This window comes from Motacilla alba, chromosome 5 (genome assembly GCF_015832195.1).
Source record: "Motacilla alba alba isolate MOTALB_02 chromosome 5, Motacilla_alba_V1.0_pri, whole genome shotgun sequence".
In the NCBI taxonomy this organism is placed as follows: Eukaryota; Metazoa; Chordata; class Aves; order Passeriformes; family Motacillidae; genus Motacilla; species Motacilla alba.
In genome coordinates, this window is record NC_052020.1 from 51,791,498 (window position 1) to 51,935,676 (window position 144,179).

The 144,179-nt window shown below is 43.3% G+C and overlaps 2 protein-coding genes across 16 annotated transcripts in view; one reads left to right on the forward strand and one right to left on the reverse strand.

Annotated features, from left to right (window-relative positions):
- The window catches only part of AMN (amnion associated transmembrane protein), a 21,401-nt gene extending 1,115 nt beyond the window's left edge, over positions 1 to 20,286 (forward strand). The window contains exons 2-12 of one of the 2 annotated variants that reach the window (XM_038139454.1): positions 1,044 to 1,162; positions 1,277 to 1,321; positions 10,568 to 10,658; positions 12,310 to 12,545; positions 14,066 to 14,203; positions 14,283 to 14,391; positions 15,445 to 15,527; positions 16,446 to 16,632; positions 17,384 to 17,558; positions 19,630 to 19,732; positions 19,995 to 20,286. In XM_038139454.1, coding sequence (XP_037995382.1) covers positions 1,044 to 1,162; positions 1,277 to 1,321; positions 10,568 to 10,658; positions 12,310 to 12,545; positions 14,066 to 14,203; positions 14,283 to 14,391; positions 15,445 to 15,527; positions 16,446 to 16,632; positions 17,384 to 17,558; positions 19,630 to 19,732; positions 19,995 to 20,090 — 1,382 coding nt within the window. In that variant the 3' untranslated portion in view covers positions 20,091 to 20,286. The remainder of the gene's footprint in view (positions 1 to 1,043; positions 1,163 to 1,276; positions 1,322 to 10,567; positions 10,659 to 12,309; positions 12,546 to 14,065; positions 14,204 to 14,282; positions 14,392 to 15,444; positions 15,528 to 16,445; positions 16,633 to 17,383; positions 17,559 to 19,629; positions 19,733 to 19,994) is intronic. The other variant, XM_038139455.1, reaches the window with a different exon arrangement.
- A 5,774-nt stretch (positions 20,287 to 26,060) lies between these two features.
- Positions 26,061 to 117,422, reverse strand: CDC42BPB (CDC42 binding protein kinase beta). 14 transcript variants are annotated; one of them, XM_038137092.1, is made up of 39 exons: positions 116,928 to 117,422; positions 88,592 to 88,683; positions 76,194 to 76,277; positions 72,524 to 72,619; positions 68,056 to 68,204; positions 66,003 to 66,096; positions 64,511 to 64,711; positions 63,378 to 63,626; positions 62,338 to 62,417; positions 61,188 to 61,354; positions 60,978 to 61,097; positions 59,016 to 59,149; positions 57,081 to 57,323; positions 55,425 to 55,535; positions 54,753 to 54,997; positions 54,468 to 54,573; positions 53,832 to 53,956; positions 52,958 to 53,063; positions 51,230 to 51,378; positions 50,456 to 50,550; positions 50,289 to 50,368; positions 48,810 to 48,860; positions 47,640 to 47,729; positions 47,128 to 47,217; positions 46,621 to 46,726; positions 44,103 to 44,239; positions 43,393 to 43,532; positions 41,740 to 41,821; positions 38,379 to 38,595; positions 37,929 to 37,991; positions 35,090 to 35,686; positions 31,824 to 31,921; positions 31,628 to 31,712; positions 31,360 to 31,480; positions 31,141 to 31,258; positions 30,181 to 30,219; positions 29,943 to 30,051; positions 29,781 to 29,851; positions 26,061 to 27,790 (listed from the first exon to the last, which is right to left on the reverse strand). In XM_038137092.1, exons 1-39 carry the CDS (start codon positions 117,103 to 117,105, stop codon positions 27,659 to 27,661), a joined length of 5,250 nt encoding a protein of 1,749 aa, XP_037993020.1. In that variant the 5' UTR covers positions 117,106 to 117,422; the 3' UTR covers positions 26,061 to 27,658. The 14 variants fall into 14 exon arrangements, with proteins under 14 accessions (XP_037993020.1, XP_037993022.1, XP_037993021.1 ...); XM_038137094.1 differs by having other exon boundaries at positions 47,128 to 47,202; positions 116,928 to 117,105; XM_038137093.1 differs by having other exon boundaries at positions 31,360 to 31,477; positions 116,928 to 117,105.
- Between the last annotated feature and the right edge of the window lie 26,757 nt (positions 117,423 to 144,179).

The following is a 144,179-nucleotide window of genomic DNA, read 5'->3' on the forward strand; positions in this document are numbered from 1 at the left end:
TGGCTGGGAGCAGCCGGGCCCAGGCTCTGTGCAGCGCGCCTTCCTCGGCACTGGAGTCACTGAGAACCCCTCCCGCCCCGGCTGGGCCCGCCTCCCTCTCCAGGGCCCCAGTCCCTTCCACCACGGGCTTTCTACGTACTGTGTAATTTTTTGTGTCTTTCTTCTACAGAAAAGGTAGATCCATTAAAAGGGCGAAAGTAGGAGGGTTTGGTTTTTTTTTTGTCATTTTCTCTTCTGTGTCTCATACTCACTTGCCTGAAGCCATTTAATTCAGGCTGCTGGAGATTCATTCATCTTCAGCTGAACATGCATCCCCCAGCCAAGCCTGGGCAGTGTCAGGTTGGGAGGTTGCTCTGCTGTGCTTAATGCAGAGAGGTCAGAGTGAAAACCCCCTCTGCCATGTCCTGTCCCTGGCCAGCAGGCTCATCCCTCTAGGGCCCCAAGGGCTAGACTGCCACTGTCCCAGGAAACCTCAAGGGAAAGAACCCTGTTTCCCAACATGTTTATGCCTCAGGCTGAAGTACACCACTGAATCCTCCCTCTCCAGCTCCAAACACATGAAACCAGCCTGTACTTGTGCTACATGTCCCATAGCAAATGCCCTTTTCTCTTGCCCTGTCTTAGTGTATCACAGCTCTGCATGCCCACTCTGTACCTTCTAGAAATTGAAGGCTGAGGAATCTTTACTTGTTTAATTAGTCTGAGTGACAGCTAAACCCCCTGCAAGGATTGCTTAGCTACCAGGTGTATGTTATTCTTACCCTTTGCGTGCAGGACACTTTCCTGCCTTCTGTCTGCTTGCTGAGCATTTGTCCCTTGCTTCTCTTCCTGTCTGGGTGGCTAAAACCATCACCCAGCCAAAAAAAATCCCCCATGTAGAGAAGGGCTGTGACTGCTCAGCTGGGACAATGCAGGAGCTGCTCTTGGGTAGAAAATCCCCAAATCTGACCCGTAAATGCCAAGCCATCCTAAAGCACATCCCAGATCAGGCTCCCAGTGCCTCTCATGTACTGGGTTAAACTGGTTTTTCTCTTCCCTCCCAGCTGCCACGGCTGCCGTGTACAAGCAGTGGATCCCCAACACCAATTTCGAAACCGCCTCCAACTGGGATAAAGGCAGAGTCCCCTGTGCCAGGGATGTGGTTCGCTTTGAGAAGGACAAGGTATAGACATTTTAATTTTGTTTGTTTGTTTGTTTTCACAAAACACCGTCAGGCATTGGAAAAGCCCCTTTACCTGACAGGGCAAAGCACACTTTACTCTTGCTTTTCTTACAGGTTGTCTCAGTCTTCGTCAGGTCTCCCCACGCGCTGACAGACATGGTAAGGCACGGTGGGCAGAGGTGCACGAGGGTGGGTGAGGGCAGGGCCAGTCCTGGAGCTCTGCCTGGTGGCACATTCCCCTGTCCCCTTCTCCACAGAAGCATAAAATGGTTTGGCTTGGAAGGGACCTTAAAGATCAGCAGTCCTGACCCCCTGCCACGGACAGGGGCACCTTCCACCAGACCAGGTTGCTCAAAGCCCTGTCCATCCCAGCCCTGAACACTTCTAGGGATGGGGCATCCACAGCTTCTCTGGGCAACCTCTGCCAGTGTCTCATCACCCTAACCCTTCCTTTAGGAAGTAAAGAATTTCTTCCTAATATCTAATGTCCTACTGTCCTTTCTGTCAGTTTAAAGTCATTCCATAGATTTTGACACTTTCCTCCATGGTCCATCCAGACCAAGGATGCCTCAGCTGAGGAAAGGAACAGGAGTCCTGCAGCAGTCTGGGTTTCTCTGTACCACGGAACCAAAAAGCCCATTTCTGCTTGTTTTGGTTGGCTGGTTTTGTTTTGTTGTTTGTTTGTTTTTGTTGTTTTGTTTTGTTTTTTATTTGGGGGAGATGAGAGAGAGTACTGCAAAATCCAATTTCATTTGAAAGAAATTGATTTTTTCTCCTCAAAGGAGGGGTAAGACCCCCTCCATGTGATGGAGAGCTTAGCAGTAGTTGGCTGAGGAGCACCAACCCACAGCATTGCTGACAGAGCAGGCACAAGCCCTGGGCAGAAGCTAAGTGAAGCTGACATCAAAATATCTTGAAATGAAAACAAACTGTTCTGGGAAATCCCAAAATGTTGCTTGAGAAATTTTCTTTCAAGTGCCATTGGGTTTTATATTTTTCTGTGCTATTATCAGTCTAGCTGTGGCAGGATGGGCACAACACCATGCTGAAATGGGTGTGTTGAGTGATATAAGATTGGAGGGGCTTAACTTGGAGGGGGTTTCTGAGCAACCTGGTTTTGCCCCACATGAGGAACTCTGCCCCAGAGCAGGCTGACAGGCAGCCATGGAAACATGGGCTCTCAATCTCTGTGGCTTGGAGGGTAAAATTTAACAGGGAGGAATTAAAGGGAAAAGCAAACTCACTGCCCCAGCCTGCCAGTGGGGGAGGGGTCACCAGTGAGCCCTCTCTCAGTGCTGGGACAGGAAGAGATGGGCTGGATCCTGTTTGGAAAACCTTCTCCTCTGGACCTGATGAGCTTGTGGACGAGGTTCCTCTCTTGGTTTTAGGGCAGCTGTGCTCTTTTATTGGCCATTACATTTGAAGAAGCCCTTGAAATTTATGTGGTGTAATTTGTTCAGGCTGTCGACGCCACTAATAGTTTTGATGCTTTGATAACGCCATGTGCCACGTTTAATCCCTCTACAAATATTTGGAAAAGATACTTTATTTATATGGCATTTTAAATATGAATTTTTGAAGGAAAGAATGTACTGGGAAAATACGTACAAATATAATGTAATAAATGATGTGGAATTTACCCAGAGAAGAAAAGAGCAAAATACCACTCCAGTAGATTTTATTTTACTTACAGATGAATGTATAATATTTCTAAAGTACTTTCATCAGAGGCCTGCAAAGTGCATAATTGCAGAGCAGCGTCAGTCATTACTGCTGAGCCTCCAGCAGCCAAGCTGGAGAGCAGAGCTGAGCAGCCTGGGGAGAGGGAGATCCACACAACCTTTCACAACACAAACCACATCTGTGGCCCTGCCCCCTGCTCGGGAGGATGGCTCCTATTGCAACTGAAGGATGGGTCAGGGTGCCCCAGTGACCCCTGGTTCATCCCTGTCAAAGGATCCAGAGTGCTGGTGGGAGCCCCTGGCCACCCTCTGCTGCCTTGGGGTTTCTCTGGGCCGCTGCTGCTGGCAGGCAGCTGCACAGGCTCCAGGGTTACAGTGAGTTTTGTAGTCCCACTGCTGTGTGGGTGGGGAGGGCTGCTAGGGGGATCCATGAGGGAATGAAGCATCACATGGGCTGTGAGGGCACCATTCCCCTCCTGCACTGAATTGCACTGCAGGTGAGCAGCCAGCCCTGCCTATTACCTGTACTGCAGCTCACACCTTCCTTCTGAGCATCCTTGCCCCAGCCATTCCCTGTGAACTGTCCCAGCATGTCTCTTAGTGAGGTGGTTAATATTCCTTTGTAATTTCAGCTCAGGCACTTCCCTCCTGTTCACTGCCCTGCTCTGCTGTCACCAGGTGATACAGGGACTACCAAGGTTAGGGATGAAAAAGGAATGAAACCCACCACCTGAGCTAGGTTGCCACTCATGCAAATGGCATGAAATTTGGCAACCAGCTGGTTAGAAAATGAATTGGTCATGAGGATTTTTGCAGGGAGGCTGGGCTGCACCTGTTCGGCTGCCAGCTACGCGCGCTGGAGCATTAATCACTTAAATCAGCAAGAATACATTAAGCTTTAGAGTCACCATGGAGATGCTATACAGCCTTTGGCCAAAAAAAAAAAAAAAAAGCCAAATGTTGTTTGCTATAGTACCATAGAAGGAAATTCATGGCTGAGGCGGGATTAGGCTCTCAGTGACTTTCATGAAGATAAGTGCCTGCTGTGCAAGTGTAGAGGGGGATGCTTGGTGCTGGTGGTGGAGGGACAGCATGAGATCTCCCATCCCAACTCCCCAGCTGGGTGTAGTGCCAGGCAGTCCTCTTGTGTCACCATTGCTCCTCTCCTAGACATTTATGTGAAAGCTCACTTCTGTATGGTGAGCTCTCCAGCTCCCCTCCCCACCCATCCCATGTGGGCACCAGCCAAGTGCTGGGAGGTGTTTTCTTGGAAGGAGGCTGTTGGGGGACAGAGCCTGCCTCCCCGCTCAGAGCTCACCCACTGAGCACCCAGCTCAGCAGTTATTTGAAGTTTCAAATAGATCCCTAATTCAGTCACACATTAAATCCAAATCCAGCTTAAAGTGTAAGTGGCTTTGATGCACAACCGTTGTGATTAGGCTGGATTTTCTATGGTGTTTAGCTGCCTAAAGATGCAGATCAGTATTTAGCCAGCTTTTGGAGGTGCCTGAGACTAAATGTGCAGAAAAGATGGAAGTGGAGGTGATGATGCCTGGCATGGGTGCTCCAGGGCAAGGCAGAATTTGGCTTGCTTTGTGTCCCAATGGGGGAGAAAGACTCCTGAGAGGGAGTGGACCCTCTGGCTATGTCTGTGCTTCCAAAGGGAGCCAGGCCAGGGCATGGCTGCAGCAGTGAGCCTGGTGTTTGCCCCAGTAACACCAGCCCTGGTGCAGTTTGTGCCTGAGCTGGTCAGCACTGACATGTGGGCCAGGAATGGATGCTGCTGCTGCTATTTTTGGGGTTTATTCACATGGACAGAGCAGCCTTGCTCGACCCCAGGGTCAGGACACTGGCTGGGGTTACTCAGCAGCCCTGACATCACCTTTCCAGCTCTGCCCCATCCCTGAGCTCTGCTGTGGGGCAGCAGCTGTCCATACCCCCTCCCTGCCTGCCCCACGAGGGGCTGCAGGGCTGGGCAAGGGTTTGGAGTGGCACTGGGGTCTGACCAGGGACACCTCCCCCAGCCTTATATTTTTAGCTGCCTAATTGCGAGAGCAGAATGTACTCGGCTTTGCTGCAGGATGCTCCCGCTCGGTTCCTGGCAGAGATTGATCTTGAAATGCCAATTGCTCTCCAGGGGCACCGGCTCTAATGAATTGCCACAGTTCACGCTAGTCCCAGGCACTGGTGCTCCCTCCCCCACCTCTTCCCAGACAGCAGGGTAATAAGACAACCAGAAAAGGGATTATTTTTCCTTCCCCTAAGATGAAGATAAAAAAATTCAGGGGAGTGTGTGCCAGCACATAATTCCAAGATGGAATCCTGCAGTCCTTTCTGTGTCAGCGTTTACAATGAAGGTGCATGCAGGAAAGGAGCTTGGTAAAATAGCCATTTAAACTCATCTCCTCGAGTCTATTTGCTCATTTCAGGCTGGTTTCCAGCAGAAGGAGTTACTAAAGTCTGTGATGAGCAGAGCAGCTTGCCAGCATCCTGGGCTGTAGCGGATGCTGGAGCCTGGCTGGCTGGGAAGCTGATCCATGGACCGTCTGCCATCCCTTCACTGCCGGGCATGGCCCCTCTGCCCATACCTCAAGCCTCTTCCTGGCTTTCTCTGACCTTGTGTGTAGAGCAAAGTTCAGGAAAAGGAGCTTAACTAATCTGAAATAGATTTGGCAAATGGCTTTAAGCCTCTCTTGTGTCTCTGCATCCAGAGCTCAATGTCTTCAGCTACCCAAGGGGTTTCCCATGTCCCTGTGACACCTGATTTTTGTACACTGTCAAGACCTGTTCAGCTAGAAGTCTCTACTGGCCATCTTTTATCCTCCCATGGCTTTCACTGGGCCCTGTGGGGTGGTTTGGCAGGGGCTGTACCAAGCAGCACCTGTGTGGCATGGCCAGGAGCTGTGGCTTCTCTGTAGGGATGGGAAGGACCATAATGTGTTGGGAACCTGATGTGTCAGGCCACCCCTATGCCAGGGGATGTGGTGGCAAGGCCAGGTTGGGCAGGTGCTGTGGGGAGCCCGTGTGCTGGAACACAACCTAAAACGTGATGAGCAGACCCAGCAGGGGAGGCGGCTCTGGCGTTAATGACAGCGCGGCTGTGCTGCTGCTGCTGGGCAGGAGGGGAGGGAGAGCAGCCAAGCATCTCGTTAGCTTGCAGGGAACGGCACTGAAATGATGATATCCCCTGGCATGCCGCTCCTGTGCCTGTGCTTCTGCCTGCTCTGGGTCAGAAGCGGAGGGGTGAGCTATTGTTGGGGTAGGAGCAGGGCTGTGGGCATCCCCCACCACCGCTGGTGGGGCCCATGGACAGCAGCACCAGCCTCTGTGCCCCAGGCGTGCTGCACCAGCCTGCACGAGCGTGGCTTCATGGGGATACAGGGTGCAGTTCTGGCCTGGTTTCCTTGGGAAGGTAAAGCCCCATTCCTCATGGGACCATGTGCCTGGGCAGGGAGGTCTTTGGGCAGCAAGGTGCTACTCCAGCAGCAAGCGACCCTCACACAGAGGTCTTGGGGTGGCAGGAGGTCCTTCTGCCTTGCTGGGGACCTGGACTAGCTGCTGTGGGACCGAGGGCCTGTGGCAGAGCAGGCTGGCTCTGGCAGCAAACTGGGAGTGTGGGGTAGCATGTGTGGCTGAGGGGAAGGACACTGTCCTGAGGGTGCAGGTGAAAGCTTCACCTGGACCACAAGGTGAATAATTGAAGCCTCAGTAATGAACCCAAGAAATGCTGGGCTGCAAGCGAGCCCCTGGCAAAGCTCCAGAGTTGTTGGAGGGATTCACCTGTGGGTGATCCTGGCCCTGTGCCTTTCTGGGGTGTCGGCCAACAGCTGGATGTCACCCAGGCACCACCAGCTGTAGTGAGACCCCCAGCCCCAGCAGACACTGGGAAAATCCCTGCTGTTCCCACCTGTGGGCAGAATGGGCAGGGCCCACCCAGCTGCCTGCTGCTGCCACTGCCCCAGCAGGGCTGTACTGGGAAAGAGGAAATGGAAATCATTTCCCTTGTGCATTATTGATTATGGTGGGTTACTACAGTCTGTGTTGGAGCCATAGCCCACCTGCATCCTACCCAAGAGATGTTTTTCAATGGAGGGCCAGCAGCACCAGGGCCAAAGTTGCTCCTGGGCTGGGTGCCAGGCAAGGGGATGTAGCTGGGGGCCAATGGCTGCTGACCTGCCTGCTGGTGCAGCCGTGGGTGCAGCACTGTGGAGCTCAGTGTGCCCAGGCAGTCTCAGTGTTGAGTGATGGGGATGGTGGCACCATGTCATCCAAGCAAGGAATTTAAATGCATTGATGCTGCAAGTAAAAGCAAGGCTGGGGGAAGACCTGGCTGCAGTCACAAGTGTTGTACACCCAGGTTAAACCCCAAGTGCTGCATTTTTCCTGGTCTGATGATGGTGACATGCCAGTCACAGTGCTCCTGTCAGTCATCTCAGCCCGATGCTTGTGACTCAAGGATGTGCCAGAGGCTGGTTCCAGTCAGAGGCCGCCTGATTGGAAAGCCATCTCTCAGGACTTTGCTATTTTTTATTTCACATTTTGGAGGTTAGTTTCTTTTTCACTTATGTATTGGAGGAGCAGATTCCTTCTGGTAGTGCAGTGCTGGGGCTGGTCCAAGAGCCACATGGTGTCTTTTCTCTTTTTTTTTTTTCCCCCGGACTTTGATAAGAAAAATGATGACTGTGTTTCAGTTGTCATTACACTTGATAATGATAACTGAGGAGATAAGTGATTTACCTGTATCAGGGATGGAAAATGACTAATGGGACTCTAAACACTCACTGTATTAATGGCCCTGGAGTACAGGTTGGCAGGAGGAAAGGAAAGCAGATGAAACTGCCAGCTTTTTGGCTTTGGTCCACTGGTACCTGTCATTGCTCAGTTCAAAATGTACTTGGAAAGTGGCCCAACCTGTATGCAATTTCCATACTAAACTCCCAAAGGTAGAAAACCGCTGCCCAACTAGAGTCTCTATTTGTCCTCTGCAGTGAGCCGAGATGCTTAACTTATGTTAGGAAAAAAGAAAGGGCAAATTATTTACAAAGATCCACTGGATGATGGAGACACTCCTGAAATGCTGCCCAGTGAGGAGAATCTCAGGCAGGGCTGGTGTGGATGTGGAGCACGGCTGCCTCAGTGGGCCGGGAGCCATAGCTGCAGGGCCCAGCCCCAGAAATTCCTGTGATGAAGCAGAAGTACAGAGCTCTTCCTGAACTTCATCTTTGTGGAGATGAGGTGACTCTGTCCCCTGTCTTGCATCATGTCGTGTTGCATTTTGATTCCAGGGCTGGTGCTTGCAGTGCTTGGGTAATCCCACGGTGTGAAGGGACATGGTGTGTGTTCACTCTCATTTCCCTGCCACACTGACACTCACATGAGCAGCTTCCTCTGGAAGGCCAGCGAGCCTGGGATTTTGGCCTCAGCAGTGGAGGGGAATCTCCTGTGGTGGCTGGAAAAGCTGCATCTTGTCTAGAGAGCTTAGAGGCCAATGTCTCCAGAGCACAGGCACTGCAGGCATGAGGCAGATTTGGTATGAGGCATTTCTCCCAGCTCTCCTCTTGAGTAAAACTGGTGCTGTGTCCCGCTGGCCCATCCAGACCTGCTTGCCCTCCCAAGCACGTGCAGGATGGTCAGAGCTGACAGCAGTGAAGAGCTGGTACGCTGTGCTGGTGAAAGGATCTGCTGCATCCCATCCAAAGCTCCACGCTGAGCAGCTCAGATGGCCCCGGCAGCCAGCTGGCCTCCCTTCCTGCCTGGCCCCGCTGTGCACAGCTGGCTGCAGGGGCCAGCCTGCAACCCGGGCAAGCGGCAGTGCCCAGGGGCTGCAATGGCCAAGCCAGCCTGGAGGAAGGGACTGGGCTGGCAGTGCTGCTGGCACTGGCCTGAGTGTGGGGGCAGCTGACTGCTCCAAAATGTCCCATTGTCTGCCTGAGCTCACAGGAAAACAAACCAGCACTGGGCATTTGAACTGAAGTACAGCATTTTGTGGTTGAAGCTGGTAGCGTTGCCCTCACCCAGCTGAATGCAGGCCAAGTCCTGAGCCTCAGAACAGACGTGTTTTGATGGCTTTTTCATCTGCCGCTAAAGGACATGATGCCTTTTGGATCCTGGCAGACCTTTCAGCCTTTTTGAATGCTTTGGTATTGGACAAATTTCCTCTACTCAAAAGTAATAGAAATTCAGAGAACCTGATGGCAGGACACAAGCTGTGCTCTGATGGAGCAGTGTCCATAGGCAAAGGCTTCTTCCTGGTGGGGAGAGTCCACACCCTTGGGGCACGTGTTGTCCCAACCTCAGTTATTCCCAGTGTCATCCCCTCTTGTCCAGCCCAGTGTATGGCATTGCTGGGTCAACAGCAGATGGTGTAGAGGAGCACTATGGGACTTGTCTTGGTGACAGCCACCCTCTGCTCTCCATCCTGGCTTCTCATGGTTCCTGAGTCAAGAGGGGCACCAGGGCTTAGACCTTCAAAGCACTGCACCAACAAGGCACTAAACTTCTTAACAAGTGCCCACCTACAGTTTGGGGGTGATGAGCTTTTTGCCTTGTCCATCTCCCCATCCCTTCCCCATGGTGGCCTCTGAGTGGGACTGAGCATCCTCAGGCAAGACTGGCCAGGGACAGAGCTGTCATGGCCACCATGCAGCAGTCAGTCATAAGTCTTGCTTTCTCTAACCTACATACATATTAAAGACCAGTTAAGTAGTTGAAACCTTAAAATCCCATTTAACTTTTTCTGCCTGAGCGCAGGACCCTGTACGTTGGCATAACTCAGTCCTGGAGGGCTTTCAGCTGCTGTTGGGAGTGATGCTGAAACACTGGATAGGCCAAATTAGAGAAGGATTCCTTGAACATCACTGACTCTAAAATATTGGAAGAAACCATGACTTTCCCTCTGCAATTTCTAAATGTAAAATAAGACGGGCTGGGCTGAATAATCTGTTTGCTGTGGATGAGGTGCCTGAGTGGAGCATTTGTCAGGGCCTGTCCCAGAGTTAGCAGTGCTGGCTGGTGACCCAGGTGGTCATAGTTTCTTGTTAGAAGGTTCCCATGGCAGGGCTGTGCCTGGTGAGGTTCGTCAATGGATGGGCCCCGCAGGCTGAAGCCAGGTCAATACTGGGACCCTGACTACCAGCTGGTGATGTCCTACCCAACAAGAAAAAAGTCTGGCTATGGCAAGCTGCTCCAAATGCCACTGTGCATTTCCCTTAGCTTGTGCTCAGTGCAAATTCACTACCTGACACTGTACCAAGCATAGCCTGGACTCCTGATTTACGTTTTGTGGGGCAAGCACAGCCTCTGGAGGTGGGAACCCATTAAGTGAGAGAGTGTCTGGCACTTGCAGAGTAAGGTTGGGTTTTTCTTGGTGTACCAACCATGTATAAATTCATTCCTGTGCTGCTGCGACTGTGTACGAGAGGGGGAAAAAACTGTGAAAGAGCTTATTTTGCTTTTTCCTTTTCTTTCTTCTCTGAATGCTTTTCTGTGTTATGGAGGATAATGTCACACTGCCTCTTCCCATTGCAGGATCCCCATCCATAAAACCAGGAGCTGATGCTTTCCCACATACCTGGGGCATGGTAAGGGTAGCTCCTGATAATTGCAAAGTGCCTCAGAGACTGTGGGTGTAATAGGCAGCCTAACAATTAGCAGTTATTAGTTATTTGGTAACAAGCCTGGGTGGTTGGCAGCAGGACAGTAACACTCTGCATCCTTCATCTAGTACCTGCCCCTGAACGGAGAATTCGTGCTGGCAGCTGGTGCAGCCTTCACATCTTTCGATGGCAGCTGGGATCCAGGCTGTGACTCAGGTATTTAGTGCCCAAACCAGGCCCCCATCAGCCTGTGATGAATCATGTAAATTCAGCCCAAATACCTCTACAAAGGTCCTACCTCAGAGCAAAGTGAATCACTCCTCTTCAATACTTACCTTTTCTTTGATGACCTCCCTCACATCAGATCTTTTTTTCCTCCTAGATCACCTGTCTTCTTAAAAGGTAATTATAGTAGGGAAGCCTTTGAAGTTGTAGCAGAGAAGCAAATATTGTTTGTATTTTCCCCTGCCTATTAAGCATGTAGCCACATCAAAGCCCTTATTTTCTCTGCCATGGTGTTTCTAAAGAAAACCAGTTAGGAGTTACACACTGGTGAACCAAACCATGGCCATCACAACAAGCTGGCCTTTGGCCCCACACACGCATCCTCCTCTCCTCTCCTCTCCTCTCCTCTCCTCTCCTCTCCTCTCCTCTCCTCTCCTCTCCTCTCCTCTCCTCTCCTCTCCTCTCCTCTCCTCTCCTCTCCTCTCCTCTCCTCTCCTCTCCTCTCCTCTCCTCTCCTCTCCTCTCCTCTCCTCTCCTCTCCTCTCCTCTCCCTCAGCCCATGGCTGAGCCAGCAGCTCTGTGTCATTGCTGCCTGCTTTTATCTGGAAGCTGTTTTCTGGGGAGGTATATTTTGGATGCTTAAGAACTACCCCATGCATTCAGTGGCAAGTAACTTTTTAGTTCCTCTACAGGGAAGGAAGTATTCAAGCAGAGCACCCGTGCCTGCACTCTGAATGGAAAAAAACAAAAAAAAAAAAAAAAAAAAAAAAAAGAGAGAGAAAAAGTCTAAATCAGTCTCCCCATAGGAAGGATTGTATCTTAAGACTGTCTGGAGCCACTCTAAAATCCTTCATCCCTATAATTTTTTTTTGTTTTGGGGCTGTTTGCCCCCCAGGGATGCTCTAGCATCTGTGCTTGGCACTGGGCTTTTCCTGCTGACCATGAACTGCTCCCCTGAAATCAGCTGGCGTTTCTGGGACAGCTTTCACAAATGGACTTCCCTAAAGCGTGGTTTCAAAATGAATGCAAATAATTCAGACACTAAGTATCTGCATGCTGGCTGAATTGGTAAAGGTTCAGCTGCCAGAAAGGGAGAGAAGGAATCAGGGAACTGCATGATAAGACTAACCAGCAGGGTTAAATGGTTAATGGTTAAATAATTGGTAACTAAATTGAGCACTGGCTTTAGGGTTACCTGCTGCAGGGAGTAGGGCTGGTCACATTTCTGCAGACTGCCAGGCTGCTGGGAAACTGGGACATGAATTATCATACCCATTTTTATCAGATTTAGCTGTTACTCAGCATTCAGGCACATGTTTTCCTCCTTAACATCCTCCTTAAGGATGAGCTTTAAAAAATGGGGAAAACATATCCTGTGGGATCTGGGCCTGGAAGCCTGCAGGCAGATGTGGGATTTGGGCTGAGACCCTATCCCTGAGTTCTGGGAAGCTTTGCCAAGCTCTGGGGAATGTCTGCAGTGGGTGCCCTCGAGGGTGATGCCAGGGCCAGCCCTCGGCTCCCTGCCCACAGGGTGTGATCATTCACTTCAGGCCAGACAGTGCCTGGTTTTACCAACCCAGATGCATCTGCTGGGGCTTTGGATTTGGGTTGGGGTCATGCTCAGCCTTTTCTGTCCCTTTTCCAGGTGGAACAGCGAGGTTCGCTGACGCTGAGCACCACGCGTGGTTCGACCCCACGCTGTGGCAGGATGTTCTTCCCAGCGGGGAGCTCAGGCCGAGCGGGCCCATCTTCTCTGTGGACGAGGAGCGCGTCCCGTGCCGCTACGATGATGTTATCTTCCAGCCCGAAACCTCCTTCCGGGTAAACACCGACTCATCACAGCCCGTGATTCACCTACGCAGCATCTCTGTCATGGGCCAGGTGAGGTGGGGAGGAAGGGAAACTGGCTCGACACCTTCTCGGCACAGCCCCGAGTCGGGGAGCAGCGCTGCACAGGGAGATGGGGCACACCCGCGGGGCTGCAGCTTCATGAGCTGCTGCTGCTGCTGCTGCTGTGGATGGCCTCGATGGCTTTTTGCATCAACCAGTTTGTTATCGGCTCCCTCCCCGCAGTGTGGGAGTGCAGGCTGTCTCACTATGAATGTTTAAAAAAGGGGCAATGTGCACGGGTCAACCCATCAGCAAATGGCTGCTTCTGTGGCTCCCAGGGGTTGCTCCCTTCCCAGGCACGTGTCTGCAGCCGTGCTGCTCAGGGACCCTCTGGGGACACCTCCCTCCTGCCCCCGACCTTATATTGGCCTGTGGCCCAGTGATCATCTCCCAGCTTTGCTTCAGCACCGCTCTTTAATTGATTGGAGGGATAATTATAGAAGCACTGGCAGCCTGCTGTGCCTCAGCCTGGGAGTGAGGCTCCCCACGAGCCCTGTCCCTCCTGGTCTGAGGAGCAGAAGATCACAGGCGCTGCAGCGGTAAACACAGGCTCCTTCCAGGAGTGGGAGATGCGGCAGGCGTTTCATAAGTTATTTATTATTTCTGCTGCTGCGCTGGCTGGGATCTGCCATTTCGGGGCCAGGCATTAGGTAGCTGCTTTTTGAGTAATAGACTCAGTTGGTGCCCAGGCGTGTGCAGGCGAGTCTGAACAAGGCAGCACCCCAGTGGAACTCACCGCAGGCCCACATAGCCCCAGGGATGCAGAGGCGGGTGCTCTTGGGTGCTCAGAGTGATGCTGGTGCTGCTGATGCTTCAGACTACCCCACAGCACCTCATCCCACCCAGGGACCACTGCTGGTTGTCCCTCAGGGCAGGGGCTGCTGCTGAGTGTTGAGATGGAAGGAGAAGGTGCTCTTTATGATCATAGCATATTTCCTAAAAACTGACCATATGAGCTTCTCTATCCCTTTGTAGCCAGCCAGCTCTGTGCTCTGTGATGACTATTTTCACCCCAGGGCCTGAGAAATCTGCCTGTTGTGCCAGAGCATGGAGACACTTCCTGTGGAAGAGAGTGGGTGAGGGAATCACCGGTGACTTGGCAGGATGAGGCTGATCAGTCCAGCTCAGCCTTTGCTAATGCCAAGCATATAGAAATTCTTCCCAGATAGAAGGAAAACAGCTCAGAGCCAGCCCCCTTCCTCCCAGTAGTGAAAAGCTGGTAACTTGAATTCTTTGAGGCAGCAGAAAAATGAAAAGCAAAAGAAGAAAAGGCCCAGCCATCTCATTGTCATTGTTTTTGGTTTTAGGGAGTTTTTCTGTTGGTCCATGGGAAAAGATGGAATGGGTGCATTGGCAGGATTTTCCTGCTGCATCACTGCCTGCAGTGGGGCTTCCCAGTGATGGCCATCAGATGTGACACCAGGTGTCCCAGCAGCTTGGCTGGGTGCCTGGGGCCAGCACTGGGACCTGTCCTGGGATACTCACCTGCTTTGCTGCTCTTTCCTGCACAGGAGCTGAACACCCCATCATCCTGGGCTGGGTACCTGGGGGGCCCCTCTGCCCCGCTACAGTTTCATGGCAATGGCACTCTCCAGGTGACAGGCACTGGCTGTCCTGATAAGTCTGGCTGTGCCTGCGGGAATGCCCTGGTGAGTCTTCCCTTTCCCATTTTGGGGGCTCCAGTGCAGTTTGTGGGGCAAGGACTGACTCTGCCCTGCTCTCCTTTAGGATGGCCCCCGCATCTGCGCAGCCCTGCTCAGGGCATCAGGGAGGCAGTGCCCAGAGCCAGCGTGCCAGAGCCCTTTGCAGCCCCTTGGCCACTGCTGTGGGGTCTGTGGTGAGTGGGGGACACGGCCCTATTCCTCCTCCCTGCCCCGCCAGCTGCCCCAGCCTGCTTTCCCTGGCTCCATGGGGGAAAGTTGGGTGCAGGGGGTGCTTGCTGCAGGTTGTAAGCTGGAGTTTTGCTGTATCACTGCTGCCAGGGATCCCATCTGTGAGTCCCATGTGCAGATCCCATTGTGTCACCTTCCCAGCACATCTCTCTGAATAGATCCTGGGTTTTGGGAGCCTGTTCTGAGTCGCAGCCCTTTATCCCTGCTTCTGGTTTATCCTGTCAGGATGTCACAGCTCGTCAAGCTAATAGGGCTCTGCTGAGTTTATGTAGCTGAAAACATGCAGAGGAAATGCAACCTTTTCCACTGTAATGTCAGCTTCCCAACAGCCAGCTTGTTTAATTTCATTTAAAATAAAAGCATGCAGATTGACGTTGTTCTCTCTACAATGGATGCTCCTCCATTAATCTGCATGAAATGTTGCTAGGGGCAATTTTTCATGCACAACTGTACCTGGATACTTGGCATCCAGTATTTGGTATGTCATACCAAATTCATTAAAATGGCACCATATGTTTCTCCAACATGCTCCTAAAAGCATAGTCCCTTACAGTCTTTAGGACAATTAAAAATTTCAGCAAATGCTCAATTGTGTTTTTTCCCAGGAAAATATTTGTCTCCATGACTGCAGTGCAGTGGTGCAGGGAGCACAGGTGTTCCCTCCTCTCAGCCTTCCCCCCAAAGCCAGGGTAGTGCTGCTGCTCCACAGCCTCATGGCCCCAAAACCAGGGACATGAAGAGCTTCCTAGAGGGATAAGTGGGAGAAAACTTTCCAGGGAAAGAGTCTCTCCAGAATATGTTGGAAAGGCAAAAGCCTTTCATCAAACCCAGCTGACAAAAAGACCAGCACGGGAGGTTTCTCTCTGAGCCCAGCCAGACCAGTTGCACAGGGTACCAGAGGGTCCCCAGTGCCTCTCATGGCAGTCAGAGCTGTGCTGCTGTGGCTGCTCTCTGCCCACACGTGGTAAGTTTGATATCTGTCTGTTTTCTGGCTGCAGGGGCCACCATTAACCTGGATTTCACTCCTGATTTTGACCTGCAGAAGTACCAGGACAAATTGGTCCAGGAGTTGCTGAGCCAGGTACTGAGCCTGTCAGACTGGGAGAGGCTAATGAAACCACAAGCCGCTGGCCACATCTGCTGGTGACTTGATGGCTGTGGGACTGCCTGGGGCATGTGGTCCCAGCAGTGCCAGGGGTGCAGCTCACTCCCCCACCACCCTGCAGGGCCCACGCAGGATGTGCCTGCTTGCTGTGGGAGCTGGGTCCTTGCTCCCCACCACAGCCCCACCATCTGCTGAGCTCAGGGCTGGAAGAGCTGCTGGCTCGCAATGGGGAAGGATGCAGGGGGGCTTGCTGCTCTAGAAAACAGAGGAGAGCAGGTCTAGGTCCCAAGGGAGCTCAGCACACTCAGCTGGGATGGTGCAGACCTGCAGCAGGGCATTCCCTGGCCTCTGGCCAATGGTGAGCTGCTTTTCCATTCCCCAGCAGGCAAGCACTGGGTGGGTGACTGGCACTGGCCAGCTCTCAGATGCTCTACAAAGCATCACTTCGTGCTGCTGCTTGTCAGACACGACTTGACATCTCTCCTCTTTGCCAGGGGCTGCTGGGGGAGGAGGTGTCCTCTGCGTTGCACTGGGAGGTTCGATACCAGGGTATTGCTCTATTGATCCTGAGCTGAAAGCTGTCTGCCTGCCCTCCTTGCAGCCACACATCTTAATACAGCTTTTAATGGGTGTGATACCTGAAATTGCTTTCTCAGCATGCTCTCCTCCATGGGGGCTCATTGTGTGCTGGGTGCTGGTCACAGCTTGGGAGAGAGGGCCTCTCCTTTGGGAAATGCAACGGCACTGCCGTGACAGGGATGGCAGCTCTGTGGTGGAGCTCACATGAAGGTTCAGGTGGGCCTTGCAGCTGCATCCATCGTGGCTGTCTGGAGATGTGACTAATTTGTGCCTACCCTCTCACTGGCTTTATGTGTCTCCTTGTGTTTTGGGAAGCCCAAATACGCCGGCGTGCAGATGGCCATATCCAAGGTGCACAAAGCACAGACCTTCCTGGGCATCATGTCCCGAAGCGCCGCTCCTCTCATCCAAATCGTGCTGATTGATGACAGAGCAGGAGTGCAGGCGGGCACTGCTGCGGAGCAGCTGGCAGCAGACATCATGCAGAACATAGCACAGCATGGTAACCCCCTGTCCTCCGAGCAGATCCCCTGCAGGGGCACCCAGACCCACTGCTGGCCAGAGCTTTGTATTCCCTGCCAGCAGCCTGCATGGCCAGTGGGGTTTGAATGTGTCTAAGGATGGAGATTCTGCAGAGCATCTCTCCGCAGTCTGTCTCCACAACTGACCATCTTTGCAGTAAACCAGTTTTTATATATAAATACTTAGATAAATATAGGTATTTAAGTGGACTTTACCATATTCAGTATCTGTCCGTTGCCTCTTGCCCTGTCACTGGGTGCTGCTGAGAAGAGCCTGGCTCAGTGCTCCAGCTGTGGCTCACCAGGGAAGGGCAGAGCAGAGTGGAAGGGTCACCTCCCTTGCCCTGTTGGCAATTCTCCTCCTGCAGCCTGGGATACAGGTGTGCTTCCATGCCACGTCTGACCACGACCAGCTGGCTGCTGCCAGGGCCCCCAGATCCCTGTCTGCAGAGCTGCTCTGCATTCAGAATGCTGCTTGTGGAGGCAGACAGTGGAAGCTGGCAGATGCTGATGGCCACACAGGTCACAGCCAGGGGACCTAGTGGTCATTGTGTGGGTGGCAGACCCACAGGGGCTTGTCCCCATTGAGTCCATCCACCTGTGAATCCCATCCCTGTTCCCAGGGAAGGGCGATCAACCAGGCAGTCAGGACCAGATCCAGCTGAAGGCTCCCTCTGCCGTGGGTGTAGGGATGTGTTGCCCTATACAATCCTCATTCCTGTTTCTTCCTAGGTGAAACTCTCGGCATATCAAGTGGCAAAATGGAAGTGGCCACTGGCAGCACTGCCAGCGGGCAGGTGGGGAGCCACCCAGTGAGCAGGATCACAGCGGGGACAGTCATGGGGCTGCTCTTCAGTCTCCTGTTCCTTGGAGGGATCCTCTTTCTCTACAGAAAGGGAAAGCTGAGGTAGGGATGGGGCTTCTGCCAGCAGCAGATATTCATGCTGTCTCTGCTTGGGAGCAGCTGCCAGCCCAGGCTGTCCTTCTAGCCTGGCACACAGGGGCACATGGTGCTGCCTGGAGCTCCCATGGAGAGGGGCATGCCCTGGCACCCTGGTACCCCTAACATTACTGTTCACAGAATCACAGCATGGTTTGGGTTGGAAGGACCTCAGGGATCATCTAGTTCCAACCCCCTGCCATAGCCAGTGACATCTTCCACTAGACCAGGTTTCTCAGAGCCCCCACCAGCCTGGCCTTGAACATTTCCAGGGATGGAGCATCCACAGCTTCTCTGGGCAACCTGTGCCAGTGGCTCACTGTCCTCACAGAAGAGTTTGTTCCCAATATCTAATCTAAACCTGCCCTGTGTCAGTTTAAAACCTGTCCTTGCTCCTCACAGATTTCTGGAGGTGAGGTGGCTGAAAGGCTCTTCTGTACTCTTGGACTGTTGCTTCATTCTCCTCCCTGACCAGGAGGAGCTGCCTCTTGGCAGGGTGCAGTGTGTTTGGGTGGGAGCAGGGCTGCTGCAGCTCGGCTGGAGCTCTGCACAGCCTAGTCATGGTGCCTGGTGACATCTCCTGTTCCTTGGCACCATTAGTTTGCAGCCCTGCTGGGGAGGGGAGGACTGAACCTGCCAGCAGCTCAATAGAAATGCATCAAAATAATGCAAAATACTTGCCCACAGCATCATTACCATTAAAGGGAGAGACAGCATCCAAGAGCAAGTGCAGCTTCTGGTGCATTGCTGGTTCACACAGCATGGAGTACAGAGTGGAGGTCCCAGGGGAGGGCTGGAGGGTGCACCTGACTGCACCACAGCTGGGAGCTAGTCAGAAATACCCTTTCTCCATCACCATTTTCCCTCACAGCTTGGATATGGGGCCTGGCAGTGATTAGGGCATCCCAGCAGTGCCCATGGTGGGTGCTTGGGGCACCCACCTCTGCTGCTCCCACATGCACCCACCTTCTCATGGAGGGTTTTGCAGGATACCCAGGTGTGGGCAAGTGGGGTTGACTTTACACACTTGAGAACCAGGGGCCAGGAATTGTTTATAATTGCATCTGCAAAGTGCATCTGTGTCTGCCAGGGCGTGCTGAGCTCCCTGGTGCTGGGGCTGCTGTGTCACAGGCTCACAAGTCAGGTTGTTTGTTCCCTGCTGCCTCCTCCACTGGGATTTTGTCACCGTGCAGCAGTGGCCCTGGCCAGGAGCACTTGCCCTGCTGCTTGACATGTGCTGACATGATATTTCCTAGCAGTAAACCCATGCCTTCATTTAATTTCTAAATAAAACTCCCAGACCCGTAATTGCTACTTGATGATTTATCTTGCACTGATGATGCTTTGGATTCTGGACGGGCCTTTGAAACCAGCTCTGTCAGCAGCAGGAGGGAATTTTGTGTAGCTACAGGAGACAGAACTGAACGTGAGCCCAGGGCCTGTCCCACTGGTGCTGCAGGTCCCCCCTTATTTCCACCAAAAGGGGCTTGGCAGAGCTTCCCAAAGAGCTCCTGAGGTGATGTGCATGGACCTGCTGCTGAGCCCTCCTGCAGCAGGTGCCCAGTGCAGGGGAGTGCTCAGTGACTGGGACCCTTAGGATAAAAGTAATGAAGAAAATAATATGAGTAGTGATGGGTGATTAAGATGAGAAAATGATAATGTGATAAAAGTAATGATAAAAGTAATGATAAAAGTAATTAATACTCATTGAGATTACAGTGGGAACAGGTGTCGGCTCTGTGGCAATTCATTTAGGCCACAGGGAAGGAATGATTGCTCCAAAGTGAAGCCTGTGCTAGAGTTGTCTGCCTCTGCAAACTCCTCCCTCCAGAATGCAGGTCCCAGATCTCCAGGCTGAATGATTTCTGCTGGATACTGCTGCCCTTCCCTGGGAAGGGGTACAAATATCCCATTTCAATAACAGCCTGACATTTTGCCCCTGTATAACTTCCCATCCACCTCTTAAGGCCGCTGGGTTTCTGCTGGGGGAGCTGCAGGGCTGGGAGGGGTGTGGATGGTGATGCTCATCTCTTCCCAGGTTGCCTGCCCTGCGCCGGCGCCACCCCTGGCAGAGAATGGAGGACCCGGCGTCGCCTGCGCCAGCCAGTGACAAGGGCTTCGACAACCCGGTGTTCAGCGTGGTGAGTCACCACTGCCAGCGACACCGGCGTGCTCGGGGCGTCGGCAGGAGCTGCTGGGTGCTGTGACACTCTTGAAAGCCTCTTGGGGTTACACTGAGAGGGACCCTGCTATCCCCAGGCCAGGAGGGGTTTGTGGGACATTCCTGTTCTCCCTCAGGTCACCAGCCTCTCGGCTGCTGCAGGGACTCAGCCCCGGGTGGGTTTTGCCCAAGGGTTTTGCTTCTCTTTCCCGTCAGTTGTTTTTCCTCCCTTGCTGTTGCAGGAGCCTCTAGATGCTGACCTTGGAGAAGTGACACCTAAAGATCTCCAGGTCTTCTACCTCAACCCTCTGTACGATGCAAGCGAGACAGAGACCTGATGATGTGGACTCATGCTGGGGGCAGACCCCACTCTCTTGGGGATATCACCACCTCTCCAGCCCTCACAGCCCCTCACAGCCCCTCACATCACTCCTGGTGGGATTCAAGCCAGAAGCAGATCCCCCCTGAATAAAAGTGTCTGTGCAGTGACGGAAACCATAGCAAGCCTTCACTGCTGGGACTCACTCACATGGACATGGCCTCCCTGGTGTTACTTCTGGGTTTTAAACTGTGTTTTGCAGGTGTCAGTTCTCTTTAGACAGTTCAACATTGAGATTTGGGTCTCAGATGGTACCCAGAGAAGTTGGGGTCTAGCTCAGCACCCCATGCTTTAGCCAGCACTGTGCTGGGTTTGCCCCAGGGCACACAGCAGGTTGAAGGAAGCATCCCTGGATGCATGGCAGAAATTCAGTGCTCAAACACATTTTAGAATATGACCCAGAGCCTTCAGGGCCTGGACCTGGAAGCTGGAAGGTTGTTTTGCTTTCCAGCAGCGTGCTCAGTGCTGGGGATCTCTGCTCAGGGTCCCCATTCCTCCTCTCACTCCTGACCACTGGGTGCTGGTGAGGTGCAGTCCTGATTAAACAGTTCTCTCCCCAGGAAGGCTTCTGGAGCTTGCTCCTTCCCTCTGTGCCTGGACTGATAGGTAAGAAACTCTCTTGGACCTTTGGGGATTTATTCTGTTATTCCTTGAGGTGAGAAAGTCTTCTTATGGTAGAAGGAGAGGGAATGATGCCAGGGTTCCTGGGGAGGGATGCAGGCAGGAGCTGAGGGCTGGGGACAGTCACACCAGCCCATCTCTGATGAGGGTTGGGGCAGTGGCACTGAGGGGCCTCGTTAGTGCTGGCCTGTGTCAAACACCATCATCTGCCCACAATGTCAGGCAGTGCATCTTTATGGAGCAGGGCTGATGGGTGAGGTGGAAATTATGGATATGTATGCAAATTGATGCAAATTTACACTCTGCTGAGTATTCAGTAGGGCTTGTTGGCATATTCCATAAGGAAGCAGCTATTTTAAGTTTATAATATTTTGTTCTAGTCTCTGGAAGACATAATCCCTTCTCAAAGGGCTGGGAATTCATCATTAGGTGCTTCAGAGCCCTGACGAAGGGTAACAGGCAGCATGTGGTGGTGGGACCAGCCCTGCCCTCTGGAAACAGGCAGGACAAAAGCACAAGGCAAGCAGGGAACGAGGCCTCTCTGAGCTCCTGGGTGCTGTGGTGAATTTGCAAGAGCAAGGAGCAGTCCTGTGCTCAGGGCACACACCCCCTTGGGATTTCACCTCTCCTGCGGGGTCTCCTCCACCAGTACTGGGATGAAAAGCAGCTTGCCAGGGCAGGAGTTTCTGCTGTCTCTGTCAGGCACTTGTTACAGGGTGAAATGGTCACTGGCCAGGTAAAAAGCAGAGGAGGCCATCAGCCTGCAGCAGCTGACATGGGGAATACCCAATCCCCACCATCCCATGGTCCTACAACCAGTGCATCACTGAGGGGAGCAGTGACCCAGGGACAGTACCCAAAAACTCACCTCACCACACACAGTCACTCGTGTGACGTGAGCCCAAGGTGGATCCCCAGCCCAAGCCCTCCTGCTGACCCCGCAGGGCCGGAGTGCCCCGCATGGCCAGGGCTCGGTGCAGCTCAGCAGCCGTGGTGTTGCCATGGCGCCTGTGAGAGCAGCCACATCCTCCAGCAGCTATATCCCTCCTTTCTTCTGTGAGGGCCTTTTTGTGATCTTTTCCTCTTTCATATCAGTTCATTGCAGGTGACTCCAGCCCCCAAGCATTCAAGTGCCAACACACAGACAGGAGTTTTCTTTCTGGGGCCAATGCAGTGCTGCATGCTGGAGGCCACTGCACCAGGCAGCCCATCACACCAGCACTGCCCACTCAAGGAAGGGGCTCAAGGGTGACCCCCAGGGAGTCCCCACCTCAGAGTGAATTTCTTCCCTCCCTGGCTGTTTTTGCGCCTCGCTCATTGTGAGTGTGAATTGTGATGTGAGGATTGGGAGGGGTCTCCATGGCTGCATGCCCACAACCTGTGCAGAAGGGGAAAGGCAAGAGCATCTTATGGCCACGGGCTGAGGGAGAGAAGAGACAACCCATTGGCAATGGGACCGTTGCACAGGAGGATTGTCTCTTCTCTCCCTCATCCTGAGGGTGTCAGGATGATGTTTTTCCACTACAAGCAGCTGAGGACATCAGCTCTGTGTCCTGCCTGGTGACACAGGGATTTGAGGGTGAGCCACAGGCTGGGGTGTGCTTGTGGAGTCAGACACCCTCCTGGGACACATCACTGACACGGAGGGAGGCAGACCAGCCTGTGGCAGGAGCCTCTACCTGGACACCACTACGTGCATGATTTTGCTGTTGGCGAAGCTTCATTTTTAAAATGCATTAGCAGCTCGAGGTCACTTACAATAGAGGCTTTAATTAATGCAGAGATCAATTTTTGTCAGTGCATGAGCAGAGCACAGTCTGTACTTTTCCTTCAGGAGCCGCGTCCGCTCACTCGTACAGAATGCGCCGCAGGGAGGGGGGAGCTCTGCAGAAACAAAATGAAGCACCAGAGTCAGTCTGTGATGCCGGGGATCAAGAGCTGCTGGAAGAACAGCTGTATCCGTGATTGTATCCGTGATTGTATCCATGACTGCTGCACACCGACACACACAGACAGCCCGTGGTGCAGGCAAGGCAGAGCAAGGGGGTTTGGTACACAAGTGTCTCCTGGGATCCTGCTTAAACAAGGAATTTAATTCACAGACATCCTTGGTAAGCAGCACATTAGATGGGTGGTTTATGTCACCGAGGCTGTGCACGGCAGGTCTGGGCACCCGATGGCTTTGTTTTGCTTCTGGTCCTGAGTGTCAGGGGTCCCCCACTGTGACAGACTAATTCAAAATGCATTAGTGTTAATGGCAAGAGCTCAGGAGTCATTGCTTCCTAGGCTGTCAAAAGAAAAAGCAACCTGCACACAATTAGTGAACACCAACTTGTAGCACAGTGCCTTCACTTTGCACGTTTCAGCCGCCCACTGAAGTTGTGCAAACCCAGATTGTGGCAGTCCTCAAAATATCCCTGAGCCTAAAGACAGATTTGGCTCAATGAATGTGTTTTTTTATATCTCTTTCAGCAGGAGGTAGCAGTGGCAGGAGGGCATTTGGCAGGGACTGGTCTCATTGGAGTGCAGGAGCTGGCCAAGGCACTGCAGGGTGGCAGCTCTGGCCGTGTCCATCAGCATGCAGGGCTCTGCGCTGCTCGTCCTCACGGGACTGCAGAGCAGGGACTGCGTAAGAAACAGCAAAGGAGGCGAGGCTGAAAAAAATCTGAGGGCTTTATCTATGAGAAAGCACCAATAAACCTGCATGAACCTGTGCAGTCAGATGACAAAAAAGTGCTGCAGCTTATTGGGGAGCAGGATAAATATTTGCTGCAAGGACAGGGTAGGGGCTGATTCCTTAGTCCATGTTCCTCCTCTGGCTGGAGCACAGCACTGCAGCTCCCGCTGGCTGAGCACGTCCTGCTGTCTTCTGCTCCTGTCCTCAGCTAACCCTGCCGGCAGCGCTGGCCTGAGCATCGGGCACCGCTGGGACCTGCTCTTGCAAGCGTTTGGCTTTCCTGGGCATCCCACACCAGGCCTGCAGTTATACCTGCTCTCATCATCACCTCCTGATCTCAAAAACATGTTTAGGACATCTTGCAAGCACTGAGATCGTGCTGGCACTGTGCCTGTCTTCCTGACGTGGTCCTGTGCCCATGGAACTCTCTCCCCTCAAGCAGAGCCCCTCCAGCCCCATGTGCTGCCCTGCCAGCGCCGAGCCCAGGACACCAGAGCAGCTCTCACCCTGCAGGAAGGGGCTGGAGCTGCCAGGAGCCCCAGGGCTGCCAGGGAGGAATGTTAAGGGGAAGCTGAGAGAGGAGTCACATTTACAGGAGTGCAAGCCGGCAGAAGGCCGGCCAGAGCTGCTGCTGCCACAGCAGTGGAAGGCAAGGGTTGGGCAGCTGAACGCTGATTTTTGGATTGTCCTCCTCCCTTCTGCCTGCCAGAGCCGCTTCATCCAGAGCAGATGGTGCAAACTGGAACACAAGATGCTCCAGTAGCCTGGCATGCAAGAATGCCATGTGTCCTTTTTGTTTCAAAATAAGCTAAACTCAGCAAGACAAGAGCTCTGGTCATGATACAACACCTTCCGTTCACTAACACTTCTCTTAATTGCACCTCAAGGTGCAGTTCAGGTCTCACAGTCATCTCCTCCCTCAAACACTTTCCTGCTTCTCAGTGCTTTAGGCTACCAGCGCCAGCTCTCAAGGTTTTTACACATCTGCTTTCTCCCAGGGATGCCAATCTGGTGCTGTGCAGATCAAGGGCGCCTGCAGCACCTCCAGCATTTCCACACTGAGGTCCCCTCCCTGGGACTTAGCTGTGTTAAGCACTTACCCTGCAAAGACAAAGCCAGCTTTCATGCACCCCCTCTCCAGCAGATTGCACCTACTTAGGAAGCTGTTCATTCTCAGCACACCTGTTCTGCAGACAGAGATGGTGGCAGATGAGTTTAGTTCTTGGGTGGCGAGTGATAGCAGGATGTATTCCAAAATACTCAGCTTTTCGGGGAAAAGATCTGTGCTAGAAGTGACCAGTTGTTCCAGTGAGTGGTACAGCCACCACTCCAGCCTCAGGACCTGATGTCATACCTCTGTGAAAATGGAATGAGCAGAGAAACAGGCAGACACCAAATTACCCTCATTCCTTGCATAGCTCAATTCCTCACTTTCAGTCCTAGCCTGGTAGCCTCCAGGAATAAGAAAGTGCATTGTCAGAGAATCATTTCACCTGAATTCCTGCATTTATGAAAATTTTCCTGAGGGCTCAAGAGGACTCTTTAGGTAACTAGAATCAAAATCCGTAAGGGAAAAGATGATCTGCAAAGGGCTGTGGTGGAGGACTTGGGAAGGAATTCTGCTTGGCCAGACTTAAGCAGGAAAAAAAAAAGAATAATGTATTCATGTGAGCAATTAATTAATTTTTCTAGAAACGTTCTCCTGCTTAAATTATAACCAAGCCCTGGCACTGCTGAGTGCTATGATTTAATACCCCCATAATTAAAGACTTTGTTGTCATCCCAAGCCTTCACTGTGCAGAGAAAAATCAGCTCAAGAGCAGGAGAAATGTTTTTTAAAAGTCAAAGGCTGATTAGCACGAATACTTGTGAGGAGGCTTCCAGCACACAGCCCTCAGATCTCCTGTCAGCTATCACCCCATCCGCAGGGCAGAGTGTGGGTGCACCTTCCCAAGCCAGCCCAGCCCAGCCTGCCCAGGTCCAAAACACCCAGCGCAGCCTTTCCCGTGAAGGGCAAGACAAACCAAGAAGCAATTCAGGAACACTTGGCACTCCGTAAGGGATGAGGGATGCTTACCTAGGACATCCTAGAGGAGATGTTGGCACTGTCTAGCTGCAGTGGGCTCTACGGTGCTCAAATACCAGAGCGTGAGGAGAGCTGTAAAAAAATCCCTGTATGAGGGGCTGCAGCATTCACACACCAATCCCCGAAATGTTCCTAAGCCTTTCCTTGGGAGTACTGCTTTGACAAGTGAAATATATTTATTGTTTTATGATACTTAAGATGCATGAATAGAGCCTGCAGCCTCCTTACCATGCTTCAGCTGTAAGTAACGAGTCATATAAATAATTTAAAAGGGAATTAATAGGGCCAGCAAATCAACGACATGACAACACTAAAACAAAACCAAAGGCACAAAATTTCAGTGTTGTATTCAACCAAAAGGACTTCCATGGCTCCTGAACACTCATTCACCTTCAGCAATATGCATCTTTCTTGTAGTGCTTGGGTATGGAGCTCCAAAATACCTTCAGTTTATGTCAAATGTCCATGTAAACAAGGTGAATTTACCATGGGACTGAAGCAAGTGTCAGTGGTAGATTGTATTCAGATGTCAAGACAGACAACTATAAACTTTAAAACCTCCCTCTTCTGCTTTATTGACATGTAAATTGTTCAAAAATGTTCTCACAATTCAATAATTACAAAGACTTAGACTTACATTAAAAAAGTAAAAACCAGAAAACCCCCAAAGCAGTAGTGTCCAGCTCTAACTGAGCCCCTTTATCAAGAATCTGAGAAAAAGAGCAAGTACTGTCGAACACTTAACGTAACAGGATTAAATGTTGACTAGAACACTCAGTTTAAACTAAAGATAAGTGCACGTCCTATACAGTGTTTCAGAAAAGAACATTAGCCATTGGTATATCATTAGCCCATTTAAACTGAATTTTAAATAAGTGACATCCAACTGTCATAAAATTGGCACAGAAGGCACACTAGTGTGACAATGACAAACTGGATATGCCAGCCACTGAATTAATTACAAGCTTTTAATGAAACATGGTCACAAATCTTTGAGTACTAAATGTATAATACATGGAAGCATGAGATTAAATATACACGCAAAACATCACCGCACATGGGCCATCGCAAAATATACAGGAGTGTGTTGTGCATTTTTCTACATGATCAATACTTGATTAATAATCATGGGGTCTTCATGCAGGTGAGGATACAATTAATGAGAAAAGCAGCACCCCCAGTTACACATCCTTCATGTTCCACTTTGGTAACCAATGAACAGACTGATGGTTTAGTGCGATACAGTCCCTGGGTCAGGCAGACTCAGAGGGCAATGCGTCCACAAGAAGGCTTGCTAGCTAAACAGCGTAGTGTGTCCTTACACCAAAAACCCAGGAGAAACAACTTCTCAGGAGGAGAAAGGCAGGAACTAGGAGTAAAATTTTTTTCACAGCAGTATTTCAAAAGCCCTGACTAATGACTGATGAGGACTAAAAGCAGGGAATGGGTAAAGAGATAACTGTCAGTAGTCCTATGTACAAGACTAAAAAGTTGGTAGAAAGACAGAAAGACAGTTATTCAGCTGTATATGTAATGGCTAAATGAATTAAAAGGCCACAAAACTATAACCAGCTTTTCTTTGACTTCCTGGTGACTCTACTGATGTTGGAAACGACCTACAGCTTCCTACCATTCTCCTTAAGATTTAGGAAAAAAACAGTTACAGGAAAAAGGGAAAAGTGTATTCATCTGAGGATGTAACTAGCCCTGCTCACATTTCCTATTTAGAAGTCCAAATTCTGTCTAAAAGGATTTCCTGCTAATCAGACATTACATCATTCTATAGAAAAATAATATTCCTGATATTGTAACAACATTATCAGTAACTCTATTTCTCTTTCACCATAAGAATAAGACTATTTACCGGTGGCCTTGAATGCTCCTATGCAATAAAACTGTCACAGCTGTGCAGAAAGGAATCAACCGTAACCAAGCAGTGAACAATTCTGCATAAAAAGCCCAATCGCTATTAGTAAAGAATTTTCTTCATTTCCATAGTTTGTATCTACAATCTGGATATATAATTATTCTTGTACAACACTAGAGAGTCTGTGTCAGTCTTGGCACTAGCATCTGAGACGGCGCTGCCCTGCTGTTGAACGCCGTGGAGCAGTGGATGACAGGAGCCGCAGTGGCGGTGGCGTTACGCGTCACAGGTCGACTGGTCCAGTCCATCTAGCGTCAGCTGGTTCCTATGAGGAGAGTTGGGACTTGGGGGACCACTTGGATTTGAGCTATTCGATGGAGTAGAGTGTTTGGTGGAGTCTGAATCAGGCTGTTAATGAGAAACATTAAAGAATTAGGTTTACTTGAAGTGAATTCTTTATACTCAAAAGCTTTCAAAGGCACTCAAAAATGAGGGTGAGCAACACCTATGAAGCAGTGTGCATCAGATTAATTCCACAGTTAAACATTCAAGCAATTACTTCCACTACCATCAACAGGCTCTAGCGCAGTCCCAAAGGTGACCTCTGATGCGACAGGAATTATGGTAAGTATGTGGAAATTGCTGCATCTCTGGCTTCTCTCCTTTAGCCATTGCAAAGCTTTCCTGATGGAATACAGCTATCTGTATACTGTTGTTCAGAATTCACCAGCCTGAAATTTTTGGGCAATTTTTATAGCCCAGGAGTAGCTTTTTCTGCCCATGTAAACATATCCAAACTATGGTCAAATAATATTCAGTTCGGTGAGGAGGAAGGAAACAAGCATAATGAACTGTTTACAAAACAGCAACAAGCCTGCGAAGTGCCTGACAAACGAGTGAAGGCTGCCAAGAATCTGGCTGGAGATCTGGAAACAGAATACACTTAGTGGGTATGTCCTACATCAATATCTAATAAAGACTATCCACAGTTATTTCCCCAGTATGAGATTAGTCGTTGGATATTTGCCTTCACAGGCTGGTCTCACTTCAACAGGATGGCTGGCAAGTTTCCCGCTATTTTGGTGTGTTACAATTCTGAGCACTGCAGAGATTCACAGCTAATGAAATACTGCACAAAAAAACCCTGTTAACACTGCAGCAAGTTATTTTCAAGAAAGAGAAATATATACTTGACAAATAGACTGAAAGGTAACATCCTTCAAGAATGCTGCTCAGAAGATTTTGCATGGCTTGAACAAAAATAAGATAATCTATAACAAGATTATCCTAACATGATCCGGTTCATAAAGTCAAAAGCCATGGGGGAAATAGTATAATGCCAAAAGGTGTTATTAGAGCCTCTTTCCAGTTTCAAACTACTATTTGTTTCAATTTAATAAGTCATAAGAAATTGTAAGAGCTACCAAAAAGAGAAAACATTGTAAAAATTCCCTTTTGAATCTATCATTACTTGTGCCTACAATTACCATAAGAGCATGGAATATACTGGAGTTTGGGAAGGGTGAGCAGAATAACTAACATAGTCCATCATAACAGCCTTTGAAAACCAAGACTGTTCCAAAAATACCCATGTTTAGAGATCCCCACTTTCATGTGCTTTTAATGGCTAACTGAAGGTTACAAAAGAAGTCAGACCACAGGTGTGATCAGAACTGAGGCATCCACCAAAAGTCTGGCTTCACAAAAACATGCTTCAAAATTCAGAGCATTATATGGGCAGGCAGTTAGGTACCAAAAAGCACTAAAAATATCTTAATCAGGGACTTTGCTTCCCAGGAATAATTCCTATCACTTTCCTTGCACAGACTTTTGCTTTAGCAAAGCTTAGAAAAAAACACATGATAAATCACAGATACAAAAAATCATGTATCTTCTCTATTTAAATTCAGGAACATCAGTTTTGTAAAGCCAGGACATTTTAAGTTTGGTGACTACTGGCACATACTCTTATTCTTGCTAAAAGCAGTTTTATGTATTATAAATTTGATTCTTTCTCAAGTTACATGACAAAAAGTCTTCCTTAAGGCAGCACAGAAAATTACTTAACTAGTCATATTACTTTGCTATTTTATGCTAATATCCCGGAGTACATTTTTAGGAGCTTTGAGGACATTTCATCAATTAGTCAAATTTCTGTTGCCTAAAAAGCTTAATTGAAGACATTACACTTCTTAAAATATCACCACAAGAAGACCTTCTCACAGCTTTGCTTTTGTGTTAGCGTCTGTAACTTTTGCTGGGAAAAACACTTGTGGAAAGAAAACATCTCCATAAACATCTCTGTGAAGTATTTCCTTGGGAATGTAATTTATTGGAAAAAGAGAACAATCTACATCAACAGGGTATTGTTGGTCTCCATGCAGAGAAGCTGTTTTACCTCTTTGTCAAACTCCTGGTCAGGGTCGGACATACTTCGGGAAGGCATGGCTGCTCCCACATCACTGCCACCTGCAGAGAGGAAAGGACAAAAGGCAGTTTACAGCTCCTGTTGACATCACAGATGATAGCTCACAAGTGAGCAGCTTGCTCCCAGCCTTACTTGACGAGGGCCATGAGATGTAGGTTTTGTTTCTCTGCTGCTGCTGCTGCCGTGACAGGTTGGCTGAAGACTGACAGGATTTTTCATCCTGGGCAGGAGGTAGGACACTCTACAGTGTAAATGAAACACCTTGTTAGCCAGCAACAAAAGCTATCCAAGAAGAAGCTGTTACTCATGAAAACTTTACTGTGTTTTTGAAGCTATTACAACCCAGTGTTGGTAGAAAAACTGAACTTACTTGACCACATCCACATATTTTCAGTAACAGACACAAACCCTGAGAAAGACAGAGAAAGAACTAAGCCCCATAGCAGCCACTGGAACCTGTCAGCCAGCAAACCCTCTATGAAGGGGCAGGGGCTGTACTAACAGCTCTGCTTTCCTTCCTCCTCCTGCTGAAATGACAAATGCCTGACCCACATCTGGGCTATCTGAGAAAGACAAGAGAAAGCCTCACTAAAAGCTCTTGGGTACATACAGAACATAAACGTGTACCTTCACATTTCCTCTTGTAGATTTAACACTAAAATAGCTCATAGAATGCTGTATTAGTTAATTACAAAATGAAATTAATGCTATAAAGCACTGCAAGTCGCATGCATTTTAGTTACCTCCACAGCATTAGTTTTCCCCCCCTTGTTATTGCTCTAGAATTGGTGAAGTGCCACAAGCATACCATATTCCAGTTCCTAACAGTTTGTAGCTACTCCTACCCTTGCTAGGGAAGCAGAGGAGGGACAGGAAGAGGAAGAAAGCAGAAGGGAGCCTTGCAGTGAGGAATGGTCACTCTGGAGAGAGATTTCAGCAGAGATAGGGCTCATGTGATAGATGTGCTCAAAGCCTGTTGGGGGTGATACCAAGAGCAGAATGTTGAGAGGATGAGGGGAAAGGAAATTCATTCTGTTGTTTTAAGACAAAAAAGAAAAAGGAAGGAGGAGAGACTGATTATACACAAAGCTACTAACAAGCTCTTGGCAGTGGTATCTGTCTTTCAGTGTCTCATTCATAAGTCAGCTAACAGTATTTCCTTGTACAGGATTTAGAAGCATTGCACAGCAGGAAGGTTCACCCTTCTTAAAAAGATTTAAAGAAGAATTCGGTACAGGGATAATACCTGAGCCCATCCAGCTCATCTTCACAGCTTTTGTGAGCAAGAACAAATGCACATATGTATCCCTCCCTTATAAATGTATTTTACCAGTGGGAGGTCCATGAGGACCTGCATTCCATCTCCTGGTCCCATGTGAGCCACGTGGTTGAAATTCGTTGGGTTAGAAATCATCTTTGACCGTAGCTCAGGGTCTCTAAGCATTTCCCTAAAAAAACAAGAGTGATTTTTTGCTATTAGCATTCCCAGTCTCTGCATGTCATCATGTATATTCAGTTATTTTTTACAGATTTACAAATAAATTCTTACCGCCTTTGCTGTAACCGCTCTTCCTCGGGAACCTTAAATACAAATCTTCTTTTGCTCCTGGTTCGGAGCATTTGCTTCTTGCTGTTGTCAGAGGTTTCTGGTACACTGAGGCCAGCTCCTGCTGTAATAGCACAAAGCAATTTCACTTACAGAGGTACAGGCTGACCTAGACACATTCAACACAAATTTCATCTAGTGCGAAGCTAACATTTGGTGAAAATTACCAGTTAGAATGAGTTACCCATTTCTCCCCCTGTTCAGGACTCACCTGAAAACTTGTTCTTGAAATAGATTAACCTTGGTGGCTCACAGTTAAGGAGGTTCAGTGTGCCATCCATGTTTAATGGTCTGATCTGTTTTGAGGAAGGAGACAGAGAATTACCTCAAGTCTAGCATACACTCTGAAGAAACACCTCATTTGAAAGTAACCCAATTAAGTTCAATATTCAAAGAAAATTACTTACCCTTCGCAGGCCAATAGTCTGGACCCATTCCATAGTGTTAACATCAAACACATCAACACCGTACTCGCTATACACTGTTACATATGAAGAATTGCAACCTGCATTGATTGAAAACAAACAGAAAACCCTAATGTCATTTCCATAGTGCAGAACTGACAAACATTTGAGCAGATTTCAACAGTTACAAGTTTTCCACTATGTGCAAGATACATTTTAAAACACATTTTCAAAGCCCCAGTTTCAAACAGATTTTTTGGTGAAAATAGATTTGCTAATGACAACTATCAGCATTACGGAAATATTTAAATTTGACCCTTTCGGTATTTTTTAAAACTTCACGTTGACATTTCATGAAATTGCAAAATGGCATCTGAAGTTTTCAGATGCATACAAATTTGCTATGTGGTAGGAACTGAACAGCTAGCTTTGCTATGGATTACTTCACTTCAGAAGAAGCAAACTAACTATACATCTGCTGAGTGCAGAGGAGATGAGAAAGCCACCATCTGTGAGCTGGGTCATGAACTCATGATGCAGATCTGCTCTCAATTTCCTTCCTCTTTTGCTTACAATTTTCTAGCTTTAGATATTCATGTATGGGTTACTTTCATCAAGTCGACAGAAAAATGTCACAATGCTTAAAGCCTGTAACTCATTTTCTCTTTTTAACTTTTTTTTTTTTTTTAAGCATAAAAGGCATCAGCAGACAAGTTTATTTTAGGTCAAACAAAAAGCAGAGATCTCTAGAGTTTTGTATCAACATGCTTCTGCTCATGTAAAGACTGTCTCCTGATGTAAAAAGCAGTTACTAGAAACTTAAGGGATTTAATAGAGAGAAGATGCTTCCATAAACAAAATGAAAATAACCCAGTAGGACACTAAACACATCAGAATCTTCTTGGAAGAACTGAAGTACAGTTGTGGTGCTATTTTTTAAATTCATTAAAAGAACGCCTTGGACAGCTATCATAAAAACGTAACACAGAAGTGATTTATGGTCAAGCATCTATTACAAGTGGTCTTAGCTGGCGTGGATGTTCAAATCAAGAGGGAGAAGTGGGCATCAGGCAGAAACACCACCTGCAGCCAAGGCTGGCACTTGCCAGTCAGAGCTGATGAGCTTAACCAGGTCTTGAGTGGTTCCCAGAGAGCGCTGTCAGTGCCTGCACCGGGCTGGCCTGTGCTCCAGCCTCCAGAGCAGCTGGCTCCAAGGCTTTGCACCAGGCTGGCCCGTGTTCCAGCCTCCGGAGCAGCTGGCTCCAAGGCTTTGCACCAGGCTGGCCCGTGCTCCAGCCTCCGGAGCAGGCTCCAGCCTCCTGGCTCCAAGGCTTTGCACCAGGCTGGCCCGTGCTCCAGCCTCCGGAGCAGCTGGCTCCAAGGCTTTGCACCAGGCTGGCCCGTGCTCCAGCCTCCGGGGCAGCTGGCTCCAAGGCTTTGCAGCAGGCTGCACGGGAGCCAAGCGGCCCGAGGACAGCCACGCTGGCTCAGCACAGGACACCGGCAGCAGGCTGGTGCAGGGGCAGCCCTGACAGGCCAGCTGGCCTAAGAGCTGGGCCAGGGCTCACCCTGCCCTCTCCTGGGTGAGGGCACTGAATGCCCCAGACACAAATTCTCTGTTCTAGCCTAAAACCTCTCTACACCATGGTGTTTTACCACAGCAGAATCACTTCCACTTTGTTGGTCTCTCCTACGAAGACTGGCTGAGAGAACTGGGGCTGTTCTCAGCCTGGAGAAGAGAAGACTCTGGGGAGACCTCACAGCGCCTCCCAGTTCCTAAAGAGGCTACAGGGGAGCTGGAGAGGGACTTATTACAAGGGCATGGAGTGATACGACAGGAGAAATGGCTTTAAACTGAGAGTGGGTTTAGACTAGATATTAGGAAGAAATCCTTTATTTTGAGGGTGGTGAGGTACTGAACAAGTTGCTCACGGAAGGTGTGGAAGAAGCTGCTCCATCCATGCTAGTACCATGTTCAAGGTCAGGTTGGATGGAGCTTTGAGAAAATTGATTTAATAGAAGGTGTCCCTGCCCATGGCAGGGGAGTTGGAACTAGGTGATCTTTAAGATCCCTTCCAACTCAAACCATTCGTAATTTTACAACCTCCTGATGGGACAGTTAATAAAACCCACCATCACTAGTGACAGACACTAGGACTGAGGAATGAGGACAAGACTAATGAAAAGGGAAGCAATTCAGTTTCCTTTGGCAGCAGAAAATGTTGCTCTTTCTACAAAAACAGCCCTAGGCCAGCACCACTCAGGATTGCACGTACAAGAATGTTATAAAATAGTTTACAGTAAGAACACTTCTAATAATAACAGACAAAACCATTAACTAGCAAGTCTAGTTTGCTGAAATGCAAAAAACTGTAAAGCTGATTAAGGGAAAGGAAACATTAGTTTTAGCTAACAGTGTCTTAAAGTAAATTTGCCACTACATAGTTTTCTTGGGACTTTGCTTCAGACTTCTGTAAAGAATTAGGTCAGGGTAAAGTAAGCAAACAATTTCAGTTCAAATCAAATACAATTAAGCACGTTCCTATCAGGGCTGGGCCTGATCAAACCAACATGCACCTAACTCCTTGCTGTACTACTTAAACAAAAAGCTATTTATTGCCTTCAATCATTCAAAAAATTTTAATTGCTATTTGAGCTTCAAATAGAAATACCAGATTTATCATCAACTGCCTCTGACTACTGAATATTGAAAACTGCTCTGCATGTGCCTCTCTTCTACCAAGCTGATAACCAATGCTCCTGAAACAAGCAGAGTGGTTCAAATATTACCCTCCACCTATCCTATTTTTGGATACTGTCCCTCTAAAATTAAAACCAAAAGGAGAAAATTTTTATCTCTTATTATCTTGATGAAACTTCAGACTTGCAGTTACATTTCTTCTCTAACTTTCTACTGTAATTTGAGTACAGTACACAGAAGACACCCTACAGGCAACTGGACATTTATGCTCTCTCAAAATCTTTATAGAATTTCACAGACAGGTAGCACACTGTCCTGCATCCAGGACTACTCTCTGAAAAAATTATTTTGCATTCCACTATTTATTCTTCTGTGTCCTGTAATAAGGCAGAGCATTTCTTGCAGCATCCAGGATCTCCAAGTCCAAAACTACCACGTGTCTGTTAACTCACCAAAACTTAAACTCGATATTCAAAGACAAACCGAAGCAAAATTGAATACAATGCTGAGTATTTTTTGACAAGTAAAGCAGCAACAGGGATATGGCAACAGAAAAACATATACATACTACAGGCAACAGGAGTTGCAGGCCACATTAGTTCCTGCATGCGTGACCTTCGACCTTGCGAATCGACGTAAACTCCCATATGGCTGAAGCAAAGCAGGTATTCCTCATTACTGAGCTCCACAGCACAAAGGGCATCAAAAGACTGCTGTGAGAGGAAGATAAGCGAGGGGTCATTAGGATTTACCAGGTTTATAGATTGTCCATCTCCCTGGATGGTCAACAGAGAGAACCCAGACTGGTAGCCAACACAGAGCTTGTCCTTGAACACTGTCATCCACTGTACAATTCCTGGAGCCTGAATTTCACTGAATTTTTTGTGGAAAGGTTTAGTTCTGTGAATTTCATAGCAAAAAACCTGTCGTTTGACAGCCACAAACAAACAAGTAGAAGAACTCTTCTTTAGTGTTCCAGTTGTAATCAATTGGCAGCCTTTAGTTTCTGCAAGCTTAATGTCAAAGTTCCCTTCTGACCCATCCAGAGAGGCCCAGGGGTAAAGGTGGACGTGATGGTTCCGACCACAGATGAGGATGATGATTTTTTCTTTGGGAGCAAGCTCTATCTGGTACACCTTCTTGCAGTCAGCAGCTCGGACTATCACTGCAAAGGAAACAAGAGCTGCCGTAAGTTAAACAGGAAAATCACCTGGCCCAGAACCACTGCAGTGCTACACAGTGATGCCTGAAAATTAAACACAGACATGTATCAGGTGAGGAAGAGCACTTATTACACGTGTTTGATTCTCTGTTATTAATTCTCAGAGCAAAAAATGAAACAAAGCATTCCTGTAACCCTAACGATTCATAAAAAAAATCTCAACAACACTTTGTGGGAAAATGCTGCTTAACATGTAGGATAAATGGAGACATTTCTTTCTTGAATTGTATCTGTACCATCTGTACAGTGAAAGATGCTGCATCTTCAGAAGTGGGTCTCACCTCCAGAAAAACATCGGCATCTTCAGTAAATTTTGGAGGAAGACCAAATTAGCAGAAAACAAAGACAAGAAATATAAAGTATTTAATCCTGATAAGTGAGGAGACAAAATGCTGCACTGTTGGCAGATCTTTCAGCCAGGTACAAAAGCAGTACAGTAAGGGGGTATAAAACACACATATGGAAAGGCAAAAAAATGCCCTTTGTGATGGGGAAAGGATAAGAAGGAATGGGCTTAGGCTGCAGGAAGAGAGGCTCAGGACAGGCACCAGGAAAACCCTTTCAGAACAAGGACTAGTCAGGCTACCCATTGGGACTTTTGCTGTTTGATGCATTTTTTTTTAAAGAAGGGTTAGAGGCAGCTGAGGGGGTTAGGTGCAATGTGTGCTCTTTGGGAATATTTGCTATAGAAGGACTTTCAAGAATGCAGTAAGTATTTAATGAGGTACAAAAGAAGAGCAATTCTAAGCTAGGAAACTTAATAAGCATAAACCAATAAAATTAAATGGTAACTTTCATCTTTTTTCTAGCTGAATGCATTAAAAATATTTGTGAACTGTAGTTAAAAAAAAAAAGAGAGACCTCTTCATTGGAAATTCTTTGCCTTTTTCAGTAACAGCTCAGTAATGTAGCCAAAGTTACCAAATTCTTTAAACTTGGCAATAAGACTTTAGCTGTTTAAATCACAGAGTGCTGTTGTGGTGTACCCTCACCTGAATAAATAGATGAAATGTCTGAAGAAATGCTCTAGGAAATAACTGGCTTTGCCACAGAGAAATAGTTTCTTTCCTAGCTCCAACTCAAGCTTATTTGTCAAGAATTAAGCAATATTCTAACCTAAGACCTTTGCTATAAACAGCTGGCAGTTAATTAACACTAAAAATTACAACCGCCATAAAATGAAAAACAGATTACGATTTACAAAAATGTTATTAACACACAGAACTGGCCATAGAAAACTCCTGCTAAACATCTCTTAAAACCAAACCTGATAATTAATTTTCACATTTCCATATAACATGGTGATGCAGATAATTGTTCCTTTAGGAAATGACCTTTCAAATTAAATTTACAACTTTCTTTTATGCAAGAAGCTGTACTGGAATTCCTGGAATCATCTGCATCTCAAGTTATGTTTATATCTAACTACTAAAAGAATGGTGACCACTGGAAGTTTACTCAAAGGAATGGCATTCATTACTGTTAAAAAGAATTCCAAGTATCCACTGTCTCTGTGTAAGCAGTTTCTCCTGGAATTGGGCAATGTCTTATTCTAAACAAGAATAATTTTCTTTTGACCCAAACCCACATCCCTGATATAATTTAATTTTGCAAGTCTAGTAAGTCTTTAAAAACCTGTATTCACTGCTTTATTTTATATTGAAATGCAAGCTTTAGCATGAGTAAAATCCAACTTTCAAATAGCCAGAAACTAAATTACACAGAAAAAGGAATTGAGAAAATCACTGACAAGACTAGCACCCCAAGACACATTTGCTTTGGACACCATTGGTCTTCAAGAGAATGTGAGTGGTTGTCAAATTTCTGGAAGAAACAGATAAGACATGGAGGTTTTAAAGAGAAATCTACAAACTGTGTGTGTGCTGTGCCTGCTCTGTGTGCTGAAGCATTTTGATCCTTGCTGTGGGAACACAGCTAAGGTGAGAATGTGTCAGGATATGGCCAGTAACTCATCCCTTTAATTTCAGCAGTCACCTGAATGTAATGATAACGACCAAATTAGTGCTCATATCTCACATTCACTCTTCCTTCTCATCAATTAACTGAGTGCTTAATACTTACTATACATGAAAGGCTGTTGTGCAACCTATATTACTGCAGCACTAAAGCTTATGGAGCTCATTATTTTGTATGTAATTACTGCATGCATTATGGCCTAACTTACCATCCCGGGTCACCTCTATCACATACAGTCCTTCTTCTGAACCAATGGCTATTCTATCTCGATCTAAGGGGGAAAAAAAGGCCATTAATTCAGCCAAGCTTGGTCTTATCTTTAAAACAGGCTGTTTGTTTAGAACAGCTGAAAACATTTCAGCACAAACAGATTCTCACCAGCAAATCAATTTTGCTTGAATTCACACAGTCTGTCAAAAGCATGCTAAGTACCATATTGCTAAAACAACCTGCTGAACAACTCAACAGTATTATTTACTCCAAGTGGATGAAGAAACCTGAATATCAATGCAAGATTAGCATTTTTCACCCATTATTAAATTCTCACGAAGGAATTCAGCTGAGGAATTTATTTCAAGATGTCAGTGCTCTCATTATAAAAGCCCATCTAAAAGTTCCAACCACCTTCATACACTGATAAAAGTTAAAACAAACATACCTACAATAGCAGCAGCTAAACTTGCTTTAATAAGAGGCAGGGTACTGTCATAGGCTTCTTGTGGAATATGCACAACCTGGTTCCTCAGCCTGTTTTTGTGCAGGATAGACTGCAACCCTTCTAGGATTCCAACCCACTTTCTCTTTTCATTCTCATTTTCCGTCAGGATCAGTAGAGAACAAGACTTTGAAGGCAAACCTAAGAGAGAAGCTGTCACCTTTAAACAGAGAGAGACAGTGGAATTAGTTAGAGTAATAAAAGCCTTTTTTATCATACAGAACGGTGAAAATAAGCTACACTTTCTCATGACAATGGAATGATGTACCCAAGGGGCATACACAACACAGCTAATACAGCCACAGCACTTCAAAACAACTACCAAAACACAACCACTGCACAAGCCACAGTGGCTTTGTTTAAAAGTATTCAGCCTTGCTTAAATATTCTGAATCCTAACATATGGGCAGGGAATGCTACACTAATCAATACATGGCAGCAAAAGGCTCCTTCCTGCTCTGAACCATTGTTTGTCCTGATCCCACCCACCCATAATTTACTGAGAGTGACACACATGCTTTGTCAACCAGATGCATTGAAACCCAAAGGCATTGCTATCATCAGTTCTAGATTTTGAATTTGTTATCTAATTTTCCAAATATTTGTCCAGGGGAAGAGCACATCATTATCTGCATTCAAAGCTCTGGAGGAAAGCAGTAGTTGAGGCTGAAGAACTGCATCCTCCCACGTCCCTGTGTTAAAGGAAAATCACTATGGCTTCACTTAATTTTCAGTTAAGTCATCCCATGGATCTCAAAGCAGAATGTGTTCTAAATAGAAAAACTATCCAGGAACTTCTGTTGCCTGAAGAATGCATGCAGTAATTCTTAATATTTTGGGGTTTTGTAGTGCATGAAGAGACTGAAGGGTTTATGGTATCATGAGAACTATACTTTCAGCCACAGACAAACAGACCAACAGCCAGGATCAGCCCTCACCACAGACTCTGAATAACAACAGTTAAACAGAAAAAAAACCCAACAAAGGGTGTAAAAGGGCAAACCAGAAGGCTGTAACATGGAATATCAGACCTTCAGCCTACATGCTGTTATAAGACAATCATTGTAAGGACGGATGTTGTGGTAATGCAACACACACACACTTCCGGAAGAGTGAATGAAACAGTAACACTCATCTCGAAGATAAAATATATCTGAAAGTAAACTTGGGATAAGAGGATGTCAAAGACAGAAGTTCAGAAGTAAGATGAAGGTGGAGGTGAAGGGAGGTAGGGAAAGAACTGAGTACTTGCAGCTGCTCATAGCTCTTACTACTCTGCATAAAGGTTTGTTCCTGTCTAAACTCTAACTAAGCATTAATATTTTAAAGGCAGATGGAGGCATAATGGATAATGTTTAGAAAACAAAACAAAACCAGATTCCAGCAATGGTTTTCCATTTGAAGTACCACCATGTATTACTCATCAATCTTTTGAAGCTGGCAACTTATATGTAGTCAAATGCAAGGAAAAAAAGTGAGCAGTTGGTCACAATATATATTGCATTATTCGTCATACAAAAATCCATTATTTGCTAGGAAACTCAAGACTTCTTAACTTGGACTGCTAAGCTGTGGGAGCACTCCACTACAGCCAACTCTTACACTATTATTAGAATTGTGAATCGATGGCAGAACTTAAGACTGCAATGCCTGAATGTCAGCATGGCCTAACACCCAGCTTTAAAAACTGGTTACCAAGGAGAAATGTTTGAATCTGAGACAACTTTTTACTCTTCTTGAATTCATGGAGAGTCAGAGGTGGGAACATGTGTTTGACAGCATTCTATTTGTAGAACAGAATTTGCTGGGTATTGTTTTCTGCTGGTAGAATATCCAGAAGAAATGAAAATCTACCTTTCATAGGCCACCAATCTCACCGTGTGTTATGTGCAATGACACATACAAAAGAAGGATGACATTTTTACAGAGATGATATAAATTAACAGCTTAAACTGTCCTGTACAAGCTACTCTATGTGACTGTGTCAGCAAGATGCAGATCTAGAACTAAATGAAATTGAGATGAGACTCTTCCAGTCAGGTTTAGTGGTTTCCAGTTTTAGAAATTCCTGCTTTTAAAGGAGGACATAGAACTGATCAGCAGCCTCTCCGGTCCCCTACCTAAAAGGATATATTCACACATCAAGCTGCCAGTTAATTCATGACATCTCTTTAACAGGGGATAATCTGATCAAACCATGGAGATATTTGGTCATGTATATCCTCACAAGTATTTTTACACAGGGATATTTGACTAAAATGATTTTTATTATTTAGATACCCTTTCAGTTAAAAACCACAGGCAGAAATTAGAGAGCAGCAAGTCAGGCAGGCTGAACTGTATGGATGCCTTGTTCTTAAATGAATGAACCATCATTCTGCACAGCATATTTTCTCTTCTCAGAAGTCCTTCCCTACAGTATTCCATGTTTGCTAATTTAAGAAGAGAGTAGGCAGATGGGAACTAAAAACCCAAAAACCAAAATACGAACAAGAGGAAACTTAAGGTAAAGGTAGTAGTAAACCAAAGTATGAAAATTCACTGCAGAAAATATTTTTACAAAAAAAAGCAGAAAAGCAGAGACAGACAAGTAGCAAAGACTTGTAAAGTAAAATCCTGAAGGATCAAATGATAGGGACTGCAATTGACTGACAGCTCTTTGCTTTCCATGTTTTCCTGACTTGATTCTAAATGCGTGAAGATCAGAGATGCTGAAAACAATGAGTTTCTGTATTCAAATGTAAGGGATTATAGATACTGGCTACTAATGTATCCTTTTCTAAATTTTAGAACTCCAGATTTAATATGATTCACACAAAACATAGGAATTAAATTCCTGCTGTTAAAAACTAAATACAGCATTCAGATAGAACATACAGTGAAGGGGATATTAAAGTTCGTTATTTTCTCTTGTTTTATTTTTTTTCTCCTATACTTAAATATGAAATTAAGGACACTAGATCAGTTTCAGAATATTCTGTTACAGCACTGGTTCCTGAAGCAAGATAAAACAGGGTCTGGTAATACCAATGGAAAAAGAGAGAAAATATTTGAATTATAATCAGGAAAATAAAAAAGTGCCAAACTTTATATACAAGGAAGCAGCTAAAGAAGGAGAACTTTGTTCTTTATGGTGCTATAAGAGGAGCACCATATTGTTCTTCTACATATGTCAGGAGCCATTGTAAATTCTTACACTTCTACATAGCTCAATCAACATTAGATATGGACAGCATTTGCCATTATCAAAGAAACCAGTGGCGTTGAACAGGTATTTTCTGTAAGAGGCAGTGCACAGCCATACCCTGAATATACACGGGATGTCTTTCCGAGTTGCGTGTATTACATCCGACGCTAGGACAGAGCTCACACAAAAATCTTCATCTCTAGTGAGAAAAGAGAGCGAGAGCATCACATACAAGCACACACACAGATCATTCAGCAAAATCTAATTGGTATCACCACTGTTTCAATAGGCTGCAATCTCCTAACACCGCACAGGTCACAACTGCTTTGTTATGCTCTAACCATCCTTGACCCAAACAGCTCCCAAGCCTCAGTTATGTCTCTACAGCATCTGGTACATGTATCTCAGTCTACCTGAAGTTAAGCAGGGTGGCTTTGTGTAGTTTTGGTGTCCCAACCACACCTATTCTACAATTAGAAGCAAGAATATTGCTCTTCCAGCCCAGCAGACACATTAGAAATTAATAATTCATACCTCAATGTGTAGCAAGAGAGGGGCCTTTGGAAAAAAAGAAAAATCACATAAAAAGCTCTTGGCAACATAATTATAGTTTGTGGGTTTCAAATAAGGGTTTTCAAAACAGCTAGATTTTATTCTCTATTACAGTAAAATAAACAGACATCAGAACAAGTTTTGCATTTTAGAGTGCTCCACCCCAGAGGGCTTGTCTGCACTAGCCTTTTTAAACTGAATTTGACCAAGCTGATCACCATAACTGCCAATTTTAGAGCAAAGATGACACTAATGTCTGAAACTTGCCCGTGCTAGAATTCATAGCTGTGGTGGTTAACATCTATTAAAAACATCTGAGAACCCTGAGATGGCAGCCTCAAAGGGGCAGCTACAACAAGCAGATAAAGCATGGGACAGTTGGTATATGGTATCTGGCTGAGTTGCTTCAAGCCATGCACTGATGGGAATGCTGCTCTTTGCAACACTTCCACGTTCCTGCTCCCACTGCCAGCACGTCAGAGAGCTGACACTGACAGCTCCCAGTGAGTGTGAGAACAGCACAGCAGTACTGGTGTAACCCCACGGTACTGCTGTCTGGAAAAAGTATCAGTCAAGGTGCTTGTGAATGCAAACTTTATATTCAACATAGGTACAGAGGTGCTGTAACGTTAAAAGGTATTATGCTTTCTTGGTATTTCCATAAATCGAAATAAAAGAACTTCCTTGGTTACTCTGATCAACATAAGTCTCAGATGTTTGGTAGGATATCTGGTAGACAGTGTTCACTGGTTCAGATGGTTCCCCTTGAAGTAGTAACTCCTGTTAAAAGGCAGGATCAGAGCCATTTGCAGTGGAAATTAGTTGATGCTTTTCTGCAGATTACTTCAATTTTTCTAGCATTCCTGAACTTAGTGGCTATGGGATGATCTGTGACTCAATGGTGAGGTCAGAGTGCATGGGAAAAGAAATGTACCAATATACACTTGCTTTTTACAGGTGCAAATGGAATTCTAGGAAGAAGCATGCCAGTGCTGTGAATACTGGTGATTGCAGTGTGAGTGACTGTAAAGTCACTTAAGTAATTTCTTGTTGAGCCAACTTGATCAGCCTAAACTCAGCTGCAGTTAAGGTACACAATACACGAATCTTCTTAGGCCAGAGCTCTCAAAATCTTCTAATTTCTTGTGTACTAGGAATAAACACTCCTGTTAAGAAAAAAAGTAGAGAGGATTTCTACTCTGCTGTAACAATACAAACCTGAGATCCAAGACTTGACTTGCCACAACTCCAGGCTGGGTGGATTTTCCTTCAGGCACATCATATAAGAACAGTTTACAGTCACAGACAACTGCATAAGCCCTCTGCCACCCTTTCTTAACTCCTGTAGGCTTTGGGACCTGCAGGTAAATAATTGATTGCTTATTACGTGCAGAAGACACAGAAAGCAGGACATTTAGAAAAGCTTATACTTTGATCAATGGAATTAGAGCACATTCTACTTGTCCTTCAAAACAGGATGAAATATACCAAGTAATCAAGCCATCATTTTTCCTCTTTTAAGTTCAACCATTCCTTGTTACAGCTTAAAAAATATATGAAGACTTGTATCAAGATATTAGGTTTGGATATTCCACCTATGCCAAAATGGTAGGACAGTTTAACTTTTGTATTATGCTTACATCAAAAATGACAGAAATTATTTCTTAAACCATTCTTTTTTTTTTTCCCCTACTGCTTATGAACATTGTAGCTACTAATCTACTGAACTTCAGCTCCTGTAGTAAAACCAAGTGTTTCTCCCACATCTAAAGCAACGAAGGTTAAATAAGCTGCATAGATGGCACACAGAGCCTTAAGGCTTTAGCACTATATAGGAGATGTGTTTAAACATACTTAGAGGTTCCAAGCTGTAGAGCTGTAAGTGAAGTTAAGCATTCTTCTCTTGTCCAAGAAGAAAAGACTGTTACCTTGACATAACCTTTGTAGGCTGTTCCTATTCCTCTTTGCACATCTACTCCAAGAGGCCTTTTGGCTTGTTCAGGGGGTATAGGGCAGACCTGAGGTGCACTATCCTTGCAGGAAACATGGCATGCAAATGAACACACTAAGTACAAAAGAGAAAATTCCCAGTGAAATATGTGTATGAGTCAATCATAACAGGTGATTAACATAGTCTACACTCAGCAAATTAATTAATCACACTGAATCTGGCAGTCAAATATTGCAATAGCTCACTATGCTGAAGGTGTGAACACACCTAGATATTGTATGAGACTCCCCAAAGTGCTTTTATTTCCTCTTTTTAGCCTATTACATTCATAAAGGGCAGGAACTGAGTACACATTTTAAGGAAAATGAGCTGGGCAGCCTTGCTGGTGTTAAGCACCAACTCGAGTCACAGAAGAGAAACAGTACTAATAAAGAAGGAATAAAAATTACAGGGTAGTGTTAATAGGTTTTTAATTTGATCCATGTATGCAAGAACACTGCAAAGACAATGTAAAACTAAACTGATAAAAAAATATAAAGGGTTAAACTATTAACACAAGATATAGACATAAATAAAGCATAAATAAAGCAGAAACCAGGGACAAGGACTGAAATACTGCACGATGAAAGAGCTGTATATACCTATTGCCCAGAGCTCCAGTAAGTTCAAATAAGGAGCAAACTAGCATTGCATGCTTTCTTACCATTTGCAGCACTTTGTGCTGCACCAGCAAGGGACAGAGGTCTCTAGGTCTCGTCTACAAAGCACTTCACACAGATGCAGTACACAGAAAAACCTCATAATACATGCCATTTCACAGGAGACAGACTACAAGAACTGTGGAATGAGTTAATGTGTTATATCATCTGACCCACGGCTTAGGGGTGAGATCCTTCCACTGAGATTTTGCTTTGTTTGTCCCAGCTACCCTGTTTCTACCACTAGGCTTGGGAAGGCAGGAAGAGAGGGGCACGACACTGAGCTGTCCTGTGTTTGCTCCTAACCATATTCTCAGAAGTGGGAATCTGGCAGATATCCTAGGTACATCTTGTTCTGTAATTATGAAGTTTCAAAGGATTCCAAAAAAACTGGAAACAGCCTGCTTCTGCTACAGCCACAGACAGGGCAACAAACCTCCTCATGATTCCTGAGGGAAGAGACAGCAGAGGGGGCAGCCCAGATCAGGTTGCCTGGCTTGTTCTTTGAGCCACTGTCTGCTCCCAGGAGGGCAGAGGTTACCAAACAGTCATACCCACAAAGTACTGTAGATGCTCCTCAAGATCAGGTAATAAATTCAGCTCTTTGAGGAGGCATCATGATTATTTGGGACTGGATATCAAGGTACACCAGTTACAGAATAGGGAAAATCCACAGGATAGAGTCAGTTCCAGTCTTCTCTAAGTGTAGCTGTAACCACAGTCTCCAGGATTAGAAAGAGGAGGAATTGGGAAATGCAAGTGATTGAGAGGGGACGTTTGGCCAAGTTTTGTTCTATTGGAGTCATCTCTTTATATCAATATGATTTTAGTTTTTTATGTAGCAATCAAGAACTGCTGCAGATTAGGCAAAATGGAAAACTAATGACGTGGAGCTTAATCAAAATACACAAGACAAAAGGAGAGTGAAGCCAATAGCTGCGCTAAAGGAAAAAGACAGTTTCAAGCTTGCAAGAAGAGATGCAAAACAAGAACTCAGAACTGTCAGCAACAGGAGACAAAAGGCAGCCCCAGGGCAAGTGCTGGCAGAGTGATGGGTTCTCCTGGGAGAGAACTGCCACCAGAAGATCTGCCAGGAAAAAAGCCCTGAAGGGCAGATGAGGCAATCTACACGTGATACTGAGGGTGTCAGTGGAGAGGCTGCCACTAGCAAGGACTAAGCTGGGCACAGAAATAAAGTTATTTGTACTGTAGTATGTATACTACATGAATTTGTGGCCTACTGAACTGAGCTCATCTGTCTAATCAATATACAGTAAATATTTTCAAATTAAAATACCTCCATATACTTGAACATGGAATTAAGTAGTGATACATGCATCAGATAAAGCATTTTAAATAAAACTAATGGACAGCAAGACAGGATAAAGGCCAAATAATAGAGCAATCAGTCCTCCCAACATATGGGGTTTATGACCAGAATAGCATAAAATAGAAATAATCAGATTAATGTCACCAGACCATGCCTGCACTTTTCTCTAGTACAACAAAAGAAACCAGTCCTGTCCTCTCTACCCCCTTCCTTGCACTATAACAGCAGTAATGGCAACAGAATTAATTAATATTGTACAATATGCGAGGAAACCATTGTTCATCATACATCATCATTCTTCTGAAGAGACTTCAGGAATATGCTGTGATGCAATGAAAAGGAAAGTCATCTAGTGGCAGCCACCCGTCTCTTTCACTCCCTCCCCAAAGAAATGGTTGTCCTAAAATACATTGGGATGCTTTTTTGAGGGGCTTGCCGAAAATTGACAAAAAGTTTCACCAACTCACCGTCACAGGCATAACCTTGTCGAACTAATCCCACCATAAGAGAGGTGCAATGACTACACTGAGTGGGGCTTGTGAACGACTTGATATTGAGCTGGTGAGCTTTAGGCTGAAAGATATATTCAGGATAAAAAATAACTTCATTTTCTGGACTTGAGTAATGCAAACAACTCCCTCCACCACCCTCCAGTATATCAGTGTGTACATTATGAAGCCTGGGCTTCTTTTATGTAAGTGCATCATGTAGCAGGTGCTGCAAGACAACAGTACCAGTTTTATTTCCAACTCCAAAAGACACTCAGACCCAAAACTACAACCATGTTTTGTCATCCCCTCCAACAAAACAAAACCCATTGATATGCATGTGGAAGCATTTGATTAAAAACACAGACCTAACAAAAAAAACACACATGACAAACCCAAACAGGACAAGAAAACACAGAGGGCTAATTTATAAATGGTATTTTTTTCCCTTTGTTCTTTAGAATAAGGTTAGCACAGTCCCCCTACCTTTGGTACAGCTAGAGAAATGGACTGAATGGTGGGGGAAGGAGCAGCAGGCATCCTCTGAAGCCGAATTGGTTCCTGAATCACAAGAAACTGTAATTGAGCAAAATAAGGCTGCAAGAATTTGTTTCAAGATTGGGGTGGCAAAGCTTATTGTTCTGATTTTTTTTTCCTTTTTTGAAAATTATAAAAAATTTAATCATTGTAAACATTGCCATTCTGATTTAATAGAAACAGATTGTGTTTTAAAGCACTCACAGGAAAGCCTGCAGACCAACAAACAAGCAGCAATACAGAAAACATGAAAATGAGGTACATCAACATACACAAAGCCAGCGAAAAGGTTTCATTTGCAACTGTCCTCAAAGCAGGTGCAATTAACACTGAGACATTGCAAATATGCAGCATTCAATCTTGCTTCTTCATAATGAATGCTGCAGTATGTATTTATCATGAACAAGACAGAGAGACTTTCTGGTGAATTACTCTTCAGGGTAAAATAACGGGTCTCTTACTTCTTGCTGTTGCTCTGCAGTTACAACTGAAGTAGATGGTGAAACCTCTGACTTGGGACCCTGCATCTCCTGCTCACTAATAGAGCTGGTCTGCAAAAGGGACAGCAAACATGTTAGATTAGATACCACACATCTGATGAGGTGTCCTCGTGTCAACAAAATGGAAACAAGACCCGGTGCTGAGTTCTATATGAAGTACACATACATTTAACATCCACTCTGAAAAAAGATCTTTCCTCAAAACAAACCCTGACACCTGATGGAAAAGCTGGAAGTACTGAAATGCAAAATCTCATAGTAGATAGAATAAATGCTCCAACAGTTGTATTCTCCCAGCAAGGCTGTGTCTAATCTCTTGCTTGCAGGTATGGAATGATGTTTGAGTAGCTTGGCAATCATCCCTAAAATAGCTGATTTCTCATGGTAGCTTACTACGCTAGGATTTTTCTAGCATACAGAAGCCAGCAAGTCTGCCACAAGAAAATATCTTAAAGTAGTAATACTCATTCTTTTAAAAAGTTGTTTAAGAATGATTGGCCTCTGTCATTAAAAGAATCATGTCTAATTAATTACAGTGTCTTATATTTCACTAACATTTAAAGCTAGCATCCATTACAAGCCATCTATTAATTTCACACTTAAATTAGCAACTACTAATTGCCAGCACAAGGGGGAAGTATGCTACAATTGCAGAGCTAAAGCAGCTGGGTGTGGAAGTAGGATTCTGTATTACTGTACTCTCAGGACATCATGAAAACTGTGATTAACAAAACATGAGATTAGACTTCACATCAATGATGTAATTAGCACTAAAGGCAACAAGTAATGAATCACTCACTTCCCAGCCAGTTTAGACAGGAAGACATCTCCAGTTAGCTCACTCAATTTGTTCAGATACTTGTTATTTTTGTTTTGTTCCAAATTGATTGGAAGGGCTGGGCCATTTCAGATCAAATTGCAGGATTATGTAATATGAAAAAATTTCAAAATACTGCGTGATTCAGCTTTAGCTATATAGATAGTCAAACTATAAAACAGTAAGCCTCAGAGACGTTTAGTGGATTAAGTTACAGAGAAATTAAGGAAGCAAAATATCTAGCTTTAGAGGGCCATTCTTACTAAGACAGGTCACAACAAAATAAGGACACAAAACTACTAGCAAAAACTTACTTCTTCCCAAAAGGCTAGCAGAGAAGATGTAGACGAAGAAGAAACAGAATCCTTTGTTGTAACAGATATGAGGGATAAAAACGATCGCTTATCACCCACAGGAAAACTTCAGATAGAATATTAGTTGACTAGCTAAATAAAATTTTATATGGCCAAATGAAACTCATTCAGGCTAAATTAACCCCAAAGCAGATGACACAAAATATCTTTATAAGTACATATTAAAAAAAAAAAGTTAATGTAAGTTATTGAGCACGGTATCAGCAATTTTAATGTAATTCATCAGAAAATGCCACCTGCATTTCCATAGAGAATATGGATTTATTTTAGGATCCATCAATTGGAACCTTATTTAGTTATGGGCTTGATATTTTACATGTCACTGTTTTACATCTATCTGGTACTTTTCAAAACAATGTTTTAAAATACCAAGGTCAGTAGGTAAAAGCTAGTATTGAGAAAGTAGCATGTATCATGCTTCTCCCTCTTCCCTCCTTGCCACCCATAGAGCACATCTTCCTGCTTCAACAGAAAGGCAGCATAGACATTTTGTGACTGGGAACAGCAAATACACAAACTGTATGAAAATATCACAGCATGTCCATAGGCTTTTTTGTTTTTAGCAACAGTGACAATAAAAAAAAAGAAAAATAAAAAAGAGAGAGTTGACATCTCAGATAGAAAATCTAACCAGACTGATGAGGTTTTAACCTGAACCCCTTTAGCTCCACTTCATCAACAGATTGTTTCAGTTCAAGCCTTTGGTTTTATCCTAAACTGTCTATGCTTTGCAAAACAAAATTGAAAAAAAAACTCAGAAAAATCTTCAAGGATCAAGAGTTCATGAAGTAAGGAAATGTGATTCAATGTTGCATTTAACAGCTGCTTCCTCGGGGAATGCACAAATCATTTAAAGTGAAACGCCTACGTGGAGCGTGATTTGAATGATTAGTTTTCTAAGGATCACAGGGTGTGTCATGATAAAATTATTATACCAACATCTGTGGGTCCTCTGATTCTCTTCCCAGCTCCTTCTCTTCTAACCACTCCATTAAGATCTGGAGCCAACAATTTTACAAATCTGTTTAAGCACTCCTTGAACTGTGTGAACACTTTTCCTTGTAATAATCAGCATCTTCCAACTGCAAAGCATTTAATTCCTTATTTGTAACAGGGTGTGCCAGCATTTTCAAAAAACTCTGAATATATTTCATTTAGCAAATGTTTGAGATTAACCTAAACAAAGAAGCTAGAATGGGAAATAATTAAAGTGAACTTCTGAGAATATTTCCCAGAGGTGCCAGCTTCTCTACAAAATGCCAAGCAAACTGACAACTACTGGGCATCCAATTCCGTGCCACACTGATTTGGCTAATATGCAAGATAACAATCTGCCATACAGCGCCTAAGAGATATTTTTACATATTAAAAATAGAATTCTGTTATCTCCTTTTGTAGTTATTTTATGTAATAACTCACTCTGAAAGTCAAATCACGTGCAAGAGGAGAGGTGTTGAAATAGTCAAAAATGGAATCTTGAAAGTCTGGAAGTTTGAGACCTAAAACCAAAAGCAGAATGGGCTTAGCTAAAAGGCAACATCACGGGTTGTGTCAGAACTCTGCTAGAATACAGTAAATTTAATTACCTGAATCTGTTCTGTATTTTTCTTCCATTTTTTTCTTCAAACCTTCCATCTCTTCCAACAGTTCTCTATTTTTTGCTTCTGATTCCTTTAATTTACTAAAGTACAAAAATATGATTGAAATGTAATCTGAAATGTCTCAAAGGCAGGAACGCCAGTACACAAGTTGTTAATTTCTGGTCCTACATCTCAGACTTTTGGAAAAGCCCTTTCTTTTTTTTTTTTTTTTTTTTTTTTTTTTTTTTGTTGGTTGTGATTTTTGGGGAGTTATGTTGGGTTTTTGAGGGGCATTGGGGTTTTTTTTAAGTGATTTTTTTTTTTTGAGGATGATAATTTTACTTTTCCCCTGAACAGATACCTCATTACTAGACTAGATATTTAAAACTGTACTTAAGACTTCTGCTATCACTGCAGGTATCTGCCAAACAAAATGATTCTAATAGTACTTTGACTTTCAATTCCCAAGAACATGTCTAACTCTCCAATTAGTTGAAGAAATGGTATTGAATTTGCTTTGAATTTGCTCTAACACTGTTTTGTTTTTTTTTTTTCTCAGATGCCCAAGATTTGCAACTCACTATAGCAGTGAAGTGTTTGCTTGAAGGAATTTTTACAGTTCTCATGTGGCTATGCAAGAAATGCAGTCTGTAGAATGGGATCCTTCTGACAGACTCCAATACCCAGGCACAAGGGGACATTTTAAGGAAGCTGCTGCTATTCTAATCAGCAATTTAGATCAGCACATTAATCCCCAAACAGAACCAAAACCCTCATTACCTTTCAAAAGAGATGTTTGCATCTTTAACTTTCCGTAGCTCTTCTTGAACCAGTTGTTTGGCACGAATTTCTGCATCAAGGGCTGACTGTAATTCCAGCCTTGCTGACATATCCAACTTTTGACTGCGGCGCACTTTCCAAAGCGGATCCTGTTGCAGTAAGTTACTGAGTATTACTATCAACTGTCTAAGGGTATTTCTGCTCTTGCCCAAAGACATAAATTAGCTTTCACACTGGTTCAGAGAATGCTCTTTTATTTAGCTATGGACAGCATACCTGCTGCATGAAAATCAGTTAATAGTCAGTCTTCATGACACAAAAATAAAGAGCAATTTTAATATTGGTAAACCATTAACACAATATGGTGGAAATCAAAATGCTGGATCACTGAGCATGGAAGTCAGGCAGAACCCACTGGAAATCACGAGTTTTCACTGTTCAATCTAGAACTGAGTGTAAAACTTGCACAGTGATATAATGGACTTTCAAAGATGAGATAAATGTCAACATTTAATGTAAAACATACTAACATAAAACATAACAAGAGTAGCAAAACCATGAGAAGAAAAAAAGGAAGAAAGAATCTGCATCTTGGGATGCCCAAGATACCCAGAACGTTTGCCTAATCAAGTCTTATGCTTGCTATGTAGCATATACTATATAAGCTACTATACACCTAACATGTGCTACATACACACAACATATGCTATACTCCAGCATACACCATGCAATTCCTCCCTACTACCCCAAAAGCTAATATTCTGAGCTTTTCCAGACATTTTTCAGCATGGCCTATGTTCCTGAAATTCCCTAATGAATACCTCTCTAGTCATAGATGAATTTGTAAATAATAGTCATGAAAATTGAGAAGCACTTTTTATGTTGAGAAGCAACTGCCTTAGTTTTAATATAAAGAACAGATAGTGTTCTTTATTCAGGCAGAAGCTAAGATAAAAATGCAAACTGCATTTGAGCCAATCTTTCTTCCCGTTAAACCTCTCTATATTATAATATAGTCTCCTGATGATGCAAACAAATGTCAGCTCACAGAAATAAAACTTTCTCTTATTCTCTCATATTCATAGGTTTGGAAGGGGTGGGTAATTTCTCAAGTGCATAAACCAGCAGCAGATGGACTCTGGATGGCAGACTGGTGATTGGCATTAGTGGGGACGTGGGCTCCCATGCCAAGCTGCAAATGGCTCTTCCTTTCCTTATGCAAGTGTTTTTCTCTTTGAAACCATACTCCTTTATGAAAGTTCTTCTATTAAATTTTGGGGAATTCATGTTACTACTGTATGGGAAAATTATGGCCCAAAGGTCTCATTGTTCTGCATGTAAATAAAGCCACATGCTCTGTGTGTCCCTGGTTTCTATTGGTATACACCAGATAGTATTTTCTCACAGAACAAAACTTACTTTGTTGTCTCACTGTAACAGCAATGATTCAATTGTGCATAACATGGTAAGGTATATTTCTGTACTCCCCTTTGATGGTTTAAGTTATTATTTCTCTTCTCCTCTATAGTGTTTAATACCTGTGATGGCAGATATTAGTGTGAAACAACTGCCCCCTGTAATGATCAAATTCTAATCAGATTACCTAGCTGGATTTGCAAGCAGTACCTAAAAACTATACAGCAGAGCAGGGGATTAATTATCTTTAGGTACAAAAATGTAGCTTCTCAGACATGCCCAGAACATCCTGAATGTTTCCTATTTCCTTACCAGTGTTCGTGACCCCAGACTGGAACTTCTCAGCGATTCTAGTTCTTCTGTCATCTTGGAAGCTAATGCTTGGAGATAGCCACGAGCATCCTTCTCATCGCTTACCCTGTTGTGCAATTACAAAAACCCATAACTTAGCAGTTTCGTGGCTCACAGCACCAAATACTGTACCACCAAATTATCAGAGTGTCTGCGCCGGGTTTAGGGACATAACAGGAATGAACAGAGCAGGGAACATTCTCCCAGCAACAGAAAACTGAATACATCCCAGATTGCCTGCTTTAAATTTTTCTTTTATCTGATTTTCTTGATTGTGGCAGTTGCTAGGGAAACTGAAACCTCCCTTTTTTCCATTAGCAAGAGTTCTGCAGAGATTTGCTGTTATACGAAAATTATCTGCATGTTACTTGCTCAATTTTTGTAAGGGCTACCTTCCAGTCCTTTTTGTTTTGCACGCTGAAATTCTTGCACACAGCTTGCTAGATCAGTGAATAAAGGGGAGAAGAGTGGAAGTACTAAGTGCTTGTCTAGTACAGCTAGTGAGGTTCTATATGTTAATGCTGACATTTTAAATCATGACCAACTTCCTGCATGAATTTATCAAAATGTTCCAAACTGGATGATTTAACAATCACTTTAGAGACTTAAGAAAGTTGACACCCAGACTCTGCTTTGTACTTGTTTCAGTGGCATCTGGCAATATTAACTAAATCAGCACTCAGAAGTACCATGCTCTTGCTGGTCTCAGACACAGACAAGCCTAGCTATATGTTAAAAAAAACCAAAAAAAACCCCCCAAAAAACCCCAACAAAAAACCCAAGCAGTATTGAGAAGTTGAAAGTGGCTATATCTGGAACTCTAACCAGCACATACCATTGAATGATTTCTGCAATCTGAGCTTCCCAGTGAGCAACAGATTCCTTCTTTGCTGCTAGATCTTGGAGCTCATCTTCCAGCTGTCTGTTCTGTGCTGTTAGCTTGTCCACGAAGGAGCAGAGCTGAAACAAGAGATTAGTTTCACTTGTGACTTAGGTCAGTTTCAGACTTTTTATATATGTGCATGCCTACACACCTTTAGAATCTGAACAAACAAAACCACCCTGGGCTATCTGGATGGGCTTCCTTTTTGTGAAACTATCAGCTCACATAAAATAATTTAAAACAAAGGAAAACAAAAAAGCAAGAGTAGAGGTCAGAGAGAAATAAGGTTTAACTGTAAACCACCAGGAAGGCAGGCAGTGTTTGTCAAGATTCCCTCCCTTTGCAGCTTTCATGAAGAATCAACAAGGGTGGTGTCCTCTTAATTGTGGGAATCAATCCCCCAAAGAGCAGAGTAGCAAGATGCTAAAGTTACTCTGCAGCCAAATCTCTAATATTTATATGGCAAAAATGAAGTTTTTCAAACTCAGATAGTGCCTGAATACTCACAGATCCTGTTCTGATCAGTGACTAGACTACTTCAACCTCAGAGACTAATGAAGTAAGAATTATGTTTCCTGAAATAATTACCCTCTCGTTTTCTGTTGTTAGTTTTTTGTTATCTTCCAAGAGCATAGATCTTTCACGCTCATATTTCTCCTTCATGGTTCCGACTGCTTCCTCCATTTCACTGTGCCTAAAGAGAAGGGCAAGAAATAGAAGCACACTGTCACATTGCTGAACCTGTAGACAGGGATTTTCAAAAAGGAATAAACAGAGTTAGGGTGAAATACCAGCCTGCACAGGCACCCATGCAATGCAATACATACACATAACAAAGAAATCCACAGTGAAGGAAGCATGCCCAAAACTTACCTCTCTCGCTTTATTTTCTCTAATTTATCCTTTAGTATCATGATCTCTTTCTGGAGTGCAAGCTGATGGCTCTCTGAATCATGTACTTCCTTTTTCACATTTTTTACTTCCAAAACATGTGACGCTTCTCGTCGGACCAACTCCTCTTCATAAAATAAGATTTTCTTTTCCAGCTCAGACTTAACTTTGGAAAGCTCCTGCTGATGTTCCAGTGTAGCACCAGCTGCCCGGCCTCCCTGCTTCAACTGCAAAACAAGAGGAGAAGCCATCATATATTTTGAGTATATTCTTAAAAGTCAGAATTGTCCGGTTGGTGGCACTTTGGAAAAAATTTTATTTGGGCATTCAAAAGGTGCCTGTCCCCAAGCATTGTAAGTAACTGCTCTGCTTATATGACCCAAATAAGGGGTTGAAATGGCTTGCAGAGGTAACAAATTTGGATCACATTGGTTTACTAGCTACTTAGAAATTATATAAACTGAGCATTTTCAAGACATTAGTGTCTAGCAATTAAAGGCTTTCAAGCAAAAAAGGCAAATAAATCTGCATGGGTTAGGTCAGATTTCTAGTAATACTGCAGTTTTTAAGTTCCCCACTGGTATCAACAGTTGAGTAAGCCAAACTATTGCAGCTTCTAGGCCATGAGTAAATATTTGTCAAAAACCATGTAACCTTTAGAGCTTCCAGTTCATTTTCCAGTTGTTTGGAGAAAACCTCGCTATGCTCACGGAGCTTGCGTTCTTTTGATGCTTCTGCTACGACTTCTTCAAGTTGGGCTTCCAGCTGTAAAGAGTCATTTTAGGTCATTTCAGCACAAGATAACACTATCTGGATCATTCAATTCCTTTCCTCCATACAGCCTAGCAGCAAGTTTTACTTATTTCTATTTTAAGTTACACCACTATAACAACCATCTCAGAATGTCATGATAATTGTTTTGCCTTCCGTGATTCAGGCATCCATCTGTCACATACAGAGAACTATTATTTTATGACTCTTTGTACTGATGTGAACTACATCAAGCCCATTCAGGGATAACTGCACAGCTTCTACTACAGAAAAGAGAAGGAAATGGCACTAAGAAGACACTGCAGCTGAGATACAGTCTCCCACATTTACAGGTCAGCTCCATGGCTCAGTATCTAAGTAAGGCAGCTTAAAAATATCAACCTCTAAACCAAATCGCTGCAAAACACTTTAAATATGAACACTGAATATTTTCACTTTGCAATTATGGAACAAAATAAGCTTGATCATCCATTTATTGACTTCAGAAAGCTTATCAGAAAGACAATTTAGATTTAGTGGCAACTAAGACAACTGCTGGAATTCAAGCAATAGCAGCAGTTTCAAACCCTGACAGGAAGAGTAAGATTTGTTTTTCTGTGTTCAAATTAAACTAGCAAAGTTGTTTTTAAAAGGATTGTACTTAGAACTGTGGGACAAGATAATGAGTTTCTAGACTGTGCTCTGAATAAAAGATTGATACAACTGTTATGAAAGGGGGTCCAGAGGAATTTTTAAGAACAAAGACAGGAGATTTTTAAAGCTCTGCATGAAAGTATTTAACTGCATTAGCAACAGCACTTGAATTCCTGCTGCACTCTGCTCTAGAGATGAGATGCCACAGCAATTCATCAATTCCTAGTTGACTATCATATCTTGTTCATGGAGAAAAGCCTTAGAAACTTCATTATCTACTGCATGTTCATAGACTACCCTTCGATTTGCCAGGAGTTTTCTAGCAATGCTTATAGAGCTCTTGAATTTCTCTTCTTTCACCCAGAGCATACAGAAAACATTATGATTTTTCAGTGATTAAAACACTCCAGATTAACCATAGCAATTTTTTCTAATGCTCTCTTCTGGCTATCCACTTCATCTCATGGAAAACTATAAACTGCCTAGAATACTAACTGAAAATTAACTTGTTTTAAGATATTACTCTTACAATGACTTAACTACAGAGGAAGAAAAACCACATATTTGGTTTTGTATCACTGTTCCTCGTTTCATCTGAAGAGAAACATTCAGTTAAAATAACAGAGAAGTCAGAATACTCCAACCTCAGAGCATATGAAGACATTCACTGAGCTTTATAGGTTTCAAGCTGACTGTGAGTCAAGACTCCACAAGAATCCAAACACCAGCACTAATAAACTGGGCATATAGCAAGAATACTTTCCTCAAGATTCAAATCAGTCTGAGTGCAAATAAAAACCCCACGAAAATCCCCAGAAGACACTCCCAATTTTCCCATACAATCACACAGGAGGTACAGGGTAAGCAGCAGCTGAAACACGAGTGCTAGCTATTTTCTCAAGCTACCTCTTTTCTCATCTTCTCTGATTTCCGGACGTCCTGGCGCAGCGCATCGATTCTCTGCATGCTCACTTCCAGCTCCTCCTCTTTGTCGCGAAGTTGCCGGGACAGCTTCTGCTTTTGGGAGCGCAGGTCCCCCATCCTCTCGCTGAGCTCAGAGAACTCCTGCACAGCCAGCTTCCTTTGTTGGTGGGCATCCCTCAGCTCTTTGGACTGCATCTTTAATCTCTCTGAGGCTTCTACAAGTTGCTGGTTTAAAAAAAAAAAATTAATAAAAAAGAGTAATTTGAACTCCATCTATTCTTTCCAAGAAGAAAGAAACTGGACCGACATAAGCTTGTTTTGACCACCTCACTTAACTACTAAAGATTTCTAATTCTTAATTTACACAATTGTTTAGCTAAGCAGCTGCAGTGACATACAAAGACAGCCATTACTCTGCTTCTAGTGTGGCAGCTCCAAAGCTACCTTTGGTATCCCAGAAGTCTTTCTTATAAATGTGACTGCACAAGGCCACCTCACTTCCAAATAACTTGATTTTACATTACCACCATGTATCTGCACATTTGTAACCTTGTTTAAAGGAACGCTTCAGAAGACAGGAGATTCAGGAGCAACATCAAATACATTGCACCAGCACTGAGGGGCTGCAGCAAATGTGAGATTTTTCAGAAAACTGAGGAAGATTCCTTAAAACAAATTTGAAACTCTTAATACTTTAATTGAAAGTATAAAAACTATTTTCTTTACGGAAAGTAGTTCACAAAAATTAACAGGATTAAAATACAAATGGAATGTTTGACATAAAATCCTTTGAGAGTTGGAGGAAAAAATAAGAAAAAGAGCAGAATGACACAACAAAATAAATGTATACTGTACAAGGGGTTTCTAAAAATTTATGCCATTAGTGGGAGCATTGCAGGAAGATTAAATTCCCAAAAAGCATGTGCTCAGACCAGAAGATCCACCTTCTCTGCTACTTACACACTTTGGCAAATAATCCTTAGCAGTGGTTAACAGACAGAAGAGAGACTGTTAAATTCTAGTGTAGAAACAGCCCAGAAATTCTGGCCCATGCATTACTTTTGGATCCACATGAATGCTCAGGAACAAAATGGCTGGTAGACTTTTGCAAAACTAGATATTCCAATATAGGTAGCTTTTTTTACTACTATTGAAAGTGGTAGGTGAAAGTGGTAGGTAGGTAGTATATGCAAATCCCTATTTACTTTACTACAAAATATGCTGCTGACTTAAAATTGAAATACTGCTAAATTTCAGGAAGCAAACAAGGGGATAATTTACACTGCAGCAAAGAAACTCAATGATTACATAGAAAGTCATCATTAACCTTAAGCAATAATTAATCTTTTGGGATAAAAAAGAGTAAATAGGCTCTTTCAATGAGCCCTGCTAACTTCTGTGCAAAGATCCTTTTCCCCTAAATAGACAGGTGTACCCCAAATGTCACCAGCAGGCCCTGGTGTCATGTGAACTGACCCATGGTCAAAAACCTCATAATTCTGCCAGGGCTTCCAGACAGGTATCTGGGTCTGTTTCCTCCCTCATAGTTCCCTGAAACTGGAAGAATAGAGGAGAATAATACTTGTGTTCCTGATCCCTTAACAGGTCATCCCAAGGCTCTGAAGTCACTCAGACTTCTACTGAAACAGTTAAGAATAATTAAACAGCTTAATTAAAACCATTCTTTAGGTGTTTGTTTCATCTAGCAGAACACATTTGAAATAAGAAGCCCATCAACTTCCTAAAAATGTAAGTGTGACACTTTGGAAAGCTACTGTACTGCTGAACAGGCTCCCTAACATCTCTGCATAGTTTTAAAAACCAGCATTTAAAACACTGAAATTGCAATCACAACGCAACTGTTCTAGAACTACTTTACATAACCATTTAAAAAAGTATGTATCTTTGGATCAGTACCTTATGAAGGTCCTCCTTTTCTTGCCTCAGTACTCTGCACTGCTTTTCTAGTCCTTTCAACTTGTGTATGGAGTCTTCATGCTCTTGTCGAAAAGCCACTGCATCTGCAAGCTGTGCTTCCAGTTTACTTATATCTGTAGATAAACACATATTAAATGCAACTGGTCCCAAGTTAACACTAATAATACAAGCCATATTACTCATGCAAATTGGCATCACTTTGCTTGGAAAATCAACTTCTTTCCTATTTCCACCATTTTAGACTGTTTAAAGTAACTTCGGGACATTGATACCTCAAAATGATTTTATTTTTCTCAGTCCCAAAGAGTGTGATCTCTAAGGGAAAAAGCCTTAGCACAAGGCTTTGTTTTGTTTTTTCAGGAATGCAACTTCTAGCTCTAGAAAATCGTAAAATAAACTTGAAATGTTCCAATTCCAGTTCTAGTAATGCGTTTCCTAGATAGTTTTCCTTATGCAACAAAAAGGCAACAGTCATTAGTGCATCCAGCAAGACAAGCAAGGACTATTTATTTTCTAGATAAGGACTGATGAATAGTTTGGGGAAGAAATACCATCCTGCACAAGGTAACCTGGAGACCTGACTGACCATACTCCTGGCAGCTTGTTCTCACTTTACTTTCAATAATAAATAAACAAATTTGATTTGAAATTATTGGTTTTTAAGTGCAAAACACCCAACATAGCCACCTTTATATACTCCTGCTCAGTCTTACCAATTCTAAGAAAATGAACTGCCATTCTCTATTTGGTTTTAATTACCACTTCTACTAAACAAATATAAAAGAAATTTCACAGGGAATAACTGTCTCAGTCAAGTTCTACTGATATCTATGGCAGAACAGGAAAATGGACCTAAGTATTCAGGATCCCAAGCACTGTTATAGTGCTTGAAGTGTTATTCCTTTTCTCACTTCAGAACAAACTTCCTCCCACCCTACATGAACCAATGCCACTTCTTTTTAAATAAGAACATACTGTTAGAATTTATATTTAACAGGACATCATTGGTAGAAGAACTAGATAAACCTGAACCCTTTGCAAAAGCAGAACATTAATCTAACTATTGTGACTCAAACCTAATTTCAGAATACACAAAAATAGCTTTTTTGGGAAGATAATCTGCGTAGGAGAACAGAGCTGATTTTTGCAGTGCATACACCTACAAAAAGGGTATATTGTCAAACGAAATCAGGAAAAGATATTCTAAAAAAATCAGCATCAGCAACTTGGCATCTGAACTCACACTATACAGGCCTCTATAAAACTCTCAGCCAAGTCATTAGGATTTAAAACTACCACTTTGTTTATCACTGATTCCCACTTAAAAATTAGGTGCTAACAGGAGGTTTGCATGGATAAACTAATAGCATTGTCAAGCAACAGATTTTCAGTGATATGGGTGAGTCAGTCTTCCCTCAGGACAGATGCCAGTATTTGTTTTTCTGCAATGCTCAGTGCTTCCTAATTAATGCATTACCAAACACAGAAACACAAAGGGAGCAGAAGCTCAGAAATATTTAAATGTGAACTACTATTACGCTTCCCCCATCTACTCCTTTATGTTACTACAGAGCAACCAGACTTCTCTCTCCTGTCTCTTACACCTGCCTGTAAGTAAAACCTCTCCAACACAATACTCCTCCCCAAATGGAGGAGTAAGAGAACAGGATCTCCTGAGATTTTCAGGAAAATATCACACAAAATATTTAACTAAATCCATCCACACAATTCATCACACTCTGGACTTCCCATGCTAGTATGTGTTATCAAGCCAAGCAAGTGGAAGAACTAGTTAAGCTCTCATCTGGAAAAAACTGAAATGCCTCCTAATATTGAATAAGGCTTTAAAAAAACCCTTTGTTTTTTAAATAGCTCAAGAAGATTAATTCTACTTATTGCAAAATAAATTGCATTACTATAATTACCATGCCAGAGGCTTACCTGTTAATTTGTTCTTCAACCGTTCAATTTCTTCATTCAATTTTTTAATCTCCTTATCACGGCTTGTATTTGCTGTAACACACACTGGACCTTGGAGGTTCTGCACTGTCTGTGTAGATTCTTAAAAATCCAAAAAGAAAGGAAAATATTTTTAATAGAATATATTCCAATGAGCAGAACTAAGAGTCCCAACAAATATAAACCACTAACCTTGCAGTTTTCTGTTCAAATCCTGCTTTTCTTGCTCTAATTTCCGTATTTTCTTTTCATAGCCTTCTATTTGTGAAGTGTTCTTTAAGTCTCGCTGTACATCCGTATCTTTGGTTACAGTGTCAGACTGCAGCACACTCTTTAAAGTGCCTCTATCAGATAAAGAGCTGAAAAGAAACACATAAGTTAGAATATTTTCATAAATACTCACAGCAGTCTATAGCTGGGCCATGCTGGGATTCCACTAGGTATGCACCTTAAATTTACAAGTACAATTAGTGTAGTAATTGTTACTGTAGAGACCATTCTCAGGGTAAAGTTATTACTCCCTAGCTAATGTGCATGCTGCTGTAGACTTAAGATACCTGCACGCAGGACTTCAATGATGCAGATATACCTTGGCTTCACAAACTGCCTAAATGACTGAAAATGTTAACTCTCCCATGCCCAGGGTTACAGGTACCTGGCAGAAATGGAAGCAGGTACCTGCTTTCAAGCGTACCTGCACTGAGATAGCTGAGGAGCAACCCCAAAAGTTTAGTTTAAAGCATGGCAAAGATGGATTTAAGTTAATGTTTCACATGATCTCACTGTGAAAAGAATGACATACATGTTTTGGGTTCATGGGGTAACAAACTCCAGCAAAGAGAAATAATGGAATAACAAACAGGTCAGAATACCCTAAGATCAGAGACAAGCATATGTCTGAGAGATCTCCGAGGTCAGATGGAGGCCATTTCAAAGATATGCAAAGTGAGCCACTTTGTCCATGCTCAGAACCTTCTATGTTAACTTGGTCTACCAGCAGGACAGTGGAGCAATGAGATAATCCTGAACAGTTCCTGGCAGAGGTCCAGTGTGGACAAGACTTGCTCTCAGCCTCTCAATGCAGAAATTCCAATTGACACATCTAGTCCCTTAACTTTCTTTCATTTCAAATATATAAAATATTAAATACAAAAGCACCTAATCTTGGCAAACAGGATCAAAATATGCTCAGACATTAAAAAATACAAACAAGGAATAAAAGTTGGGCCACATATATACCTATGTACATCAACCTTTCTAAATGTTTATAAAAATGAGAATTCCCAGGAATCAGCTGCATTAGGGAAACAAGTTTCCTTTATAAAAGATATCCTTTGCTTACCTGTCAGTTGTGTATGTAAACCCAACGAATGGCAAATGCAATCCAGAAAAGCCTGTATGAGAACTTGGTGGCACCACTTCCTGCATGAAAACAATGTGCATGAAAACCCAAGAGAGAGCCCATACAGAGTGAAAGGCATTTCATTGAGCCTCAACAGCTAAAAGAGAGACAGCTAATGGAAAGATTTTTCTTAATACACCAACTGACAATTGGCAGCTATGCTCCACTGCCCCTGGACAAGCTTTATTTCAGATTAGATCGCCTAATAGAATGACTTGAATTTTGGAGCCTCTTGAACTGGCACTTGAAAGGGCAGCATTTCAACAAGTTCAAAGCACAATGCAGCCAGTAAAAGGAAACCCAAAATTTCAAGTTCCTAATTAAAAACGACCTGGCACCGAAATGCATGCTGTTAGTCTTAGTGTTTCAGTTACTGTCAGACGGACAATCAAAGAAACGTCCCAAAAGCTCCTAATTTCTTGGAATATAAACCGGTGAAAAAATTACCACAAAAGCTCTCTACTCCTCCTGAACTATTTGTAAACTACAAGAAACAGAAATGGAGGAGTGCAACACCAATGTTCCCTACTCCAAGAACCAGCCTCCTGCTTCTTAAATCAGTGGAGAAGTAGCAGGATGAGTCCTCTCACTTGCACAGCTGTGCTTGCAAGCTACACAGAGAATATATGTGTATTTGTAAAGACAGATTTTCTTTTCCACCTTTGAAAAGGCATAAATCCAAATACTAGATCCCTGTTAAGGTAAACTGAAATGGCAACTAAGAGGCCTTTTTCCCTACATAAACGTGTTTTAACTTTGACCGTGTAACAGTAATGCAGTCTGGCAAATGCTACCACTTAAAAAGGCAGCTCATGATTTCTGATAACACAAAATGCCAAGAGATGAAAAGCTTGAATTTTCCACGTTTGGAGTGACTTATTTTTCATCTCTTTCTTTATTTTGAAGAATGTTCTCACTACTACCTTACAGTGCAGCAAGGATGCCTACTTCCGCTATTAATATCTAAAAAAAAGACTCACTGGATTTCTTAGTACATCATCATCTACATCAAAGTTCGAGGTGTCAGAAGGACTGCTAACTTCTGGAATGTAAGGTGCTTCTAGGTTTCGGATGTTATCCCAATTAAGTCCTTCAAAAAATGCATGAGACTTAAAATCCTCTATTCCATTCTGTCCCAGCCTGCGCTCCCTGCTGCAGATAAGTCTCTGAATAAGATCTTTTGCTTCTTCAGATACATCTGTAACATGGGATGGGAACTGAAATCGTTCCTAGAAAACAAAACAAACAGAAATTTTTAGAGAAGGAATTAATTCCAAAACTTACAACTGTAGTTTCAAAAAAAACCATTAAACTACACCAATAAAACTGGAAACGAATGGTCAAATATTGTTCTAGTTAAAGTGAGCAATGACAAAGCACAATTCAACACATTCAATGACAGACTTTTTGTCTTAAATTGGATTTCAAGTACAAGAAATCATTTTTCAATTTCTTTAAAACAGATCTGTTTGATCAGTGATTACAATAACTCTGTTAGGAAAAGCAAACATTTTTTAAAGACACACCAGGATTTTTACATATACAATATATTAAAGATCATACAATAAAGACAGACTGGTATTCTTAGTCAGAGGCCCATGATCTCCTGGAGATGTACTCCTCAGGATTAAATTAATTTCAACTCTTAAAATGCCATTATGTTAAGTCAGTTCTTTATGTTGTCATATTTAAGAATGTATTTTTCTAATATACAGGTTAAATACCTGTTTTTCTTACCAAAATACAGTCTACATTTCGAAAATATTTCTATTAACATAAACAAACATAAGATCTAAAAATTGTAATTACCACTAACAACCGAAATTACTCTAGACTGAAGAAACTGGAGTAGATTTTAATTTTGATTTGTGATGACTGCTTAGATATTCCAACAAGAAAATCAGCATTTAGAGAAAAACTTCAATTTGTCAAAGAATTAAATTTCTGCAGTTCAGAGAAACAAACTTCCTAAAACCTGAACCAACAAACCCATCCAACATTAATCTAAAACACTGTGAAAAAGCAAACAACTACCATCACTTCAATATCCTTAAGTGCTAAGTTTCTCTGTAAACATAAACTCAGAACACAAGAGATTTAATCCAGCTCTTACTTCATGATTCATAATCTTCCCATAGGTTTCCACGAGTGACTCTGCATAGAAGGGTGTTTCACCATACAGCATTTCATACATGCAGACACCCAGTGACCACCAGTCACACTCAGGCCCATATTTCCCCATTCCATCTTCCATTGCTTGCAGTATCTCAGGAGAGATGTAGTCAGGAGTACCCACTGCTACTGATGACTGTACCTTAAAAAAATAGGCAAACATAATTCTCATAAGTTTCCAGTTTCTCTCAGCAACTGTTTTACTCAAACACTAGCATTTCTGACAGAGACACCACAACATGGTTCTGGAGAAGGACAAGATTCATAAATTCACAGCAACAGAACAAAGGAATATTAAGAAAGTAACAAAGACTGCAAAGATTATGTTCCATTCTACTTTGACATAAAATCAGTTGATATGTTTTGTTCTGAACATAGTAGAAACCGAAAATAATTACAGATACTGTGAAAGCAGAAAGACAAAATATATTTTGCCTTTGTGTCTGTTTATATTTTAAAACTGCAATTTGCTGCCCAGAAGGTGAAATGAAAAATGAGTAAATAGGGAGAACAGGTCCTACTCCTGAATTTGAAGATCACAGAACAAATTTCCTGGATAAGTTTTATTATGTCAGAAATCAGTCAAATGTTTATTGCCTGATGTGCAACTGGATGTACTGCAGGAATAAGGTGGAGAAATTACTCTGTGCACAAGTAGTAGGGAAGCCCTGACCAACAGGGCAGACTAATCTCTAGGAATATGTTCTCAATTCTAATGGCTCTTTTATTTTACATTTTTTATGGTAAAGCTTTGACAGGCATTTTATGACTAAAGAACATCAACAAGATGTGAGTTTGTGCCAAAACCAGTGAACGATGCTGCATGCCACACTTTGGCAGGACTGGCACCCCTGGAAGTGCCCTAAATGAGACAAAACAAACAAAACCTGTCACAAGCAATTCAGCTTTTAGAGGTAAATCCAATCTGCTGCACAAGATGGCCAATTACCATCATGTTGCTGTTCCATTTGTCAAAGGCATATAAAACAACCTGCTTATTAACTGTAGAATCAAAACAATCATTTAGGTTGGAAAAGACCTTTAAGATCATTGGGTCCAGCTGTTAACTGAGCACTGACAAATCCACTTAAATCATGTGCCCAAGTACCACATCTACACATCTTTTTGATACCTACAGGGTTACCCTACCCCCTTGGACTCAAATGGTCATTAGAAGAAAAAGTGAAAACCAGAAAAATATAGCAAAGGATAACTTGAAAAGTTAGCAGGCTGTAAAATAAGGAGATGAAAGATTTCAAAAACTCATTTAAGTATGCTGAGTTATACTGTACCCTCAATTTTTAGCATGTCACAAAGTTCACAGTCTAGCACATTCCTGATGCACACTGATGATGTGTAATCTCTTTAAAACCAGCAACTCACTTAGCAGGTCCCACTATCAGCAACCCAAATAAATGTAGCTTCATACATACTGTGCCATCTTCACTCATTTTCAGACAAGACCCAAAGTCTGCCAGTCGTATGTGGCCATTCATGTCCAAAAGAACATTATCAGGCTTTATGTCCCTGTTTGAACAGACAGAAGTGAAAGGATTTAAACATGCAGGTATCAGCTCTGCTTGTAGAGATTAATCTTGCATCAAAATAACATCAAATCTTACTCAATGATATAAACTCTTTTTGGTACTATTTATGACTCTCTCCCCCTGACCAACCTTAAACCCACCAGTTTTGTTGCACCATAAAATCTGCATTTCTTTTCAAATGTGAAGTTCCAAATGCTACTACATATGTTGAAAAACTTTAAAATTGTACAACACCTTCAGTTTAATCTTTGAGAAGGAGACTAGAATTACTAGGAGTAAACAAAAATAAGGTGCTCTAATACACCTTGCTACACATAGATGTAGAAGCTGACAATGGCCGATTTTTAAGGTGCTGAATTCCAGTTTCACACTTGACATTTGTGAGAAAAATCATGACAGATTTAACAAAGGGTCCTCATATTTGTAAAAAGCCTGCCAACTTGATATATTTTTCCAACACAAACTTGAATTAACCTTTTTTAACCAAGGGCTAATGCTCTGAAATTAATTACTGAAATGTCACTAATAGTGCTGCTCATTAGCAGTATTAATACAAAATAATAAATGCTAATCTATGCCTGTCTACATAAATTTAAATATTAAATGTGCACTTACGTGTCATAATACACAAAAATATGTGCTGAGAAAATTGGACTGTGTCACTATGCTTCTCCAAAAAAATAATTAGTAATTCTGTATTGTTAAAGTTATTCCATACATTTCAGTTCCAGATATTGTCAACGTTCCACAACCACAAGTCAAGCTCAGTAGTTGCTGGGGACTATAAAAACTAACATACAACTATACATAATTTGTTTGTTTTTTAAAGAATACTGCTTACAGTGGCACTTGCAGCATGAGCCGATCTCTGCCTGGCATGCAGCTCTCACTGCCTCAGGGACCAGTACTACTGTTCAGAAAGGCTTAATGCCTCCTCTCTGGGCTCCACTGTCTCCTATCTGCAGCTAACAGGTCGTATAAGCCCTTAAAGGGTCCTTGAAACCCTCTCCAGAGCAATCAGGCTTCCTCCCCATCCATTCCAGTTGCCAAGCAGTAATTTCTTGGGCTTTGGCACACGTCCTGTTCAAAGCACATGTTTTGGCCACAGAGCCACACACTCCTATTGCCACAACAGACCAGCATTCAGCCCTGTGAAAAGATGTAGCTGCTCAGTAAGTCAGGCCACCTTCCCTGGAAATTGGTGCAATGGTGCCTCTGGTGAACTTCTCAGAGGCTGTAACATTTTAAAATCCCCAAATATTGTCCACGTTTACTCACTAGAGTTTTAGAGAGCTTAAACATATTTTCAACTTTTAAAACAGCAATCAAAATGCAAACAGAAGAGCTCAAAGCATTATAGCTGAGAATTCCCTAAGCTTTTTGAACTTTAACTGTACAGCTACTACCAACCACAATCTAAGTTTACTTGATGGTAGCCACTGATTTGGAATACACATCTTGTATGCAAAAACAATTAGACCAGCACATGCCCACTCATTAGAAAACCTGTTTGAGGATGATCTCAGGTAAGTAGATGCACTGATGTTATCATGGGCTTACTGTGCATAAATTTTGCAGAATGTCTAAACCTCTGTAGAAAGTTCAAACCATTTCAAACCACTTCAAAATTCTAGGTTGCTTGGACAAAGGCAGATAAATATTTATTAAGTGAATTGAGAATAAGTCAAGAGCCCTGATTAAAAATAGAACAGACTTTAAAAGGTTAGTCAGATAAATATCACTGCTTCTGATACCAATCCATCAAAACTTGATATTTAAAATAAAGTAGCTTATACAGCTATTATACAGCATAAAGTAAGCATGCATCTACAGTAGTTTGCTTTTGGCTACTGTGTGCATTTGTATACACAGCAGTACATTTGGGATTAACTTCAAATAACTGTACTTGTATTTTCTGCCAAATGAGAAGGTATTTTACCTGTGCACATAATGCAGCTCATGTATGGAATGTATAGCAAGCACCATTTCACCAATGTAGAACCTAGCCATATCTTCAGGAAGCTTGTCTTCAAACTTACTGAGAAGTGTCAGCAAGTCACCACCAACATAGTAGTCCATCACCAGATACTGAAAATAGAGAAATAAGGCAATCAATTACTGAGAGACAGCTGGCAAGAAAAAAAAAATTAAAGTTCATCAGTTAACGCCTGAAAAAAACCCTTTCACTATTTTATTTTTTTCTGTGCCTGTGGAAAGCAATCAGAATTTGTGGTTGTCTGTTTTACTTTTATTTACTTAGTATAAAAAGGTATCATATTCGTTTATTAATCACAGGCACATCAGCATTTAGTTCCTACAATTAAAAAACCCGAACAAAACATGACAACAACAAAGAAGTAAATCAGGATGAGTTTATTTCTGTCTTAACTAGCATCACAAAGAAAATGATCTAATATCACCAAAAGTGATGTATGTTATTGACTCTTAAACTGAAAATTTCCAGAGGATAATGAAAGAAAGAAAAAAGTATAGTTAAAATCAATATTTGATGCAGCTTAGTCTAAAATATACATTTTATTATGTTTTTAGTTATGGTACCATTTCAATACTACTCATTGCTCCTGAAATGGCACTTATCACATCAACATCTTCAAACACTCATCTTGGCACATTCCACATCATGGATGCATAACACAGCTGGCAGGAGTCTGAGGACACTATACATTACTATACTATACATGGATGCCCATAACAAGCCAAAAGTACTGTCAAGCCAGAGGCACTAAAGTGGGAAATTTAAAAATCAAACATTGGTGAGCTTTTGCATATACTTCAGTGAAAAAGTAAACAGCCTCCTAGGCCAATGAGGCACCAATCTATCCATGGAAAGGACCAATACTGATAGGGTGACATGAAAGAGAAGGACTCAGGCATGCTACTTGTTTCTCATACCACAAAACAAGGATTATGTTTGAGGTATTTCTTAGCAATATCCACCTAAATCCAGACCATCACTTCAAGTATAATGACTTCATCTAGTACTACCAATCTTAAGCCATTCTGTTCCCTACTTCCCAAGATGAAGTGATATGTGGTTTTAAGACTAACTTGGCTTATTCTGGAATTGAGTTTTCAAAGCCATCATCTTATTTTTCTACTCAAAGTAAAGTGAGCTAGAATCCACTGTCCCTGCCACAGATTCCTCTTTCATGAGGGAAACAAATTAAAGAAGATAGAAATGCAAGGAACATGAAGTGCAACACTAGCCATTTCCTCACTATCTTTTAGATTAAAAGAGCAACTCCAAAAGCCACAAGTTTTGATATTTTTCTCTATTTTATGCAAATTGCCGCTGAATCTGATAAGCAAATTGCATCATTTATGTTGAAATCAATCTGAGGGTTTTGCTACACACGTACTTTAAACATGTACTGAACACTGTACACATGCAACATTTATGTTTGAAAACAAAATGTTACAGACAAAAACCATCAGTCTTCTAAAAGGGATATTATCTTGAAGTATTTTCTCTCAAATTCAAGGCAAAGAGGCTTTACAGAACCTTCTGTGGGAAGTGAAATATCCTCCCTGTCAGAGACAAGGTAATGCACTTCTGTCAGCTCCCAAAGCATTTATAACTCAGCAAGAACTCAGGTGACCCATGAAGGAAGGCACTTATATCACAGAAAGATGGTGATATCTCGTCTTTGAGGAAGCACAACTATATTAATCTTCCAATTCAAAATTATCTGCTTGCCAGGAGGTGCTTCTCCCTTCTTATGGGGTTAAAAGAAAAGCTATTCTGATGCTGAAATCTCACAGTAGTGCATTTCTTCCAGGGAAGTGACTACATCGAATGGTGAGAGTAGTTAGGAATCAAAGGAAAAAAGGATATCAAAATACTCTCATAAGTACCCAGAAGCCTTTGAGAGGCTGAAAGCAGGGTAATACACATATGCCCTTTTTCATGAACGAGACTGGGAAAGAAAATTAAGAGATCTGAATCTGGAAGAGACAGAGAACTTCAAGTTCCATGCAAGTTTTCAATATTCATGCACTATGTTTCACTTACTACATATCTGCTTCAGCTAAATCACCAAAGGCTGATTTAACCCATCTTGACATAGGCAGTCTCTTATGAAAGCTTTTTAAGAACCGGAAAAAAGTTATGCAGCATTTCTATGTAATGTCATTTAAGAACTGACTCTTTAGAAAACAGTAATGCATGATGCATTTACTTGAAAGGTTTTGAAACTACAAGAGCAGAACCAGAAAATGAACTCCAGAACATGTGTATTTCATAGAATTTTGTATTTCTTGCTTAAACAGAAGTTCTGCATTATCAAATGCTCTGTTAACTAAAGGCAGAGAATAAAACTAAGTACTTTTAGACTCTCCAAAAGCAGGTACTACTTTTCTATGTTAGTATCTTACTTTTTCTTTGTCTTGTTCTGAACCCTTTATCATGCAGCCAGAGGAGGCAGAGCACTAGGTGGGAGAAGACACAAGGCTCTCCCTCTGCTCAGGGTTAGCTAATGTGGTTTTGCATTTCAGAATCACTAGATATAATGCACAAACATCACTGGGAGGAAATACTGGAACCTAGAGATTTCTCTTGCAAAAGATCAGGTTGGAAAACCAAGCTCTGTTGTCTGTTCTTGTTTCGTTCTCAGCTTGGTATTCCATTCTGCAAGGACCATGGATGAACAGCGCAGCTAAAAGTAACTAAATCTGCTCAGGCTCTGTAACAAGGCAGCACTCTCCAGGATGAGGGAAAATGTAGCTATAAACTTCTTCAAGCTCCAAAGAGAATTGAACAGAGATCTCTTAGCCCCTGGACAAGTACTAGATGGTACAGAAGAGAACCTTCTGTCCAGCTTTTTGGATGAATTGATTCCTTGATGTGTTTCATCTTTTCTTCATGCATCATTTACGACGGAGACTGAGATGCGGATCCACTCCATCTGTGAGCACCAGACACTTACAGGAGATGGTTTCTGAGTAACAGACCAAATTGGAAGGCAGCACCTCAGCACATGCAGGAGCAGACCTCAGGCAAGCTGGGAATCTGCTGACTTTGGCTACCGGGCAGAACTGTTGCCTTCTTAGATACTGGATCTTAAATTAGATATCTACATTCTGCTGCTGTCAAGTGAAACTTCAATATCTAAACACCTCTGGGATCTTTGGGAAAAGATTCCTCCTCTGTGCTGTCTTTGCTATTGCTTGTTATCTCACACAGCTAACAATTTTTCCTTAGGTAGCTCCATCCTTACAAGCTACTTGGAAATAAAAACCAGAATGCTTTTTATGCAAGTCTGAAGGCTGCTTCTGTGGGAATTTGAAACTACAAGCTGATTTGAAATCATGAGGCAGTGCTAGAGACAACTAAACTGCCAGAGATTGAAAATCCGGACCTATCACAAACCATTCAATGGAAATAGCCTGTAAACGAGGGCCTAAGACGTGACTGCTTATTTTCCTACTATGTGCTTGTTATTCTAAAAATACTCCAAACATGAAAAAGTAACGTGTTTTGTCTCAGCACCTGTGGAAATGTTTGAGTATTTACTAACTCTTGCTTAGTTCCTGAACTCTTTGGCAGCCTTTTAAAAACACATTTTTTCTCATTTATATTCATGACTTGCTACCATGCTACTAAAGCCTTCAGAAGGTGAAAACTTTCTCACTACAGCTATGTCAGATGTTACAGCAACAGCAGGTTTGCAAGCCCAGCCTGAAGTAGCCACAGGGAAGCTGTATGGTTCAGTATATTGCAGAATATTGGGACTTTACTGATTTTGCTCCTAACCAGTACTCTGGTGTATGCTGTGACTGAAGTAAACAAGTTTGTATGTCACAGTTGTAGTAACCAATCATAAAGAAATGTCACAGCACTACAGATTTTCTTTATAAGTGTTTGCTAAAGTCTCTTAAATTACTGAGATGACCAATCTGCTGATTTAAAAACATATTTTATAGAAATACTTTTAAGAAATAAGCTATTTTTCCCCCTAAGGATTTAAAAATATCAAACTTGTAAATTACTTTTGCCAGTTTAAAACAAAATCTTGCTTTAAAAGACATCATTAAAGTTTAAAATAAAATATTTCTTACTTTCACACAGTTAATGCATCTCAGATTACTTAACTGCAACCTTATCCAAAATACTAAATTTGAACATGGTATTTTTTATGCAAGGGGAGATTAGTTAATTTAAGATGCTTAACTAAATCTCTATATACTACAGTCCTACACAACTTTCTCACTCTCTTGGAGTTACAGTCAGTCCCTTTGAAGTTTTGCTTCAAGGAGAAAACAAGAATGTTGAAACACTGCTGTGAGGCATGAGGTGGATGGATTTAATACACTAATATTTTTTAAATATACCAAAAATAAAGTTTTTCACAACCCAGAGCTTTTATTTACTGATGAATCAAACATACCAAATAGTTCTCATCTTGAAAGGCATAGTGCAATGTAGTAATCCACTGACAATCTCCATTCACCAAGACATTTCTCTCCTCTCGGAAGCAAGCTGTCTAAAGGAAGAGAAGGGGAGAAAAGCCATTGTCAACATCAACAAGTAGTTTCCACAGGATGAATATATATGGATGTTTTATGGGATTATTTCAAATTACTGAACAGAGGTCTCTATTCATTGGGATTCAGTCTACACAAGTGACATGCCAGGGAATCTCGGCAGGTTTTAGTCAGGCATTCAGTCACTCTAATCCTGACTGCGACTTTAAAAAACAAAACCAAACCAAACCAAAAAACCCCAAACCAAATGAAAAAACCCCACCAACCTCCCCTCCCCCACCAAATCCCAAAAAACTCCACACCAACACACAACACCCCCCAACACCAAAAAGCCCACAATCCAATTCAAGTCAAAGCCAAATCTTTGTTTTACAAAACATTTTTAAAAGTAAAAAAAAGAATAACTTGCCACTACCATCTGTAGCAGAAAGATAATGGCTCTAGGAAAGTAAGGCTCATTCTTCTGATAAAGACTTTTATGAAAACAGTTTGATGTATACTTTTTTTACAGTACAGTCCCAGTTCCAGACACTGCTAACACACTATGGGAAATAAGCAGATTTTACTATTACTGTCTTATATTTGACCAGTATAATGCAGTTTCATTTGCAATAATCTTTTCTCTACTTCAAACAGCACTGCAACACTTCATAGAAGCAAGCTCTGTGTAACAGGTTTCCTCAGCATCTTTACATAAAACCAACTTTCATAAACTTCAAGAGAGTTCTCCCCAATAAAAATATATTAATGTTTTTATTGGATCAGGACTATCATGAAACAGACCTTGGGACTCCTTCAATTACTCTCAACTCAGAGAGGCATTATCAGGATATCTGACAGCTACAGATTTTATTTTTTTTTTTGGTTGTTGTTGCCACTTCTTCAGATATCTTAGAAAATGTACAATGGAAATGTGCCTGGGAAGCCTAAGCCTCACAATATACTGACTACACTTTACAAATGTATCTCCAGCTATCTTCCCCTCAAAGGATGCAAAATTAAATCTACAATTTTATTGAAGAAGACTGTGCTGTGGTCACATTGTAAATTAGTAATCATTGGTGCAAAGAGAAGTAAATTGTAATTAAATGCCAACTGAGTGGTTTAATGGTTTATGAATGCAAGGCCAAAGCAGCGCTCTGCAAAAAGGCTGGCAGCTACAGCAGCTCCAAGTAATCCTATCCCCTTCCCACAGCACCAGAGCATTGCACTTCTCAGCTCTCCTGGCACCACGATGTGAGGAGGCTGCCAACACAGAGAACTAGTTTGTTTATTTTTGAAGACATCAGTCCCTTGATCCAGTTCACTGTGCAACCTCAAATAGCGAGGGAATGTCATGAACACTGAAAACCCAGTAATGCTGCTGAACACTGCATCATGAATTCAGAGCATAAAATTCTCCTCCTCTGCTTACACTAGCTTAAAAGGCCTTGAGACGTGACTTGAAAAAGCATGACAGGCTACCTAATCAGCCAGTCAGGACTTATTTGGAAGTGTCAACAGTAATACACTAATGACTATGTATTTTGCTGTGAGAACAACGAATACAAATGGTCCTTATCAACATAAATGGCATGCCTATTTTTGCTTCCAACCCATTTATGGATGTCAAGTGATATTCACTAATCTTTACTTTATTTTAGTGGCTTCCAACCATATGGGTTTTTTCCTTGCAGTCAGTATATGAATGAGCAGAATTTTGCTAACTTCTTGCTATGTTTTATGTCATGCACAACAAACATAAACCAGTGTAACAACATGCTTCTTAACCCACTCATAATAATAATGATAATATTTTTATATAATAATAGGTGAGGTGGGTTAATAAAATACTTGAAGTTTGCTTTTTCAGTGGAACTCTCCATTTAAGAGGCTACTGTATTCTTGCAGGCTTCATTTTAAAAACTAACAGGTTTTACCACATTTGGGAAATTTTCAACACCCAGATGTTGCATGAACTTGATATGCAGGTTGTAACATCCTGCTTATCCAGAAAAGCCAAATCAAGCAAGCCAACTGATCAGGAAAAGACAAAGCAGTCCTGCAGAGAAGACAGCCCCTTTATTCTCCTCTGTAGACAGGGAAAATCAGCAGAGAGAAACCTTTTCTTTGACTGTTACTTTTCCTAAGTTTGTATTGGGAAAACTGTTGCCCACTATAGCCCATTATACATCCTTCATGCCTGCCTGAGAGGATAAGATGAGTTAGTTGCGTGATTAGAACACAATTTGTAAACAGCTGTCTTCTCTACATGCAAAAGCTGCATCTACTTAGGCCACTTAATGAAATCACTTTAAAAATGACTGAAGTAAGGCAGCATAGCTGTATTTCCGTTTGAGTTTGGGAGACCCCTTCAAATATTTGTGTTTAAAACAATTCTATATTGACCAATGAACCAACACAGCTGAAATCTGCATAGAAAGGGCACCGAATTTCCCTCCTCCAGGGAAAGGCTTAATGCAGAACCGCTGATGCAGCACAGCCCAGGGTGTGAAATCTCCTGACAGCTCAAAGGAGAGCCGGGTGGCAGCGGCTGCTGCCGCCTCTAAAGAAGTGCATGGATGGATGGATGGACAGACTGTGACTAAATCAGGCAAAGGCAGTGGTGAAGAGGGGCTTAACAACAGGGAGGAGATTTTGTCACAGGAAAAGGCCTGGCACTGACTCACTGAAAGGAAGGGAGGGACTAGGAAGGGCAGGCTGGGGGGAGGAGGTGTCAGGAAGGGGACAGAAGAATGGCACAGGGAAGGGTCAGCAAACTCAGACCTCAGCAAAGCTGCTATTGCTTGCCCCTTAACAGAACTGCTGCAAGTCCTGATGCAATACATGTCTTTTCTCTTCAAATCTATTGCCCATTTATCTGCTAACTTACATAATATTATGTATGTGCCATAAGGTTTTCCTCTACCATGGAGGAGTATGTATCCTAGAAATACCTATCCTAGAAAGCTCTTCCCACTGTGTATTCTTAGTATTCTTTTCCTAATGTGTGAAGTACCATTTGCCTTTGCATTTACAGAATTTGTTGTGACAGTGTACACCTCCTTTTGCCAAAACACCCCTTCTTAAACAGATTTACCTTCTTAACACATTTTGTTTTACAATCTGAATCTGATTCCAAAATATTTATTTATAGTTTTACTAGTTATTTAAATCCTGTTACAAACTGTAGGATGCAAAGCTCCTTCATGGATGCTTTCTGAATGGAGGAGAAGAAAGACCTTTTTCATAACGTTTTTGTATACAGCTGTGAATGTCATAGTAGCACCAATCTCAGCTTTCATGTAGTCTTTAACTTGCCTTTACTGTAAACAAAAATCTGGCCAATAAATTCAGGGTAAGAACTAGGGCAGACTGTCTGGTAAATGAATACACAGTAATGCTGAGAACAACAGATGCCTGGAAGGGACTGTCAGACTTGATTGCATTAAAACAGCTTAAGGAAAAAAAAAAAGAGAAAAGAACGAAGCTCCTATGCTCATGAAATAATTCTTCCTAATCTGGAAGAGCTTCAATGTAATCTTCCTAATGTCATTTAAAAAATTCTCTGTGTTAAAAAATTGTATTACTTACCTCGGCCCTTTTAAGCATTTCCCATTTATTTAGAATTTTCATTGCATAAATGCGCTCCGTACACTTCATTTTAACAACTGCAACCTGAAAAATTAAGATATCTTTAACAGGAGCATGGTCAAAAAAAGGCAACATTTAAAGAGATCAATACTCACACAAAAGCATGGTCAGAGAAATACAGTTTTCAAACAGTTTAATTTGACAAATCCATAAAATAAGTTACTAAGGAGTCAGCAGTGATCAGCTGACACGCTGGTAAACTGCAGTCTGAGCCTTTGCTCCTTCTGTATTCCTCCAACATTACTCCTATGTGCTTGATGCACCCTGTGTGGTCAAGAGCTCATGATGAAGTACATGGGGGATGATACAGGAGGAGCATGAAGCTTTTCATATGAAGATGTGCAGTAAAGCTGCATTGTTTCCCAAGAACAAGTGGGGCTTGTAGTCATGCCTGCAGCCAGTGGGGCAACATTTAAAAGGGCAGCCTGAGAAAACAAGAAAGGCTGCTGTCAATAGAAATGCACTACATTTCACTAATTTGTTTTCACATTTCAGGTCTCAGAAACTTGAAAGATATTTGCAAATTAGCATGCTTTTGTGTACCTTATGCAGATATTAAAAAAAATCATTTATTTATTCACCATTTTGCTTACAGCATTTTACTATGCATGCTGTGTATTAGACTTGCTTACACTCATCTATTACGAACAGTAGCTCTGCACACAGCTGTAAATGGAAGAAAAAAACAAGAATACAAAAACTTCAAGGCTTAGGAATGCAAAAACTTTATTTTGACCAAGAAAATGTACTGTCATTGACCAAAGTCAATGTATTCTCAAAGACCAAAACTAATTCTTCTTGTGGTAACGCCATAATTTCCACAAAGTTCTTCCAGTTGGCAAAAGAAAAACAGGCATCATGACTAATATAGCAACATTTTCACAGGACTATACTGCTTGAATATTTCTACTGCTATTTCTACTGCTTCTCAGCTCATCTCTATTTCAGAAGCAGAAAACCAACCAGCTTTCATTGCTTCCAACACAGTTCTGAATAGCTGTGTGAAAAGGAATGACATCACCTTGCCTCTTCTGTTGTTTAAAAACTCTTATCTAGAAAGGATTCAGCTACAGCAGCTTTAAGAAGCTGCTGACTATAAAAAAAGGTTGGAATAGTGCATCAAGCAGAGCAACATTATAAAAAGCCTTAAGTCTTGAGGAGGGAAATGGGAAATGTAGTATCACCCTGCACCTTACCAGTAAAGAAATTCCAAGTGAGTGGCAGGAAAACTACAGCTTCTCCAGTAACACAGGAACAGGATATTCACATTAACACAGACATCGCAGCCTGCAGGTACATAGCTCAGCCCTCCCTCCACCCCTAAGAGAGTGAAGCTCCACTCACCAGGTCACATAGTGGGTGACAGCACCTTGTACACACCTGCACAGCCATGTAACAGACACACAGCTCTGAAAAATCTTTCACTGCAGGAAAGACATGGGAATCTGGCCCTGGACACAGCTGGGAAAGGCACAGCACTAAGGAGCAGCTTCTCTCAGTGAAGTAGAATATCCAGAGCTACATTACAATCCCAATGTCTCCTGGCCTACAAACACCTCCCGCTGCTCATGCTGCTGGGGAAGGATGAGCAAGACAAGAAAGTCTCAAACCAAACACACGAGGTTCCTTGGCACATACAAAACTGTTCAACTGACCTTCTGTAATGGCCTTAAATGTAAACAGCCTTTCTCCTCTTTTCATCACAGTTAAAAGTCATTGTAAAAACCTCTCTCCATACACTTAATTGGGTCATTACCCTGATCCAGCTGAAGGCACACTGTAAGTCAAACAGTGCATTAAAAGCTTTGGGAAACTGCAAGATGCTGACATTACCCACTAGGCTTTTTAAACTGTTCCAGAGAGAACATGGTGACTCAGGAAATGTCCACACCTCCAGGGCAGGGACAGGGACAGGGACAGAGCAGCATCTAGGTTACCTGCTGCAGAGGAGAGGTTACCTGCTGCAGATGAATGAACCAACGCTCTGCAGCAGATGCAATTTGCAAGCGTAGCTCTGTGAGCCCCAGTGTAGCAACATTCAAGTTTCATAACACCACAACACCCGAACTGCTCAGCCATTTGAGTATAAACACAGTGCACAAATCGGAACCCAGGTAGGCATCTACTGCACTTCATCTAAGGCCAGCACTGTCCAAAGGCACTGCAGGATATCACAAGTTTGGAGCGTGCCCAAGTGCTGAGGAGCAATGGAAGCGTGGCATCATGGAGGGCAGGCACAGCTGAGGAGGGGTGTAAATGTTAGAACAAAGTGGCAAATGAAACAGGCCTGGAAAAAGAAGAAAGGAAAAGAAGAAAGGATGCCAAATCTGTAGGACTTATTTAGCAATTCCCCAGTCACTAACTATATTAGTGCTATTTATTTTCAACTGAAAAGACTGCTTTAAAAAGGCCAATTTAAACTTTCTGGAGGAAGATAATTGTCTTCTGTGGAAGAGAAAGTACAGTTCATAAAAAGAAAGCTGACTCATATTTTCACATTAAGTGGTTATCAAGTTATGGCACCAGTAAACACACTGCTGCTTTAGTTATAAGGGTGACAGTGGGACAGCTTCTCATGTCAGCAGAAAAATTCATTGAACCACACAGCAAATTAGGTAATTCCCCATGAATTTTATCTCTGGAAAGAAATCTTAGGACTGCTGAAGGTATCTCACAGAATGGACAGAATTTTTGCCTGACTAGATCTGACTCCTCAACCAATTCAAATAATTAGGATTTTTTTAAAAGAAAACAAACAGAAAAGCATAACCCAAACTTCATTGATATTTGAACTGAAACAGGGAGGCACAAAGAAAATAATGCCCTGATAAACTCAGTGCTCAGTGCAAGAATACTGTTACAATATTGGAAAAGATCCTTTCTTCCATAAAATACTTCAGCGTTTCCTTGAGTTACCTTTCTTTTACTCCTCATCAGGTGGCAGCATTTCTAAGTTTACTTTCATCATATAATGCTTTGTCTCCTTCTGAGACGTTGCAGTGGAGTGATTTTTTCTTACTTTTATATTAATTCTTCCTTCTCTTGCATACCTCAAATTCAGTTACAATAACCACACTGACCACTTTGTGAGATCAGAGGCCTCCTATACTGCAGTTGTGCAAAGCATGCAAGATGTCTGGATTTAAATATGATGGTTTTTATCCTACATACCAATCCACCACATCTACTAATGCAAGGGAAAACCATTCAGCAGGTGTTCAGAGGTATTCCAGAGGACATAGATTTGTACACTGCTGCAAATGCCTGCTTTAAGAACAAAAGCATTGTTTCTATCTTCAGAGTTTAAACGTTTAGTGGCTGAACAAGTGCTCATGTTTTGCACAGACCAGGATTTAACATTGGTTTTCACTCTCCATTTCTAAGCCTAATACAATTTACACTATATTAGAAGTTAAAATAAAAATAAAAAAAAAAGAAGCATGCTAAGAATAATGAAAGGAAAAAATGTACAAGCAGAGATATGATAAAACAGCTTCTCAAGAAGAAGATTTAATAACCTAAAATTAAAATATTCCAGGCCTGGAAGAGGTAACAGCTATGACAGACACAGGAAACCATAAATGTCATGGAGAACATGAGCAGAGAACAATCATTTGGTGTTTGTCATAACACAAGCTGTGAAAAGCATCAAATTAAAAAAAAAAAAAAGAAAATAAGATTAAGGAAGTATTATTGTCACAAAAAAGTTCTGGAACTCAGCCACAGGCTGCTGTGGCCACCTAAGTATTCAGAAAGTATTTAAATACAGACATAATACCTGAGTAACACACACTGCAGTGCGGGCTCAGTGACTACTGACCCCTGAGTTAGAGGGGTGGGCTGGGGAGTCCCTGAACCCTCAGCCACTGGAAACTCTGAGGATTCAGCTTTGCTCTGGCCTTGGATTTTTTCCTACATCTCTCTACCTGGCCAAAGGGGTGGGGCATGGGCTAACCAACCACCTTTAATACCTGTATCAAAGTAAGGAAATTAAAACTTATTCCCAATTTGCATCTCATAATGCCAGGCTGGAATGCACAATCAGGGGGCCAAATGCTCAATAATCACAAAGTAGTCTGGTAGATATTTAGGTGATTCTGTTTTATTAAGTCTTAAAAATGTGACAAGAAAAAATTGTAGGTGCAAAGGTTCCCCCAGCGCTGCAACCCCCCTTCCAGTCGGTATGGACTGATTTACCATCTGATTTGATTAGCATCACCATGACCTCTCATGCTCAAGACTGAGGCAACAGGAAAACTGCAATAAAACTCAAGCATGTTTCCTTGAGGATTTCAGAAAGCCTAATGAATCCTAGTGCCTTCACTTTAACCAGCTGTGGACATATTTATGTTAAAAAAAAAGTAGGACAAGTGGGGCTAAAGCATAACTGAGATCCATCTATGGTAACTACAAGCCACAACACCCCATCAGACCTGCATTGCTTCTGCCATCCATTTCTTTGCCATATTTTGTGTCACAAAACTCTGTTTCACTTGCAGTGCAATAAAATACAATAAAGAACCAATATAGCTAAAGTAGCTTTCTAGACTTCAACAAGAGTAAGTATTTTGCTTCTTGAATTGTTTTATAGGAGTATTTTGCTAGGTTTTGATCTTCAAAACCCACTCAATACTGACATTTAGGGCTGCACTGTGCAAAGCCATCCCAGGCCAAGTTCCACCTTTCCCAGTGTTCCAATGAAATCTAACAGGGTGCAAATCTGAGCCAAATCATCCTCTACAGACAAGACAGAACTTCCCAGCACCGTACTGTGCCCTCTGAGTGACATGATCATCATTAGTAAGCAGCATCAAGTTACAAATTTTATTTTATGTAAATGGTAAGTATGGTGCAATAAAGTGCAGATATCATTTAAATATGAGACTGGCTTTCCAGAAAACAATTAAGACAACTAACAAATCCTTCTTAAAAATCATGCTGGCATTAATTTCAAAGCAAAGCCAAAAAAAATCTCACTAGGACACTATTCATGCTCACGGCACCTTAAACTCTCAGGTAAAATTTATCTTTAGGGATTAGACTTACAGGAATAAGGTGAAACTCGACTGCAAAATGTTCCCAGGTGAAAAGAGAGGAACACAGACATACAGGTGATAATACTTGTGCAAACACATCATAATGGTAGGTAGTTAAGAAAAAAGGCAAACTGAATCTGGAATTCACAGGCAGATACACACCACTGGGGATGGGTAAACATTACTGCCTTGCAATACAAACTCACTGGAAACTCCACACACAGCCACACCTCAGAAAAATAAATCTGGAGCAGGTGTGAAAGAGGACAATTGAGGTGATCAAGAAACTAAAGAGCCTCTCATGCTAGTGTGGGAATAGAAAAAGCCTTACTTGCTAAAAAAAGAAAAAATAAAGTGTACATTATTGTTATTATTCCAGGTGGATGGGGTTCAGACCAACCTGGTCTAGTGAAAGATGTCCCTGGCCTATGGCAGAGGGGCTGGAACAAAATGATCTTTAAAGCCCCTTCCAACCAAAACCATTCTATGATTCTGTCTAAAAATAAAATTGGAAGGGCGGGCATCAATAAAAGTGGATGATAGAAGATCTCCTTAGTCTAACAGACAATAAAATTACATGGATAAAACAGTGTAAAATACCATGAATTAACCTTTGACGGGAACTTGGAAAGGCTTTAGACATTTGAGGAGAGATTTTAGTCAAGCCTTCCAACTGGGAGAAGAGACAAAATGTCATTTCAGATGTAAACAATTTACCCATAATGTCTTATTACCAGATTTATAATTGAATATTACATTCATTTCCTTTGGCTAAAGCTTGTTTATGCCACATTTACTCTACTATTTCTGTCTCATGCTATTGATACCCTGCACACCAGCTACTGCAAAAACACTGCAGCAACTGCTTTATCCTCCTGACATATTCAGATAGGAAAAAGTCTTTGATACAGAGCTCATTAGTTGACAGTTTTAGTACTGCATCTTTGAGGAAAAACTGGTCTGGGCTGCTCTATCAGTTTTTTTTAATGTCTATTTTACATATAAATTTAAAAACCAGTGTCTTTTGATAGAGTTCATATGCCATGGTGCAGATTCCCAAAGCAAAATCAGATTTTTTTTGAGCATGCAGTGTATATCTTCATGTTGTGCAAATAAGAAATCCCTTACAAGTCCCAGCCAGAAAGACTCTGCAGAAGAATAAAGGCCCCAAATAGCACCTAAGCTGTTCCTCAGGACCGGGGGGGTTTGCAGAGACAAACGTCTGCTCTCACAGCAGCACCACAATGAACTGTGTGTGTCTCTGGCTCCTTGCAACCTGCCTGTCTCCATAGTTACTTGGTGCTGCCACACAAACACACACGGAGCTGGGGAGGACTGAGATAGCAACCAGCTCTTTTGAAGCATTTTCAAAACAAAGCAGCTTCTTTCTTCATCCATTTCCACAGCAGAAAATAGCTTGCTTTGATTTAATTTTCTTTTTTCATGAAGAGCATATTAAAGAAAAGCAGAGCTAATTAAATACTTCTCTTGCATCGTATTCTGAAGGCTTTGACTCTTTGAATAGTTGAATGAAAAGTGCCATATGTGGTGTGCAATACTTTGGAATTCTGTTCATCTACAGTGTAGGAAGGTACAGTCCCTGCTGGGCACCTAACAGCAACGACCAAAGCTTCTGAATAGGTGACAGCCTTAATTGCAGTCCATAGGCTCCCTGTGCCCCAGGTTAATTTCTAGAAGTACATCAAAACACTGAACTCAGTACCCTGCAGCTGTGATTACAAGGTGGAGAGGGCACAAAGAGCTCTGCCTCTCACTGCCAAGTACGACTGACCACGGGAAGCTTAGCTTTTACATCTTCACTTCTGACTCTCACTGCAACCTCAGCCAGTATCTCTCTCATTAGAAACCACATCAGTGATCAGAACTTGTGGTACACAGGGGATCAGCCTTATTCTCTCTCAGCCATTATTTTCTTCTGGAAACACATTTTTCTGTCTGTTGATCCCAGCTGAGACTGTGACTAAGCATCCCGAGTCGAGGTGACGTATTATTACCAAACACTACAGAGATCAAGTCCGTGCACAACAGCATTTACATGAGAAGGTATTTCTAATCCATCCAGAACAGCAATATTTAGGTGGGGCACATTAGGAGTTTTAGTTGTTTTTGTGCTAAGCAAGACCAAGCAGTTCCACCCTTCTGCTGGAACCACAGTAAGCATTGCTCATTCAAGAAATCCTTGCTAACAAACAAGGGAAGGAAGACAATTGTTTCAGTCCCACACTGCCAAATTTCCAGGAGGTGTCAGCCATGTTATACAATCCAAGTTCTCAAACAAGGTACATTTTGACTCATTTTTCCTTCAACAACTGCTCTTTGACTGCAACGTGTTGATCTCTAGCAGTGTGCCTAAATGGTCTTTTACACAAGATGAGGACATGTGACCTTAAAGACATACAAGCACATTACTGAGGGCAGATGAACCTTGCAAAGAAGCACATGCAAGTGTTTAGAGCCACAGTCCCCATATCCAGGGTCCTCTTCCTATCCCTCTCAGCCTGCTTGCTGTAAGCACAATTGTTCCCACAATTGTTTGGGATGTGCAGCCAAACACCAAGCACACAGCCTTCTCAGGCTGGCCTGAGTGTCCCAGGTAAGCACAATCCCACCAAGCACAGGTTCTCAGGACATCATTTCATTTCAAGTAACAGTCCATGGTGTTTCTAGATGAAAGGAATAGTCAGGCACAGGCAAACTTCAAACCACAGCTTGAACGCTTTTTGGCTTCTTTGTTGTTTTGGTGTGGTTTTTTCTAAAGGCTGAAAATCTGAGAGAGTTTTGCATTCTATGCTGATATTCCTTGAATCTCCTGAAGACTGTATTTTCACTTCTGTGTACTTTGCAAAAGTGATTTTCACTCTTGTGTAGTTTGTGTGTTTTCTGTGTAGTTCACAAAATACTCCATGCTACACAAAATACTTTCTTGTCTACAAACAGACTTCTGCAGTAATTTTATTCATAGAAACTAGAATTAAGATAACAGAAAACCATTTTACTTCTGAATTTATTTCAGGGGGCTTTTCACTTATTCTTATTATTATTCTTATTATTATTCTTATTATTCTTATTCTTCTTATTATTATTATTCCTTGTGGAGGTTGTCCCTCTGTACATGAGTTACCTGCCTGTATGACCCAGAAAATGAAAAAACTAAAAGTAACACTGGGGCACTCAGGAAAATGCTCCACCCAGCTGGGTATATCCCCAGGCAACTACAGCCTAGGAGATGAGGAAGAACCATGGGCACTTTATCCTCCTTCCAGCATTTCAAATGATAAGCTATTCTAACAGTCACACACTCAAATAACATGTAAAACTTTTCTTCCTAACTATGAAACTTCTGGAAAATAAAATTATGTTCTCAAACCAGTGACTTCCTGAGTCAGAGCCTTACATGCTGCTGTAAGGAATATTCAGACATTCAGTTCACCCTGACTGCAAAGTGGCTGGCTTCCTTTATGTGAAAGTAGAAGTCCAGGTGGCTACAGAGGAAATCTCTAGGCTCTAAGCTAGGCTGTTTCTCCCCCAGCATAACAATAACAATTTAAGAAACATTTTTCTCTTGCTTTCTCAGGCATGCCATGCTACAAGAACTTTCATTAAAGTGGTTTTGCACTGGGTTTTGTTCTCATATTGCTGGAAAAAGTGTAAAGAACCAAGCTGAGTTCTGCAAAGGGGAAAGAAAGAAAGAAAAAGGTACTGGCATGCCAATACAGATGTGTTCTGGTGATTATATCAATCTGCCTTAGATACTGATTTTGCAGTTGTGTTCACAAGGATAAGCCCACATGTGCTCTCAATCCTCTCTTTGGTCAAATACCACGTTTCCTTCCTTGGCTCACATCTTTTCTGGCAAAAATTGACCACTGATCCTGACTAATAACTAATATCATGCTTTTATTTTGTTTGAACTGTATTTCTTCAAAGCTACTGATTTATGCAAGAGTTCTTTGGGAAGAATAAAGCCCCTGACAGTCTCAAAAAAATCCAAAGAAGCTAAACTGAGAAGAATGGAATGTAATTTTCATCCTTTTTGAAGTTTACCTTGTTCAGCTGTTCAGTATTTAAATTAAACTACTTCATTCTAACAGGAATATGTTTAGTTTAATTCTGAATAATTTCTTTATATATTTAAACAAATATTTTATAGGTATTCCTAAAATGTATTTTTAGCACATAAAGCCCATCAAGTAATTTCCAACATAGTTCCCATGTATGTAAGAAAGTAGTACGGAACAATTACTCACAGCTCCTCCACTCAGCTTTCTCAAGTGTTGTTTTATAGTAGTCAGATGCCACCAGCTCCTTTCAAGAAACTACATTTCATTTTCTTATTATGGAATGTCAACCTTTACATAATTACTATTTTATAATACCTATGAAATCTGGCAGTTAAAGCAGTGTGGTATATACAAGGGTCAAAGGATTCTTTCATAAGCAAAAAGCACAAAATATTCTGTGGCAAGAGGGATTTAAGTATAATGAACTTAAAATCAATGATTCCTGTATAATTTAAACTGATCAAAAGTTTCAAGCTGCTGCAACTATAAATTAAATTTTTTCTAGATAAGCGATGAACAAGATGTGATATTGACAGGTAACTGATACCACTGACTCTGTGAGCACTCAGCTCCAACAGAAGGATGAAATTAAGATACGTTCTCATTTCACTCCTGTGAAATTTCATTTCCACTGGGGGGGATGGGATGTGTGAATTGCTTTTGTACAGTTCCATGCTTTTTCAAATGAAAGAGAATGAAACACATTGTTGATTCTGGCACCCCAAACACTATTAACACAAGTTTCCATTCAGCATTTGTATCTTTCATGCACCTTAAGACTTTGATCCAAAGCTAAGAAAGGTCATCCTAGCAAATATAAACTCAAGTCTCTTGAAATGCATATAAATACTTTATCTACTGTTGTACTGAGATTTCCAGCTGGTCAATTCTTTAAGTAGAGAAGAGCATCTTTTGAAAAAGAACAGAACAAGTACTATGGAAAACAAGCCTTCCTTGAATATTATGCTGTGGGAAGGCATTCCCAACACCGACTCCATCTGCAAGTCACTATAAAGGGTTCCCATTCTTGATAGCCAAAGCAATCACAAGTCTAGTTCTGAAAAGATCCAGAAACCTTTTCTAATCCTGCCAAAAGACAAACTGCCAAAATGCTAATCTAAAATTCTTTAGATATCAGTGGTCACAGCCACTATAGCAAGTCATTTGGCACAGCAAGAGCCGAACAACATCAAAGTATCCTGTGCTGAGCTTTCCCATCTACACTGTATGCAGCTCAGGAATTTGTTTCAGACTGTATCTAGCCTGATTTCCTGGACCAAACATGCTTTGAAGCTGTTTGGAGAGTCAAACCCAGTGATTGATTCTTCTGCACTCCTTGGATCCAAGCGCCATTTGGTGCACACCTGGAATGGAAGTTCTGGTTAGTCTCCTCCAGAAAAAACCCAGCTCATGGAGAGCAAAATCCTTCTGCAGTAGGTGGGGGCATTGTCTTCAAAACTGTGCCACTGCTTTGAACCAAAACCCTAACAGAGAGACAGACAGGTACCCACTACTGTCTTGATTCTTTAGGCCTTTTAACTACTTATAAAGCTCCCTCTGTAGACTTCTTTTCTGGACTAAGTTTGTAGCTCTCAGTCCTCCCTTCGACTAACCAATATTTTTCCAATTATTGCTTTTTCCTGACAAACTTTTTACAGTAACTTTTTTTTCTCTAAAATTCGTGTTCAAATAATACTCAAGTGAATCACTCAGGTGAAATAGGTGATTTTCCTGCAGTATTTCCATTACTCTCAGATAACACTTCCTTTTTTGTAACAAATACTGCACTCATCAAGTTCAACATCCACTAGAAAGTGAACTTTTGTCTTACAGGGCAAGATGTTATTGCTAATCAGGACATTTTATTAAAATGCTCCACTTCCTTCAGCAGCTGTGTTCATGATGATTACATGTAAACTACATGTTACTGCATCATTAAATGATGGTACATGAAGAGATATTCTTGGAACATTAGTTTCTGTCTTAGGTTTCCACTTTTCTCAAAAGCAGTTTCTGAAGTAGCTTAAAATTACATGGATATAAAGTCATTACTTAACCCACTACCAAATGCATATGCACATAGAAACCTTCTTGTTTTCTGAGCCCAGGTCAAGTAGGGTCCTGGTATTTCTCCAGCTGAGTTTCTGGTAGCCCTCTGCTACCCCGTCCCACATTCAAATCCTACATGAAAGAGTTTGAGGTGTCCAGAGCACACCACACTTGGAAGGAATGCCTGGCATGGCAGAAAGTCCTGCTCTCCATGGAGACAACAGGACAGGGGGATCAGGAAGCTTCTCCTTAGCCACTGGCAGCAGAAGGTGCAGCTGAGTGCTCATGGGCTGAAGTCTGCCACTAATGGCAGTCTCTGCATTTCACTTTAGTGTGGCACTACTTCAAAAAGGTTTCCTGAAAGAAATAGAAGGGGTTTTTACTTCTAGAAATTCTCTACTTAATAACCTTTTTTGCTGACAGCTATGACTTTAGTTACCTGTTCTTAAATGCTGAACAGGTTGTCTTTGAGGTCCTCCAAAAGCCTCGGGTATCCTATGCCTGCTGTCTGTGAATGCTTTTGCCAGTGGCAAGCCCTACCAGGCTTGTGTGATTGATGAGACTTTCACCAAATATGCTAAGAAGTTAAGCTTCAGTCCAGGGTCCTGGGACTGGCGAGTCCTCAAAACACAAGGCGTTCCTATCATCCCAGCATGATTCAACTTGCTGTCCAAAGCACAGATCCAGCAGCCTTTGATCTTCAAAGATGACAGGGAACAGCCTCTGAGGCAGCCAAATGCGTCTTTCTGCATTACCAGATTGCTACAGAGACAGGCAGATGGGTGGAGCAGCCTCCACGCTCCTACCATAGAAGCAGCCCAGCTCTGTGTTAAATTAGAGCAGCAGTGAGCAGTCCATATGGCAAGTGGGAGAAGGGATCCCAAATTCAGCTCTGCAGCTGCTAGGTGGGACCATCACGCTCATACACACATCCAAGAGACAATTGTTTGGCTACACTGAAGTCAGAAAGCCAGTCACAGAAATGGCACACCTGGACACTGAATAACCCGCTTCAAAAGGATCTTGCATTAGGTACCTAGCTATATTCCACATTTGGAAGTATTTTAGCACATCTGTGTGAAACTTTTGTCCTAAGGTCAACTGTAACAAGAAATCAGATGCACACACGATGAAAGTTTTATTATTACAACTGAAAGTTAAAATCTCTTACCTCTCCAAATGCACCTCTTCCAATCACTTTTATAATTTCAAAGTCATCTCGATGGAGTTGCATTTCCTTTACCAATTTTGTAAATGGTTTTGCTGTTTAACAAAAAAAAAAAAGTCAATTACAAAGAGAAACATTGCAAGCCAGCCCATAAACTGGAGGTCACAACTATTTATTGCATACCCAGAGCAATAGCAGATTTTCAACTATTAAAACTACAGAGGAAAAAAAAAAGCTAATTACACTATTTAATTAACAATTAAAATTTTTTTAGAAGTTCAGTCGCATGAATAGTTCTGCCTTGCTGCTAGTAAGAATATAGAGCAAAGTGGTCTTTCAGAAGGATTTCCCTCCCTTTCTTTAGGGTTTTGTGATTCAGTGAAGGACCACGTGAAAGGGAGAGCTCATTCATTATTGCTAAACCCTATGGACAATCTGTCCTACCCTGCAGGCACTTGATTAATTCTCTTCTAAGTGGAGTGCAGATTTACTTTTTATTATTTCAGCTAGTACCAGCTAAGGCTTTAACAACCCAATCTCAAGAGATAGCTGTCTCTACCCAAAAGCAGCAAAACCATTTCCCACAAGATCTGTGGCTAATTTAAGGTTTTTTACTTTGAACTGTCGTTTCTGCTAAGCAACATTCACCAGATCTCAATTGGACCAAGTACTGAAGGGCTGCAGTCTAAAAAGATGCCCAGTGATTAACTATCTTACATTTATTTTGTTCTGGTGGTCCCATATTTCTCAAAATATTTGGTGGATAAATTCCGCTATACCTGTAGAACCATCCATTTTCTCCTCTCCAGACCCCATTCAGAATACTTTATTTATTACTAGCATATCACAGCACATGGATCACTGTCTAGGTAGAACGTTTGTTACAAGTCACTACTCTGAAGATCAGATCAATAACAAAAAACAGTGGTGTAAGTGCAAGCAAACTGACAAGGACGAGTTTGCACAAGCACAGCAGCAGTTTACTCTTCAAACTCAGCACAAAAAGATTGCTGCTCTTCACCTCATCACAAACACTGTTCGACTAAAAAGACCACAGTTTTCCAATACATGTATTTTTTCCTATCTGGAACTGAATAAAACATCACAGAATTACTACTTGTAATTCAGCCCAGACTCCTGTTTTACCTCACCCTTACATTATGATTAAGCTAGTAAGTTTATAAGCCAAACAGAATTCCTGCAAGAGGGGGTCACTACCTCAATGGTGTATTTCAGATGCTAACACAAAGAAATCAAACCTTACAACCACACAGAGATACAGAAGTCTGAACTGGAAACTGAAAATTCCATTATGAAGTCTAACCAAAATGCTTGCAAACCTCTCAGCAAAAAACCATTAACTGCTAAAATAATGAAGAAACAGCTGTACTTGAAGAACAGTCATGCTGCTGCTTTGTATTTAGGAGGGTGTTACTGAAAAAGCTTCCCCTTTCACTGAGAGTTTCTTGTCTATCCAAAGTCTGAAATCTAAAGAATGAGACACTGCTAGATTTTCTGCTAGACTCCCTATTTCAGCTGGGCAGAAATGCCAATCACACCTTCCTCACCACAAGGTCACTGAGACTATTACCTCAAACCCAAAATCATTTCCACTGAACTTCCCCAGCACCACCACCCCAAATCAGTCAGAGATCTGCACCAGTCCAGTCAGACACCTGTACAAGCACAGTACACAGCTGTCAGCAGTGGCATTATTAACTGTTTTGCAAGGTTCTCTCACCTCCTTCCCATCAAATGAACACAGATGGAGGAACTACAACTGCAGACAAGAAATAAACATGCAAGTTCCCCTATTAAGGGGTTGCTACTACAGAATGCTGGTCATTGAACTAATTTTGCAGAACAACAGCTTCTGGTACTAAAATTCAAGGGGAAATGAAATCTAGTATTTATTTCTGGAGGGCACTAACCCAATAATAACTTTTGTTTCAAATAAATAGCAAATTTTAGCAGTAATTCTACAAAGTAAACAGAATATCAAAACTAGAGAATCACAGAATGATTTGGGTTGGAAGGGACCTTTAAGATCATCTAGCTCCAATCCCTCTGCCATGGGCAAGCACATCTTCCACTAGACCAGGTTGTTCAGAGTCCCATCCAACCTGGCCTTGAACACTTCCATGGATGGAGCATCCACAACTTCTCTGGGCAATAAAATAATTGCTTTAAGTACTAAAAGCTCTGCGCTGCTGTAAATTGATCACAAGCAAGTTTCAAAGCCAGGAGACACAAACCTAGTAAGTTCAAGCTGTCCTGTACACTCAAAAAAAAAAACCCCCTTATATCTTGCATTTCTGCTGACTGGTGACAAAGTATTTTATTATTTCATCTACAAATTTCTCCACTTGGAAGTGCATCAAACTTCACACGGCTAAAACTGGAATTCAGTTTAGAAATGTGTAAAGTTGTATAAGAGCAAGTTAATTTGATTAGTTTTGTATTTTAATACTAATAAATACGTATTGACCAGAGCACATACTTAAGTTTCAGTAAACAGAAGAAATAGGGAAGGGCATTATTGCCATCTTTCTAGAAATTGTATTCTTGAAGAAGGATGAGCAGCCCTCATTTTCTTGACCAACATTTTTGATAAAATCTACAAGAGTCCTAGGTTGGTCCTGCTTTTTCCAACTCAATTGGTCAACTGAAGTACTAGTTAATAAAATCACTGGTTTAACATATGTAAATTAAAAGAAATATTCACTCCTAGAAGGAAGTTGCTGTTCTTACAAACCATTTGTGCACTTAACTAATGTTTGCTTTTAGTATTTAATAGGTGTTGGTGTTCAGAAATACTGCAGTTTCAGTGGTCTCTGTCTTAGAAAGCACCAAACATGAACATTTGAATGTACAGAAAAATTTTAAACTTGGCAGGACTTCCCCTGAACTGGAAAAATTCCGAGTCTTTGTCAAGGCATCTAACATTCCTTAAAAGTAAATATAACTTGAAAATAAAACTGGGTGTCAAGAGAATCTAATGATCACAGAGACTACAACAGCAATTACAGATCAGAGCTCAGAGGAGGCAACAGACCAGTAATTTATTTAAACTGATACATACTTTACTGGCATATTGAAGTTCTAGAACTCTGTTTACACCAGGATGTGAACTGCTGCATTTAAGTACTAGATTCCACAATTTCTATCTCTTAGTAAGTTAAATCAAAAAATATTTCCAATTTGCATTCCTGCAGTTGTCCCAGGAGGCTGCTGTTCCTCAACTGCAAATATGCTGATCAGTAGCATGCACAGAACTGGCAAAACTGAGTGAGGAGAAACTTGCATCAAAAAGCATCAGAGACAGACCGTGCTTGCCAGAACAATGCCAAGTGATTTATCACTACCTAACTGGTAAAGAGAGATACAGCTTCTCCTTTTACATCCCACTGTTTGATAATCAGGGAACTCAAACCAAACTTATATCCATTTACGGGAATTAATAATTACTTCTGATCCTAATACTGAAGGCAGAACTTGTGATCTGGAGTTGATTTAATCCTTAATGAAAATATTTCATCCTGGCAAACAGAAGCATTAGCTGTACTGGGGGTTTTGTTGGCAGTGATTACTGAATTTTGTTATATATACACACAGTTGTCAGGGTAACATTAGCTGCAAGTAATTGCAAGAGTTTGTTTATTCATGACTGTGAGGATGTAATAAGAATTTGGGATAGACATTCTATGTGCAGTATCTTTGTATGCACCATTGCCTTTTCTCTCAAGCTAATTTTGCAGTATTGCACTTAATCTTGTTTGGAAGAAGGGTGTTTTCTATAACACGAGGCAAGGGAAAAAAAAACAAACCCAAACAACCAATTTTCAGAAGCCAAGTAGTGTATGCTCTCAAGAAAATAATACAAAACAGTAACAGTTGATGTTTTGATTCATAATGAGAAGTGAAATGCCAGCATTTATTTCCTCATTGAAAACCAGGGTACATGTGAAAGACATAATTCTCCACACACCAGTTCTATTCTGATCATATTCTCCTCTTCAACTGATAGATGGATATTTTGTTTATGCAAAAAGAAAACATAAATGTTAATAATTTGAAAACATGATTTAAATGTTTTACTCACAGATAAATAGGTTTGTGATATAGGTTTGAGAGCTGGTGCATCTACACTGCAGTCAATGTGTATTACGCCACCTAATATAAAATATTTGGAGGCATTTTCAGAATGACTGAAAGCTGCAGGAAATGCAGGAAATGCTAGCAGAGATGATCTGACACAGCAAACTGGGCACTCTGCACTGTTACCCCAGGAATGGGTGCACGCTGACCTCATATGTCAAATTTCCTCTCATTTCTGAAAGCAGGTCAGGGAAGGATGCCAGTGTTGTCAACATCACCCTCAAAAAATAATAGGTCAACTCTTCCCACCTGCAATGTGGCTAAAAATGAGAACTGTCAAGGTATGTTTTGAATTTCTACCTTCTGTTCATATTCTGGATCATTCAATTTATGTCAATAATTTACCATCTGGAATCACAAAAGCTAACACCCTTACACTGCAATGGGCAAAAGATAACCTGCTGGATGGATTATGATCACTGCTGCTTCAGTGGTGGAGTTACCCCAGGATTCTTATTTGAGGACTCATCCAGATTTTGTTGGGCAGTACCAATTTCCAGAAATTCATAAAAATCCTTAGCTGAAGCTGCCAAATGTTCAAGAACACCTGATGTTTTGTATCATTGGCACCTCCAAGTTTTAAATAAATGTAACAATGGCAAGAAAATAATACAGACTCAAAACTCAGGTTGAAAGGGACTAGCTGGTCTCTAATACAATCTCCTGCTCAAATCACAGTCAATATTAATTTCAGACCAGGTTCCTATGGTTCTGCCTGCTCAGGTTTCAAAAACTTCCAAGGATGAAGACTCCATGGGCTCTGTGGACAACCTGTTCATATAATAGACTGCCTACACCAGATAGTTTCACAGCTGATGCTGTGATTTGGGGTTTAAGTCATTATATAACACGATAACAACATTCAGGTGGATCTACCCTGAAGGTATGTCCAAACTGTCTGGTCAGACACAAGTTCATCTGCCACCATGCTCCCTTTATCTCCTCATTCCCTCTACAAAACATTGTGGTAGGAAACTATGTGAATTGCAAAATATTAATGTCAGGGAAAAACAAAATGACGCAGATAACTGTCTGCGGGGCCATACTCCCACCAGGCAGAGCCAGTCTTTTATTTAAGATGTTTTCTTTGGAGGAAGAACATGAAAGAGCAGCAAATTTTACCATTTCCCTCAGCCATCCCTCAACTTACATTCTGGAAATCAAGTAACTTGTGTGCCCTTTGTGCACCCTTTTCAAAGAAACAGCACTCCTATGATATTGCTGCTAAAACAGCAGGCTGGCAGGTTTAACAAGTCAGTGCTTGTATATATGTCTTGGGAGATACCCACACCCAGGTAGCCCCAACCTGCTTACTAAGGTGATAAATACCTGTTACAACCCACACTTGAGTTTTAAAGAAGTACAATCCTCTTGTATCAGTTTGTGAAATTTCCCCAGTATTTTAGAAATGCAAATTTTTTTTTTTATTCTTCCATCCTATGCTGACTCCAGTTTTAATTTTTCCAAATATAGATCCTTGCTTCCCTTTTCCTGTGCTGGCCTGTTTCCTCTTACTATCTACCTCTGTCAATGCTTTTTTTTTAGTCTGGTTTCCTAAGGAAATAAGGTAGGTGTGATGATACTGTTGGGCATTCTGAAGCCATTCTTCTCACCCAGTACCTTTTGATCCCAATAAAATCCCTTCATATCCCCTTTACCAAATTTCTCTGAAGTTGTCCATATATATAAAGTTGCTCCAAGTTTTATTTTAGAAACGGCAGTGAATAGGAGACACCCATGGTATCACCTCTGCTAAGGGAAAGGCAGCAGCAGGAAATAAGCAGTCACCTGCTCAGCTGGCAGCCAGCACACACACCCAGGGGCAGAGCAGACATACCTCACTGTCCACAGTCATGCAGGGACAGTGGGACAATACTGCACAGGAGAGGGAAGAAAGGAAGTGTGCAGCAGAAAAGAGAAGCACATGCAGTGGGAAGGGCAGGCGGTTATTCCACTGAGTTTTTCCACTAGTAAAGTTGATAAATACAAATTTACAGGAAGACAAACTTCACCAAAGTTCTGTTGTTTACAAGTCAATGTGACACAATCTGTGTTCTCTGACACATTTGATGCTGGGCCTTTGACTTCTGCCCTCCCTCCTGTTTTTACGACATACATACACACACACACTTCACTTATTCTGTCTGCCTCTTGCCCAAGGATCCAATTCTTCATCACTCATCAACATCCACTGGACCAAAGCAGTGGTGCAAGACTCTTGGTTATCACTACAATGACACAAACTCCGCTGGCTTTAAAACCAGAGAAGCACAACCTGGTTACCTCTTCGAGGGCCTGCAGACCTTGCAGAACAGCCTGTTGCTACAACACTGCTTCACACGCTGTCAGAATCCTCTTCATTCCCTGAACAAGGCCAGCCAGTTTTACAGTGGCTGGTATTGTTCTCTTATAACAGTATCACTGGCATTTACTAAAATGCCAGTAGAAATACGTACATGAACACAATAGCAAAAAAGTCTGTTTTCTTGAAGCTGATTTTTCAAGACAGAAGGTGGTAACCAATCATTAAGTTAAATGTCAAACTGTTAGTCTTTATTTGGTATATAAATGCCTGAAAAGCCTTCAAGCTTTCTGAAGAACTGTTGCACAGAGGTATCCATTTGCAGGCAGTTATGGATTTTGCTTCATTTTAGGAAAGTTTTCTGAAATACGTAAAAGAGCATCTGAGCACCTTCAATCAGACACTGTGCTGACACTTAACACAACTATGAATTTGGTAACATTTGGATTCAGTAATTACATGCAAAACCCCTCAAAGGTTTAAAAGGATAAAAACATTAATTTTAGGCATAAAACCAATGTTTGTAGCTTCTGCATCTTGCTTCATTACTGGCTTTATCAGTTACAGAAACACTGATTCTGGCATTTGGCATTTGTACACTAGTCTGTGATAACTGCATGGAAAATTTATCACCGAGCTAAAGGCTAATGGCACTGGGAAATGCTTTCAAGAAAAATATCAAGTAGTAGTTCTGATGTTGATCCTATTAGTGTTGCTAAATTTGCCAGCAGAAGAGCATGGCATTTACCTCGAAACATCCTCTGTGTTCACTGTTATTCTTTTTGTGTGGCAAGCCCCAAAAGCAAGTGCCACACAGAAGCACTCAATCAGCAGCAATATGCCAGCTTGCTGATGAATGTTACCACAAACACTTAATAGCTGGCTATCTGCCTGCCCGGCCCATTCACTGCTTTCCATGCTTACAATGAAAGGACATCCAAGATAATACTCAAGGTTTGTACAGACAAGCACTGAGGAACACACAGATGGTTTCCAGCAGTCCAAGTGGCAAAACACATTGCCAGCTTAACTCCTGCCATGGCCACTGTGTGTCTTTGAGAACTAAACAGAAACAGAGTTCTAGCAGGTGAGAGGAAGTAAGGGTTGGCTTGGGCATCCGAAGAAACACCCCAAATGACTATTTGCTGTACTCATATATATGCAAGAACTTTCTTTGCCAAAGGAAAAATAATAGGTAAAATAAAAAGCACATGCCAATCAGACCATGGTGTGTGCTAGTACTACAAGGGATGCAAGGACAAGGAGAGGGGGCTTGCATTGATACCAGAGGGTGAAGCTCACTGCCCAATTTCTCACTTTGTTCATCTTATTGTCACTGAATGATCTGAATTTAGGGAATTACTCCTTGATTTCTAGAACAAATTTAAGCAGGGCTTGTCTTACTTATTTATTAATATTTTAGTTGATCTTGGAAGATGAAACTGTTAGTACTAACACTGAAGAAGAATGTGACTGTAAGTAGCATTGACTTCAAGAAAGCCAAAAGTGAATTACTGTGCACACAAACCTGGTGAAGCTTCACAAAATGTAGTATTTCAGGATATCACTGTCAGGACACAGACTTTTTTAAGCAGGAAAAAAGACTGGACAAGAAGACCTGCACCTTTATAAGTACTCATAAAGGCATTTCAGAAAACATCCAGCAATTTGAGAATAAATTCTAGCCTAACTCTCATGGGAGAATGAAGAAAGCCCTTAGAGAAACAGTTCTCCTGACTGCACTAGGTAGTCCAGTTTTTCGTACCTCTTTCCAACTTGTCACATTTGTTTGTGAGAGGAAAAGCCATACTACTCTCACCTTTTCCTAAAGTTTTCCCTAAGATTCCCAGCTCTTTCATCAGCCTACATACCAGCCATGGATTCCCTGGTGGTCCATCAACCTCTTCAGCCTTAGAACCATCACAGACTAAAATACTGAGCAGAAGTCCAATAGTATCTGCAAGCTGGCACTTTCTGCAGAGACCAAAATAAATGGATCTTGCTTCTACTCAAATTTTGCAAGGTTTTCAAAGATGGCACTTTCCTTCCTCTTAAGTCTTCCTAAAAATCTGCAAAGAAAAGATTACTCTTCCACAATAAAGGAACTTTTCTGCTCTTATGTAACTGCTGATATCCAATGCCTTCATAAGCTTCATCTTCAGTCCTTTTATTTTCCTCAAGATGATAGTACCCAGCCTAGAAGACACTTGTACATCAAGCCATATACAGATTTTCCTTGGGACTGTCTGACATCCCAGACATTTGAGACAACTGAATAGGGAGCTACACGATTACTTCAATCCAGGCAATTCATTTTACTCCTGAAGGAGTTCATCCTTGTTCCTTCTCACCACGCTCCAGTCCATTGTTTGGATCACCAACCTTCCTGTGGTATGGCAAACAAGGAACATTTCCAGGCAAAAGCTAACTTGTCTATCCCATTCCACCCCCTCCTACCACACCATTCACCCCATGTGACTCCCATACCTGTGACACTGGAGCCCCAGCCCAAGGCAGAGAGCAGGATGAGGCTGCAGAAGGGCAAAATGGCTTTCAGAACTGAGGTGAATGTGGTGTGGAGCACAGCAACCATGGAAGCGGCTATACCACAGCCTGCACCACATTAGGACAGGCTCTTCAAAACACATGTTAAACTTTGTAAGAAACACCACAGAATGCAGTATCTGTTTAATTTAGCTTTATTCATGCCTCAATTTTTCTGTACTCCTAGTTCAGGGCCAGATTTTGCAGGTGTTGGAGAGGCCATTTAAGCCACAGCAAATGGCAATCCTATATTGAAGCACATCAGTAACGGAAAAATTGTTTCAGGGGGTTTACATGAATCACTAGTTCCAAACAGTAAAATTTCAATGATTCAATTTCTTTTATTCCATAACAACACTGTAAATATTGCTAAAATCTACTTATTTCACTGCATGATGAACAATCTCAACAGCATAGTTAGTAATTTTTTTGTAGAATTGCCTGAAAATTACAACTGCTCAGAAAAAAGATTTGGTGTTTTTTTAGATGGTTTCAAAGTAGAAATTAAGAAAATTTCAAATTTGAGTTCACCCAAATTTCAATAACATAGGATGAAACTAAGTTTCATCAGACCCAGCACCTCTTGCACATCCTAAGAAATAAAACAATTCCAATCTGATGACCACATTGTGCTGATATAAGCATACACACACTGACACTAATTAAGCCACCACTTACATCATCAATGTATGAGCAAAGTTCTGACTGCATGCTTTATTTCATCTTAGAAGCAAAACTTCACAGGAAAGCAGTATAGCTGTTTTACCAATCACAGTAAATGCATGGGGGTTTTTTTCTCCAGATATACACAAAATTTTCTCTCAAGTTACTATAAACACAATATGTGCATTATGTAATAAAACAATTTACACTTTACACTGGTGCTGTATTTACCACATGCCACTTCCTTTATTTATAGAGCTTAGAGGTTTCCAGTAAATTCTTCTTCCAAAGCACACTACACAAATGCACTTACAGTAACAGGAGTGAAATCCACCTTATGATGCACCCCTTTCCTCTGCTTATAAATTTAGAGTAAAGTTGTTCAATGGCACAACTTAGCGGATCGCTGTGACCAGAGCAGCAGTTCCATGGATCTGCTCTCTCCCATCAGCTCCAAGAAACCCAGCTGGTCTCACCTCACTGACCTGATTCTACTCACTAAACCAGCAGGATCCCAAGCTACCAAGACACACAACACATCTATCACCCTGTAGTTGAAGAAATTGAATCATCAAGGGTCGGGAGAGGCTGCTACGCCAGCAGAAGCAAGGAGGGTAAAGGAGCGGAGCTTTCTCGCGAAGCCACTGTCCGCAGGGCCCAGGCTGTGCTAAGCTGCCCACGCCAGCCCGCACCCGTCCAGCTGCTGCACAGCTGGCCTGCCTGCTGCTAACAGGGAGCTCCACGGAAAGCTGGATAAGGAAGCACAGCCAAATGACAATTACCTTTTGCCTGACACTTCAGTTCCCAACCAGATCAACACCCTCAACTAGGAAATACAAGACTAAGGGGATGGGACAATTAAGTGAGCTTACAGTGCTACAAAACTGCACCTGACTGTTTGTTTTTTTACGACTCAAGGCTGCAACACTACACATATAAATACCCTGAGCTGTTTTTCAATTTTAAGAGTTCAGGTAGCAACAGCTACTTAAGAACAGGTGTGGCACATCTTTCTCTTCACTCCACTTCCTTCTAAATGGCAGCGGGCAGGAGGACATTTTCTCAGACATTACTCACCCTGTTTCAAAACTTGCCTGGAGCTTCAGATCTAATTAAAAGGTCACTGAAAGTCAGATCTTTGCCGTAGGAAAAGGCCATGAAGACATGCGACAACCAATTACTGTAACCAGGCACAAGAATCTTTGGAGTAGCTCAAGCTACTCAGAAGCAGGGAAGAGGGGAACTGTCTTTAAATTGGCAGAGACTACTAACAAGTCCCATGCTAAGATTTGCTACACATTATACTGGACGGCTCAGAGGGGCTTTTTTATTATTATAAATACTCTCAGGATTTATAACTCTTGTTCACTTTCCCCCCTAGACCAGGAATCTATAGCCAAAGCTATTCTGTCTTGCACTGCTCATTCCAATACCACTGGCTGGCAACAAGCAAGAGGAAGACCATTTACAGCAACACTATTTTCACCGATTTCAAGTGCCTAAGGTCACTACCAACAAAACTCAGGGCAAGCAGGGCATCAGGAGCATGGCCAGCTGCCTGTAACGGAAAAATCACTGGGGTTTGGGGTACTCAGAAGGTAAGCACATCTCCAGAGGGCATATCAGGATGCTTCCTGACAAATTACTTGCTCAGACAGGATGTAAAGAGACTCAAAAGGGAAGAGAAATACATCCCTCAGCCTTCCAATGCGTGATGAAAACTTCATCCAGATAAGGCAACGTGCTTCTAATTTCACTGTGCAACTTTTCCTTAACATCTGACACTGCCTCAGCATATTTTAAAATTTGTCTATACCTATTCCCAGGATTTCCACATATTACAATTAAAATTTTAAATGGATAATGAAGGTCTAAATTTTTACCAAGAGTGGAGAGAATCTACTGGAAAGCTGAGAAAATCCTACCCCTGGCAGTAGATGCAGCTTTCAAAAAATGGAGTCAATAAACTGAATCATTACTAGTACATATTTTTAAGTGCTTATGGCTGAAAAAAAAAAGCCAAAAAATATAATTACCAATTAAATAAACCAAGAAACCTGCAGAATTCTGTTTTAGAATACTGCCCATTAGCTTGCTAGCATCAGCTAATTATTCTGAAGTTTCAAGGTGACCAGGACCATTACATCTGTTATTAAATTTAAAAAATAAAACCAACAAAACAACAAAACATTTAAAACAGGGTTTGGTTGTTTGGTTTCTTAACACACAGTGAACATCCATGAAACAAAACATTCTGGATAAATGATAATCTAGAATTTTAGACATATGACAGTTTATACAGGTTCAAATTTGTAAACTCATCCTCAAATCAAAAAGTCATTGTTAGGGGATGCAAATCTTGGAACAGTTAAGAGTGAATTTTTAAAATTTAACTGAATTAGAACATGACTAAAGAGCTTTAACATCACATGTGTATGCAAAGCATACGGAACAGGAAACTAAAAATAGAACCCCAAGCCTCTTCGTAGAGACATTTCCAAGTCTCCAAGCATTATAAATTCAGCTTTCTCTAGCACAGGCAGGATGAAGTTCTTCCTTCTTCTCTCCCCCTCATTCTGTATTTTTATCATGCTTTCCTATCCAAATTTTTGGTAATTTATGTACAGTACACTGAATAAGCTCTTTCCCCTTATCTCAGTATTTTGTGTATCAAAGAACAGTTTTGGTTTTGTTTAGTATTTATAGCCCATCTTTTCTTAACATCTTCACCGTGATATCTTTCAGAAATTCTTAAATCCAGCTTCTGGATCATGATTTTACGAAAGTCCTCAATAGACTGCCAGCCCACATGACATGCTGTTTAATGGACATGCTTCTAAGCATTCCCAAACCTCTTGTAGGCTCCTGGAATCTTATATCCTCCATGCCAGTCCAGAACATACCTCCTGTTACTGCACACTCCAGCAAGATCAGCCAAGATCCTGGGTTCTAGCTGCTTCCTCTTTCTTACATATTCTTAAAGCCAGTAGGGAACAAAAATCTGTTCAATCACTGCACTCACATTTACAAATACCATGTCTCACCTCTATGTCTTGTTCCTCAGCTTTTCAAGACAGGCATATCAAGTGAGGAACATCTCAGAAAGTTTTTCTATCAGGTGCAGTATCTTAAAGCATTCTGCTTTTAAGCTTGTCATTTTGAACATAAGTTTTCAGTTTTGTACACTCCTTATTTAAAGTGTAACATTATCCACATGCCATCTATGTTTAATCAACATTACATCCATGATCCTTTTGCTTTAAGATTTATTTCCATGCATTTGAACAGAGAATTCCTTTTTTTCTTCCTCATTTACAGTCCATCTAGACAGGTGTGTTGATTTCAAAACAAAATCAAGTACTAAGACACTCAGAACAAGCTTGTAGTAGGCTGGCAATCTCAAATCTTCATCTATACCTCAGGCTCCATTCTGTTGGCTTCCAACCACCTTCTTTCCTCATACTTGGAAATAACAACCAAACATTTGGAAGCTCCTATGCAACACCAGGGTGAGCACCTGCATGCCAGTACAGATGCAGCTGGAAAACCCTACTGGTGTAGATGTGCTTTTACAAGTTCCCATTTCCAGAGCAGGAACCAGTGAAGATGCATTAACTTCTTTCTAGAAATCTTCCAATGTAGTACTTGGCCTCTGAGGAGATCACAAGCAGAAGTGACCACAAACAGAAAACCAAGGAATTTCAGTCAATCTACAAAATGTTTTAATCTACTCCAGTGCTACTGCAAACTACTATAGACATTGAGCCAATATTTACACAGATAAAAGCCAAATGGTTGCCCTTCTACATTCTTACACATTTATTTTAGTTATACTCCTTTCCTTTTTCTTTTTCCATATAGAATTTAATATTTTCCTTTATTAATTTGTCTCCAGCGTCATCTAAGTAAACCTTGGGTACTTTATCCAGTTCATGATTGTTCTAGCTTTTCAGTAATATTTTCCACTTGCATCGACTCACTTTAAAAACACATTCAGTCCCAAAGCACAATCTTATAAAGAATGTCAGACTCTTCATCGTTGATACTGTAGTTCAGACAAGCTAGCTTCATTTTTGATACTAGTATTGTGGAGCTGAGGCTATGTAATCCTTTTCTTCCATAAACTTCTTTGGAATTCTTTAATGTAAAAGTCTGGAAGAGCTGTGTATTTTTTTTCCTTTACTTTACATAAGATACTCAACATACATGTCACTTAGGACTCTTCTTTTTTTTTTTTTTTTATCCTCATGAAAAATGTTCTCAGTAATACATTATTCCATCTTTGGATTGCCACTGTGAATCAAGCAAGGACATGACATCTATCAAAAATCTCTTGGCAGTTTCATGGTCTTTACCATACAGCTTCACTCTGGTTCTCATGAGCAGGTACACACACAGAGTGCAGGTCTGTAGCAATGGTCTGCAGGACACAAATACCTCACAGCACTGGCGGGGGAAGATGACTGTTTATAAAACTTGCTTTTTTGTTCATCAAATTGTCTGGAAAGGAGTTAAAAAGCCATGAAGACTATACTTCTGGCAACTGTCCTACTGTTTAACAGCCCCAGAATTTCACTTTTATAATAATTTTTTCATGTTTAACTCTTGTTTCCTATATAACTTGAATTTTAAAACAAGCCCACAGAAGCATCATTAAAAAAAAACAAAACAAAAAAAAAAAAAAAAAAAAAAAAAAAAAAACCCCAACAAAACAACAAAACCCTATGTCCATGAAATCTTTCAAAACAAGCATCAGTGGTGATAAAATAGAAGGAACAGTCATGTGTTAAACTACTCCACTGCATTATCTGCATGAGCAGCAAGGGTCACTTTGTCACTATGTCTGTTACTATGCTCAGACTGCACCAGTCATTACTCTTACACAGGAACAAAAATATACCTGATTGTTTAAAGAAATTTTACAACAGCAGAGTAGTTTATGCAGTTGTTGGCAAAAACTCACTCCTGACTATTCAGCTGTATTTTAAAGGAAGGAAAGAAAACAGGAGCACTTGGAACTGTATTACATTAAATCAAAATTTAAGGAATTACTCTTCTGAAGAGCCACTCTCTAAGGAATGCATTTTTAAGGAACCAAGAAGTCACTCTGGAGTCTCACCTTTCTTATGTGAACATACTTGAACAACTCAAAATCCCCAAGTCTGGTAAGAATCTTTATCATCTCATGTCAGAAGTTTTTCTTTGAATACCGTCAGTTCCATCTCTCCTTCAGAATTTTTCTTAACAGACATTTTAGTAAAAAATCTCAACTTAAATTTTACTTTAAAGTACAGGAACTTCTAGAAGCACCAGGTAAAGAAATCTGGCTTGACCAATGTTTGTAGTATATTGACCAATATTTTTTGGTCTTTGGACTTTAAATAATGTTTTTTCCACTCCTTTCTAATTCACATCTCTGCTTATTTTTTATTCCAATATTATAAATTTTAAAACAAATACGATGACTCTCCAACAATCTATTTCTGGATATGTGCTAAAAGATTACAAGCAGACAGTGTTGATTTCCTCTTCCATGAATTGTTATGCACAGCTAAATTTATTTCCTTGCCAATTAATTTTTTTTATTATTTTTTAAACGCAAAAGTGATAACAAGCAATCTCCACCCAAGTCCCTCAGAAAATGGAGAGGACAGGTTCTTAAGTGTTATATGGGACATGAGGGGGGAGGAAGAGATGAGGGCAAGGAGATTGATGTAAGAAGTAGGTCTTGCCCATGCTTTCCTCTTGCAGAAAGATAATCCATTATCTTTCACCAGCTGTCACCCACAGAGCTCTGAAGGTGAATTACTGGAGCACATTTTCCAGTGAGGTCGGTATTATTTATTCTACAGTTATTAACCATATACTTGAAGAAAGAGCTATCATTACCAATGTGCACAATGACAAATTACAGCCACTGACACAAAAGATCATTGCTGCTGTGTGTGCACAAAGACATCACTGCAAAGTGCCTTCTCTAAATAAGAAATGAAAGTACAGAATGAAAGGATAGAATAAGTAAGAAATTAAAAGTGAAGAGTGTGAACAATTAAATGAAAGAGGAAATTCTGGCATAAGAGGAGGAGAATGGTATTTCTCAGTAACTTTAAGCAGCAAGACTCACTCCACAAAAAAAAGTTATTGCCATTATTTCACTGTCTTCTTTTTCTCCCAAGGTAACTCCACAGTGTGCAAGCAACAGAGCATCTGAAACAACTACACAACACTTTGAGAAAAGTTTCTTCTGAAAAATGAACACACATTATAAACTGCTCATACACAGACAGACACAGCCCTTGCCCCAGAAGGGCAGTGGACCATTACATTATATAGTGCTCTCAATAAACGCCTTCATGACATAGCTGACAATGTATGTTCTTTGAGAAGGGTATCTACCAGACTTCCAGGCATTTAGGAATGTAGGAATTTTGAAGAATGTTATTATTTTGCAAGGGTTTTGCTGTAAGCAAAATACTCAAAGACACAGATATAAACTCACTGTACGGAAAGTCAAGTGCCACTTTGGATACCTTCTAAGTACAAAACAGCACTAGAAAAAGATTAATTTCTTAGGTTTTGTCCCATTTGTACATTGTTATCCTCATCATTGACAGCACTTCCATATACCAATATGATTTTGAAACACTGAATTTGTTGTGCATTTTGGTTAGCTGAGTCTACTATCATCAACCAAGAATATCAGCATTAAAACCATGTTGCAAGTCCAACTTCGTGTAAGTCATATGAGTTCTCAGTTTATAGAGGAAACAAAAAACCCAGCTAGTATCTCCCATTACATCTTCCTCTTATGAGGAACAGTTGTTTCACCCTGTTGTTAGCAACTGCTTAGCCAGACTCCTTATAGTGTCAGATATAAGCATATCCTTTGTGATATGAGAACATATGTAGTACAACAACTAAACCTGCACTTTTCATAAAGGATGATTCAGGCTTGCAGTCATGCAGGGAGGGCAGGCTTTTCTGACAGCTCCACTGAGGAATGCTTTAAAATATCCAAGTGCTATCAAGGCTAACTAGACATAAGGAAACCACACTTGAGAGACAGCACTAAACATAAAATATAGGTTCAAAGTTCTTAAAACCTGTTCTGGCAAATTCACTGCCAGGAACAAGGAAACTGGTACTTTTTTTTAAATACATGGAAGAACAACATGAACAAAATTTAGTTTCCCTTCATTTACAAGCCTAGTTAAAAGCTTGTCAATACTTATGTTCAGACTGTGGTAAAATGCCAGCCAGCCAAGGTGACCACCAGAGACTATCAAAAAAACAAGTTGTGTTAGCGACTTTATCCACAGCAAGAAGAAGATGCTACTTCACATATTGCTTTTCATTCTGAGAAGTATGAAGAACAACTATTTACTATTAGAGCAGCCATGATGTTAAATATATTTGGTAACTCAAAAAAAATGTACTGAGCCACAGAGTAAACTTAGGTTGGAAGGGACTTCTGGACATCAGAATCCACCCAAATTACTCAAAGCTGAGATAACATCAAAGTTCAATCAGGTGACAAAAGCCTTGTCCTGCTGAGGTTTGTTGCCAGGATAAAGAGCCTTTCATCTTTCTGGGTGACTCCTCCAGCGCAAGACCATCGTCAGGAGGAATACTTTTATTTTTCTCTCACAAACAATCAGAATCCTCCTTGCCATAGCCTGTGTCCACTGTTTCTCCTTCTTGGAAGTGCACCCAGGAAGCATCTGCCTCTCTGTTGTCCCTAACCACACGTGTGGCAGTGGAGGATAACGATGAGATTCCCCTTCTCCAGGCATCTCAGGCTTCTGTTGCATCTCACCTACTTCAGGCCCTCAGTCACATCACTGGTTTACTCCTAGACTCACTTCAGTTTCCCAGTGTTTTTTCTGTACTGGGAAGCCCTGAACTAGACACAGTACAAGAGAAGCAGCCTTGGAAGAGTGGTGTAAAGAATAACAACCACTTCCCTCAGCCTGTGGGCTACACACTCCAGATGCAGTCCTGCACACAGGCAGCTTCCGTTTCTACAATGATGCATCACTGACTTTTTCAACTAATGTTTACCAGGATCCACAAATCCTTTTTTTGTAAAGCTGCTGTCTAGATGGTCATTCCCCAACTTTTACAGCTGCACATAGTGAGACTATGCATTTGTCATGCTGAATTTTGTGATGTTTCACAGTGTGAGGGAAGTATAATGCTATATACAGAAGGTAGAGGATGGAATGTAGTATCTGCTATCCCCACCCTCAAAGCATGCCTGAAACATTAAACACAATCTTTATGATGTTTAACACTACCCACAAGAACAGGAAGTCTATACCTAGATAACCTACAGCTTTGGTTCTGTCACGATAAACCAGGACAACTTCTCCTGGTCTGAGCCACTCAAATGCATGCATACCTTTAACACTGATGAAAATCACTGCAAAGCCCTTTCCTAAGGGCAGTAAAAGCTTCTTCACAAATAGCTTTTAATTTTCTTAATTAAAAATCTCCCACTTCCCTCCTTCACAAAATGTCAGGGCTTTTATCTTCACAATGCACATCAGAGTCAACTTCAGGATGCACAAGGACTGATTCTTTGTAGCCACAGATGTAAACTTGACTAGGTCAAGCCTGCCCAGTATAGCCCTGTTGGTACAGCACTACATCCAATCCAGTAAATCCTGCTGGCCCACAGTAGTAAACACACACTGATAACCAGAGTTCAGTTGCCTCAATAACCAGTAAATACTTCTAGGCTAAGATAAAGACAGTCTGTGGGTCTGACACAGCCTCCAGTTAGGCATCCCCACACTGTGTTGTCCCAGGTTATCTGGAGTACCGGGCCAGAAGAACCACAGTTTAAAAACAGCTGTGTGTATATTGACATTATTCCCAACTTAAATATCAACTGCTCAGGAAACCAAAGGCTGAACTAACTGGTAATGGAAATCTTCAATTACATACCAGAGTAAGTTAACACAGCCAAACTTAACTCCTCTATGCAGTGATATGATGCCCCATGACCTAAAGTGTTTTACTACAACTAGTTAAAGCTGGTCTGGGAGGAAAATGGGTGTGCTTCTTCCTTGTGACACAGCTGACCTGCAAGTTCTCAGAAAGTCTGCTCTGACAGATGAAGTGCTGTGAGTTTAGGAAAAATATCTATTACCCATTAAATGCAGAAATATTAAATACCACAGCCTCCAACCTTCACTCTGGACTTACACCCCAACATCTACCAGTACTCCACTATGACATCTAGACCACTTTTAGCCTCTTGTACACGTAAAACTTTTCTTCTCACAGCCTCCTGGAGAAGTCCCATGGTTCTGAATCACAAAAATGTCTTTTCCTTCAAAATGTGTAACTTGAGAGCATTCCAGGGCAACAATGCCACCCTAAAATTAGCCACTGATAGGGAGAACAGAATGAGATTCCCTCCTTGGCTTAAATCAACTTTAATTAGCATACAAACTAAAAAGAAAGAAAATGTGGTCAGATACTACATTCCCATGTCATGCTCTCATAATGTAAGCAATGACAACTAGACAGAGAAACCTAAATCCTTAAATTAAAAATTTCAATACAAACATCTTACTCAAGTACACCCAACTATAGGAAAACCAGCTAACAATAGGAAAAATTTACTTATTCTCCTTTGGATCCAGAGTCCAAAAACTAGAAGCCTGTAGAACAAAGCCTGCAGAGCTTGCACCCTGGGTGTCCACCTCTCAGGGGTCATAAGAGACATACCACAGCCATCCAGCCATGATACACAGAAATGGGGGTGACACATGACAACCTAACTAATCCTATCAGAGAAAGAGCTAAATCTAAAGTCTAAGCACGCATCTTAAAAAGCAAACCTTTGGGAACATATTTCAAAATGATATAATGGGATCTTCACGCCTGGAGTCATCCTCCTGCTGTTTCTACTCTGCCTTAATTACAGTAAAATAAAAGGCACTCTGAACACTCCAGCTTCCTGTATTGATAATCCAAGTCACACAGGCAGCAGTAAGGCTGGCAGCACATAGAAAAGCTCCATGAAGAAGCCATCTTTTGAGGAAGGATGTGCAAAATGAAGAGAAGCCATATTATAGCAACATCAGCAATCCTCAGGTGTGCAATGCGATGGAGACAATCCCCATCCACTCCCAAGGCAAATGTCAAATCTCTGTAAGAAGTAGCGGGGGGAACCAGGGACAGAGGAATTCCTCAAGAGTGGGAAAAAGATTCCAGATGTCCCTTGAGTATTAACATGCCATTACTAGACACCGTGTCCTTCCTCAGATGAGGACAGAGATTTCAAAGGCATTCAGGTTAGTTCTTGGGCTAAGGGACCATTACTGGCAGGGAACTCGTAACATACAACCCCCCATACCTCTCTAGTGGTCGCTGTGCTTTGGGTAAAGTTATACCTCCTGTAAAAAGAATGAATCCACATCCCAGGAACTACACAGCCCCAAATAAAAGTACAATGTTGCCAGAATAGCTGCAACACTTCTTTAAGACTGACTTCTACTCAAACGAGTTTAAAACAGGCATCATTTTACTTGTTACTTCACCTTTCACCAAATCTTTTAATGACAATTAGAACAACATAACTCAGGTTTAAGCTGAATTAAAAGTCCAGAATTTTGTATTGACTTTTCCAAAACCCTGAGCATGCACATCTCACTAAACTGGCATAAACATTCCAAGCAGGACTTCACAAAGCAATTATCCATGTTTATTTTTATGTTGGAGAACAATTATAAATTATGAAAAGAATGTGGGATATATTTGAAATTGGTGCTGCTTCTGACCTCTTCTCAGCCTTTTGGGGAAAGGCACCTATACATATTCACCCTTCAATGGCACTGCACTCAAACAAATTAATAACTATACCTCAGACTTCACTAATGCACATCTGAATAAAATCCACACAGTTTCAATTATTTAATACTTGGTAAAGATATCCCCACCATTTTCTAACGCTCAGACTCCTGTATAGATGTCTTAGGTTGGGTATCCAGAGGAACTAATCACATTTGAAGCTTTAGGCCATGGTTAAGTAATAACACGTTTCAGTGTTAAGACCCTGATGACATGAATGATAGAAATTAAGATCTCAGGCACTTCAGGATGCCTAAGGCCTCAGCTGGAAATGATGGATGCACACACTTAATCTGAATGCACTCTAAGTATATCTCCAGACATGATTACTGAGGTCTATGCAAAATCAGGGCTTAAGAAAACAGTGTGTAGTTTCCTACTGAAGAAAGCTACATTCATTATAGTGAACAAGATCTTTATAAATGAAAGCCTGCATTCTGGCAATCTGCATATGCTGATGAGAAAAATAGGCTGGAAGCTTTTAGTGTTAGGAGACAGCTAAAAAAATGAACAGATCATATTGAACCACAGAGCAAATGTACATAAAAATTCTTGTACCTGGAGAATATTTAAAATTAAATCCCTTATTTTAAAAAATTAAAAATAAATAAAATAAAATGCAAAATCCCCTAGCACTTCAGTGGGATATAACAGTGAGCATGATACAAGCCCTTTAGTAAATCAAGAATACATTGGAACTCTCAAGTGTACCTTATGAGACTTAGGAAACAAATGTCAACTCTATTTAAAGTATTTTCAAAAGCAAAAATACATTTAAAAGCTTTAACAAGTCCCTTCCAGTTTTCTAAACAGTTTATTTGTGGTCCATTGTCCCACTAATTTTTCCAGACTTTGGTAATGAAAGAGATGAACCCATAAAATTTTTCATAATCCGAGGCACTGCATTCTGTTAATGGCACAGATAAATTTGCAATTGTTAAGTATTATAATTCTTCCTTTTTGTAATACCCATCTTAAACCAGCTTGCATGAATTGCCTCAAATTACATTCAAGGGAAAAAGTGTAATTTTTTATAAATTGAAAGAATCTGTAGTTTAACATTCCCAGCTAATCTCAACTACAAATCAGCATTCCTAAAACCTAAAATATTAATATACAACCATAAAGTAGAAGTAACTTGCGAAAAACAGCTATTGAAACAAGTATTTTCAGTTCTGATTCACACAATTAAAATCATTTGTTCTAGTAGGTGTGGAAGAAACTGGCTCATTCCCACACATTAACTGTTAGCAAAAATAGATTAGTTCAACTTAATTTGATAAAAAAGTTCATTATACTAGATCTATTGAGTAAACTGACTTTCAAGATATTTCCACTGATAATGTGTAACTCTGATGACCACGGAAGTTTTAAGGATGTAAATGGAGTATTTTTTTTTGCAAAATATTATATCTTAATATTATCTGTGAAAAATCAATATGAAAATAATTTAGATTTGCAAGTGAAACAAGACAGAAAAAAATTAGATTTATGGATGCTTATGAAATCTTACTTCTGCATTATAATCTTACACTTTATCATGTACCATCTAGAAACTACTAGCTGCACACATATTTTCCTGTATGAAGACAAACTTATCAGTAGCTTATTTACTCCCTTCTGAGTTTTCATAGTTAAACAAAATTTAAATGTAAAATATAGATCACACTCTCCAATATACCACATAATTCCTCAAGCCCTGACTAAAGACTGGTTATTTATTAGCACCTTCATCCACAGGAGAAAAGCAATGCCGACTTCCTTCTATGGGACAAAAGACAATCTTCACCCAGGCCATCTGTCACTTTAACAGCACATGCCAATGGGCCTCTCATCCTCCAGAGCCCTTTACTTTGCCACTGCTAGAACATGACTGCAGCATTCAGTCCCAATGCTTCACAGCACGAAGTTTTACAGAAAAAGTCATTAAAAGATTCTGCCTCATTCTAAAAATAACAGATTAAAACAGATGTCCTGTAAAGAGTCCAGCATCATGCAAGAGCAGGATTTTAACCACATGCCCTCATGTCACTAGCTTGACTACAATGCTGTCAAAGCTAACATGGCAGCTAGGATTAATTCACGTTGAAGTAGCCCAAACATTCATCTTTGAAAAGAACAAAACCAGTTTCATCAAAGCAGAGAATGCAGGAAACTGGGATTCAGCAGCCAGGGTCACACTATTCTGCCAGATGACCATCATGACCTCGTTACAGAAGGTGATCCAAGCTATGGTGCCCCATAAAATTTTTCATAATTTTCATAGGAAAGCCTTCAGGAGCAGGGAAGAGTCCTAACTGCATCCACATTGCACAAAAAAAACCCCCATGGTCACCACCACCACTCACCTTTCCAGAACATCTGCAAGGCACCTGTAGCTGTGCCCTGCCCCAGTGGCCCTCTGTCCACACCCTCCTGCCACTAGCTCTGGTATAAGGAATCATAACAGGCTTTGGTGGATAGAGGATGATGTAGAGGAGACTTAGCCAAAATCTGAAATTCAGTTCTCTTGTTCATCAGCTGTCTTCACTATCCAACCACTATCACTTCACACACGTGCCCAACAGGCTTATCACTCACTGCACAGCTTCTGCCTGCACAGAGAAGGACATTATACGAGCTGGCAGAGCCTGAGGCCCCTTCCTGAATTTTTACGTGTATTTTTGCAAGCAGGGGAAGGAGAGGAGTGCCAAAGGGAAGGAAGAGAGGAATTTAAGCCCTCAAGTCAAGAGATATGATGTGTTATCAAGTGACAGTTTTTCCTGGTGTAACCCCAAAATACACTCAGATCCTCATAAGCCACCCTGAAAGTCCATCAGCTCTGAGGTCATCTCAAAAATACTTGAGGATAGCTCTGCCTCCTATGCTAGCAGCACACTCGCCACGTTGTGTCCCTGCCCTTACCTAATACTTTTTCTAGTCCAGCAGTAGCTGTGGCACAGGACTAGGTCAATTCTGCAGCTAGTTTAGACGATGCTCTAGTGCAGGCTGGGAAGAGCCTTTCTCAGGCTCACAGGTACACTTCTGAACACAACTGCTCTCAGGCTGAGAGAACAGGCTCTACACTGTTCTGACAGAAAGGCCGCCCGGCAAGGTTATCCCTTCCCTAATTAGGTATTTGTTTATCTGAAAGGTCAAGGTGTCTCTTTAAGCAGAACTGAAAGGAGGAGAGACTAGGCCTCGGACTCAACTTGCAAACCTCACAGAGCCCCTCCAAATGGCAAGATCCAAACTTGAAGCACCAGTCCCGACAGTGACCTAAAGTTGTGAATCACTGCACCAGCACAGCAGCCCTTCCCAGTCTATGCTCTGTGCCTGATTTTTTCCATCTATGGTCCAGACCCAAGTGTAACAAATATATACCCAAAAGTGGCAATTCAGGGCTAGGCTAGAGGTTGCTTTGAGCACTCTGTGTGTACATTTTTTCTGTCCTCTAGTCCAGACTGGGAATATATTGATGTTACTACAATAGCATCCACTGTCTATTATGCCAAACTGTCTTCAAGAGCTCAGCAGCAGGGGCCAAGCTGGCCTGCTTGTGCTAAGCATCTGCATCTTCTTCATGTTCCCCACAGATTCAGCATCCTTAGAGTTCCTCTCAGGAAAAAAGAAAAACAAACACAAAAAACTCCAGCACCACCATCCAAAAGCAGAACACCACTCTAGCTAGGTAGCAGACCTTGCACAAACTGAGAACACAGAAGGTAAGTCAGCATTCAAACTGACAGGTGATAACAAATGAGGAGACAGAAGTAAAACAGTCCACAGAAGTATCTTGTGAGCTTGTGTCAAACAAAACCAACAAACTACTCAACTACTCTGACATAGGGTTTGAGGTGCTGCCACAGAGAGAACCAGCCAGTACGGAGTCTGGGAGTGAGACAACACTGAATGAAGTGTATGGAGACACGTGCCACCTCGCCCTCTGTAGCAGGCCAGCAGCATGAAACAGGGTCAAAGGAAACAAAGGCTGAAGCAAGAGAGGCTGTGCAGCACCAGGATCATTTTGAATACAAATAAGGCCCATTCCTGAGACTCTCCTCTGAACGTGTTTGACTACTGGCTGCAAACTGTGACAAGTAGCTGTCCAAAAACGGAGCAGCCGGTTGTGCCAGTCCCTGGTGACTGGAAGGAAGGGGCAGTGAGCACCAGCCACAGCCTGCTAAGATAACTCCTGAAAAACAAGGTGATGTCAAACCAGCACAGAAGTGATGCCAGCCAGCAAGGTGCCCTGCAAGCAGCCACTCTAGCACAGGGTTATGCAAGACTCAGATGCCTCAGTATGAGAGAACAAGAGGCTCCATGGGGAGGAACATGCTGTACCTGAAAGCTAAAGGACAGGTGGTGCAGACACCTGAGCTGTGACTGTGCTGCTCCAGCACTCTTGTACTTCTCTCCTTGTCAGGGTAAACAAGGGACAGCATTTTCTGCAGGAAAAGTCTCTCGGGACATCCCTCTGCAGTGTATGGACAATACACACTGCAGCACCCACAGTCCATCAGGTAAGTGCCAAGTCCATGCAGCCTCCTCGGGGCCTGCTGACAGCTTCAGGTAGTCCCACTTTCAGAGAGGAATAAGCAGACAACTAGAATAAACAGGACTCCTCACTATTTCTCACTCTAGGAGCAGCAGATGCAGCAACAGTTTAAAAGACACTAAGCACAGATTTGGGAAGTTCTTTCTGAACATGTAGACAGAGGTCTGTAACCTAACAGACTTGGATTCAATTCCCACTAAGAATACTGAGCATTATTTCAATATCTATTATATAAACAATATACCAGTGATAACCAACTGGGTGTGAGCTTATTCAACAGAAGTTATAAATAAAAATAACTAGAAGAAAAGGACTTTGGACTCCTCATTTGCAGTTCAGCTAGCTCTTCTCCAAAGACACTTGGCATAAAGATATGTGTATTATACATCCAGTATAGGGAAAGAACAGTCTGTTTGAAAGCTTCATTCACCATGGGAAAGCTATAATTGACAAGGTTAAAATGGCAGATTCTTACAAGATTTGTAAAGCAATGGAAGCCACAAGCTGCCTCAAGGCAAAGGACCACACCCTGAGCTCTTCTATGGTTAGCAAATAGGAAGAAGATTTAAGCCTGTGGCAGGACTACCAGGAAGCAGCAGAGGAATTAATAGGACAGAAGCAATGGGATGCAGCATTTGGAGTTTATCAGCCTCCACAGGTAGGGTGCAAGGCTTCCACAGATGATGAATAGAGAGGAGGTGGCCCAAGTTTCACAAGATGAACATGGGACTTAATTTTCTGGACTCCCCATTTCTCCAGCATCCACCCGCTACAGAGTATGAGCAGCACCATGCTCTGTCAGAAAGCAGAGATTATCCATATCCAGCAACTACCCCACACAACTCACAATCTCCTCTACACCCCACAGCCAGAAAAAAAACCCTGCCTCAACTACCACGCCTGAACTCTATTTTCTCTAGCCAATTAAGAAGGCAAGCAAGTCCATTAGCCACGCTGAATCATTTCAAGGGAATTTTACATGTGTGAAACCTCACACCCAGTTTTAAAATCACAATTGTAAAAAAGTTTTGTTATATAGCTCATCTTAATTCAAATTTAATACTTATGCAGCTTATTTCCATTGTCAGTGGTAAGTCTCCATTTTGTCAAAAGGAAATCCTTCTGTCTCCAGTTGATAAAGAAACACTGATCTTCAAAGTATATCCCAAATATTTAACTACACTCTGATGCTTCTACAGACACATAACAGCACAGAAAACTTGTGCACCTTAATCCAGAATATCTTCTAACAGCAAATCAGGCTGTAATTAAGACACATCATGACATAAGGGAGATTAGCATGTTTGACATGATATTTTCCTTATTAGCTGGAGGCAGAAACAAGTTCCTTGTCAGTGGAAACACACTGTGAGGGCATTAGGACACAGATAAAAGGTGTCTCATTGCTGGCACTTACTTGTTTTTAACAGCTTGAAGGAAAGGAAGGAACACACAGTATCAACTGTAATTGGTTTTAAGGGTATCCCTTGTTGATGGAACACAAATATACAGTCCAGACTTAGGTCCACCCCCTTCCCATCAAGAGCCTGGATTATAAACTTTTATCCCTACTCTGCAGCACCAGATGGTAGCTCACATACATTTCAATTATTTATTGAATAGGCACTTTGTTATAGCAGGGTAATCCCACACTGCAGTAAAACCTACACACTGTTTTTATTGCGAGCTATACTTTTCATCAAGTCAGTAACCTTTTCACATTCAGTGAACACAATAAATAGAATTAAAAGGAGCGATTTTATAAACAATTGGATAATCGGCCTCTCCATCACACAAAAAATGACAACGCTGGGATCAATGAGTAAGACACAACCACCAGCAGTGCTATAGAAAAAGCATATCATTCTCTGGCCTGCCCCAAATCCTTCCAACTTCAGTTTTCAAAGTATGCTGCAGTCTGATCTATCACACTTAACAATTTGCTGGTGCTCACTCCTTCAAGCCATCAGCTTGAAAACAAAAAGCCCTGAATGCTCTTTGCAGAAGACATACAAAGCTCCCATGACAAAACAAATAATCAATGTTCCCCAGGCTGCAGCCTTGCGGGGCAGATGTGATAAAGTGGTTAATTATTCAGTTGGCAATCGCATTACTGACGTCAATAGAAGAGTCCAGGAAGTGAATCCTCTTAGTTTGTTAGTGTATGACAAAGAGTGGTGGTCCCCACCGAAATTAAGGAGAACCAGCTGTCCCTTCATGTTAGTGCTCTGGTCTCTAGTGCTAAAGACACATTTGCATTTACTGAAGTAAATCTGCCCCTCCCTCTCCCTTAGGAAATCCTTTGTTTTGTTGGTTGAGGGTTTTTTTTTTGTTGTTTTTTTATTTTTTAAGAGTGCTCTTTTAAAGCCTAATTAACTGTACATGCATGGATGGAACAGCTGATAAACGGAGGAACGTTCTTGTGAGCAATGATCACTCCTCCCTCCCCTCCAATTCTTATTCATGGAGAAGTTAAGTCACCTTTGTCACACATTATTATTCATAACTTACTCAGCTGAATAAACCAGTCAGCCACCATGGCCGTTTTAACATAAATTCATTTAGACATGCAGCAGGGAAGGATCTCTGCTCTCCACATACCTCTAGTCAATAACCTTAACTAACCAACACTGGATGGAAAACTTTTATCCTAAGTGCCATCAAGAGTATCCACATCTTCTTTTGTCAGCACGCTCCGGACTATTGGAGGTCTCTCGTTATCAGGCTGCTTAACAGTAGGGAACCATTAAACAAAGCTCTTAGAAAAGCTGCCTAGAAATACTCTGTCCTTGGGGGGCATGCCCAAATTAAAAAAGACAGCATGATGAACGGGAACTGTTGTTTCTTCGAGCCACACACACACACGCCCTCCCTAAAGCAAGGAGCCGGCACCAGAGCAACATTTCAAAGCCTGAGCCTGGTGCTCTCCCCTCCTCCCCTCCCCAGGTAGGAAAACCTCCGAGGAGCACGGGATTAGCCTGACGTTTCGGGCTAAGCCGAGCACGGTTTCAGGCCAAGGACACTCCGCTGCCGCTCCGGCTGCCGGCTGCCAAGCGGTTCGCCTGGGACCGAGGGAGGAGACCGGGAGGGTCAAGGCCCGGCTGGCGGCGGGGGTGTTCCCCAGGGAGGCGCCGCATCCAGGGGCGGCGTCTCCGGCCGCTGCCGGGAGCGGCGGTGGGAGCGCACTGCGGGGCCGGGCCGCCCCCGCCGCCCCTCGCCGGGCACCGCGCGCAGCCCCCGCCACCCGGCCCGCGGCCCCCGCCCGGGCTCACCCCACTCGAGGAAGTCGGACACGTATCGGTCGCGGCGGAGCGGCGAGTCGCGGCTGCACTCGGCGTAGACGCCGACCAGGAGGTCGAGCAGGGTCTCCACGCTCAGCACGCTGTCGTGCCGCTGCGGCCCGTCCAGCACCAGCTGCTCCAGCCGCTTCAGCCGCACCTTGGCCGACATGGTGCCGCTCGGGCGGCGGGCGCGGGGCGCGGACGGGACGGGGCGAAGCGAAGGCCCCGGGGCTCAGCCGCTCTCAGCCGCCCCGCGCCGCCTCCCGCGGCCGAGCGGCTCCTTCCACGGGCTCCGCGTCGGGCACGGACGGTCCATGGGCCGGACCCGGCCTCCCCCCGCCCCGCTCCGCTGCGGCCTCGCCCCGGCGGCGGGGAAGGGCCGATCCCGCTGCCGATCCCGCTCCTCCTCCCCGGGCCCGGCGCGTCCCTCGGAGCGCCTCCGGCCACGCCCACCGCGCGGCGCCCGCGCGCTCCGACGTGGGCAGGGCTGCGCGCAGGAAGGTTGGGCCGGGCGGCGCCCCGTAGCGGCAGATTCGCCGCGGAGAGCGCGGGGGGCGGTGTGGGCTGCGCGTCCGCGTCGGCACTTTCGTGTGTGTCTGTGTGTCTGTGTGTGTGTGTCTGTGTGTGTGTGTCTGTGTCTGTGTGTGTGTGTTATCCCCAGTCAGGAGGTTCTTTGGTGTCAGATCTGTGTGTGCTTTCAAGCACGACAGAGGAGCAGCATCCCTCACTCGCGGAGCCGCTGGCACCAGGGAGCTTCAAGCGCGCAGCACATGGCGATGTTGGTGTCTGTCTACGTGCACAGAATCACAGGCTCTCGGAATGGGTCTGCGACCTCAGTGGGGTGACTTGTCCAACCTCCCTGCTGGAGCAGGGTCACCCCCGAGCACGTGGCACGGGACGGCATCCAGATGGCTTTGGATGTCTCCAGTGAGGGAGACTCCACACCCTCTCCAGGCAGCCTGTTCCAGTGCACGGTCACTGCACAGTGAAGTTCTTCCTCACGCTCAGGTGGAACTCGCTGTGCATCAGTTTCTGCCCATTGCCTCTTGTTCTGTCGCTCGGCACCACCGAGAAGAGCCTGGCTCCATCCTCTCGCTACCCTCCTTTCAGACACTTGTAGACATTGATGGGGTCCCCTCTCACTTGGGTTTTCTTGAGGCTGAGCAGAACCTGCTCCCTCAGCCTTGCCTCATAAGAGAGATGCTCCAGTCCCTCAGTTATCCTTCCTGTTTTCTACTGGACCTGCTCCAGGGGCTCCATTGCTAACTTGGGTAAAATACTCAAGGTCCAAGTATCCTATTGCTGAACCATCTTAAGTGTAATACTAAAGATCACACCTACAGGTCAGAAAGACCCCTGCCCAGATGAAGACCCTTTCTCTGAGCACACGTAGAAGTTAGCTGGGGTTATGTAACTTGTATGGAAATAACTAGCCAATCCAAGTAGAGAGGCTGAGCTTGGGAAGTTGCTAACTCTGAATTTCTGTTTATGAATAATGGTGCAGGAGCTCTGGTGGCTCGTGCTTGATTTGTGCAATACCACTGAGCACCCAGGCTCGCACAACCCTGAAATAAATAATCAATATCACTCTCAAGTGTGCAATTCTGGGCTTATTGCAGACCAGATAATGATTCCCATTTCATGGACAATGTGTGTGCAGTGTGTGTGCCCTGGCCTGTGCCAACCTGACAGGGCTGCAGGGCAAAGTCCCCTCCCCACTGGCCAGGCAGTCCTCTGGGGACCGGGCAGCCTGCCTGAGCCACCCAGCTCCTGCCTGAGGCACGCAGCCCCACACCCGGCCGTGCCAGGCCATGGGTTCCCATGAAGGATGTGGTGACCCCAGGGCCACCATCCCCACAGGTCTTCCCTGGATGCTGTGGCCATTGGGAGAATTCTCTGACCACACCTGGAGCGGGACCTTCTCTTTCCCAGCCTTGGTGATGATTCCCTGCTCTGTGACTTGCCTCGATGGGGCTGGCAGGATAGGCATGGCTTTGCAGCAGGACATGGTGTCTGGAAAGCTGTGGCTTTTAATGCCTTTTAGAGCCTCCGCGGTGACAGGGCTTTAATTCCCAGCAGCAGCTAGCCTGGGCAAAAAGAGCCCTACATGTTCACAGCTGCTGCCCTTGGTGCCTTGAAGGAGCAGGGAGCTGGATGTAAGGCAGCACTGCTTTTTTTCCCATCACAGCTTATTCTGAGAACTGTTCTCTCTGGAAGCTGCAGCACCTCAAGGCAAGATGCTGAGTAGCTTGGGATGGGAGTTTACTTCTGCAGGAATGCAGCCAGTCAGGTCCTGATGCAAAGCTGAACTGGCAAGGATGCCGTTTCCTTGCCTGTCTCCCCCGGCAGGTAGCTGAAGTGCTGCGCGTTCAAAACCGTGGCACCGGAAAGGAGGCAGCCGAGCGCCGGTTGTGTCTGGGCCGGGAACACCCTGCCTCCGGCAGCAGGAGCCAGACTGGGCTTTGTTCACGGTCAGACGTGACATGTCAGTCACTGCTGAAAGACCTGCACGGTCCCATCTGTCACCTCCAGGGCCAAAGGCGAGGCCGAACCCAAGCAGTGCTGCACACCGGGAGCTGCCCTTTCCCCAGGGTCGGGAGCACCCCCAGGCAGAGCGATGGGATTTATTGTGGAGCAGACCATGGGACACACAGGGCCAGCAGCTGATTACAGAAATACTTTTTCTAGGATCCTTTGGCCCTCAGGCATGTTCGATATCTCTTTGACAGCAGATACCTGTCACATTTGAAAGCTACTCAGTTCATAATAATACCACCCTGTGCATTTGGACCTAGTACCTGGGTCAAGAAGTTGCAGGCGTGTTGGGACCTGTAAATTCTAAAAAATGCAAGTTGATAGAAGATCCTATGAATCACACAGAGAACCTATAATTTTAAAGCAAAGAAAACTCACAGTGGACTAAAATAGTTTTGTTTTTCCTGAATAACTTCTATCTCTTTGTACTTCCTTCTGCAAACATCCACTTGAAAAAAAAAAAATGTTTTGCAGCAAATCTCGAAGTTTTCATTGTTCTCTCGAGGTGTTCCTCCTTGGTTACAGTTGCTTCATCTGACCTCATACTGTGTCATATCACAGATACATTCATTTAGAGGAGCCTTGGTATTTCAACAATCACAATTGTTCTTCTGGTGCCGTTGCTTTACTTAAAAGGCGAGCCTAACATTTTCAGCTTATTACCACTTTGGAGAGTAATTTTCACGCAGTTGATCGTTGCAATGGCCAGCGAGAACAGAGTTTTAAAGATCCTGTTACAATATCTGTCTTTGCCCTTCTTATCTGTTCCTGCAGGTGGTGATTATCATCACCTCCTTCAGCAAGGAAGAGATAAAGGAGACTGCAGCTCGGTGAAGAAATAGCCATCTCCACCTACCAATGGCTCTGTTGTTTCCAGTCTGCTCAGTCTGTTTTGCATTAGCAGAATTCAGGGGTTTCGGGAGCTACTCCTGACTCGCACCAGTAGCAGGGAAGAGCCGGGTCCAGTGCTGGGAGAACGACAGATGGGTGACAGATGATGTTGAATCCGGCTTTAACAGCTATGGAAGCTTTAGTACATCACAGCAGCACGTGCAGGATTATTTATGAGCGATACTGTAGGTATTCCAGAATTAGTTAAAATTTTGTTTTAAAAAAAAACCCCTGCAAAGAGTTAAAAGCCGTGTGCATTGGAAATAATTCTGGGTTTTCACAGCAAGGGGTTCAGCTACAAAAACACTCTACTGAGCTAAAAGGTGACATTTGGTATTCCTACTAGGAATTGTATGTAAACTTGGAAATGTAGCTGAAGGTATTCTGCTTCTGTTACTCATCTGTGCCAATTCCATAGGCTAAAAATAAACGTGATCTGGCTAAAATGAACTAAACAATCCATCTTACAAGTTCCTTTTTCCTATGGCATATTTAAGTGGAAAAATACAGTCCCCTTTTCTGGAACGGATCCGATTTTAAATTTTTAAGGGGTTTGTTTATTTATTTGTTTGTTTGTTTAGGGTTTTTTGTTGTTTTTTTGGCAAGTGAAGAGGTTCTCAGCTTTCTCACTTACCTGGAGTCATTGTAGATCTGCAGAACTGAAGGCACAAAGTCCATGTGGCTACTGAAAAGTTTTTGAAAAGTTTTTATGAATCCAATCAACTCAATCAACTTAGTTTTTTGTTTTGGTTTTTGGGGGGGGGGAGTTTGGGGTTTTTTGGGGGGGGGGGGTTGGTTTTTTTTTTTTTTTTTTTTTTGTGGCTGTACTCCAAGTAACTTAGTAACTTGTAGAGGGAGAAATTCTGTTACAGAATTTTGATGGCAACAGGAAATAGATGTGACACTGCTTTATGACTTCAGGAAAATCCACCCACAGATCATTTTGGAATTAAGGAAAATGAAGAAATATAGAGTGTGGACAGAAATTGCAAGCATAGCTCATAACAAGGGAAACACCATGCTAAAAATAAAAAGTGAAGAAGTTGCAACTATCTCCTTTGTTACATTCAGACAGATAATTCTAGAAAAAGAGAAAAAAAAAGCATCAAGTTGCAATATTTTATTTGTTTTTTGTCTAAATTGTTTTTATAGTAATAAACAAAGGGGAGTCTAAATAGCTAGAAAACCTAGCTAGAAGACCTAAATATATTCTATTCATTAAGGAAATTAGATAATTTTTTAACTGAGAGAGAAGATGATTAATGTGCAGCAAGGGAGAAGTTTTTTAAGGATCCAGAATGCAAAATATAATTAAATTGAAATCAGAAAAAGCTCATAGTAATGAGTTCCAAAGGTAGAATATAAAAAGAGTTAAACATGTCTAAAAGTCACACGACTGCTTTGTATCTTGTTGTTATCACAGACTTTCCTTCCTGGAATTATTTTTTAGGAAACTGTCACCTTTCCAGCTCTGTTTGTATTTGGCAATATTCTAAAAAATCCCTTCTTGCCAAACGCAGTGTAAATATACAGCTGTCATCTACATTGGGAGCCAAAAATAATCTATCCGTGGGGCTGTCTTTGATGACATTGCACCATGTAAGCCTGAACATTGAGCTAATGCAGTCAATATTAAAAACAACAGCAAAGTCACCACTGGTTTGTTAGCCATGATGGCAAGTGCATAGGAAATTTCTCAGAGAAGACGAAGTCTCTGCTTTTTTGTTGGTGAATGCTAGAACTGTGCTTCAGCTCCCAGGGAGCTCTGTTTGCTTCAGCTCTCTGGTAATGCAATATCTGAGCAAGGGAGTTTCACTAATGCTCTTCCCTTTGCACATGATGATGAGTGAAGTGGGAGGAAAGAGCGGGCAGTTGTTCGCAGGAAAGTGCTGGGAAAGGCTGAGAGTCTGGTCATTCCCAATTCTCACTAAAATGCTTTCCCATAACATAAATTAGAGAAAAAAAAAAAGACAAACAAAAAACAAAACAGAGAGCATCAAAACTGCTTGGCAAGTTACCTCCTGTTAAGTGTGTTCTGCCATTAGGTGCATTTGTTGGCAGTGCTCCTGTTTTGCTCTTGTAAGCATCTAGATTTTAGTGATGGTATAACCCAACATTTTGACTGAAGGTGAAGCAAACTAGGACGTGAAAAGATTTTGTACTTGCTGCATGCTTCCTTAAAGAGAAGAAAAAACAAAGAAGCAAAAATTTATTAGGTGTATTAGTAGAAACTTTTAGGGATTCTGTCACTTCTGACTGGTTTGCTTTGAAGGACTTGGGGAGCAGAGTGCCTTAATAAGCAAAGGAACCATGCTAACCCCTCACTTCCCCTGGTGTAGCTGCAGCTGATTCCCAAACACATAATTTTATCCAATTTTTCATGCTCATATAGTTGTCTTACTCAATAATTTATGCCCATGTAAGTTCACCTGAAAGAAGGGATCTTGCCTGTCTGCTGGTGTTTCAGGAAGCCATTGGTCTCACTGATCTGTGTTTCCTCCTTACGGGCAGTTTCATTTGAGGAGCCTGAAATGGATCCCATCAAATTAAAAAGCTTCCAATTCCATTCACACTTTGAGTGCACCATTAACTGAAGTGGGCAGCTGGTTTCATCAAAATCATTATGAGATCACTTGTTCTTTTCTTTCTTGTTTTTTTTCCCCCTCCCAGTATTTGTCTGAAAAAGACTGAAGTGTAGAGAACTATGGGTTTAGATGAGGTCATTGTCGTGGACATCTGGAGCAGAATGTCATCACCAAGTTTAGGCAACACAACAGCTCATTTTTATTTCAGTTCTGATTTCAAGTCCACAGTATCCTAAGGAAAACACTGGCTCAATGATCCAATCTGTTTAGGCACATGGCAGTGCTGAAAGAGTGACAAAACAAAACATAAAACCCTCCTTAGGCTCATAGTTCTTCATGGATCTCCCAAGAAGGTGGACGCAGTGGCACAGAGATGATGTTAAAACCCCCTAATACTTCTCAACAATTATGATGTCTTGCAAGTCACAGCACCATGCCTTGCTCTCTGTGCAGCTGCAATTTTGTCATTTAATAGTGTTTGTTACTGCAACTTCACATCTGCCAGACTGGGTCAGATCAATCTTTGTACAAAGTGTGAAAAGCATCGTTGCTGGAGGCGATTTTTTGCGCCTGGTTTGACGCTAGACTAAGATTATCTGATTTTGTTTTGTGGGCTTTTTTTGTTTTTTGCTAGGTGCTCTGGCACCGTGATTCAGCCAAGCTGACAGTTGTACTGTTCGTTGTAGAGAATAAGGGGAGTTTTAGGTGATATCTGCAATAAATACATAGGAAATATGTTCCTTTTTCTTAGCTAATCTGTAGGATTAGTTCTCCTGGGTTGTTACTCTCACTGCTACTGAGAGTAGCAGTGTTATTCATACCACATTTTAAATTAATACTGCATTTTGTTAATTTTTTAATGTCTTGAGAGGAATGATATGAGATGAAAAATAAAACTTCTTCTGTCTTCTCTCTTGAACCTTTAAAAATCTGTCACTGACTTTAATAGTAGTGTTCCCATGGAGATAAGAACAACTAAGTCTCTCTATTCTAAAAGGAATAGAAGTAATCTGCTTTGAATGAAATATTTTTGCATTTTAAGTAATGTTACTTTAATACATACTTCATTCTTCTCTGACAAAGTGCTCTTTGATTTTTCAGAAAATGTGTAATCAAAATAAAGAGCAAGTTCTATTGTACTCTCTTCGCTGGTTCCCTCTCCACAATGGACAATCCATAGATAATAATTTTGTGGTAATGAGAAGTTGAAATCAGAAAATATTCCAATCTCTTTCTAAGATACAGGCAGAACCTAAATAGCATGCAGGAAAAATGCAGTTGTACACTGCCCTAAAAGCAGCAGGAGACACTGTGCAGAAAAATGCTTTTACTTCTTCAGTAATGATGACCTGGCAAGCCATTCCCAGCTGATGGTTCTTTATTATAAATTTCTGAGCACTGTTCAGAAAGGCATAGGTGGGACCAAAATGGCTTCAATTCACAGTATCCTGGGACAGTGAAAAATAACTGTACCAGCGTCAGCATCAAATACCTGAAAGACTGCTCCTGATAAGTCTCACTTTTCTGTTCGATAAAACCTCTTCCAAAAACAAAGTGATTTTTCTGACAACGTGCAAAGAAGACATTTTGCTCCTATTCATTTGCTCTGAATAAAGATTTCAGCCAAGCTTCAGGCTGATCTTGACTGCACCATTGCACATCCAGAGGCGCTCAGTGTGGATCTGCAGAGTTACCCCTCCCCAGCACGGAGCTGTGCCAAAGGCCCCGTCTGGTCTCGCATGTTGGCAATTACAAAGATTTGTAACAACATTGACAGCGCTTCAGAAGAGACCTGGACTTCACAGCACTGCAGGCAAGGGTGAATGCTACCCCTGCCTGGCTCCCCTACTCCCAGACACCGCCAGACCACCCCCCACCAGAAATATTTGATTTACCCACTTCCCACCTCTCTGCTGAGGGCTGGCTCTCTGACATTCCCCATGTTGATCCCCTTCTTTTTGAGGAGAGTGATGAGTTACTCATCCTCCAGTGGCACCCACGTGGACTTTTCAGAGGTCTGTGGAGGAATCAAGGAGAAAGGCAGACAAAAAGCCAGGGAGGATCCTGAAGAGCTGGACATGCATCAGCTATGTTGGGGATGGGGACTGTATGGTGACTGCAATGCCCCTAGTAGGGCATTCACCTGACTTCTGGGGGAGTAGCAGCAAGGCTGGCTCTCCAGCTTCAGTGAAGAAGGAAAGGACAATTGCTGGTCCCACACAGGTCTCCAGCCAGCTCTGTAATTGCCAGCCCTCAACCACTCCTGGCAATATAAAGTTATCTGCAGCCCAGCTCTTTAATCAAGTTCTCTTTTTAGCTTTCTCCATATACTGTTGAATTGTTCCCCACATTTTAGAGCAACCTGAAGTTCTGAAAATTCAATCTGTGATGAGCTGCTTCAGTTGGGATTTCAGCTTCCCAGACGAGACCAAACACCATGTTGCAGGTGTGGGTGCAATTCCCACTAACATGGGGGTAGAGGCTGCGTCTGCTAGAGTATGCGACAGTGTCAAAAATCCATTTTATGGTATCACAAATGTCCTATCAAAGCCCTGTTTTCAGGGGTAAAAGACCAGGCAGTGATTACTGCATGGTACTAGGAGTCCACAGTCCCATGTGAGGAGGTCTTCTGACCAGCAAACACTGTGGGAGAAACAGCAAGGAAGGATCCCCCAAAGGGCCTGGGGTTCAAGAGCTGCTTCCCTGACACGAGATATGAGAGCAGATGTATGGTGTATGAGGAGGCAGCTGCTGTGGTTATCACTTGTTCTGAGTCTTAGCTCTGATGGAGAAATGGGGCCTTTTCTAAAATTGAAGTGCCCACTGTCACAGGCTGAGGGGCTCGGGCTAGGCAATGCAGAAGACCATGACATTGTGATCTCTCTTTCTGCGAGGATATTCTTGAATATTGTGTGCTATCCTGGTCCCCACAATTTAAGAAGGGTGTGAGGACCTTGAATGCATCCAGAGGAGGGCAACAAAGCTGGTGAAAGGCCTGGAAGGAGTGGCTGGAAGGCTTGAGGAGTGGCTTAGAACTTTGGACCTGTCTAGTTTGCAGGAAAGGAGGCTGTGGGATGATCTCATTGCTTTCTGCAGCTTCCTGAGAAGGGGAAGTGGAGAGGGAGATGCTGGTCTCTTCTCTTTGAGATCCAGTGACATAACACATAGTTCAGAGCTGCATCAGGGAGATTTAGACTGGACATTAGGAAGCATTTCTCTACTGAGAGGGTGGTCAAACACTGAAAAGGGCTTGGACTGCATGATCACTATAGGTCCCTTCCTAACAGACTGAAACCTATTCTATTCTATTCTATTCTATTCTATTCTATTCTATTCTATTCTATTCTATTCTATTTTTTTTCTGCTTTTGTTCTTTATATTAAGCAGGAAGTGGGGGGTGGTAGATCCTCAGCTACAGTAAATTGCCATGACTTCACTGGAGTCAATAGCAAATTGCACAGACTCACTCTGTCAATAACTAAACTCCCCAGGGCTGATAGAATCAGTCGTAACTTCACTGAAATCCACTGACATCCATCTGATCCTGAGGTTTTGTTATTGATTATGTTAGGAGTAGGGCAAGGCCTAAATTTAATTTTGTGATGGTCCAGGAACAGGATACATTATTTCAAAGCATTCATCGTTACTGAAGTTAATTGGGGCCTGTCCCGGACAAGGCTGTCTCTTTCAATCATTAAAATGCTGCTTGCCAATCTATGATTTGCCCTGCAGATGTGAAAATCTGCACTGACATATGTAAAGCAGAAGGGCTTTGACTATTTCAGGTTTCGTTTAGGTGTGTAGTCTATGGTTGCCTCAGGTAACGCTGAGGTACTACTTAATCATGATAACATGATTAAGATGCAAATCCACATGCCTAATTTAAATACATTTGTTCTCTGAACCATCCACCTGGGTGTAGTTTCTACAAGTAAATGCAAAGTACTCACAGCAGGCTTCAGCTCAAGCAGAATCTCAGGGACAGCTTCCAAACATAATCATTCATTGTCATAGTAGAAAGTTGAGGTCACCTTTTTTAAAAGTCCAGGTGTTACACGTGCTCTTCACTGTTTCTGTTACAGAATCACAGAGTGGTTGGGGTTGGAAGGGACCTCTGGAGGTCATCAGATCCCATTCTCCCTGCTCAAGCAGGGCTACCTAGAACCCCAGAGCAGTATCTATAGGGGTGAGAGAATATTTCCAGGGGTGGAGACTCCTCAGTCTCCCGGGGCAACCTGTGCTAGTTCTCAGTCACCCTCAGGGAGAAAAGGCGTTTCTGGATGTTCAGATGGAAAGTCCCAGGTTTCCCACTGCCCGCTGCCTCCTGTCCTGTCAGTGGGCCCCACTGAAAACAGTCTGGCTCCATTTACACTCTCTTTACACTCTCACTGCAGGTATTTATTTTATTACATATTGGCAAGATCCCCTTGAGCTTTCTCTTTTCCAGGTTGAACAGGCTCTCAGCCTTTCCCCATAAGAGAGGTGATCTAGTCTCTTAATTGTTGTAGTGTTCCCTCCCTGGACTCTCTCCACTGTGTCCATGTCTGCCTTGTACTGGGGAGCCCAGAGCTAGACACGATGCTCCAGCTGGGCCTCACCAGGGCAGAGCAGAGGGGATCACCTCCCTCTCCCTGCTGGCAGCATTCCTCCCAACACAGCCCAGGATACCTTCAGCCTGCTGTGCCATGAGGAAGCATTGCTGCTTTATGTAATTGCCTTTTTTTTCTGGGGCAAATGGGCTTTGGGCAGAAGGGAAGTGATATCAGCCAGGCCTCCCAATCAGGGAACCTGCAGAGACCCAGTTAGGGACTCAGCTCAGCAGGGCTGACAGGTCTGTCCTCTGAATGTGTCAAAGAGTACACTAAGCTAACTGATGGATTTACCTTTCCAGGTCCTCACTTGTCATGTCCACCCATCCATCTTGCCCCAAAAATATCCGGTGTGTTACTACTGTGAAAGCCTCCTCCAGGAGCTGCCACCACTGAGCAAGGTGCTGAGCGGCTCCTGTTGTGGGGTCCTGCTGGACCCCTACCAAAGCATGAGGATAGCACTGGCTGGAGGCACATACAGGAATTTGGGGCAGCAACCCAAGGTCTGAGCCACTCTGAGCCCTGGCTGGACAGCTATTCCAGGATTTTGTCCCTGATGGCATTTAGGCAGGCTCATGTATCTAAGGTGCCTGGCTGGTGGGACACAGCCTGGTCAGAGTGGCCATCTCCCTCCTGGCTGTGAGTAGCTGTCCTGTGTGTGGGGGACAGGCCCTGACGCTGCTGGTGGGCTTGGCAGTGTTAGGTTTACAGCTGGACTTGATGACCTGAAAGATCTTTTCTGCCTAAGTCCTTCCATGATTTCAGTGCAGTTGGCATGCAGCCACCAGGCTGCAGCTCAGGTTAGACTCAGATGCACTGCAAGTTTACAGCTTGTCCTGTTCTGCCTGCACCTCCATCTGCCTGCTGCCTTTCCCCTTGAGAAAACTCCTGAGGCTCCAGTGAAGGTTTGCTTCATTTTCACTACCCCAAGGCAGGGCTGTGGGCCTCATTCAGCACAAAGTCTGAGCTCTAATGGTGTTTTAATGGCCCTTTCTAGCTAGGGTATGACCCTGCAGAAGAACTTTAGTATTCCTATGGGCACACAGCTAATCCTTCAGTAGCTTTTGTTTGCAGTCTCCTTTCCCCATCACACTGAATGAGAGTGGTCAGGTGAAGAAGCCTGTTTCTTTAGACTGCAGGCTGGGCATATGCTGAACATTTCTCCTATAAAAGCCCTGATTTGTATGAAACTCAAATACACATTGGGAAATCACCTAACAACAATACGTTCAAGTGGATCTTGGAATGTGGAAAGTTTTGATCCTGTGCAGTTAGGTCATCCCCCAAAATACAACATTGCAACCAGAGGAGTATCACAGCCATGCAAAAGCTGAGAATGCTGGAACACTTTCATTTAAAAATGAGCAAAGCCACTGTTTCGTAGGAGAAGCAAGCCAGCTGGATATGCAGTGTGAGCATGTATTATGATGAGCCTGGGTTATTAGCAGTCACCAGTTTTGAAGCCCTCAGTGAATAAATTTGCTGTTTCAGGATAAAAAAGGGAGCATGGTATCTGCTTTGTCAGTAGTCACTGCAGAAGTGAATGGTGAATAAACAGGAACAGTCCATAAAGAACTGCCCAGATACATGCTAATTTCGTCAAGTTTGTCATAAGTAATGGGCAAGAGAACTAAGTGCTAAAATAGAGGAAGAAAACAATCACATGTTGAAAGAGTCCTGGGGCTGTGAATAGTTACAAGGGATGAGATTTGCTGAGTGCCACACCTAGAGATATGATGTAGAAGACCAGAGATCAGGTCACTGTTTATCTTGTCATTGCATTTGTCAGTAGTAACCCAAGATGGAGAGTGTTCACGAGCTGCAGAACTAAGGAACCTTTTTCCAGTGGATCTGTGCCCTGTGCACTAACCATCATTCTTCTACTCATTCTCTTTGTTGTTTCCATAGCAGCACCCCAGAACTGCTCTGTGTCCAGCACTCAGACCTGTACCTGCCTTTCCCACCCATTCTTCCCATGCCTCTGTCCTCCAGCCCTGTAGTATGCCGAAGTGTTTACCACTTCCTTCTGATTCATGTCAGTATTTCCAGTTCCCTTTCTGTTTCCCACCCACCTCCTGTGTGTCCTCAACAGAGTGCCACAAGGATCCTGGCTGTGCTGGTTGCCAGACCCAGTAGGTAAGGCCTGGAGGCAGTCTTGCCTTTCTCTCTGGGAGGGTAAAAGTGCAGCTTCTCACTTCTCTGTTAAATCACCCATTTACACAGAACTTGCAGGATGACAGCGTCTTTGCCATTTCTATGCTTTTGCCAAATTTGGTAGAAATCAGGTTCCATAGGTGCAGGGAGAGCATCAGACACATAGCCAGGAGACAGTTGCTAAGGAAATCAGAAACCCACAACACCAGGCTCCTGAGGAGTTCTGACTGCGACTTGTAAGAATGCTGATAGCAGAAATACCTGCATGATGAAGAAGTAGATGTAGAACAGCCATAGAAATACCCCAGAGGCTTTGAGAAGCACAAATCTAGAAAGGGACATCACAGAAATGCTAAGAATTTGAGGGTTTGATGGAGTGCTGTATGAGAGTTGTGAAAGATCCTGGTATCTACTAGATACACCCAACATGGGGAGGATGACACAAAAGCATCTGAGGATTAATGTGCTGTGTGACTGATTGTTTGCATTCAAAATCCAGCTCAACCTCTTGCAGAGCCATATGATATTTCTGAAAGTGGGTACAAAAAGCTGACAGGATGAAGCAAAAAGATATTTCTTTTGTGGCTTTCTGGTCATGATGGGGCAGAGTAGGAGTCCTAACAGCATGTGAGCATTTTACAAAAGTGGCAGTGAAGGGAAGATAGGAAGTGGGAGTGAGTCTGATATAGAAGAAAAATGGAAGCTTTTAGTTCTAAAGAATTCAACTGCAGGAAGGCAGAGGAACACTTTAATGAGGTTCTTAACAGAGAAGTGGGCAAAGGTGAAGAGTAAGTGGCCATTTTCCAGATAGCTGAGCTGTTTGCAGCAGGATTTTGAAAAAAAAAGAACAAAGAAAAGATGCAAAAGACACTTACTCGGAAGGCTCAGGCTCAACAAGGGAGCAGGGTGCTGTGTTCCTGCAGAATTACTAAAAAAATGGGTGGTGGAGATAACATGAAAGCCTTTACAAGCTATTTTTACTGGCTTGGGGGATTGAAACAATAATAGAAGGGTTGACTGTGACCTGAATTGCATGCCCAGTTTGGAGAAGGGAGGAAAACAAGAGTGTGGGAACATCAGAAGCTGCTCTTTAAGGATTGTGAAATGTAACTGTGATGCTCAAGAGAGTCAGACCCCTCATGCCAGGGAGCTAGCCAGGCCTTCCCAAACACAGGACTCAAGACAGTCCAAGTCAGTGTTGCTGCTGACATCCCTGAAGGCCTTTCAGTCACTGCCCTGATCCGAATGAGCAGCTCTCTGGATTCAGGCTGGACAGACACAGGGACACACAAGGCAGGTACTCTCTTCCTGACTGCTGAGGCTATGCTATTAATATATCTTCTTGTGTCTGTTTCTGGATGGCCTGTGAGTTTCTTCTCTGTCTCTCAACACTTGTCACTCAGCCTCAAACACTACCCAGACAAAACCACACTACCCAGAACAGCTGAATTCCTGAGCAGCCTCCCCTATATGAAGCATATGTTTACTTCATCTTAAAGATTCCTTAAATGGAAAAGCAGAATTGAAACCTATCATAGCTCATGCAATTTAACACAAGTCCTAAACCAGCATTTGTGGAACTACTGCATTTGGTTTGTGCTGTAGTCTCAGCAAAATGCACCTACCACAGGCCATATGGCAGAGTTTCTGCATTCTGTACCCCCAGCAAGAGCATTACTTCTCCCAGTTTTATTGCAGTGACACACAGCGCTGAGGAGCTCAAAACTTTTCTGAATAGGACTCAGAAATACTTGGCAGTGTATTGCATGACAGTGCTATTTGCAACTTGGCACTTCTCCCTGATGTATTGTTTCACATTAGTCATCAACTTTAAAACCCATCTCTCCTTTATTGGCTTCAGGTCAGAGACTGATGCCCTGATTCACTTTGAGAAGCACCCAACTCTGCAAATATTCCTACTGATGTTCAAGGATCTCCCGTTCAGTTTGCAGAGCAGGTGGTTATGAAACTATCATTTGCTTTTCCATGAAATAGAACCATGTTAAAAAAATTTCAGTATGTAATTTTCACAGTCACCTTTCAGAGCAGAGCTGTATTGCACACACACCAGCTCCCTTCCTGCTTATTAAATCTGACTGTTGTCTTAACCTGCAAATTTTGTAACTAATATTTCAATATCCCAACCTAGCCATTTAAAAATACAAGACATTACAGATAATTAAAGTCTTAAAATCAAATGCTTGCTGGTGCTCAACTTCCTAGCCTCCCATCATAAGCTGCTTTTAAGCCAGTTGTCTGTCTAACTCAATGCTTTACTGCATTATCATATCACAGCCAGTAGTCAATTAATCTTTAACTTTTCTCTTTATGAAGTGCTTTTAAAAATCTTGGCACAAAATGTCTTCTCTATTTTCTCTTACTATCATCCCACTAACAGCTCTGAAATATTGCAGTGAATTAGTTATGCAAGACTTCTTATCATTTCACATCATCTGTCTCATCATTGCAAATAAGGCACCGAAGCACTCATTTACCAAGACCTGTCTCAAACAGATTACTGCATCCTTCAGAAATAACAGTATTTTCTTCCTAATACATGTTTATGTTGGGTTCCCCCCCCCCCATCCTATTTGACTGCAATTTATGGAATATTGTCTGGCTGACAGGATTGGTTTAAGTATTTTTGAACTCTGCAAGTTCTACGCTGACTTGCCTTTTATTGCCCCTGGTGCCTTTCCCCTTTTTTGCTGGGCTGTCTGGCAAGTTCAACCAGCATTCCCAACATAAAGAAAAACCAACAGATTCTGCAGATTCTGTAATCATTTCCCTCAGCAGAGTTGCTGAAAGGCTGAGGAACACCAGCCTTCATCCTGGCAGCATATCATTGCTCAAGCACACTTTGTAGGTACTTCAACTGCTGGGACATATGGTGCAAAATATGAGCCAGCAAATCATTTCCAACTCTCATGGTCTTTAAGGCCCTGAGATACCTCGTTCAGCAGTCTGGGCTGCAGCAAGCACATCACCACATTCTGTGGCATCTTCCTTTTCCCTGACTTATATCCACTTCAACAGAAGGAAAACAGTAGCAGCAGATTGATTGGAATACAGTTCTCACCTTTCAACACAGAAGGCTTTATTTTAAATTTACATTTACCCTTTATCTTGTATCTTGCTTGTACTTGTCATGTCAATAGTAACCAGGTAGGCAAAGGAAAAGAATGCAACCCCAGATAACCTAGCTAACAAATGTCATGGGCTAATTTTTAGTGAAGGAGTTTTTTCCACTTTGAAATGACTCAGCAGGAGCTGCCATAAAATCTTCACATATTTTAATTTTTTTTTAATACTAGTGGAATAAATAACAAGTTATTAATGCTCAGGATAAAAATATAAACCCAACCTCAGAGATTTTCTTCAGCTTGCTAGTAAACCTGGCAGTTTGCTGTTCCAACAAAAGCAATATATCTAGGAAAGCATCAAGTACAATTTATTCATGCTTGACCTGATGTGAGAATCCAAGGACGCAGAGTGATCTGAGTTACTTGAAGGCTCAAGCCTTATTTCTTGATTTTAGAATGCTACAAAGTGGACAGAGTACCCTGAAATGGCTTTTATAGGCAGGACACAGCCAGGCCTGCCCAGGAACTGCCCACAGCACTCATGAGCTTAACCTTTCCTTTAGTGCAAGTGCTCCCACTTAGTTCCCTCAAAGCTGGCCAGGCTCCACCGTACCTGGTAAATTGTCAACCCCCTGATCTCCAGGCCTGTGGCACAGCAAGCCACAGCAGACTGCTGGCAACCAGCAATTTTGGTGTGTGTGGCTGCCACACTGTGCTGGCACACAGGGGTGGGCTGCAGCCCACTGCTCACCTGCCCAGGCCCAGCCACCAGAGGCTCTCCTGGCTCCCCGTGGGCTCTGTTGGCTGGAAGAGCCTTATGGTCCTGTTTTGGAGAAGTCTTTGAGCGCAAGCAGGACATGCCAGCCCAGCCTCTGTTCCTCACTGCTGGCTGTCACTTTGCCACTCTGCAGCAGCAAGTTTGGTGCTGCAGGAATCCTCTGAGGGCTGGAGAGCTCAGAGCCATGCCCTCCGTGGTGCAGAGCAGTGCGTCCTCCCTCCCAGGGCCATGCTTTATACGCAGGTGTCTTTTCCTTCAGCCTGAGGAGAGCTGCAAAGGAAACCAAAGCTTAAAGCAAGCCTTGGAAGGAGAGAGTGTGGGTTAAGGTCCCTGTAACACAGTGACCATTGCACCCAGCAAAGGCAATGCTCACAGCTCTGCTCCTTCCTAGGAGACACTTCTGAGAGCTGGCATGGCCACATGAGCTCATGACCGACTCCAGTGGAGATCCTTGAGGGCCAGGGTGTAACCCAGCAGGCACTACAGGCCGTTTTTTTTCTGGTCTGAGGTAAGATGCATAGATGTGGAGAAGGGAGATGGGATGATCCAAGTCACCTCATGTTCAGCTCATCTTGCAAGGCTTCATGCCTGTGTACATGAAGGGATGATGGTTGGTGGCTGTAGAAATGGGGGAGGCAGGGCAGCTGTGCCTGGTGGGGCCTGGGCTTAGGAGCAGCCTCAGTCTCCTGAGACTCTCTGCTTGATTAGGGCTCAGTCAGAGCAGAAATCCAATCTGGGTGGCCAGATGTGCCCCCTACTTCTCCTCCTCTTTGGGCATGGAGAAGTCCTGCAATATGTGCACGTGTATTTGTGTCTGACATGGACAAGCCAGATTCCTGGAAATATTTCAAACATGAATCCAAACAGTCAAAATCTGGAAGTAGACACAAAAACACATAGAAGAAAATATACAGAAATACATAGAAAATACCTAGTCAAGAGAGATACAGAGGGGAGGAGTTTTTGATTAAATACCACTTAAATTGTGAGGGCTAGCAATTTGGTCTTACACTGCAACAGTCACAGTGTTAGAGCACAGGAGGGATGCTGGGAGTGAGGACTTATGTGTAGCTGAGTCACGGGGGTGAGAAAGGCAGAGAAAAATAGAAAGGTGGGCTAGACCCTCAGGCTGTGGTTGGACAGTCCAGACCTCCAGCAGCAAGATTTCCTCCTGCTGCTCGCTCCTGTGTGAGCTGGGTGCATGGTGGTCTGTCTGCACTCCTGCTGGCACTGTTCTTTGTAGCTCCTCCACCCATTTTATGGTAAGACCAGGCAGGGATAGGAGTGGAGGGGACAGAAACAGCTGTCATGTCTCAGGGCCATGTGGGAAGCAAAGAAGGGCAGGGAGGGACCTTTAAAAGCACCACTGCTGGGGCAATGTGTCCTGCATTCTCAGGGCTGGTGGGATGGTTTTGTAGAGAGGTGAGGCACAAGATGTTGGAAAATATCTGGGTTTTCTCCCCCTGGGAGACAGAGAACAATTTGAGATTAAACTGCAAGAGTTGTTTTGTAACAATTGGAGTGACAATTAGTGACAATGGCAGGCAGCTGCTGTACTGTGACCGTGGGTTATTAAGCTAATCATAATTGTCTCCCTGTTACCTTGTGCTCCTCCCTGTCTGTATGGGGCATCCATCTGTTGTCGCTCATTCTGTAATTAAACCGGAAGCTCTTTGGGGCAGGGACCATCTTTTCATTATGTCTTGCACGAGGGGGTCCCAATCAGAGCCTCTAGCTGCTACTCCAGCTCAAATAAAGTGGCAGTAAATATGGGAAAATACTCTACTTCCATTTGAATGGCAGTTACAGCTTAGAAAGAATTACTGTTAATGAGATGTGGTTTGTGAGAGAGAAATGTGCTTCATTAGAGGCAAGGCATGTGCTTAGCTGCTGGGGAAGGCTCGAGGGTCGCAGTGAGACCCACCCTCCTGTGACAGCAGTGAGCCAGCTCCAGCACCAGGTGGGAAGGCAAAAGCTTTGTTTCCAGCTGTGGGTGGAGGGGGCACCAGGGAATTTGCCACAGGTTGTGTATCCCTGCGTCAGGGAGGACCTGATCACCCGGGGGAACCCAGCAGCCGTGACCCTCCATGGCCCTCTCTTGCAGCCTTGATCCCTGGAGCCGTGCCCCATGCCCGTGCGTGGACTGTGGCTGGGTCCTCTGCTCTGCTGGGGACACCAGAGTCGGGACAGGACTTCACGAGCCTTCGTATCAGGTCAAAATAGAGGAAAAAAGCTCATACAAACAAGGCACCAAGTGCAACCCCTTGGTCTATGCAGATCACCACTCACATCTCTTTCTGAAGGATCCTGTCTAGGCCCCTGCAGAAGTGTATTCACTGCTGCATTAGCAATCTGCTGCAGAGGCTGAAAACAAAAGCCCACGATGCCACTTCATCCTTCACTGGGCATCTGGCTTCAGATGTGTCAGGGCTCTTATTTCATTTGGAGCTCCGGAAGGCTGGGAGTGCACACTTTATGGAACACCCTGCGGGGCCAGGACCCATCTCCTGCCCAGCACCACCTGGAAGTGCAGCAGAATGCGGTCCCAGGACCCATCTCCTGCCCAGCACCACCTGGAAGTGCAGCAGAATGCGGTCCCAGGACCCATCTCTCACTCTGCACCACCTGGAAGTGCAGCAGGATGCGGTCCCAGCACCCATCTCCTGCCCAGCATCACCTGGAAGTGCAGCAGGATGCGGTCCCAGCACCCATCTCCTGCCCAGCATCACCTGGAAGTGCAGCAGGATGCGGTCCCAGCACCCATCTCCTGCCCAGCATCACCTGGAAGTGCGGCAGGATGCGGTTCCAGGACCCATCTCCTGCCCAGCACCACCTGGAAGTGCGGCAGGACGCGGTCGGTCCCACGCGTGGCGGCCGCAGCAGCCCACGCCGCGCACGCCGCACTCCCGGCGCTGCCGGCAGCCCCCGTGGCATCCCCTGGGAAAACAGCAGCTGCCTTTGTGATCGCTCCCGCTCCCTGCAAAACAGCTGAAAAAAACCCTCTGCTGCCGTAAGAGTATAATGCCAACCCGCCCCTAGAGCGCGGCGCATGTTATGAATATTAATAGTCAAGGCTCGGTGGAAAAAATAACCCGAGTGCCCTCTAGTGACACGGGCCCGAGCCGTGCCGGGCTGCTGGGGCACCGGGCTGCCCGAGGGAGATGCTGGAAGCCCGCAGGGCTAATCTGGGGGACAGACCCTTGCAAGGGTGAGGAATCATGAAAATAACTCATGGCCTTGTCATTGTAGCCTGCTGGAAACCCTGTTCGTCTGTGGCAGCCGTGCAGCCCGGGGTATGAGTGTGCAAGCATGCTGACCATGTGCACAGACCACTGGGAAAGGTACAGGCACAGCCCCTGACCTGCCTTTTCCCAGTCCTGTTACCCAGGTTCTCTGGTTCTTCAGCTTTTTCCAGCCTTGAATTCATAAACTCCCCTGTGACACAATATTTTCCATGGAAACCAGTGATAGAGTCACAGACAAATGTTCCTTGCAGTTCCATCATCAGCTGCCCTCTGAAAGAAATGAGGCAAGCAAGGGGATAGTGACATCTTACATAGTGACATCTTACCTCAGCCCTCTCCCCTTGCCCCTACAGCAGCAGGGCTCTGAGCCAAAGCCCACTGCCCTGAGCCAGGCTTCTCTCCTCTCCCTCCCTTTTTTCAGCCCTGTACCCAGCCAGGGTGAAGAAATCCTGTTCCTCCAGCTCTCCCCTGCCTGGGGACTGTACCTGTCCCAGCCAACTCCCTGTTTTTTGTCGTGGCTTTGCTGTGTCTGTCCATTCACATTTGTGCAACTGCAGCGGGCTCAGTTGGAGCCTACTTGTTCCTTGGCTTCTTGGTGAAAATCCATTTACTGGATAAGTGAAGTGAGGAAACACACACAGCTGAGGAAATTGCTGGTGTCTGCAGCAGGCAGGCAGCTGGACTGGCACTGCCATTGCTAGGAAGAGGGAGTCGGTTCAAATGGGCAGCCTGATTGCCAACAGATCTTCCTGATCCAATGTGGCTGCTTGGAACAGAAAGAAGCCCCCATGCAATAATGCAAATTATCCTTGTAAATCAAATAACAGTAATAAATAGCTAGGGTGATAACGCTGATTGTAATGATTGTGTTTATTGTGGCAAAGCAAGATAAGAGCAAAATGGCACTGAGCTGATCCCATAAGCTGTCCTTGGCCCACACAGGCTCCAATCCCAACACACAGCCCTGCACAGGAGGTGGGGAATGTCCACATCAGCCACACACAGGGCCTTAGGAAAGTTTGCAGGTTGAGACCTGTTCAGTCAGAGATACTGGACTGTCTAATGCCTCCAAATATCCTGATGATTTTGTTTTAAAAGCAATAGAGGCTTGAAATAAGTGAGAGCTGAGTGGATTATTACTTGGCTTTAGACTGCTGAAGGATGTGGCTTTTAATATGCATGGCCAGTTTGCAGAGCTTTTCTCTTCCATTGCTCTTTTGCAAAGCATTTAAAGATATTGACTTAGAACTATAAAGCAAACTCTCAAACATTAATTCCAGACAAAAAGCCTTTTTTTTTTTTCCCTGGGAACTCTGATTGGAAAGATGTAGCTAGTAGCTGCACTTGATTTATAAAGGAGCAGTTCTGACCCCTTGAATATTGCAGATGCCTTGTTTTTCAAGCCCTGACTAGCTGTGAGAAGCCAGGGTATGACTGCTATGCCTGCTGGGCTGGAGGAGGACCCCAGGGTGGGTCTCTTGGGGGTCAGGAGTGGGGGCCTGTCTCTTCCAGCCGTGGGGACTGCACAGCAGTGCTTTAGCTGATGCTGGCTGCAGCCTGTGTTGCACTGCAGAGGAACAGGCAATCACTCCTGCATGTCTCAGTCCATAAACCAGCTCCTAAATCACCCCAACAGCAGCAGCCCAGGGAGGGGACAGGAGCTTGTGGTAGTATTTCTCCATCATTTTCAGCCAGAACCCTCTTTCCAAAGTGCCATTTTCCCCTCCCTTAAATCCAAATTTACTGCTGAAGATCCTGTTTGCTGCAGCAGAAGACCATAACCATGCCCTCTAACCGTGATGGGGATGTTAACCACAGCCCTGTGCTGTAACTGCAGCAGCAGGAACTGTGTTGGCAGGGCTTCTGGCTGCGCCCTGCCTGTCAGAGGCTATGTCCTTCCAGGATCTTTCTGCCTCTGTAAGAGTTAACAAACAAGATGAATTAGTTGAGCAATAAGATGCCACATTGCTGCCTGTGACTGGACTTCTCCAATCTGACTAACAGCAAATGCTCCTCTAAGTCAGCAGCCCTGAGTCCCTGGGGAGTGTCAGAGCTTCCAGCACTCAGGTTTGCTGCAGACCAAGTCACGATGCCACTCCTGATTTCGTGCAAGCTGACGTGTGAGCACAAGCCTGGCTGTGAGGATGAACAGGGCACTGAGCTTGCAGCCACCAGCTCCCCTAAGTAATCTGCATTTATAGATTTAATGGTTCAGCTTTGCAGCTTGCCAGATGTAGGCCAAAACAGTTTACTTTCCCTACCTTCCCCTTGCAAATTATTAAGAAAAAGTAAGTTTCAAAAGGAAGGAAAGGTAAAGGTAACTTTTGTGTTGCATCATAAGATTGGCATAACACCAAGGTTGTGCCACTGTCCCTCTCGGTTCAGAAGCCTTCCTCCAACCAGACCCCAGGCTCTATCTTGAAGTCATTCACCCTGCCTTGTCCCCCCTGGCCACTTTGCTTCCTCTGGGTAGGCAATATTGATTTGTGGTCTTCTGCTGCTTGTGGTTACACTTTTCTTTTCCCCCCTCAGCAGCTACTGGGAATCCCTTCCCAAATCTGCCTATTGAATGCAGAGGTCTCTCTTAAGTCATCTTCAAAATTTTCCAACAGAGGTTTTATGGTGAAGAGGACAAATGGAGAGGAGTTTAACCACGGGCAGCAAAGGGGATGGTTTTGCTGCTGCCTTCTGCTTTGTTGCTTATTGCAGTCCGCTGTCCTGAAGCACCTGCGGTGGGAGGGGATTGTCCCTTGGAGGGTGTTTGCACAGCACTTCACCCCCATGAGCCACCCAGGAGCCCCCAAGATGCAGTGAAGGTGACATGCACACCCAGTAGGTCCAGAGGTGCCACCAAGGGGGTCTCAGTGCACAGCCACAGAAAAAATCCTGCAGCTGTGGGGCAAGGAAAGCACGAGCTTGTGTCTCCCTGCAGTACTGCTGGTTTCCTCTCCAGGGTACTGGCTAGACACGACTTTGTTCAGCCATTTTATGTAATATTAAGTTGAAAAATGAAGAGAAAAAACTAAAAGTAAGCTGTCTTTGAACAGGATCAGTGCTAGAGTGGTGAAGAAAATTAAGCACTTTACCCTGCCTGGGGCTCCAGGCTCCTGATGGAGAATGAGTAAACTTACTGCCCAAATTAGAAGTGAATGAATTTCATTTACTTGCATTCACCTTTGATGAGAAGAATCAAAATTCCTGCCCTCCCCATGCTGATGGAACCAGCACAAAGATGGGTGGGCTTCCTCAGGACCCTTACAGGTCCTGTGATGTCCCCTTCTTCACCTCCTGTCTGCCCCTTCATCTGCTGATCAAAAATCTGAATTCATAGAGACTGATCCTAGGGTAAGAACGATGTCTTCACTCATTTCTATTATACATCAAGAGAATATCTGCTCATCTGGAATAAAAATAGATCCAACAGCAAGGGAATCAAATGGCAGAGCTCAGCCCAGGCAGCGGCCTTTCTCCAGCTGTGAGACCAACACCCAGCCCCACATTGCTGCTCCTGGGCAGTAAATAATTCCTACTGAAGACAAAGGAGATGGGGAGTGGCAGACAGAGAACAAATGCTGCTTCATTTAGCAGCACATCCCAAATTTTAACTGCACTGACCAGCATTTAACCTTCTGATAAAAGAATGTGTCAGGAAGGGGCTTGCAGGCTCCCAGGATGGAGGTGGCAGCCCCATGAGTAGCTGCTGTCTCTAGAAAACACTGGCAAACAAATATCACACACCTTGTGTTGTGTCTGAGCCACACAGAGCTCTGAGAGGGGATGGCCAGCATCGGGAACAAGGGCAAGGGAAGGGGTTTGGCAGCTGCTGGCCTTGCAAGGGGCTGTGCCTCAGTGCATCTGTTCCAGCAAGGGTCAAATCCAGTGTCTGCAGACTGCAGTGGGAATCTGGCAGCTGTACTCCATTGGAGCCAAGGTGCTGCTTTAAGGTGGTAGCCTGAGCCCCCTGACATGGCCAGCTCTGTGCTGGACCCCATGCCATCCGCACTGAGAGCATGTCTCACACAGGTGGCACTGACAGCAGGAGCAGGGTCTTCTTTCCCACCTCATGATGGCATCTCATGAGAGAGGGGAGGCATCCCAGCTCTGCTTCAGGTGGAAAGGGTTTGCACATGGCAGTGGCTGGGCAGTGGCTGATGCTGTGCTGCTTGAGGTCCGCTCTCCCCTGGGGTGCCAGTGGTGCTTTGGAAGGATCTGCTGGAGAAAAAGGCCTAGCACTGAGGGACAATGAAAGAAAGCTGAGTCTTTCTGTTCACCTCTCTTACCTCCTGCACTTCTTTGATTGTTCATTGGGGTGGTTGGAAAGGCATGCTTATGCTGCCCTCTGTCCAGCACCTTGTATTGTCTCCTTTTTTACAGTGAGGTTGGTGAAACAATTGAACAGGTTGCCCAGAGAGGTGGTAGATGCCCCATCCCTGGAAACATTCAAGGTCAGGTTGGACAGGGCTCTGAGCAGCCTGATCTAGTCGAAGGTGTCCCTGCTTATTGCAGGGGCTAGGACTGGATGACCTTTAACAGTCCCAACCTAAAATATTGAATGATACCAGGACAGCTCATGTGCAGGTGGTGTTACTGACACCTGGATGAGCAGACCAAAGGGACACTAAACTTTATTTTCTCTGCCAGCTGTGAACTACCTTGCTATCTAGTAGTGAAGTTCCATCATGATAGAGAAACCCTCCAGTCTGAATGATACCATTTCAAAATAGCTTTGCTTTGTTTTCCAAAGCCTTCAGACTTTTCCAACACATGCAATCCCTGCAAAATTTTCTGAGAAAGTGACAAGTAAACAGTGATTCTCACAGAGAAAGAACATGTGCTTTCCATTTCACTTACATCCTTTGTACCATGAGGCAGAGGAGCTCTTGGATCGATTGGCAGGGCATGCTCCTCCTTGCTAAATGCTCCAGTAAGCCCAAAGGAACCCAACCAGTGAGAAGGGAAAGACAGACACATCACCAAATGGTATAACTCTCCATAAATTTTCAATACCTAGTGACATGCCTCTGAATAAAGCACATCAAGCATATTGGATGGCCCAGTGGCTGTTCTACACCAAAACTTTGTCACATACTGTCACTAAATCTCATGGAGTATCTCACAGGAAAATGAGGTGGAATTGAAATAAATTGGCCTGGAGGCAGCTGCAGGCTTGTGGGTGTTTAATGCTTAAAAGACTAGAAAGCACCACTTCAATTCCACAGTATCAATTTGGCAAAGAACTGTTTCCGAAGTGCTATATGCTGTATTATTATATGACTTATTTTCAGGCCTTAGATTAAAATTTTATCAGGCCTTAGATTTCAATTTTACAAAAACAGGACTTCTTTGAATCTGACACCTTACCACCAAGAGATTAAGAAATTGTCCTGCACTGGACAGCTTAAGTTTGAAATACAGAGAACAGATGAAAGGGGGAAAGAAAGCCATGGGAAGAGCCTGAGAAGAAGCCTGAGATCATGCAGCAAGCATCAGACCCTAATTCACAGCCCTGGAGCTGCAGGGACACCCTGATCCTCACCCATGCTTTGTGTGGCATGGCTTGTCACTCTTTGTGTCTCAGAATGAGTTATGGAGTAAGGGATACAGCTGGGACTGAAACAGGAGGGGAAAGAATAAAAGAGAGGAGGCAATGACAATGAGCACATTTTCAGGTGTTTTGGCTTCACGGGGATGAAAGGAAGAGGTCAGCTGGCAGAAGCAGACAGCAGTGTTGACAGTGCCCTGGCAGAGAACAGTTTGGAAGGTGTCTAGAGAGAAGCAAGAGAGGGGAAAGGGCTGCCAAGCAAGTGTAGGGTCATGGCTGGTGAAAAGAAAGATGGAAGCTGGGGTGAAGTGGGCGATGAAGGGGCAGAGGAGCTTGCAGACAGGCTGGTAACAAGGAGGAAGGTGACAGCTCTATGAAAGTGCTGCAAGCTGAAGACTTAGATGAAGATTTAAACTAGGTTGCAGGGTAGATGGAGGATACCACAGGGACAAGCAATCCCATGGGTAGCAGCAGCAAAAGGAATTGCAGCAGCACATCCAGCTATACAGCTACTGCAAAATTCAGCTTGAGGAAATGCAGCAAAGGGCAGAGAAGCGACAACTATGAACGATCTTTTTGCTTGGGAGAAAGCACACCTGTCCCTAAAACTGGTGCTAAGTCACGAAGGCAGGAGCATTAAACCCCTCTTGCTGGAAACATGAACACAGCTGTGAAGCCAACACACCCTAGAAAACCCAAACTACTGCCTTTAGCCGGGCAGCCGGGGGCCGCAGCCCAAACCCCCCTGTGCACCCCTCGCACCCGGGGCTGCCGGACGGCCGGGCGGGCAGCGGGGCCCCGGGGCTTCCCGAGGCCGGCGCTGCGAGGCGGCCGGAGCTGGAGCTGTGCTGTTCGAAAAGGCCCACGAGAGGGAGCCAGGAGAAAAGCAAAGGCATCTCCTCCGCCTCAGAGCCCCGGGTGCTCGCGGGGAGGGTGCGCGGAGGCTCCGCGGGGGATCCGGGCCCGCGCACCCCGCGGCCCCACCGCACCGCACCGCGCCAGGCACGGCCTGCGCCGCTGGGGCTTGCCCTCGGGGGCTAACAACGCCTTTACACACCCGATATCCCAGGGAGAGATTTTGTAGGTAACCTTTGCCGTCAAAGGCTACATCTGACACAAGGGGCGCAGGTGGTGCTCTCTCCTCTTCCTCCTGCTGCCGTGCCTCAGGTGTTCAGAGAAACGGGCCTTTGCCATCGCAAAGCGGGGCCATCCCAGCCCCGGCGCCATGGCCGCGCTCCCGGGGCAGGAGCCAAAGGGTTAGGGACGGTCCCAAAGTCGGCATCTTCCCTGACACCATAGAGGGAGGATGAGGAGGAGAGGGTGAGAAAACTCAGCAGTGATGGTGTGGATGAAAGCGGCCTTCTCAGCACCCGCTGAAGTCTTCACCTCATAACTTCACTGGGAAATAAATGGGGCTTGGAATTGCCCAGGGATGATCCTTTGAGCTCTACGCTCCCAAGGAAGGTGAGCACATGCTTGTGTTAAGCCTCAGTTTAAGCCCTTTGCTGATTCTGGTTACAGAGCTGAGCACCTTTCAGGGGGAGATCTGAACCCAGAGGAGGTACATGCCCATTATTCAGGGATCTGTTCTCGTATTGCTGACATCCGTGGGAAGAGATGGCGCTGGCCCAGGGAGCAGGGAGGACAGCAGTGCCCGTGAACCTCCCTGTGAGGGCTCTCAAACACCTCCTGTGCCACAGATGGGGAGCAGCAGCTCAGCTGACCAGAGTGAGGGAGACTCTTGAGTCTGCACTGAAACAGTCACACAGAAATTGTCCTTTTAAAAAGTGGCTACAAAGGTAAAATACAGCCCCTATTGAAAGGCAAATTAGTAGCAGGCT

What these genes read in the sequence shown, in the direction of transcription:
- CDC42BPB (XM_038137092.1), bottom strand. Translation starts at nt 117,105, where the DNA reads ATGTCGGCCAAGGTGCGGCTGAAGCGGCTGGAGCAGCTGGTGCTGGAC. An exon ending in GAGCTGCATTATGTGCACAG is followed by an intron (nt 66,097 to 68,055) that starts GTAAAATACCTT and finishes CTGTTCAAACAG; the next exon opens with GGACATAAAGCCTGATAATG. An exon ending in ACCAGGAGTTTGACAAAGAG is followed by an intron (nt 27,791 to 29,780) that starts GTAAAACAGCTT and finishes TCTCATTAACAG; the next exon opens with CCTGATTCAGACTCCACCAA.